Genomic DNA, 144179 nt, shown 5'->3' on the forward strand with positions numbered 1-144179 from the left:
ATGGTACATTTAGTTGCCGTGCTTGGCTTCCTTCCTTTCTTTTTTTATTTTTTTTGGGACCGTTTGCCTTTCCCATCTTTGGTTATAAATCTGTTTGTTTGTTTCTGATTGTAAAATATAATTCTCCAAATTAAATCCAAGCATGGAATCAACAAACACATAGGGGGAGGGGGGAAAACCCACATTACTGGCAATGGAATATTTTCACACTAGCTGATTTGGCAGCGTCTGCATCATTCCTGATAAGGAAGTGAAAACTCCCGCCAGCTCTAATTAATGGGGTTTGTTAACAGGAAGGGAGTTGGGAAGAAAGATGTGCTCATGAGTTGGTTTTGGCCAAAAAACAAAACAAAAAAACAACCTTGGCTACTTCAGAGACTTTTTCAAGGTTCTCCATTTAGGAGGGGAAAAAAGCATCTCGAAGGGATTTGTTTTTGCATGGTAGATTTCCTTCTGCATGTCTTTTCTAAACATCCATTCAAAAGCCGTCGCGAGAGCAAAGAACTCAAGAGATGTAAGAATCATGGAGATGGGATTGGGAGACACTTTGTTCTAATATTCGGGAACCATCTTCAAAATCCTCCCTAATGAGGTCATAAAGGGGGGGAAAATTGAACAAGTGGTACTTGTGTACCTCTCTGGGATGTGTCATTGAGGTCACCTGCCACTTGGTTTTCCCATTTGAAAAAGGATTGGGATAGTTCAATCAAGCATTGCACTAAGAGAGAGACTTTGATTAATTCCTTCTCTTCCTCCATTGTGTTGCAGATAATTTTGGTAAATTTGGGAGACTTTCTTCTTAGTCAGTGTTGGGGGCTTAAAGTTCTTGATGTGTCATGCTGAGCATTAGCATTTATTAGGCCTTTTGGGCTCTAGTAAAGAGAAGTGTAGGCTGTGGACAGCCCTTGGATAATCTCTGACAAGCGAGGCTTTCAACATTATTGCTACCTTGGGTCATATGGAGAGAAGGGTCTTTTTGCAGGTTAGTCTTCGGAACAAATACTGCATTAAAAAAAAGAGAGAGAGAAGGCCCAGGAATAAACAGTAAGTAGGAAAAAAGATTAAATAAACAATAAGTAAGAGATTAATGGCAGGTTGCATTTGGAAAGCTGTGCTTGGCCTTTTACTTAGATGTTTACTATTTGAAGAACATTATATCTCTGCTTTGTGAGGCGACACAACAAAGGAAAGGAAAAGTTAAGCTTGTACTCTTAACTTTTCTGTTACTAGAGTGAGCTGTAGCGTTACAGTCGAGCCTGATATTCAAATTCAGCTTTTATTTTTAATTGCATATGTAGTGTAGTATTTTAAGCAACTTAGATTTTTAACACAGCACAAGTGTGTTTGTAGTGTGTCACATCACCCAGAAGGGACCAGGAGTTTCCTAAAAATACCATTTTAGAGATGTATTTACGTGCAGTTTCAGATCAGAAGGGTGCCTTTGAGGCATTTAAGTAATTAATTATTTATCGTGCTTTGTACCCTTTTCCTCTCCCCCCCCCCCTTCATCTTGTTTTGAAATGTGCGTGCTAGTTACTTGGGAGACCAGAGCCCTGTTGGTTGTACACATATTTAGGTGCTCTTTAAAAAGTAGAATTTTGACCTGATAGACCGTAACGGCTCCCAGGGTGCCACTGTGGTCATTGTATAAATCAGCTTTGGTTTTCAGTTTACTCACTTGATATACCGTAACGGCTCTTAGACCCGTAATGGTCTGTTGCATTAATCCTGAGGCTGCGCATGCGTATGCAATTCTGGTACCTAAAAGAATAAAAGCTCAAAGGGATTTTTGTTGTTGTTGGGGAAAGTAGGATACATGGTCAGAATTCCTTCTTTTCCAGCTGAATTAAGCAATGGCATTTTACTGTGGATCGATGGCTTGCCAACATGTCACGCTAAAAAACCTAGCCAACTTTTAGATTCATTGTTAAAATATTAACTGAAGCCATTGCATGGGGGTGGGAGGGTGGGGGAAGGACAACTAACTTGTCAAATGGCACATTCTCTTAGATGCTTTCATTAACTCTTGGGCTGTATAAGGAAGAAGATGGTGACGAAAGTTCAGGAGGAAAGTTGCAAGAGTCAAGGCCCAAAGCTAAATCCGTACATACTAAGGGATCCAATGTCCAGAAGAATATCTTCAGTTGGCAGTGGAAATGATGGGATTGCAAGCAGTATTAGAAACATTGCCTTAAACCTGAGTCTGAACATACTTATACATGATCTACAGTGCCTTATACTAAGGCAGACCTTTGGGCTGTCTAGTTCATTATTGTGTACGCTGACTGGCAGCAGCTCTCCAGGGCTGCAGTCAAAGAAATGTCTCCCAGCACCTGTTTCCTGAGATTCTTTTAGATCGTCCAAGGCTTTGGGGCCCTTTGGTAGCCTACCATTGTGGTGTTTTGGTGACATTATGAGAAGACAAGAGTCGCTGGAGAAGACAATCATGATAGGAAAAGTTGAGGGCAGCGGGAAAAGAGGAAGACCCAACAATAAAGGAAGCCACAGCCCTCAGTTTGCAAGATCTGAGCAAGGCGTCAAAGATAGGACATTTCGGAGGACATTGATTCATAGGGTTGCCATGAGTTGGAAGCGACTTGACGGCACTTAACACACACACACACACACCATTGTGGAGTGGGGTCCCTCTTCCAAACAGGTGTATTATTATGTGGGATCATTTTATATATACTTTCAACATAACGTGATCATCAGCAACTAACAGAATTTTTTTTAGAAGCATATCATTACTAGCAAAGCCTTAATGCCTTCATACATAAGAAGGTGAAAGACAAAACTTCAGTAAGAAGGGAAAGAGGTTAGAATATCTTTCCCCTTTAATTTTTTTGAAGTAGAGTTTAGGGATTGAAGACAATAAAGGAAGGAGAGCGTTGTTTGTGAATTTTTTTGTAAGGAGAGGGGAAATATATCTCTTCAACAAATGTGGCTCATACTTTAATTTTTAAACTTCCTTGGATTGAAAGCCATTGGCCCATACCCTACCACCACTCAGCAAAGTTCCTCCAGGCTAAGGAGCTGAATTGTCCTTTATAGAATGTCACATTTTTAAAAAAGCTTTGGCCATAATGATCATTCATCACACTTAGTAATGACGTGGTAGGATCAGGTTTCTACAGTGCCTTCATTTTTTTTCCAATGTATGTATTGCATATGTATCTTGGCAACTTATCCAATGACCTCAGAAAAGTTCCTTGGGGTACTACCATTTTACATGGAATTATTTTAGAATGTCTCTCCTGTCTGCATCCAACGCTTTACCCACTCAACGTACTGGATTTCAAATAGACAATGCTTCATTTGACTGTAGTATGACTCCTTAAAAAACACTCACCCTTGGGTGTTCCTTTATAAATAATATTTCAGAAACAGTGGTGTTTGGAATTGTCAGGGTGTTTGCATCTTCATTTAGTAATAGATTTTCAGTTGTTTTCCATGGAAATGGGAAGGACTTTGTAAACATCTCCTGCCTGGAATAAGAGTCCTGAATCAGAGCATTTACCTCTTTAGAGCAAGTAGATGCTACATTAAACGACAGTACGTCTTCTGCTTCCCTTCCATTTCCAGTGCCCATAACACAAGCTTTTCTGCTTCATTTGGTCCCCTTGTTATTTCTATCAACAATCTATAGCGTAGCTTCCTTAAGCCAATTTTTTTTATAATAGTTTTGTTTGTGCTCAGCCATCTGTTCTTCTGTTAATTGTACTGTTTCTCTGATCTCTACCCAACCCACGGTATTGTCGAAACGGTTATCTGGAGTGCTGCAACTTGAAATACCTTCCTCTGTCACCCCTCTGTGATTGCAAATATCTCATAGGCATAGTCAACAGAGATGATGCCAGCAAGTTTACCTCTGTAGTAATTATTTACCTTGTACCTTTTTTTAAAAAAAAAGTAAGATAGTGATGGTTTCCATGCCTCTCAATTAATACATAATAGTAGAACTTAACTTGGGCGTGCATCTATGGCTGGCAAGACACAGACTGTAAACATGCAATCTGATCTTGCCACACCGCTAATGCATACTGAGTTTCTGGCAGGAAATGAATGACAGCAGCAAATGTATGAGATCTATAGATGAAAATGGCTTTTCTGAGTTGCAGAGGAAATTATATTTTAAAGTTAATCCTTTTCTTCAAATAACATAAGAGGCAGAGGTGTGGCCTTTGACCTCACAGGACAGTTGGGCACACTGTAAGTATTGAGATGTTGGACTAGGATTTGGTTTGAGGCTGAAATCCCCACACTACCATAAAGATCACCGGGTGACCAGTTAGCCTAACCTGCCCCACTGGATTGTTGTGAGGTTCATCTCTTCCCTTCTGTTGCCATCTTCCACCAGCAGATGAAGACTTTTTGGGTTTGTTTGGTGTTCCCTCAGTGATCCTTCCTTCCTACCCTATGTTTTAATTATTGCTCTTAATCTGTATTTTAGCTTTGATTTTAATTGTTTTAATGATCTATGTTTTTATGGGGGTGGTTTGAATGGTTTTAAAATGCAGTTTTATTGTATATGTTTTAATTTTTTAGCCACCTTGGTGGCCCTTGAGGGCAGAAAGGCAGGATATAAATTCTGTAAAATAAAGAAAAGAAAAACATATGTGACACTGGGCGAAAACGCATGGTCACTTTATCCTCCTTTATTCCCTGTTTCAGCCAGGATTCAGCCAGGATTCAGCCAGGATCGAACGCATGCGTTTTTGCCGAACGTGCTTTCGATCCTGGCTGAATCCTGGCTGAAACAGGGAATAAAGGAGGCTAAAGCGACCATGTGTTTTCGCCCACTCTGAGCTTTTTGGAGGAAGGATGGGATAAAAATGTACTAGGTGGATAGTTAGTTGATTTGACATGCTCACAACTGGTAATCCTTTGTACACAAACCTCTCTGATGATGTTGTCATCAAATGTTTGGCGAATAGGTGGATATTCATTTAGTCCAGCCATGGATAAATATTGTAGACTGTTTTCTTGGCTTCAAAAGTTATTCCTGGTTAAAAACAATACGACTACTCAATAAATTAGTTGTTAAAAGCAAATATTTGTATGTGGATCTGGGAAGTATTCAACTGATCACACCTCAATTCCGCACTACATTTCATATGATATCCTTAGAACTTGTGTGCGCCAACCAATAAGCGCTGTTATATTTTTGCATTTATTAACTAGGGAGTTGAAAGGCAGATGGCTGGCATGGAAGGCCATCTAGGAAATCTTAATATGAAGTGGTTCTTAAGCACCTGGACAACATGGTCATGGATATGTCAAATAATTTCGAATGACTGAAAGCATAGTTCCCATTTTGGAATGCCTTGTACTAAAGCTACCAATGATATCGTTTATTGTTGTTACAGCCAATGGCCAGCATATACAAATGATATCATGATTTACTGCCTTTTCTTTGACCTCTCTCTTTTAAATACCCCTTTTCTGCTTCCTTCCTTGTAAATATGGTCATGATATATGCTCTTGCCATATACTCTACAATCTTCCCATTTCTTGTACTGGGGTTCTAGATTGAAGTTGTGTTTAAAAGGTCTGTATTTGCAATGGCAGATATCTATTTTAGAGTTAGTTTTAGGTATGGAACTATCTTGGAAAAGGCATAGACTGAAATAGGGGAGTAACATTAAAAATACTAGCCTTTTGTGGGGTTATCCCTCCTTATTTGATCTTTCTGAGTCATATATCAGAATGCTTATGATGTTATTTCTACAGTTTGGGGAAGAAGGTTAAGGAATCAGTCCACAAATGTTAAAATTCATCCTAATAACATTTACATTTTAAATACATGTTTAATAAATGTTTAATTTAATAAATATTTAGTGAGAGCCAACGTGGTATAGTGGTTAAGAGAGGTGGTTTGGAGTTGTGGATTCTAATCTGGAGAACCGGGTTTGATTCCCCACTCCTCCACATGAGCAATGGACGCTAATATGGTGAACTGGGTTGGTTTCCCCACTCCTACACATGAAGCCAGCTGTGTGACCTTGGGCTAGTCACACTCTCTCAACCTCACCTACCTCACAGGGTGTCTGTTGTGGGGGGAAGGGAAGGTGAGTGTAAGCCGGTTTGATTCTTCCTTAAGTGGTAGAGAAAGTTGGCATATGAAAACCAACTCCTCCTCCTCCTCCTCCTCCTCCTTGTCTAATTTTCATGTTTCCTTTCAGGTCACAGTCATAACAGTTTATGCTTTAAAATGCTTAAACTGGTCATTGAATGGGGGTGACTTTACAAGCTCAGCATACTGTCCAGAGTTGATCTTTCCCCAAGTGGTGGATGCGCTAATATAAGGAGGCAGAACTGGTGTGAAAGTGCACTTGTGAGGAGGAACTCTCTTAAGAGGCAAAGAGCTATGCCAGGGCATGTTCTGCTGGCCGTGCTTTTTAAAAAAGGGACCGGGGCAGGTGAAAACAATACAGTTGGCAGCCTTCTCCAGGTTGTGCAAAACTGGGATTGATGGTAGAAGGAGATATACAGTACAGATATACGTCATGCTTTGTGCATGAGCTATATTTGGAATGACTTCTGTTGTCCATAGTGAAGCATGTTTCTTTCTCCAGCTGTTGGGCCAGGCACTTACCCAGCAGTCTGCCCTCCCCACCACGGTGTTTGCCTGCCTGGCCATCCCCCCCTCCACAAATGTGACGGCCCAGCTGCAAGCCCCCCTCCTGCTTACATCGTGGGTTGACTTTGGATGAGGGATGTTGAGAGTGCAGCGGGGGAGCTCCCACTCCTCTCCCAGCCCCAGATGCAGCAGTGGAAGTGGTAAACAGTTTGGCAGTAGGTAGGGGGTTGGCAGTGAATGTTCCCTCTTCTCCTCACCCACCTGTCCACCACTCATGGCTGAGCCTCGGTGGCAGAGGGAGGTGGGTGGGGGACATGGGCAGGTTGGTAGCAGAGGCTTCCTTCTTCTCATCCATCTGCTTCGAACACAGCAGCCTCATTCCTGCTTCTCCTCATCCACCTGTCAACCTCCAGTGGTTGCACTTCCATAGTGGAGTGAGGTAGGGGGCTACAGTGGAGGCTTCTTTCTGTGCACCCATCCGCATGAACAAAGCAGCCTCAGTGTCTGATGAGGGAAGAGGAGCTCCCCTTCCTCTTGCCCTGGCCACTGATCATAGGTTCGGAGGAAGTTTCTGTTTGGGGCTTTCTTTTTAGCCCCCTCCCCATTTTTTGTTGTGGGATTTTAGTGCAAACCTGGAGGGGGTCCCCCAAGTTTGGAGAAAAGTCCCCCTTGTCTCAGTGTGGCCCCAGCCAGCAGATTTAAGTATCCGCAGGTGGGGCCATCTTTAGAATTAAGTATCTTGATGTGATATTGCCAAACAGTAGAGAGAGACACATGTGAAGGTTTGGTAGGATTTCAACATTGAGTGAAAAAGGAAGATGTGAAGTCAGGCTACAACAGCATTTGTATAACTTTAAAACCCACAAGGTTCAATTTGCGATGACAAATCACAAAGTATCTGTTCTTTAGCCTTTTATTAACCATTTGTATAGTTAACACAAGTGACCTTGACAGTACAGATGAAGTTAAACAGGAACTTTGTGTGTATTCTTTTATCTGACAAAGAAAAGTTTGACTCTTGAAAGTTCATACCCCGAAAACCTTGCTGGTCTCCCAGGTACATTTCGAAGGCTGCCTCCACACAAGTTTGCATCCAGTTTCACTCAGTGGCCAGCCAGTTGCTCTGGAAGACCAACAAAGAGAGAGAGCAATATGGGATGCATTCCATGAAATCTTAAATGTATTTGCAAAAAAAAAAACAAAAAAAAAACATGACAAGAATCTGTAGTTGTTCAGCAGTCAAGACTGTGGGCACTTTCACACAGCCCAAATAATGCATTTTCAATCCACTTTCAGTGCACCTTAACGATCGTTTGCAAGTGGATTTTGCCAGTTCGCACAGTAAAGTCCACCTTCAAAGTGCATTGAAAGCGGATTGAAAGTGCATTATTTGGGCTGTATGAAAGTGCCTTGAAAATGACATCAATAATATAGGCTTGGGGTTTACAAAAAAAGTAGACACATCAATCACCTTTGCAGACTTCACAAATCAATAACCTTGGGCACTGATTTCTGGTTTATTTTTTCCTCTCGCATCTCAGTCAAGCTTATTACTGTCTTCTTTCACAATTGACTTTTCCTACATTATTAATTATCTAATTAATTCTAATTCTTTGGAACTTTATGCTTGCCCACCATTTACCTGGACAGAGTTTGGCATACCTTGGTACTCTTTGCTGTATTAGAATCCTTTGGGCTCATTTTATCCTTAGGGCTTAAAAAAAAATCTCTACCCAAACCCATTTTGTAAGAATGAAACTGTTCCATACCATCTTGATTCTTCTCTTCTTTATATGTCATCATCAAAGGTTACTTCTTGGTTGTCAGTGTTTGTCCTTCCTGATGGGCAAATATTGTTCTTACCTTTCTTAACTTCCACAACCATTTCTTTCTTTTTTTTATCTACCTTTCTTAACATCCACAACCTTTTCTTTTTTTATCTCGGTGGTGAAATGACACACTCTTTTTTTCTTTCCGTTGTCCTGTTCTCCCATTATTGTGGGGGTTATTTATTTATTTTTACTTGTTCTGATACTCCTAATATAATTCACTATCTTTCAACTATTGCTCTTACTGTAGTATATTTCTTTCTTGTTCTCTTTTTTCTTGATTTCTAAAATTTGTTTTCGAATAGGGATGTTTTTGCCATCAAGTCGCAGCCAACTTATAGTGGCCCCATAGGGTTTTCAAGGCACAAGATGATCACAGATGGTTTGCCATTGCCTGGCTCTGACCCTAGACTTCCTTGATGGTCTCCCATACAAGTATGAACCAAGGCTGACCATGCTTAGCAGCCAAGGTCTGACGAGATCAGTTGAGCCTGGGCTATCCCAGTCAGGGCAAACTAAGAATAGAATGGGTAAAAAGATGTGTGTATGTGTATGAACGCAAGGTACAATTAAAGAAAATTTCATGTCAGGATATACATTGTCATGTATCATTCTGGTGTCTATCTACCCTACCATCTGTGTTTGTGTATGGGCACAAATGAACGTACTTCCCATCCCATCCCATTCTAGAAAGACCAAGAACAGAACTCAGGATAAAACTGGGTAGTTAGACTTGATCTTTGTACATGGCTGGGGTGACCATGGACAGGGAGTATGTCTAGCTACTACCCCAATTATTTCCTTTTACTTTTCTTCCATACAAGCGAGTAGCTGCTATTTATTCTGAACATATTGGCCAGGATTCAAATAATTATTTTAAGCTGGGCATATATCTTGGGAGCACTGTGGAGTTTTGGATTCGTTCCCCCCTCTTCTACAGTAGGCTGATGCTGTATCAGATGCTGCTTTTGCAGTTCCCCTCTGCGTTGAAAATTAGGACTGCTATTTGAAAAGCGTAAGTGCCAGGCACCCTTGAGTGTGAATTACCAGTGTGGTTCTTTGGATCCTGGGGTTAGTGACTGGACCGTTCCAGCTACCTGGGGTGCCACAAGTGCATATAGGACCAAGGCTGGCATGAGAGCAGGGCACACATAGATGAACCACTCTTTCAGGAACCTGGAAGCCATATTTGTTTGTGCTTTATCTTGGAGTTGGAAGAGGAGTTGGTTGCTTTACATTTTTCCTGGCCCAGGTTGCGAAAGGTTGACAAATAATGGGAATGACTAAGCTTCCCTTGCATATTGAATTAAGCACTCTTAGTGGACACCTGGCAAACACTGAGAGCTTCAAATCCCACCAACTGCAGGCAATCAAGGTTATTCGGGAAAAGCCTAGCTATTCTCCTGCATATCTGATTCCCATCAAGACAGCCACCAGACATTCATAGGAGACTGAGCAAATGTCTCCTTTCTAACACACACCCATACTAAGAATCCGCTCAGACATTTCCCCACATTCTAATACCTGTACAGGGCAATCACCAGCAATTCATCAAGCAATCACACATTCTTTTGGTTCTTGAGACATGTTAAACCTATCTCCCTCGTTCGTCCAGACCCCGGAGAAGCGATCAAAGTTCTTTGTTCCTGGTAAAGCTTCCTTTGCCAGTTACCTCATATCACCCCCAGACTCATTTTGGCGTATAAATATTAGCCCTTGTGGCATTCATAGTTTGTGTGTGTGTTTTGGATCCGAACACTCACCCCCTGCTTGCATGTCGGGTTACTCTCTTTCACTCCCAGAAACACTGATTCGTTTCTCCTTCTACAATGCTGCTTTCATCAGGCAATGCTCTTCTAGATAACACCCAAAACCTAATTCTGTCTCCCACCCCTCCACCATTTACTTTCCTTAGCTCTTGTGTGAGTTGTTTATATTGTGTGTTTTAAATTATTTCTAATAAAACCCCATTTTAATTGGAACAAACCGCTTCTTTATTGAGAGTTTTCCAAGGGACATATCCTTTATACAAAGGTTCAAAGATCCTGGTTATCCAACCTCTCGCAAAGGTTAGTCTCCTATGCTAATTCCCCCAAACAAAGTGGAGACTATCTAAATTGGGTAACACTGGCTGGCAGTAAATCTTATCAAAATGTGGGAACCTTCTTCTGGATTGCATGTTTGGGAGTAAGAATCATAGGTGTGTAGATGCGTGAATCACATCGTATTCTAAAATTTCTGTTCTTCGTCTTAATACCCTCCTTTGTTATCTAGTCTTATTTTTTTTACTTTAAATTAGTGACATCAAATGCCTAAAACTTTGAAGAGTTCCTTTCTGTTTCCTCTGCAGAGGTTGGATTATTTTAGCACTGGGGTGGGTGGGAGGCGGCAAATCAACCGTATCATCAAGGCAATGTGCTTGTCCTCTTCCCTTTTACTACCAGTCACTGTAAAAAACCTAGAAGAAGAGGAGCTTGGCTTTTATGAATCTTGTTTTTTTTTTAAATAAAGAAGAAGAAGAAAGAAAAGGAAGAATTCAGATGTGGTGGGAGATGTTGATGTAGAACTTTTGCCCATATTCCCCCCCCCCAAAAAAAATAAGAGAAGATCTGGGAAACTGAGCCCCGCTGGGCACAGTGGAACTTTAGGGTCTTCATGTTTAGGGCCGGTCTTGATTGGTTTTACTGTGTCGCACTGTCCCCAAAATAGATGTGGATAAGTTAATGGCACCTGTGAAAGGCAGATAAGAAACTCCTACTGTGTGCCTAATATGGAGATATACACTTTTGTAGGTTGTCATAGAAAAATGGCTGTCAGAAGCAAGTCAGCTTTTGTAGCTGTTTAGTTTTATTTTTAAAATAACCTCTTGAGCGCAGAAATATGTATTTACTTATTTGCTTCTTCTTTTTTTACACTGCATTTCTTTTGATAGCAGCAGATTAGATTGAGCCCAGGCTGCATTTGCATCCGTGCCCTGTTGCGCCCGGATGATGTAAAACGCCCAGGAACAAGACAAAACGACAAGCTTTTATGTGGCTGAATGCTGAAAATGTTGCGATTGTGCTATGGACAGAGGCTTTGTAGCACAATATTGACAAAATGCCGTTGTCAGCCAGGAAGTCCCTGGTTGCAATCGTGTCATGATTCATGCGCTTGCTTCAGGCAAACCTCTGGTTCTCCAGGCTTTCCTTATGTGTTATGTGGGATCAATCGTGCTGACCTACCTTACAGGGTTGGTAACAAGGATTGCTAAAATAATGCATAGAGAGACCTTGGTGCGGGGCGGTTCTAAGGAGCACGGATTAACATATGAAGACATCACCGGGTTGTTTTTTTTTTTACCATGATGACATCGCTGGGGTTCTTAGGACTTTGTCCGGTTCACAACCTCGCTGCTCTGGCAAACAAGTGATTAGAAAGGGGCATTCCTAATGCTTCATTAAGTAGTAGAAGTAGTTTTTCTCCCTCTCCCATAATACTAGAATGTGGGGTCATCTGCTGAAGCTGGAGGGTGACAGATTCAAAACAGATAAAAGAAAGTATTTTTTCACACAACGCATACTTAAATTGTGGAACTCCCTGCCCCAGGATGTGGTGATGGCTACCAACTTGGAAGGCTTTAAGAGTGGAGTGGACGTATTCATGGAGGAAAGGGGTATTAAGAACATAAGAAAGGCCCTGCTGGATCAGACCAAGGCCCATCAAGTCCAGCAGTCTGTTCACACAGTGGCCAACCAGGTGCCTCTAGGAAGCCACTAACAAGACGGGTGCAGCAGCACCATCCTGCCTGCATTTATGGCTATTAGTTAAAATGGACACTAGTCATGCTGCATATCTATTTTCTCTAGTATCAGAGGAGCATGCCGAATATATTAGGTGCTGTGGTACACAGGCAGGACGGTGCTGCTGTAATCGTCTTGTTTGTGGCTTCCTAGAGGCACCTGGTTGGCCACTGTGTGAACAGACTGCTTGACTTGATGGGCCTTGGTCTGATCCAGCAGGGCCTTTCTTATGTTCCAAGAAGAAAGGTTGGTTTTTATATGCCGACTTTCTCTACTACTTAAGGCTTACAATCACCTTCCCTTCCCCTCCCCACAACAGACACCCTGTGAGGTAGGTGGGGCTCAGAGAGTTCTACGAGAGCTTTGACTAGCCCAAGGTCACCCAGCTGGCTTTGTGTGGAGAAGTGGGGAAACAAATCCAGTTCACCAGATTAGCCTCCATCACTCATGTGGAGGAGTGGGGAATCAAACCTCTTTCTCCAGATCAAAGTCCATTCTGGCATTGCAAAGCCCGTGCTCCAGTGCAGAGTTTTTAGATCAGGTTGCCCATTTTGCTGCTCCTGTTAAAATGAGCCAAAGCATCCATCTTCATAAGCATCTTTTAGGGCTTCATGAATTTTGGAGCCCTAATGCCGTGGTCGTCTTCATTAATGTGCCTATAATTATTATGAAAAGAGTTCTGCAAACAGTCAGTGAAGTATGAAATGTGTTATAAACTCCTGGGATAGCGTATCCTCCTTTTTCCTGGTTAATGCGACTTGCATATGATTTTCCATTTGTATAATTAAAAGCCCTGGAAATTAATTGCAACGAGGGGCTGACTCTTGGGATGGAACTAAAGGGGAGGGTTCTTCTCTTTTTTTATTGCTAATTGAGAATTTAGCTGCCTCTGGGACTTGTTAAACTACTGTTACACTGTACTTTAGACTCATTAGATAAAAATGATACTATAGTAAAAGTGTGGATATTGGTTAATAATTACCTTTCTTGTTTCCAGCCTTTGATATTCAAGATTTATTAAATAGACCGCCTTAATTTAATTTTTTAAAAACATATTTTTTTTTGCACAAAATAGCTTTTCAAATTACTCTGGCATGGTATAGCAGTACCATTGCTTTGTGGCTGTAGGCACACATCTTGCTGGATCGCACCAAGGTCTATCTCTTCCAGCATTCTCTTTCCAACAGCAATCAGCCAGATGCCTATGGAAGGTCACAAGTAAAGTGTGAAGGGGATGGCCATCTCCTGTATGTTGCCACCATCTGGTTGTTGGAGCAACACTGTCATGGAATGTGGAGACTACGTTTATTGAACATGGCTAATAGCTGTTGATTAGATCGAAACCCGCATTCATTTAGTCAAGTTAAGAACACTATGGTCTTTTGTGCATGGCTGTTTCACTCGCGGTCACCCCTCCGACAACTTAGGGTTCTTTGTTTAGATTGTGCATGCTGTTTCCGACCATCAGAGGTCGCCTCGCTCGCCCCCTGGGTTTCCCCACGTTGTGCCCTCGTTTTGAAGGACCTGTTTTATCCTGAATTTAAAACACAGGTGAAACATGGGGAAAGGCAAGGGGAGAGTGAGGCGACCTCTGACAGCATGCGTAGAATCATAGAGTTGGAAGAGACCACCAGGGTCATCGAGTCCAACCCCCTGCACAATGCAGGAATTTCACAACTACCTCCCCCCACTCCCCCAGTGACCCCCTACTCCATGCCCAGAAGATATCCAAGATGCCCTCCCTCTCATCATCTGCTTAAAGTAATAGAATCAGCATTGCTGACAGATGGCTATCTAACCTCTTCTTAAAAGCCTCCAGGCTAAATGGCCATCTGTCAGGAGTGCTTTGATTGTGGGATCCTGCATGGCAGGGGGAGGGTTGGGGTCACTGGTGATGTGGGGGGAGGTAGTTGTTAATTTCCTGCATTGTGCAGGGGGTTGGACTAGATGACCCTGGTGGTCCCTTCCAACTCTATGATTCTATGAAGGAGAGCTTACCACCTCCCGAGGAAGCCTGTTCCACTGAGGAACCGCTGTAACTGTTAGAAAATTCTTCCTAACGTCTAGACGGAAACTCTTTTGATTTAATAGCAACCTGTTGGTTCTGGTCCGACCTTCTGGGGCAACAGAAACCAACTCGGTACCCTTTTCTCTATGACAGCCCTTCAAGTACTTGAAGATGGTTATCATACCACCTCTCAGTCTTCCCTTCAGGCTAAACATACCCAGCTCCTTCAACCTTTCCTCATAGGACTTGGTCTCTAGACCCCTCACCATCTTTGTTGCTCTCCTCTGGACACGTTCCAGCAGCTACCTATTTGCTGAAACCTTGGTTGGGTAATGCCACTAGAATTTCAGGCAGTTGAGAAGAAGGGTCACATAAGTATGAGGTGGTTTTTCACAAGTTACTTGTCCTAGTATCCATAAGATGTCAATGAGAAAATGTTATTGTGGCCTACATTAGCTAAGTAACTTTCCTGCTCCTATCAATGTATGTCTGTTCAAGGATTGTGCTCCAAAATACAAAAGACAGTAGCCTTATTTAGAGCCATTTAATTGAAACCCAGGGCACATTGACTGTGTTTTTGGTGAGGTGTGTGACAGCTTTACATTTCCAACAATAAAATAGCTTGCCTCACTCTTCTGAGGTTAAATAACAGTCTTTTTTCAAAGCAGTCCTAAATATAATAACACTTTATGAATTGCTGTTCTATTAAATGATAGTTTGGCTAGAGCAAAATGTATCCAGAATACTTGTTAATTTCATTGGACCAGCTGAAATTTCAGTATTGCCTTGTGGCCACTGATTTTCAGTTTTCAGCTTGAAATGAAAAGCTGGTCATGATGCTTGCAAAAGGCATTAGATATTTGTGAACCAAGAGTCAGCATCGTTGAGATAATTTCCTTGATTTCTTTAAAAAAAGGTCATTGGGGTTAGGGATGGGGAGAGTAGATCTGGTTAACCATTTAAACTGTGGTCTCAGTTTATCATTTTATGGTTTATAAATCTGTTATTTTAGACCTTTGTCAGTTCTAGTATTCATTGGGAAGTTCCTGTCTTTCTATTTGCATTTATTTAAATTTTCTTTACTGTGACATCAAGAGAAGAAAATAATATAAGATAGAATTCTGCGCAGGCTTACTTGGACTTAAGTTTCACTTAATATCCATGGGCTTACTGACCAGTAAATACACTGAGAAGGTTTCAGAACTGGTACAAAAAAAAATTCACAAAGACTTCAAATACATTTGTACAAAATTTTCAATACACACTCTCCTAACTTGTTATTCACTCTTTAAAAAAAAAAGTAATCAATGATTTGTAAATTGTAATGCATATTTCCCACCCACAGCTTATGTGCCTCTTCTCATCTTGAAAAAACCTACCCATTTTAGCAACTGATTGTAGAGGATCAGTTGGATATCTCTCCCCTCTTCCCTGCCAGTTTCAGGAAAGGGTGGCCTATAAATCTAAATCTAAATAATAATAATAATAATAATAATAATAATACTATTCAGCAGGAAATTTATAAAATAAGCAGTTGCTTATTTTACAACACAATCCTAAACAAAGTTTTGAATCCATTGGCTTCAGTGTTTAGGATTGCAATGTTAATTTATTCTTTTGAGAGCCAGGGTGTTATGTCCACGTGGGCGATACACAAGACCGGAGTTCCACCAGCAACTGTTTTATTAAGAACAGTAGAACAGAAATGGCGAACGTTGCCCAAAAAACCCTGTTTATATGCCTGCTTGGCTGCCCCCCAAGTCCGTGATTGGGCGGTTGTACCTTGGGAGCCAGTGAGAACATACAACTCAGGAAAGTTCATGATTGGGTGGTTGTAACTCAGAAGCCAATGAGAACATACAACTCAGGAGCCTGGGGAACTCCAAGCTCAACAATAACCCAGCTTCCTGCTGCATACATAACACAGGGTTTGTCATAATTAGCCCTTCTTTAGCATTCTGTATTGCAGTCTCCAAATTCTGTATGTTCTTGGACTTCTTAATGTTGTTCTGTTTTAGGCAGTTTGAAATGGAGACACTGGCATGAGTGCTGATTGTGCATACTCTGACTTGTATTTATCCTTTGGCTTCGCTAGTAGGGTTGCCAGGTCCCTGTTTGCCACCGGCGGGAGATTTTTGGGGTGGAGCCTGAGGAGGGCGGGGTTCGGGGAGGGAAGAGACTTCAATGCCATAGAGTCCAATTGCCAAATCGGGGATTACAATCTTGACCACGAAGATACCGTGCTCTAACCCGACTCTCAGTGCACGAGACTGGGTGCTTTCTTATCACCCTCAGCTCGGGCAGACGTGTTCACCCGAAGCGGCTAGAAGTTTATCTTGTGTCCTGTTAATTCTCAGAACTTCACTTTGTATATTTTCTCGGGACTTTCTATTGACACTATACCTTTGTTCTGCAATGTTTTATTTTGCCTGTTATTTTGGATAATCACCAATTAGCTATCAGTGCTGTCTTTTGTCTTTCACTACCTGGAGGTTGGCAACCCTACTCATTAGAAATGCTTTCTGATTACGGAAAATGCAATAAAAGTGGCATCTCAGAGGAAATATGAACTGAAGCAGTTTTCTAAACTCTTTTTGAAACGGTGGTTTTAAAACTCTCAGAGCCTACTATTATTCCATTGTAACCAACAACCCGCCCTGTAGATCACAATGGGTTAGTCTGTCCATAGCAGTCTGTGTTAGTCTGTCAATAGCCGTAGAAAAGAGCAAGAGTCCAGTAGCACCTTAAAAACTAACAGAATTTCTGGCAGGGTATGAGCTTTCGTGCTATCTGAAGAAGTGAGCTATGGCTCACGAAATCTCGTACCCTGCCAGAGATGTTGATGGTCTTTAATCCGCACTGTACTTTGTGATGGGCAAAAGCCCCCCCCCCAAAAAAAAACCACATTATGGGAACTGTTTTGATTGTGGAAGAAAAAAAGGGAGAAATCCATATGTATAGATGTATGTTTGATAGATGGATCAGCATGGTTCTAGGTTTTCATTTCAATAGGGAGATAATTTTGACGGCTTTTGGAGTTCACTCTTGCCAAATGTCTGGTTGTCAAGCATGGTACTTCATTAGTTGGCACCCCCATCCAAGCATTATTTATTTTAAATAACCATTTAAACCTTGCAAGTGAATAGTAGCAGGATGTAACTATTGTTTTAAAAAATAAGCAGAGAACACATACTGAAAACTTGCTCGAATTTCAGTTTCTTTACAACAAACACAATTCCAGCGATTGCATATCCTGATTAAAATTGTTAAAGATGATCAACCTTGATTTTTACATTTGTGCGTGTATTCAAAATTGCAAAGAATCGGGCCTTAAAAAACCCCTCCGTTTTGCTTCTCATTTTTTAAATTTTTCTTGATATTTTTATTTCCCTTTCACATGGCCATTGTGTCACTTCAAACGTTAGAGGTCCCTCCTCTTTTCTTTTGCTTTACAATACGCACTAGGAGAAAAGGGCTAGTCTCTCTCTCTCTCTCTCTCTCTCTCTCTCTCTGCATATTCCTTCTCTTGATCTGTGTGATATTGTCATCCTTGGCCAAATTTAAAACACTGCAGCATTTAGGACCCCTGCTGTGCCATTTTACATATTTGGACCTGGGAAGTGCCCCCAGCAATAACTACCTGCATTTCTTTTAATTACACAATATAGCTGCATTTACTTCAGATTCTTTTTGACTGAGGCTGTAAGGCAATTGTAACCATGGATGATGGGATTAAGTGCCTCTTGAAGTGACTTTAGCTTCTTGGGGGAACAAAGGGAGAGGGGAGAACACTTAGCCCCTTTTTGAGTGAGCGGCTCAGCTCGCTCTCCCCCCACCCCCAGTGTATAAAGAAATACAATTAACAAACATTATCCCCAGAGGTAAATTGAAATGTACAAGCAGACAAATGCTGCTCTTGACTGCAATTAGACATATATGATCTGAGCTATTCTAGCCATTCATTAGTGCTAATTCTCTGAGAAACAAGCCATTGGAACAAAATGATGAAAATGTTAGGCTGATAACTGGGATGATTAGTGTGTGACAATCTATATATCCTACAGCAGTATCAATAAGAGACTGAAAAGTAGCTTTGAGCAGCCTATTCCTTGGGTTGGCTTAGCTGTGCATACTCTCAAGACCTGTTGGTATTTCTTATAATTTAAATCTTCCTTAGTTCCTCAGAGGAAATTACCCTGCAAACTTATGTTTGTGCATTATTAAACTATATTTTTGCATGACTTCATGATGGTTATTTTATTTTTGTATGAGTTTTTATGTTGATATGCATATATTTGTAAAGCATCTTAGAGGGCTCTGGATGGAGAGAAATGTTGACATTCAAATATTTTAAATAATTAAGGACCTGTTGGGGGGGGGGTGAATGAAGAAGGGTGGATGGAAACCCAAATACCTAAGAGATTATTTTGATGAGGACCAGGATTTCTTTGTAGGAAAGAGTATACATACATTATGCTGCCAATAATCCCACTCAGTCAATCAGTGTATGAACACATAGGCTACATTCAAACCATGATTTATTGTGAAGTCTGACTGAACTTCACTTTATCATGGTGCATGAATGCAAGTTGCCCAACGAACTGTGGTTTGTTAGCAAGTGCTAAACCTGGGTTTTAAACCACAGTTTTTATCTGGTTTGCTAACTGTGGTTAGTACTGTGGTTTTTCGTAATGTCCAAGTTCAGAAATCCTAGTTTCTTTGCTAACATTGGCCCTAGGGTTGCCAACCTCCAGGTACTAGCTGGAGATGTCCTGCTATTACAACTGATCTCCAGCCGATAGAGATCAGTTCACCTGGAGAAAATGGCTGCTGTGGCCATTGGACTGTATGGCATTGTATCTCCTCCCCAAACCCCATCCTCTTTAAGCCCCACCCCAAAAACCTCCCGCCAGTGGCAAAGAGGGACCCGGCAAGCCCAGTTGGCCCTCTCAGCCTCCTGGATACAAAATCGACTGCACAGAGCAACAGAAAAACACAGGCCTTTTATGCAGGGATGTTACTCCACGGTCCCCCCCACCGACTGCTTCGGGGCTTCCTTTTGGTTATGAATGCCTTTTCTGCCCGTCGCTCTCCCTGCACGTTTTGCCTGCATTTTCCAGACTCTGGCTAAAATAGCACCTGGAAAACATGGGCGAAACACACAGGGAGAGCAAGGCAACCTCTGACAAGTGGAAAAGGCATTCATAATCGAAAGGGAGCCCTGAAACAGTCAGCAGGGGTGACCGCGGGGAAACGTCCCTGAATAAAAGGCCATAGTAATTCCATCTGCATCCAGCTATTATCAGTGCTTTCTCAGAACACCCTGTTTCTCATTCTGACTTCACCCACGGTGTCTCCCATCCCCTGTGATGACTTGCTATGTAGGACTGCACACCTTCCTGGCTCTTTGGGAGGAAAATGTAAAAAGCAGTAGTCCAAATATGGTTGCCAGGTCCCTCTTCACCACCGGCAGGAGGTTGTGGGGCGAAGCCTGAGGAGGGCCGGGTTTGGGGAGGGGAGGGACTTCAATGCCATAGAGTCCAATTGCCAAAGCAGCCAACTGATTTCTATCGCCTGGAGATCAGTTGTAATAGCTGGAGATCTCCAGCTATCACCTGTAGGTTGGCAACCCTATGGGGGACAAATATGTTACATGACATACTTGCAATTGTTCTAACAGATCTTATTTTTTTTACAGAAATACAACTATGGGGAGGAAGAGGTCAATTATATAACAGCATAAGCACCATGGGAATGGTGTTCTTAACCCTTTCCCTGTAGGTTGGTTTTGTGACCTATCTCACAAGGTTGTTGTGTGGATTAAATACCACTTGGAAGTTATCTTTGGAGGAAGTTAGCATGTGATTGTTAATAAAATCATAATTTATTGGCAGTAATTAAACAGCAGCAAAAATTATTGGGAGCTTTTTAAAGAAGAATTTGAAAGAGTAGTACTGCTGGGGATACTAATGGAAGTGTCATCGCTTTACAGAAAGAATTCTCTCCTGCCTGTTGCCGTTCCTAAGCTTGATTTTCGCTTGACACAATCTCGCAACTACATACCCAGGAGAGCTGTTCTCTATGTGCCTGCTGATGATGAGCGAAAGATACAAAAAATCCCATCTCTTAAAGTGGATTGTGCAGTGCTGGATTGTGAAGATGGAGTTGCTCTAAACAGAAAGGTAAGTAGTACATTATTCACAAAGATCGGTGTGGTGGCATTGGCAATTGCTGTGACATTATGTCACAGGGTAAAAGACGATGTGGTATATGTATTTTTGCTCAAACACTTGCCAGTTCAGCTCGCATTCTGCTCTGTGGTTGTGTACAGGGAGCTGATCATGTGGCAAGCTGTTTGGACATGTCCAAGCAAATTTGAATGAATCCAATGTGCACAGTTATACTTTCTCACATGAGCAGCACTGTCCGCTGTCACTGCCTCCAATTTTAAAAGACATACAGTAAAAAGGGTGTGTGTTTTTTTATATTTTTAAGTTGAGACTTACTACTTGGGTGTTTCTGTGGGCTTTGAGTGTCATGAAGTCAGTTAATCATGATCAGTTCCTGCAATAAGTTCTTGAATAGATGCCGCTAACAAAAAGCAGGCAATGCAGTCTGTCCAATATTGGTCATTTCAAGGATGCATGTGACTGCCCAGGAGCTACACACAATTCTGTGCTTTTCACAAGTTGGCCAATGTAACGGCCCATGCACCAATCAGATTCTGCTTCAGTAAATGACATTATTTAACTGTTGGGCTCAGCATAAGCAGCCACAAACTGCAACCATCAAGTGGCTACAGGTACAAAACTGCTGGGAACTTCACTGGGGAGCATCAAGGTGATCCAAACAAGAGCTCACATCTCATGTCATCATGAGATGCATTTGAACAAGGTAAGTTTGCTTGACAATTACTTTCATGCTGGAATTACATCTTGCCTAAGTATAACTGCCCAGTGGCGCAGAGTGGTAAGCTGCAGTACTGCAGTCCCAAGCTCTGCCCACGACTTGAGCTCGATCCCGACGGAAGTCGGTTTCAGGTAGCCGGCTCAAGGTTGACTCAGCCTTCCATCTGAGGTCGGTAAAATGAGGACCCGGCTTGCTGAGGGTAAAGGGAAGATGACTGGGGAAGGCACTGGCAAACCACCCCATAAACAAAGTCTGCCTAGGAAATGTCGGGATGTGACGTCACCCCATGGGTCAGGAATGACCCGGTGCTTGCACAGGGGACTTTTACCTTTACCTTTTAAGTATAACTGCATCGAAACTATTCCCAGAGAACCATGCATATCCTAGCACTATGTTTTGTCCTGTTTCAAGTATTCATGAGGTTGCAGTACCAGAACAGGATTCTACAGATCTCTTAAACCAGGTGTCCTTTGATGTACACTGATTTTTCCAGTGGCCTACAAAAATGTTAAAGTGCAGATAGAGCCTTATTATGCCACTAGTTTTCTCCCTTTCCTGCTGTTCCTTGTGATTTTTACCCTTTTCAGATTAGCCCTTATATTGAGAGAATCTGTGAACACAATGTAGAATGAGCAAGACGTTGGGTGAATGCGTGGCATGCCTTATTGCTGAGTTAACAGGGGAATAAGACAATTCCTTTTATGAATTCCTTTTATGAATGCCTTCATTTTTACTTGCAGTAAAGTGGCACTTTTAGAACAGGACTCTTGCATTCCTGAGAAGGAATTGGTCTGTACCTGAAACTGCAGCTGTTTTCTCCCACCCAGGCCTGGTTCCCTCATCCGTCTGACTCCGTTCTTCGTGTGGATGTCAGCAATGCTGGTTCTATGACCTTAGGCAGATCATGAGAGGGAGAGGAGGAAGGTTTGCATCAGTGTTTGGCTCTCGTGGCCCTTTCTTGCATGCCCAGGGTAGTGCCGATTGCCACTTTGGGGTCAGGAAGCAATTTACCTCCAGGCCAGATTGGCCAGGGATTCTGGAGGGGAGGGGTTGGCCATCATCTGGGCATGGAGTTGGGGTCATTGGGGGTGTGGGGGGGAGGTAGTTGTGAATTTCCTGTGTTGTGCAGGGGGTTGGACTAGATGATCCTGGTGGTCCCTTCCAACTCTATGATTCTGTGATTCTAAGAAGCAAATGAATGCCTTCCCCTTGGTCATACAGATCTTACCTACAATGAGCGGTGCCATAGCTGAGTGGTATAACATATTGTATAACATATTCAGTACCTGATATCTTGGTTGTCTCCTCTTGAAACCTTGGAAAGCTGGTGTTAGTCAGAACAGATGCAACATTTTCTGAAGGACAAGCCAAACTGGATGGCTGTGGGGTCAGGCATTCACATGGAACACCTACCTCACCTATGACACTGTGTGAATTGTTGATATGAGCAGTTCACTCCACCCCTCAAAGAGCAGCAGCAGTGCACCGAATACATATATTGATAGGTGGAACATCGTAGCTATCAAAGCTAACAGCCTGGTTGTAGCCTTCCATGTGCAGTGAGCCGAGGGATTATGCTGGATCCAGCACTGCTGTTGGAGAAACAGCTTGCTGGGGGTAAAGGGAAGATGACTGGGGAAGGCACTGGCAAACCACCCCGCAGACAAAGTCTGCCTAGTAAACGTTGGGATGTGACGTCACCCCATGGGTCAGGAATGACCCGGTGCTTGCACAGGGGACTCCCTTTACCTTTTTAACCTATATCTCATACTATCTGTTGCTGTAAGTAGGATTCTACAATGTAATTTCTGCATCTCACATTAATGCTAAACTTTGTCTGTTCCATTGTCAGATTTCTGCTTATTTCCAGCTTTCTGCTATCCAACCCTTATCGCTTTGTTTATTGGATGGAATACCCTGTTGATTGTGTTTGACTTAAATTGTGTAATCTGCCTTGAGTCTCGGTGAGAAAGGCATATACATTTACTTGTGTTTACAGTAGCCTCAGTTCTTGTTCAGAACCAGGATTTATTCCCCTATCTATGCTTACTTGCCTGCCCATGTGACAATCAGACAGACACCTAATTTGAGCTCTTCATAGGTAAAATAATTTGAGGTTCAGAATAATAAGTTTGGATATCTGGCATTTCTTCTTTTGTGCTTGACTTAAAAGCAAATTCTAATAGTAGAAATAATATTTCTCTTATTGCCAGGGCACAGGCTTGTCCATTAATTATCTGCATGTAATAGCCACCTAACTGAGCCCTGTGGTGCAGAGTGGTAAGCTGCAGTACTTCAGTCCAAGCTCTGCTCACAACCTGAGTTCGATCCCAGCGGAAGTCAGTTTCAGGGAGCCGGTTCAAGGCCGACTCAGCCTTCCATCCCTTCAAGGTCGGTAAAATGACTACCCAGCTTGCTGGGGATAAAGTGTAGATAACTGGGGAAGGCAATGGCAAATCACCCCATATATCTGAAGAAGTGAGCTGTGGCTCACGAAAGCTCATTCCCTGCCAGAAAATATTTTTGTTAGTCTTTAAGGTGCTACTGGACTCTTGCTCTTTTCTACTAATTCCATAGTTCATGTGCTTTAATAAGTCAAAGGTCAGTATTGACCTAGTGCTTGCACCTTTACCTTTTTAATAGCAACCTGGAAAACTACTTCCCCACCCCCTGTAGCCCTAATGAGAATCAGTTCTCTCATGTTCTAAACTTGTTCATATTTATCTTTCTTAACGTGTTCGTATTTAACAGTACCTGTAAGAAGAGATTTCATTGGGATCTTCACAGTTAACAGTAGAACCATCAGCATGTAGGCAGATGTGGCCATGGTTTTACCACCTGGGAATTCCTTGATCTGATCCCTGAAGCAACAGTATGCTTCAAGCAGTGCTCTTTTTCTCTTGCTTTGCACCATTCCCTCTCCTAGAGCTCTCCAACATTTCTGTTCTTGTGACTGATTCTGTTCTTGTGACTGATTCAAAGAAACTGAACAAGCGTGGCATGTAGGAGATGAAATAATAAAATGGGTCAGTTGTGATATATGTAAAACTCGCAAGCTAGCTTATTGAAAGCTTTTTTTTTGGCATCAATAGAAAAAGCTGTGGTGGGCTTCATAAATCTCTGGCTACTTCAATTTAAAACCAACAGTTTTCCTGTATTATGTGATGATAATCTGTTTATAACAAAGGTAAATGGTTGGGATTTGTCAATGTATCAGGTATTTCTCTGGGCTCATAGTGAGAATTTCAACGAGCACTTCACAATGAGAAACACCGATAACTGGAGTATTTTACAAGGTTTCCTTTTATTTATTATAAATTAGTGCAGCGGCTAATTGTACTCCTACCAACAGGGAGAAAAGCTAACTGAGGAGAAGATAGAGAATGATTAAACATTCACAGGCTCATGGCGGGGTAACATCTCTTCAAACGACACAGAAAATTGGAATGGGAATGTCACTTTTCCAGGTGCCTTGCCATTATTAAAAGATTCAACAGTTTGGGGAAATTTCTGCAATCAGATTTGGGGAGCCCCCAAGAGTCGCTCTGGTAGAACATAGGAAAGCTGAACTGTACAGATGAATTCTGAAAGACCTTTTTTGACCCATTAAGGATTCTGATGACTCTTAAGTTTTCATCAAGGTTGTACAATGTTTTCAGCCCCTTTATTAATCCCTGTATGGCCCTAGAAAACCTGACAATTCTGAGTAGTAATGCTGACCATAAATGTTTTGAGTTGTGGTTTTTTTGTTTCTTTTGTTCTGATTGTTTTCGTCAGCATGGAAGCTATCTTCCTCATGTGAGAATTTGTGAGTGTTTCTGGAAAGGTCAGAATATGAGCAATTTTCTTCATAATGAGGTTAGGAAAAATGTGGTTTTTTCCAGTAACGTTGAATGGATATCACATGAACACAAGAAGCTGCCTTATATATGAATCAGACCCTTGGTCCATCAAAGTCAGTATTGTCTACTCAGACCAGCAGCGGCTCTCCAGGGTCTCAGGCTGAGATCTTTCACATCACCTACTTGCTTAGTCCCTTTAACTGGAGATACCGGGAATTGAACCTGGGGCCTTCTGCATGCCAAGCAGATGCTCTACCATTGAGCCACAGCCCCTCCCCTAAATATCTTTCTATTATTATTCAGTAGTGGCCAATTCATTTTCAGTGGGCCCTATTTTGAATATGAAAGCATCTTAAAATACTTGACTGTTAGGGTTGCCAACCTCCAGGTAGTAGCTGAAGATCTCCTGTTATTACAACTGATCTCCAGCTGATAGAAATCAGTTCACCTGGAGAAAATGGCCACTTTGGCAGTTGGACTCTATGGCATTGAAGTCCCTCCCCTCCCCAAACCCCGCCCTCATCAGGCTGTGCCCCAAAACTCTCCAGGTATTTCCCAAGCCAGAGCTGGCAACCCTATTGGCTGTCAGTATATTTTTTGTAAAACTGAAATAGGTTAATGAGGAGGATTGCAGATACCTGGACCCACAACATTATTCAGCCTTAGGGTTGGTTCTCTGGAGAAGGCTGTTTCCGTGGCTCTCCAGGCTCAGATTGGGCTGTTTCAGTGGTGTAGGAGACAGAAGAGTTATCTTTATCCAGCTTTTAGCTAGTCACACACCTGTCCCTAACATTTGTGCCTGGAGCTCATACAAACTTGAGCTAAAGAAGCCTGATAAACTTGCTGTGTCTTATATGGGCGGGAAGGGGAGGAAAGCAGTCCTCATTGCTTCTGAGGCTGCTCATCTCCTCCCTCCAGCAGCATCCCAAAACTGTCTCTTTGCTCCTTTTTTTTTTTTTAGGCTGGCGGGTGAGCGAAGGAGGGCTTGGCTTGTTATCATGTTCATCTTCCTTCTAGCCCAGATCTGTGTTTCGAAATGATAAAACCGGGTTCCTTTTAAACTTTGTAGACATATCTTACTGGGGGCAGGATTTTGCGCTGTCTCATCTCCTGTTGATTCCTGAAATGTTGACTGATAGAAGTAGAGTTCTCTGGCTGAGTTGCGTGCCCCCAAATTGCCTTTCCGACAAGATGCCGCTGCCTGCCTGCTATGATTGTACGAATTGGACTTGTTCTCGGGTGCTGCACAGCCCCAGCTAGCAATAAGCTCAGAGAACGATCAAACAAAACCACACCTAAGAGAGGGAGGAAACAGCATTCTTCCTTTTCCCCTCATCGTGATCGTCTCCTGTTTAAAATGAATTGGGCTTATCACATTTTAGCAGAAGGTTAGCACAGTAAAATCCTGTGCTTTGAGCTAAATTGGTGTTTTCCTTTTCTGAACCATCAGAGAGAAAAACTGCACTTGGTACCCAATTTCATATAGTTAAAAAAATCATATGGCAAGCTTCCCTCAAAAGTCACAGTGACTCTAGTCAGTTGTGTTCAGATGTATACCTAGGCATGTGTGTGTGTGTTCATTTTGCACTACAGGAAGTCACATGCTGCAATCTCGTCCTTTTCTTAGGAGGCCAAGCTATGCAGTTTCCCAGTATTGTAAGCTTTGGTTAATATGCTGTTTCTGAGAATAGCTCCTGCCTCTTTAGAGGTCCATGGTTTTGGTGGAATTCAGTTCAGTGTTTTAATTATACTTTCCCATGATTTTCGAAGGGAAAGCTTTTTTGTCTTCTTTTTGCAATTGCGGGAGAGGGGGGGAGATCCAACCACGTATACCATGAGCATGCTACCCATGATGATCCCAATACTAGTGGTCACCATTTTGTCTGAATAGGGAAATGTGCATATTTTCATGTTCTGGTTTGCACAAACAGATTACTACATTTTTCAAGATACAGGGTAAAGGGTACTGAAGCCGGAAAATACATTTGTTTCTCTGTTCAAACATGATGGTAACTATGCATATAGGTTGCGTTGCAGGTAGCACAGACTCCCAGTATGTGTGGTTGGATCCCTCTAAATGTAGCATATGAAAACATTGTAATAAAATAGTATTCCAGCATATATTTTTGTGGGCTAGAGCCCCCTTCTTCAGATGCTAAGCAGATCATCACTGTGTAGATACTTTATATAGGAGGTATGGATGGAGGGAAACAACCAGCAAGGTCAAGGAATAATGAAATGCAGGAAACACAGTAAAATGTAATTATGTAAAATTCAAATCTAGTCAAGGAAAAGACACAGACCATTCACAAGCTAATGCCAGAAATGGTGTGGCACTCACCATTGGTGTGGTTGGAGCGGTGGAACCTGATCTGGAGAACCGAGTTTAAGTTCCCACTCCTCCACATGAGCGGCGGAGGCTAATCTGGTGAATTGGATTTGTTTCCCCACTCCTACACAGGAAGCGGCTGGGTGACTTTGGGCAAGTCACAGTTCTATTAGGAGCTCTCTCTGCCTCACCTACCTCACAGGGTGTCTGTTGTGGGGAGGGGAAGGGAAGGTGATTGTAAGCCAGTTTGAGTCTCCCTTAAGTGGTAGAGAAAGTCGGCATATAAAAACCAACTCCTCTTCTTCTTCTTCTTCTTCTTCTTCTTCTTCTTCTTCTTCTTCTTCTTCTTCTTCATTGGATCTTATAATCCAGAATACTGCATCTTTTACGATTAGTAAGCATTGATTTGGCACCGAGTCCCACATGCATTATTTTTATTGCACACACCTGTCTTCATATTGCTGTGGCAAGGCACATGATGCATGCCCTCTTTCAATCCCACTTGTTGCTTTAAATGGTTTGCTGTGCTGGGACGCCAAATGCGTGAAGACTGCCTAGCATTTCTTTTGTCTCCCAACACTATATGGGGAAATGGGAGCCTTAAAGTCTTCCTGCTTATTGTAAACAAAGTAGCCAGCCTAGCAGTGAAGTCTGATTAGTACTTTGCACCCTTTGTGAAAGGATCAACAGAACCCCCTACAGTTTTCTGTTTGACTCCAATTTGCATCTTTAAAGAGGCTTGGCTGCATCAGGATCCATGTTGCAACTTCTCAATAGGCTGGGTGGCGGTTAGTGACAATGTGCCATATAATTACCCTATTGTAATAATATGCACTTTAAATGCATTTTGTGACTGGATTTTACTGCATAAAACATGAAAGTACACTTGCAAGGGATCACTAAAGCGCGTAGAAAGTGGATTGAAAGTGCATTATTCAGCATTTGCGACTGGATTTTACAGTGGCCATTTATGCACAGAAGGTTTTGCCTCGGATTTGACGCTCTCTAGATGCACGTTTCCCCCCATCCCAATTCTCGAAACTCTGCAGGGGGGCTTATTGTTGAGTTTTGAGAATTTGGATGGGGAAAATGTGCATCTAGAGAGTTGCAAATCCAAGGCAAGACCTACCGTGCATAAAGGACTCCCCTGAAACAAGAAAATCCACTTGCAAACAATTGCTGAAGTACATTGAAAGTGGGTTGAAAGTGCATTATTCAGCATGTGCGAAAACACCCTAGATCATATTTTTGCAGTAATATCACTTGCAGTTAATAAGGCATAATAACCCAGTTTAGTTTATTTCTAACAACCAGCATTTCGTTATTTCTCCAGATCTTTGTATTTGATATGTGCTTGGCTCATGACTCACTGTTCCAATCACACCAAACCTTCCTTCCTACGTAGTTGCTATTTGTTTTTCATTTTCCATCATTACATCAGTTGTTGCTCTGCTGTCTTTTAAAGACAGGTAGTGCTTTGGGAACCATTCACTGTAGTCAAGTGAATAAGGTCTTGGTCTTCAGAGCCCTGGGACCTTGGAGTGAACTCTAGGATTGTCACCCAGAGAGCCTGAGAAGTGAACTCTTAAGAATCTTGCTGTCTCGATTGTAGTTCTTTGTCGGCAGAGCGGGGACAGGAAAGATCATAACAAGATCTAATAGGATAATTAGAGTTATATAAGAAAGGCCCTGCTGGATCAGACCAAGGCCCCTCAAGTCCAGCAGTCTGTTCACACAGTGGCCAACCAGGTGCCTCTAGGAAGCCACAAACAAGATGACTGAAGCAGCACCATCCTGCCTGTGTTCCACAGGCAGTTGTCCAACAGCCATTTAAATTGTCCAACAGCCATTTAAATTGGGGCAGTGCCAAGGTCGGCGGTCTAGAAACAGGTAGAAAAAACAGGATAAGCAGTGTTTGGTGACTGATGAGTTGCTTAGTCCAGATATAAGTACCAGTTATACAAACCAGGAGAAACCCTGATGGTTCCTGGTGTGTCTTGGGCATTAATATTTGACCCGGTAGCTTTGATAGTACTTCCTGTCATCTGTAGTGATGATGCAGGCAGGTCATTCCATCCTTTAGAAAGTTACTATGGTAGTATACAGATTAAACTGTCTGTTGGCAGACCCCATGCTTTGGGTACCATGATACATCAAAGGTGTTTTTGTTTCCTTTTAGCCAGCTTTGTTCCATTGCACTATTAAAGCAATTTGAATGACTGCCTCACAGCCTAAAAATGCTAGAATAGATGAATGTGAGTCGTCATTATTGTTCGCATCACACTTTATACAAAATTGCTTGCCAGTTCTGATCTCATTTATCATCATCATTATCAAGCTATGCCTTTAATGTTATTTATTTGCATCATGAACCAGCAAGAGGAGACTGGTGGCTTTGTATCAGAAAAGCCCCATTTATACACGATGTTACTGTTTTAGACAAATAACCACTCGAAGTATGAACAATGCATGTACTTATATTGTTTTCCAAGAATAACCTGAATGACAAATATGAGATTAAATAGAAGTGAGATTAAATAGAATATGAGATTAAATACGCAACATTTGTTAGACTAACAGCCCGTTCCTGAGGATTGGGCTGAAAGTATAGTGGAGGCAGAATGACCCCGCTGCCAGCATAAATGCCCTCTTCTCATGGAATAAGAGGCACTTGCGCCAGCGGTGGGAGCAGTTCTGTCAGCACCTGGGCACCGCGGAGCGGCACGATGCCGTGGCCACACCATCCCTGGCCGCTGCAAGGCTCAGGAATGAACTGTAATACAAAGACTAAACACAATGGTTCCTTGGTTTGAAAGTAGGTCTAAGAAACCTTCATGTGCCCAAAGAAAAGAGTCGTATTCAGTTTTTGGGGCCAGCATGCCTGTTGTACCACAGCAATGCCAACCATACACTTCTGGAATGACCTTTGCAGGCCCCTGTACCTCCAAATGTGAAATTCTGCTGCTGAGAGCCACTCTGACCATCTTCTAGAGGCCAAAGAGTAGGATATGTTCCTCAGTCAGGAAGAAATAGGCAAAGTCTGGGTGGTTTGATTACATGGAAGCCTATTGGGTCTCATGAATACATTCTGGTTAAAGGATTCAGGGGTAGGGGCAATTTAATTGGATACCTTTACTGAATGCATGAATTCTATTAAAGAGAGAAAAATACATAAGCCACCTCTGTGGCCATTTGTTATATACAGGAAATGCAGCTCATTATCATTTACATTTTTATAATGTAAAAAGGAGACTAAATGCATGTAAACATGATTAGTCTGTTTAAATAAACTTTCAATGTAACTCTTACAATAAGTAAACAACATTTGTGAGGCCTTAGAGATGATGGAGTGATTGGACTCAAGAGACCCCATTTATCCTACTGAATGGTTTCCTTTATCACTTCAAAGCAATTTTATATATTTACAGCTGTAGTACAATGTTAATCGTCGCTAGATAGAAATTGTACTTCAGCTGTTTAGTTAATGCCAGTAGGGCTTAAATTAGATTTTATAGCTGTTAGTAGAAGTCTGTTTTGTAGCTAACAAGTGAGATTTTCCAAATCCTGGGAAACATAATCCTATTATAAAACTGGCAGCTGACTTAACATTATCTAGGAAACAAGTCTTTGTGGATTAATAGGGTTTTTTTAAAATAAAAATGAATAAAGAAAAAATGAATGGCTACAAGTAGATTTGTTGCTTTGCCCAAAAGTTGAAGGAGGGGCCATGTGACCAGATAAAAAGCAAAATTTCCCAGCTCAGAAGTACCCTGGAAAAATAACAGGAGGTATAAGTCAGCTGTGACTTGATGTCACACACACACACACACACATGCACACACACACACTGAGTCATGGGTAATGCAAGTCCTGACATACTGAATCCAAAGCAAAAGAGATTGATGCTGCTAATTACCATGTAAAATCTCACACACTCAGATTTGAGTTGTTTGCAATTAATATATAACCTCCAAAGGTTACTATGGTGTAATAATTTAAGGCATAATATTATGAGATGTTAAGAGAATCTGATCATCCTACAGGGAAAATTTAGCACCTTTTAGAAGATGCTCAGATCTTATTAAAATATTCTGATTTAGCTTGAGGGACTCGGCAACTCCTTTGGGGGTGGTTCCTAGTAGATTTTATCAGACTGTCAATGGGTTGCTGTCATTTAGAACTAACTCAACCCCACTCCCTCCCCCTGAAATAGTGGGGAAACCTTAGCTTAGGAAACTGATAAGGAACATCCCTCGGGACCAGTTCACAAATTATCTTCCTAACGAGGCACCAAATGTACAAAAGCTTCCATGTTCTCCTGGGATGCAGAGATAGGACCTGAAGGCCAGTAGAGGCTCTATAGTGCTTCGTTCCTAATCTCTCTTGCCCTTTTTATTTATTCATTTAGATATTTATACCCCACTTTTCTTCCCTAAAGTTGCTTACAACATCATTCTCTCCTCCAGTTTTCCACACTGCAACAACCCTGTGAAGTAGGTTAGGCTGAGTGACAGATTGACTGGCCCAAGGTCACCCAAGCACCTTCCATGGCAGTGTCGGGATCATAAGAACATATGAAGGTCCCTGCTGGATCAGATCAGTGGTCCATCTAGTCCTGCATCCTGTCTCACACAGTGGCCAACCAGTTCCTCTTGAGGTCCAACAACCAAGCACAGAGTCAAAGGCCTTCTGATGTGGCCTCCTGGTTTACTGCCTCTGAATGTCGAAGTTCCCTTTAGTCACCATGACTAGAAGCCACTGATAGACCTGTCCTCCATGAATCCGCTAAGCCTTCTATGCCTTTGGCCATCACTACATCTCCTGGCAGCAAATTCCATACTTTAATCACTTGTTGAGTAAAGTAGCACTTCCTTTTGTCCATTTGGAATCTGCTACACACCAACTTCATTGGATGCCCTCAAGTTCTAGTATCTTGGGAGAGGAAAAGTTCTCTTTGTCAACTCTCTCTACCTCATGCATATTTTTTTAAACCTCTAGCATACTCCAACACTCTATCTATGACACCAGGCTGGCTTTCTTGCCAAGGAAGGTGCTACCATAAATGTAACCTTGCTTTTTCTTCCCGCAGGGACCAGAAAGTAGTGGTTGAAGGGCCAAATATTGTTTGCCTCTCCCTATCTCAAGTGGCTTTTTGTCCACTTGGGGCTATGATCTCCATCATAGAATTTTTGGGAGTCCTTTACCAATAGAAAAGCTGGTAAGGTCAGCTCAAAGTTTAGATCTGGCAGAAAATACCCACAGATGGAAGGATTTCCATCAACAGTGCTGTCTCTCCTGCCAGCTCCCTCCTGCTGATGCTTAAAATGCCCTTCTAAATACTGTTTCCTAGGGGACAGGGAGCCCCCCAGGAATAGACTGAAGGGGGAATGGATGAGAATTACTCCCCTTCCATCAGTAGAAATTGTCCATGAGATCCAGTCCTTTAAAATTTAATATTCTTCCATATTCTTGTATTACAAACTTACCAGTTCTTGCATGCTTGTTAGTAAAACGTATTGAAATAACTTTTGGGTTTTTTTTTAGAATCATAGAGTTGGAAGGGACCACCAGGGTCATCTAGTCCAAACCCTGCGCAATGTGGGAAATTCACAGTTATCCCCCACACCCCCGGTGACCCCTACTCCATGACCAGAAGATGGCAAACACCCCTCAAGGATCTCTGGCCAATCTGGCCTGGAGGAAAATTGCTTCCTGACCCCAGAGTGGCGATCTGCATTACCCCGGGAATGTAAGAAGGGGCCAAAAGAGCCAAGCACTGACACAACCCTTCCTGCCATCCCTCTCATGATCTGCCTACATTCACAGAATCAGCATTGCTGTCAGATGGCCATCTAGCCTCTGCTTAAAAACCTCCACAGAAGGAGAACTCACCACCTCCTGAGGAAGCCTGTTCCACTGAGGAACCGCTCTAAGTGTCAGAAAGGTCTTCCTAATGTTTAGCCAGAAACTCTTTTGATTTAATTTCAACCTGTTGGTTCTGGTCCAACCTTCTGGGGCAACAGAAAACAACTCCGCACTATCCTCCATATGACAGCCCTTCAAGTGCTTGAAGATGGTATCACCTCTCAGTTGTCTCCTCTCCAGGCTAAACATACTGAACTCCTTCAACCTTGCCTCATACTTACTCTCTAGACCCCTCACCATCTTCGTTGCCCTCCTCTGGACACGTTCAAGCTTGTCTACATCCTTCTTAAATTGTGGTGCCCAAAACTGAACTCAGTACTGTACATGAAATCTAATCAGAGCAGAGTAAAGTGATACCATAATTTGTGTGATCTGGACACTTCTGTTGATACAGCCCAAAATCGCATTTGCCTTTTTAGCTACTGCATCACCCTTCCCTCATCATGTGTTCAGTTTTTGCCGTGTTGAGTACCGTTTCCCTTGCAAGAGAAGCCTGAGGAAAAGTAGGAATTGAGCAGTTCTGCCCTCTCTTCGTCACCTGTTACAATTTCACTTTCCTGTCTCTGCAATGGGCCTACCATGTCCTTGTTCTTTTTCTTACTCTGATCATAACAAAAGAACCCTTTTTTGTTGCGTTTAGCATCTCTTGCTAGCCTAAGCTTATACTGAGCTTTAGCTTTTCTAACACTCTCCCTACAAGCACTGGTTATTTGTTTATATTCATCCTTGGTTATAAGGCCCTCCTTCCATTTCCTAAATGAGTTTTTTTAAATTTCTCAAATCTTTAGAAAGCTGTTTATGGAGCCACCTTGATTTTTTTAGGCTCCTCCCATTTTTTCTTCTCATAGGAATCATTTGTGATTGTGCCTCCTGTATTTCTCTTTTAAGAAACTTCCACCTCTCTTGAATTCCCTTCTCCTTGAGTATTTCTGATTCTATCCAGCATAGCTTTAAGTTTGTTAAAATTTGCTTTCCAAATGTCCAACCTATATGTCTGACTACGTACAGCTTTTCCCTTGCCCAGGATTGTAAATTCTAAAATTACATGGTCACTTCTACCCTGCCCACTACTTTCACCTCGTCAAGCAAATCTTCCCTGTTGGTGAGAATCAAGACCAAGATTTCCACTTTGTGGACAATGAAATTTTCAGCAAGACAAGTCGGGAATGTATTTGACCTTTCACTTTTAGCAGAGTTGGACTTCCGACAGATACCTGGATAATTGAAATCTCCCATGACCACTGTGTCCTGTATCTTTGAGAACTTTGTAATCTGGTCTAAGAGTGTTTCATCCAAGTCCTCTGCCTGGTTTGGTGGTCTATAGCATAATATCACTATTATTGCTTACTCCTTTATTTTACCCAGAGACTCTCGACTGAACTTCCATGCTCAGATTCATGTATTTCCTCAGAAGAATACACATCCTTGATGTATAATGCTACCCCTTCCCCCTTCCTTATTTGTCTATGCCTTTTAAACAAGTTGTACCCCTCAATCCTAATATTCCAGTTGTGAGTGTCATCCTACCAAGTTTCAATAATGCCTATTAGGTCATAGTCCCCTTCCTGTATTAGGACTTCAAGTTCCTCCTGCTTCTTTCTCATACAGGTCACATTAGCGTAGAGACATCAGAATCCATGGTTTATCTGCCCTGATGATCTCATTTCTGTACTTACCTGCGAGTTAATGTTTCCTTGCATATGTGCCACTCCCCGCAAACCTTTAGTCTTGTCATCTCCAATTACTGGCATCATATTAGGCTTTGAGTTTTTGTCTCATTCCCCCATAGGTTTTAGTTTAAAGACCTCCTTATCAGGTTTGCAAGGCTCTTACCAAACACATTTTTCCTGCCCTCGTGAGGTGCAAACCATCTCCCCATAGAAGAGCTTCATCTCAAAAGCGTAAGCCATGGTCCAAAAACCCAAACATTTCCTGACAACACCAACTACATAGCCAGTCATTTATTTGCAGTATTCTTCTTTCCCTTCCTAAGCCACAGCCTTCGACAGGAAGAACGGGCAAAAACACAACCTGTGCTCCCAGGACCTTCACCTTTTTACCCAGAGCAGCGTAGTCTCGTTTAATATGTTCTGAGCTGTGCCGGGCAATACCACTTGTTCCCACATGGATGAGCAAAAAAGGATAATATTCTGTGGGCTTGTTGAGTCTTTCTACCCTTTCTGTCACAGTGTGGATGCATGCACCTGGTAGATAGCATACCTCTGTAGATGACAAGTCTGGTCCTTATACTTTAGCCTCTACCCCACTCAGTAGGGAATCCCAATTACCAGCATATACCTTCTCCTATACTAGGGAGCAGAAGCTCGAGTCCTCTCATCCACAGGGGCCTGAGAAACTTCCTTCAAGCTCAGGGAGGCTGTTCCAATGGTCCAGAATCAATATCTGTGGGGAGACCCTGGAACCAATTGCTTAGCAACAAAGGCTCAGAATGTCTCCTTATTTTCCAGCTCCTATGGGTTACATTTTCCCATGCGCCCTCCTCCTGTGTTAGGTGCTCCTCCATTTACTGAGATATCTTTCCTCCTCCTGTTGCCCTCTCAAGAGTGCTTCATGCATTCTGTCCATGAACTCTTTGCCTTCCCTTATAAAATGAAATGTATCTTCTCCTCCAGTAGGGCTGCCAACGTACGCTTGCTTCAAGTGTCATTGCTGTTACCCTCAGGTAAGTATATGAGCATGCCACAGACTTTGCGTGTCACTGCCTCAGCTCCCTCACCAGCCATGCTGCTGCGATCCATTGCAGAAGTGGTTCAGTTTTTCTTGCTCTTCCCTGATAACTCCCCTGACAAACTGCTTCACAAGACTCCCAGCTTGCAGAAGCAAAAAAACCTTGACACCTATATGATTTTTGAACACATGAAGCTGCCTTTTAGTGAATCAGACCCTTGGTCCATCAGAGTCAGTATTGTCTGCTCAGACCGGCAGTGGCTCTCCAGGGTCTCCGGCACGAGTCTTTCACATCACCTACTTGCCTAGTCCCTTAAACTGGAGATGCCAGGGATTGAACTTGGGACCTTCTGCATGCCAAGCAGATGCTCTACCACTGATCAACATATTGTATAGCTTACTCACAACTTAGTAAAAGATCAAGCACTTAACTATTTGGTATGAATGTGAGTGAAGGGATATGCCATCACCATATATGACTCCCTTTGTCTTTCTCAGTCCATGAATCAAGCCCCTTTTACATTAAACTCAGTTGAGACAGTCGGAATCCTCTATCATCAGGAGTACAAGGCAACTTCACCTTTCTACCTAGTGTGGAATAAGGACATACATTCTCTAGTGCTAATTTCTTACCACCACAACCAACACCAATGGTCCTATATATAGAGACTGACACGCAGGCAGACACACACCTAAGCACAAGATTGACACAAATCTTCACACAATTACATTTCAAAGCCACAGAATAAGCTAATTTCAATAGCACAGACATAATTAATAAAAGATTAACCAGCTGCTTCCTTCTTCAGCATGATCCTTTAAACTGTGAGGGGGCAGCTTAAAGGACTGGTTGTCACCAGGTTAATGGAGAGAGCCGGCTTGAAAATAGAAGTTACAAGTAGGAACCCACAAGGACTTGTAGGTGGGGTCTCATTTCCCTGCCTCATTATTTCCTTCTCAGCCATTCACCAACCTGTCTTTTATCTGCCTTCCATCTTCAGCTACATTTATTATTTACTTACTTCATTTATACCCCACCTTTATCCACAGTGGGGACCAAATCAGCTTACATCATTCTCTTCTCCTCTTCTGTCTTCAGGTCCAACATTGGACCTCTTTGGTCATCTCTCCCAGGCCAGTGTTGACAGGATCCTGAGGACTATGAGGTCCCCCCTCATCTCCTGGATCTGTGCCCATCCTGGCTGGTTAATGGCTGCCCTTGAGGCTGATCTGGAAACTCCAGCTGGAATATCAGATCAGGTTCAAGGTGCTGGTTTTAACCTTTAAAGCCCTAAACAGTATTGGACCATCGTATTTGCAGGACCGCCTGTCCTGGTATGCCCCCCTGCAAAGCCCTAGACTCAGCAAGCACCAATCCACTGGTTGTCCCTGGCCCCGGAAATGTCCAGCTGTCCTCAACCAGGGCCAGGGCTTTTTCTGTCCTGTCCCTGGCCTGATGGCACTCTCTCTCTGATGAGACCAGGGCCCTGTGGGATCTAACGTAGTTCTGCAGGGGCTGTAACACTGAGATGTTCTGCCAGGCCTTTGGCTGAGGGCAGCAACGGTTTCCATCGGAGCTGGCCTCCCTGCCTTTTCCCATTCCCGTCTTTACCTTTTTCATGACATCATTCAAATAGGGGTCCCTGACTGCTCTCTCCGGGCCAGCTGTGGCCCTGTGTGCCAAAACTGAGCACCATTTGATTTTAGTTCAGAACTGTTGGGTTTTTAATCCAGTACTTAATTAAATTTTGAATGTTTTAATTGTATTGTATTGTATGATATTTTAACTGTTGTTAGCCGACCTGAGCCTGGCTTTGGCCGGGATAGAGGGCGAGATATAAGTCCAAAAAATAAATCAATAAAGATATTATAGGATATTAGGACCCCTTTGTGATCAGCAAAAGATGAATGACTTCCTGAAGGCTGCAGAAATGACTACATAATGGCAGAGATTGGATCTCAATTCAGAGGTTGTATAGTGCCACTTAACATAAAGGCTCTGTTCGCACATCACATAGTAACATGGTCTAGTCACTAGACTCTAGTGAAACTAGCTAAAATTCAGATCCTCCCTATGCTGTGGAAGCTTGCTAGGTGATCTTGGGCCAATCACACCCTCTCAACTTCACCTACTTCACCAGGTTCTTGTGAGGATAAATTGGAGGTGAGAACATTGGAATCTGTTTTGGGTCCCGATTTAGATCTGTAGTCAGGATCTCATTTAGTAACCTGATAGACTTAGGGAGCCCCGTGGTGCAGAGTGGTAAGCTGCAGTACTGCAGTCCAAGCTCTGCTCACGACCTGAGTTCGATCCCGATGGAAGTTGGTTTCAGGTAGCCAGCTCGAGGTTGACTCAGCCTTCCATCCTTCTGAGGTCGGTAAAATGAGGACCCAGCTTGCTGAGGGTAAAGGGAAGATGACTGGGGAAGGCACTGGCAAACCACCCCGTAAACAAAGTCTGCCTAGTAAACGTCGGGATGTGATGTCACCCCATGGGTCAGGAATGACCCGGTGCTTGCATAGGGGACCTTTACCTTTTAGACTTAACTATGTGTGAAGAGGTTGGTGGTTTTACTATAGAGTTTCTGATGGTTCCTAGAGAGGACTGATGTCGTGTCCCCCATGTTCCTGCCACCATGATCTCCCACTGGTTGCCTAGCCATGTCAGGCATCCCAAATATTGTCATCCCAAATGGGTGCTTGGCTAACACAGGTAGTAAACCAGCTCTACACTTTTCCTTAACCCCCCTGTCTCCCCTTCTCTGTGTCTACCTTTTTCTTTCCCTTTACTATTTAGTTTGTAGGACTTTGAATCCTGAAGGTACTTAGTGGGGACATTTTTAAAGTCTTGAATTGGGGAGGGGTGTAATTTCAGGGCTGTAGTTTCTACCTAGTTTTATATTAGTGTAAAAATAAATAAAATTATACTTTAATACTCTCTTTCTCTTGAAAGGGATTATTTCACTATGATGGCTCAGTTCAACTTCTTTTACCCACATCTTCCATTTTGGGTGCAAAATGTGGTTTTGTTAATCCTACTTATTCCCTTTCTTCCTTCTTTTCCCAGGCATAGATCTTCAACCTATGTCACAGTACTGGAGTTCATTTAATAAGATTTTTATTTCAGCATAATAAAAATGGGATTCATCTTGCAGAATCCACAATCCCTCTCCTTGACAAGGTAATTTTTTAACAGGAGACTGGAGTTCAAATTGTTTTAATCCAGTCTAATCTGTTTGTTGTAATCTCATATTCATTTCTTAATTTGGGATTTCTCCCACTGCTGAGGTCATGAATCCCAGGCTCTGTGAAGACGGCAAGGAAAACATGGTAAAAAATTTGCAGGCAAGAAATGATAAGGGATTATATTTTGCACTAAAATTGTTATTTCAAAAGGCAGCGGTGACTTTTGTAGCAGCAGCCAGTGACCCTGAAGAATGCAACGCAGAACCAATTAAAATCCATAGGAGCTGTGCTGTTAACTTCAATATGATATAAATTGCGCCCAGAGTATCCTTACTTATTGGCTGAGTTGAAAATATGCCAAATACCTACACTTAACTCTTTCATTTCCACGGGTAATTCCAAGGGGTCGTGGCTCAATGGTAGAGAATCTGCTTGGCATGCAAAAGGTCCCAAGTTCAATCCCCAACATCCCCAGTTAAAGGATAAGGCAATAGGTGATGTGAAAGACCTCTGCCTGAGACCCTGGAGAGCTGCTGCCAGTCTGAGTAGACAATACTGATTTTGTTGGAGCGATGCTCTGTATAAGGTAGCTTTGTGTGCTCATGTGTACTAGCTAATACAGCTGTATGGAATGTATGCATGAACTGGCACAGAGGGCATTGAAAAATGTCCTTGTGCCAAAACCCTGACATTACATTTTGCTAGAAATCTATGTGGCCTCATTTTCTGTGTTTATTATATGGTGTACACAATAGGTTTGTTAAAAACACAGGGCCTGGAATACAGGCTACAAATAAACACATCAGTATAAACTGTTAAAAAGATCTCAAACAATGTTGATGATACAATCATTATAAATGACCAATACAGGACCATACATGTTTCGGCCTATTGAGCCTTCCTCAGTGGTCACAAATACAAAACAGAATTATTAAAGACACATCCAGAATACAACTTAAAAAGGTAAAGGTCTCCTGTGCAAGCACCGGGTCATTCCTGACCCATGGGGTGATGTCACATCCCAATGTTTTCTAGGCAGACTTTGTTTGGGGGTGGTTTGCCAGTGCCCCAGTCATCTTCCCTTTACCCCCAGCAAGCTGGGGACTCATTTTACCGACCTTGGAAGGATGGAAGGCAGAGTCAACCTTGAGCCGGCTACCTGAAACCATCTTCCGTTGGGATCGAACTCAGGTCGTGAGCAGAGTTTGGACTGCAGTACTGCAGCTTACCGCTCTGCGCCACGGGGCTCCTAGAAACACAATTTACAAAGCATTTTTATCTGAAAATAGAAAACCTTATATCTTGTGTGGCCTGATGTTAACTATTAACACAAATGATGGGTTCTCTGATTTCTCAGCTTTCTTTGTTTAAAAAAGTAAATCTCTCACCCCTTTCCTTGTGGTGATATGCCTTTTCCCTTATATGTCTGCAATTAAAGGGGATAGAGAATTACTTTTTTTGTAAAAAGCTGTGAGTTCATGGGACCTGGTACACCTATCGGTATAATGGTATATCAATATAATGCTATTTGATTGCCAGTTCTTTTTTAAAAAGAGGGGGGAACCTTGTTGACAGGGAGAGGAAATGGGTGTCACAGAGAAAATGGCTGCTGTGTGAGTACGAGTGGGAAAATCCAAATGTTTCCACCCACCCAGCAGCCACCCAGCCTTTGCTGTGATCTTTGCCAAACGTTTGGAGCAAAGCAGATTTGGCGAAGATGGGAGAAAAGCATGGGAAACTCTGGATGGTGCGCGAAGGTGCCATGATGCTGTTGGGAAGTAGGGGAAAAGCCCACTTCCCAACAGTCTCGCCGTTGGGGCAAATAACCCCTGCGGGAACAGCCCTGAAAAACTGGGGGACCTCTTGGAATGTTTGTGAAGCAGCATGGGGAGTTGCAACTAGAGGATGGGAGAATAAGTGATACATGTGCATGAGTGGAAGTGCCTTCTCCTAATGCCTGGCCATTTTGAATCCAAATATAGCAACTACAAAAAAACCTCTGTGATTAGTCATAGGTAAAAATCTGTTTGTTATAAAGCCTACTCTTATCCATGTTTATTTAGAAGTCTCACTGAGTCAAGTTGGGCTTACTCCAAGTTAGCGTATGATGAGTATACTTTCTTGACAATTCATATTCACTGAAATCAACAATTCAGCTTTCTTGTTTGCATTATCCAACAGAACAGTAGCCTCATAAATCAAGAGCAAAATGCACCATTACCAAATATACTAGGTTGCATCAGAGACTTTAAACAACATTCCTTGTGTCTCCTAAAAGGATCAATCATAAAAGGTCAGTCAGAAAGGGTCATTTCAGATACAACGTTTGTTCATTTCATTTACTCTCTTCTCCCCAAGCCTCTGTTGACAAGCTTATACCTGATCTTTGAGCCTGCCAGGCGCAAGATATGGCCCTTGCCTTTGCATCTTTGAAGTCCCCATCACCTAGTATAGAGAGATTATCAAAACAAACTTTTCAAGATTGGTTTGAAGAAGGGCAGCCCATTCCTGAGCCTTAGGCTGCTGGGGACGGCATGGCCGAGGTGCCTCCAAAGCCGTTCCCCAGCTGCCGAAAGGCTTTAAAAAGGGACACCGGCTGGCGTCCCTGGGTGGCACTGCTGCAGCAGCGCCGGAAGAATAGCGTCCAGGTCCCCCCGCCGGCATCCGTGCCACCCTGGACTTTTGTCCTGGAGGCTCAGGAATGGGCTGTTTGGATCTCATATTACTATAAATGGAGCATAATCAATAATGTTGTCCTGTCACCAGCGGGTTTTCTACGCATATGTTTCGTTAGCTTTAGAAATGCTTAAATGGTATCAGAGATTTCCTTGTTCTGGTGCCTTTTCCAGAATGGTCACACCAGTGACAGTTTTAAGATGTTTTCCTTCAGTTTTCTCTTCATCGAGAACAGCTTTGGAGCGTCATTGTAGTTCATTCGGTGATTTCAGGCATAGATGTGAAGAAATTCACATTTGTTTATAAGAGTGTGTTTTTTAAGGTAGAGAAAACTCTGAAGTAATCAGGATGGATAATTTTCTTTTGGCAAATAAATCTGTTAATAGTTGGAAAGTTATGTTTTTAGTGTTAGATGGTTAATAAAGTACGCCTCTTCCTGCCAAAACGATGCCATCCAATTATCAACATTTCTCTCCAGTTTCTCTCTCGCACTCACTCGGCATGAGCTTTCTCACAGAACTGGAATCACTTCTGGCTGTTTTGTTCATAGACTCTGTCAAAAAATATTTTCTGCATCTCTAATTTCATTAAGATATGCTTGACTGAAATTGTCAACATCACCAAGAAAGCAGAGCTTATTTTGAAATTTCCTTCGTCTCTCACTGCAGTTGTTGAACAACCCAAAAGAAAGCATCTCAGAATTATGACTCTGATTACGATATTTAAGGAAAGGGTTTTCATAACTTCAGCATATTTGGTTAACAGAAATTCCAGGGTGTCAGACTTTAGGCTTGTTTTCTCAGTAAAAGATTATGGGACTGCCAATCTCTCAAGGTTTTAGCCCTTACGAAAGGACAGACAAACATACTTCTGGTGATTGCATTAAAATAAGTCTGCTTAATTGAAATAGCCTGATCTGCAGAATAAAAGGCAGGTAACTTTATGCATTTTATACAAATGTTTCCATGAGCTTTTCAAGTTATACACCTATTAGGTTCAAGCAGATCTATTTTAGGCAAACTTACAACAAAACCAGTGTTTTTTATATTCACATTAAAAACAGTTTTCGTTGAACTGAAATCAAATGCAGATTGTACATGTAGGTTAATTCATCTCATAACCATATGGCAATTGGATACTGAAGGCAGATTCATATACATATGATTCAGATGTGCGAGTTACACATAGTGCATTACATAACCCCCCTTCCAAATTATTTATAGTTCTGAAGCCTTGATTAAAATGTATTCATCTTTTAAGACAGAATATGAGCTGTGGTTGGCTGGGCTGGGTAAGTATCTAAACGGGTACTGCTCACACTAACTGGGATCCAGTCCTCAAACCATTTGGACAAGAGAAGGTCCCATTAGGAAAACGAGGGCTGATTAATTTTGCATGTAATTCACTGAAGGATTTGTCACTTGATGACCCCCAGATGAATCTGGGCATTGCTTCCACTCAAACAATTTCTGTTGTGCTGTGAACTAGTATGGAAGCTCTCGTAATATTTGTTTAATTTGTGATGAGTGTTTCAGATATGTGAGAATACCGTCATTTGGTACTATAGTCTTTGAATGGTAGACATGCAGGTGTGAACTCATGCTAAATGTTCTGGAGGGTGCTTGATCATTTACTAGTAGGTTGCTTAATCACTCTGTATACAAAGTATTTTGGGTTTGATGGAACAATGGATATGACACACGCTTAGGGTTGCCAACCTCCAGGTACTAGCTGGAGATCTCCTGCTATTACAACTGATCTCCAGCCCATAGAGATCAGTTCACCTGGAGAAAATGGCCGCTTTGGCCATTGGACTCTATGGCATTGAAGTCCCTCCCCTCCCCAACCCTCCCCTCCTCAGGCTCCTCCCTCAAAACCTCCTGCCGGTGGTGAAGAGGGACCTGGCAACCCTACACACGCTTCTTGGGACACATTTCCTGGTTCTTGGAATGTGACTAACTCAAAATGTGCTCACGTCGGTCTTAAGGCCAGTTTTAATTTACAGGTATGATTTTGCAAGGGGTTTCTCCATGACAGCAGTGTCAAAATTTAACCTTAAGATTCTTCATGTTTTTATTCCACACATTCATGACGAGTCAAAGAAGGTATGTTTCACTGATCAAGATACTCGCCTGAGGGAATTTAGGATGGTAATTATGAGAATATATGCAGAGTATCTAGACCCAATTCAACCAACGTTAGTGACTAGCTGGTACTTAAATTACTCACAACTGCATTGTTCTACTGATTTCAGTGGAATGGTCACAATTAACTTCAGCTGGATTGGGTCCCCTGAGTTTTTGGATCTTGGAGCAAGGCTCATTTTTGCCCTACCTGTGTCTTACACATTTCACTACGTACACCCAGCAAATGCATCTGTGCCTATATTTAACTGTATATGTAGCCTTGCATTGCCTATCGTCCCTCTCCTGTCCCCCCCCCCCGCAAGATTGACGAGCTAAATACATCCACTGCATATTTATACACAGAACAGAACAACAGACTACAGCCTTTTGATAGGCAGTGATGTATTTTGTGTAGCCCATCTAACCTGGGATTGGCCATAGCCTTCTTTTACTAGGAGTGGCTAAAATCAGTCCACCAGGGCTAGATGCTAAATTTTTCCTTCGTTCTCAGAAGCAACAAGGACTGGACCCGTAGCAGAACCTGTAGTGATCTCATTGGAAGAGATGGAACCCTGTTAAGGCTTTCCGTCACCTGGTCCCTGTTGAGTTGGTAGCTGCCATGTCACCTTCTGCCTATGTGCAGCTGTGGCATCTAGGAAGCTACCCAGGTGGTTCAGAAAATAAGACACGTTAATTTTGCTGCTAAAGTTCCCAGTTTGAGGTCCCTAGTGCCATATGCTCAGCAACTATAAACCATTGTAAGTATAACTTTTATGTGGTATTCCATCAGACCAACAGCTCCTCCTTATAGAGCCTTCATGGCAGCTGGTACCCCTACACTGCTACCCCTCAAGAGCTTTCTCTGTTATTATTCCCACTCTAGGAGCCAGTGTGGTGTAGTGGTTAAGAGCAGTGGTTTGGAGTGGTGGACTCTGATCTGGAGAACGGGGTTTGATTCCCCACTCCTCCACATGAGCGACGGAGGCTAATCTTGTGAACTGGATTTGTTTCCCCACTCCTACACATGAAGCCAGCTGGGTTACCTTGGGCTAGTCACAGCTCTCTTCATGCTCTCTCAGCCCCACCTGCCTCACAGGGTGTCTGTTGTGGGGAGGGGAAGGTGATTGTAAGCCGGTTTGATTCTTCCTTTAGACAAAGTCAGCATATCAAAACCACCTCTTCTTCTGATTCTTTGATGTTGAACAGTTTCATTTGTTGTAGAGTGTGCTTTATGTTGAATTATTGCAAGGCCCCATGAGTTTTGGAAGAGAAGAGTATAATTTTGTTAAACTAAACAGATAGGTTCCTATAATACCTGTGCTAATAGTAACTTTCAGGGGCCTTAAGGATCCATCCAACCCCAGAATGACTTCAGTCATTTACTGCTTCTAAAAATATAATGTAGCCCATTGAAGCAAGTTAATCCTTTTTATAAGGGCCCTAATTGTCCAGGATTAATTTGGTTCAGCAGACTTAGCAAGGAAATCAGGATTGTTGGACAATTGTTTCAGGATGAATCGTTTATTAAGCGTGCTTTCTCCACTGCTTGTTAGAAGTAACTGAGTTAGAAAAGATTTTGCAGTTTATGCCACAGAATACATTTATGTTGCACTGCTGAAAAAGTTCAGAAATTTTAGTTCTTATTTTCTGTCCTGCCATCATAAAAATTTGACAAATGAGCTGCTGGACCACCTACATCTCAATGGAAGAATGACATGAGAACATAAGAAGAACCCTGCTGGATCAGACCTGTGGTCCATCTAGTCCAGCATCTTGTCTCACACAGTGGCTAACAAGCTCCTCTGCAGGCCCAACAACAGGTCATAGAGGCTGAGGCCTTCCCCTGATGTTGTCTCCTGGCACTAGTATTCAGAGATTGACTGCCTCTGAATCTGGTGCCTTTAGTCACCATGGCTAGTAGCCAGTGATAAACCTGTCATCCATCAATCAGCCGAATCCCCTTTAAAAGCCGCCTATGCCTGTGGCCATCACTGCACCCTCTGGCAGCGAATTCTGCATTTTAATCACTTGCTGTGTAAAGAAGTATTCCTTTCCTCCGCCCTGAATCTGCTACCCATCAGCTTAACTGGATGCCCTTATGTTCTAGTATTTTGGGAGAAGGAGCAAAAGTTATTTTTGTCAACTCTCTCCACCCCATGCATAATTTTATAAGCCTCTTATCATGTCCCCCCTTAGTTGTCTCTTTTATAAACTGAAAAGTCTCAGGCTCTTCAGCCTATCCTCGTAAGGAAGGTGGTCCACCCCCACCCCCCAAATCATCTTGGTTACTCTCTTCTGATCTTCTTCCAGCTCTGCAATGTCATTTTTGAGATACGGTGACCAGAACTGTACAAAGTATTCCCAATGAGGCCGCACCATTGATCTGTACAGGGTCATTATAATATCAGCTAGTTTATTTTCAATCCCTTTCCTAATAATCCCTAATGCAGAGTTTGTCTTTTTCACCGCTGCAGCACTCTGGGGTGACACTTTTATTGAGCTGTCCATTATGACCTCAAAATCTTTTTCCTTCTCAGTCTCAGACCCCATTGGCCTATATTTGAAGTTGGGATTTTTTTGTCCCACGGTGCGTTACCTGCCACATTGTCATCCACTTGCCCAATTTGGCAGCCATCACCACATCCTGGGGCAGGGAGTTCCACAATTTAACCATGCGTTGTGTGAAGAAATACTTCCTTTTCTCTGTTTTGAATCTCTCACCCTCCAGCTTCAGCAGATGACCCCGCATTCTAGTATTATGAGAGAGGGTGAAAAGCTTCTCCCTGTCCACGCTCTCCATACCATGCATAATTTTATAGACCTCTCATATCTCCCCTTCTTTCCAAGCTAAACAGCCCTAAGTGTTTTAACCACTCCTCATAGGGCAGTTGCTGTAGCCCCCTGATCATTTTGGTTGCTCTTTTCTGCACCTTCTCAAGCTCTGCAATATCCTTTTTTCGGTGTGGTGACCAGAACTGTACACAGTATTCCAAGTGTGGTCTCACCATAGATTTGTACCAGGGCAGTATGATAGCAGCAGAGGTCCCTTAAGAGCCTATCAGTCCTTTTCAGTCCCTTCCACTAATCAGCCAGAGGGCTGTTGAATGGAACATGGCGATTCTCTCCCCCAAGGACCGGCTCAGTGTGTTGTTTCCATCTCTCACAAGCCCTGCTGACCCAGGGAACAAGAGACTTGAGACTGGAAATCAAACTGTGGTTTTCTGCATGACTGTGTAGTACGTTCTACTAGCAGGCCATTTTATAAATATTATATATAGGGTTTTCCTGACATTGGGTGGGATTGTTTCATCCGCCACTGTGGCTGATTTCCCCCTGACCCACGCTCTCTTTTGCCAGAGGCACAGGTACACAAGGAGTCTGTTTCTGCAATATTGGAAGCCTGGGTGTGGGTTTTGAGGTTTTGTCCGTATTATTGCAGCGAATGCATCACCTATGTGGTTCAGTTGCACTTTTAGCTACCTGGAAAGCAAGTTCCACAAGAGCGGGCACAACAATAATCTTTCTCATTATGGTTCTTAGCTTTTGTTGCTGTGACAGTAGGCAGGCTTCTTCTCAGCACAGCATTTAAGAAAAAACAATGTATTTATTTTTGCAGAGAATTGCCTTTTTCTTTTTTGTGATTATTCTCCCCCCCTCTGTTTTGACATCAAACTGATACCTTGAACACATGCCATGCTCCGTTAATAAAAGGGGAGAGGATATGGTATTAATGTGCTCCAGCTAAGGGAAGGTTGCCATAGGGTTGTCAACTTTCAGTTGCAGCCTGGAGATCTCCCAGAATTATGACTCATCTCCAGACCACAAAGATCAGTTCTTGTCGTGGTGCAGTTCTTGTCGTGGAGCGAGGGTTGGAAGCGTAGTCTGGGGAATAGTCCAAGATCATTCACAGTTCAGGCAAAGTCCAAGATCTCAATACCAGCAAGGGAAGTCCAAAGTGTTAGTCAAAGCCAGTCCAAGAAGTCAGGATACCAGGAATCCAAAGGATAGCAGGGGAACAAGGCCGGTACACAAGGAGGTTGGTGTCAAGTTGCTTGCACAACAGCCAAGCCTAACTGATGGCTTAAATCCCTTCCCCTGCTGCTGTAGCAGAGCCAGCTGATGCTGATGAGGCTGAGTTCACAGGTGGTGCTTCAGCCCTGCTCTTCCTCATCACTGCTACTGAGGAGGTTCCTCTGTAAAGCCTTCAGTCTAGCACTTTGCCATCTCTGCTGCATTGCCAGACGGACCTGTTTTCTTCTCTGCTCCAGTGGCCTTGGCGAGGCCTCTGGAGACACTGCATGTTGCAAGGTGTCAGGTCCAACTGGAGTCCATGAGCTGGCAGGCTGCAGGCATCTCCTGACTTTGGCTGATCCTCTATTCTGGCAGGCTGTAGGCCCTGTGGTTGTTCCTGTGGGACTTCTGCCTGAGGATGTCCCTCTGTTCGGGCTTCTAATTCCCCTTCATCAGAGGAGGTCTCTGCAGGCTGACTCATGACAGTTTTCCTGAAGAAAATGGCTGCTTTGGAGAGTAGATTGTATGGCATTATATCTCCACTGAGGTCCCTCCCCTCCCCAAACCATGTCCTCCCCAGGCTCCATGCCCAAATCTCCAGGAATTTCCCAAACCAGAGTTGGCAACCCTAGTATTCCAAAATGCCAGTGCAGCCGCCGCCACCACCACCACCACAGGGCACAGTGGGGAATCGAACCCAGCTCTCCAGATCTCCTTGCTCCACAGTTCCTTGCTCTTAACCACTACAACATACTACATACATACATACATTTGGCCCCCCATATTCTTGTAAAGGTGCGCAGTTGGAAAGTGAAGTCGGAATCCATCCTTTTAAACTCCTTGACTTCCAAGCAAAAATTACAAGCCAAACACTTGTGACATTTTAAATGTCCGTGAGTTGTTCTGCTGCTAGATTCTGTAAATATGTCTGAGTGTACAAGTTTGTCTAGCGTCTGATCCGGAATTAATCAAACTGCGCACCTTTACTAATTGTGATACCAAATTCTGTGTGTATTGCTTACTATGCCCGTGTGGAAAAATTTACACAGGGTCCAGTATTAGACCAATCAAGACCCGTATTCTAGAACACAGGTCTAGAATACGTGCACGTGTGACTTATGCGCCGGTGGTAGAACACTTCCGGCATAGCGAGAATGATTTGCGCTATTTTGTGATTTGGCGTTTGAACACTAAAAGGTTTGACAGACAGGATAGTGAAGAATTATTGAGGCAGAAGGAGGCATACTTTATCCACCTTCTAAATACTATGGCGCCTCATGGCTTAAATTTGGAAAACGATCTATCCTGTTTTTTATAAAGACGTTTGTGCCCCTTTAAGAAAGATCGAACCTGGGCTGCCTTGTAACAGATGCAAATGATTGACTCTCCCCCCTCACACACACCTGGCTAACTATTTAGCAGTAAGTAAATCCTACAGTTTGAATTGCTACACTTTGTATCCTTACCCTTCGTGGGACGTGCAATGTAACCTACAATTTGGAGATGAAAAATGTAGAAATATGAGGACTATTGGCTGTAAGTATATTTAGATTGGGCAAATATATTTTGTTGAGAGATGCTACTTGTGAAAATTTGTAAAATAGCTACTTTTGGCATTATGATCATGATTGCATGTTCTGCACTTTTTATAACATAGGAAGGACTGAAGAAGAATGACTAAGCAGTTAAGAATTTGAAACGGCCATATCCTCCATAAATTTCTGTCTTCTGCATAGCTACATGATATTTGCCTTCAAGAAAGAAATTGTACTCTGGCCAGAGACTTCTTTGGAAAAATTTGACTTTATTGTACAATATTCTGACAAGAGACTTTTTTGGAAACATTTATCTTTATTGTACATATGAACATTTGTTGTCTGGTTGTGTAGGTTCTATGTGTATTCTGTGTTGTTTGTATATCTATGTGGTAGCTTATAAAAGTTTTTTGCACTTTGTTTAAATATCTTTCGCTCCTGTACTGATTTCCAAATCTTACTGATACTAGTACAGTGGTGTCTATTTTCCCTCCAACCTCCAGATATTAGCTGGCGATCTCCTGCTATTACAACTGATCTCCAGCCGACAGAGCTCAGTTCACCTGGAGAAAATGGCCGCTTTGGCAACTGGACTCTATGGCCTTGAAGTCCCTCCCCTCCCCAAACCCCGCCATCCTCAGGCTCTGCCCCAAAAACCTCCCGCCGGTGGCAAAGAGGGACCTGGCAACCCTAATAGCGAAAAAGAAGATGGGATCCAGCAGTTATATGCTTGAACTGTATCGTGTGTAACTGAGTGGGGTGGTTTACAGAAGGCAGCACAGATCTGCAAGGGACGAGAGACAGTGAGTGACGGGAGGCCATCTCCTGGCAAGGCATACACACTCTGACTTATTTATTTACTTCAATTATATTCCGTTGTTCTCCCTTGTGAGGATTAAATGGGGGAGAGGAGAACGTCGTAAGCTGCTTCAGCGCCATCATAACATTACACAGAACGAGGCGATAGCATTCTGAAGTGTGCCATTCCTAACGTTTCTTTGAATGCTTCCCCCGTGTAGTAATTTCCCTTCATACAGTGAACTAGCGTGTCCAGAAGAAATGTTTCGGGTAGCCTTCTGCTTGGAGTGCCAGTTTGTTTTGTGCCAAGAGCTTTTTACGTGGGAGCACTCAAAATGTGAGTTTCCACTTGAAGTATTACAGTCCAGAATTCTTCTACCTCGTTTAATAGCCTATGCTCATTAATGTCCGGCCTCGTTATGTACACCCTCGTTAGAAATTCTGGAGCGAACCAGGAAGGAGGAAAATTAAGAATACCCAACTGGAAGCTCTATAAACATTTCTAGGAAAGAAGCATAGGCATTGTGGTTGAACGACAGAGCCAGACAACATATCCAAAGGGGTTGCCTGAAGGACCATTCACCTGAGTTGAAGGAGGTACTAATCAAATGATCCTGTTTTGAATGTGAAAATACGTTTTCCTTTCATTCTCTTTTGGACATCATGTTTTTAAAAAATGAAACACTATTGCTTCTTACCTGTGACTATGGCCTGAATAATCTCAACAGGAAACCAGTTATTTTTGAGAGAGTAACATTTCTACATTTTCGTTCCAAGATGTTGTCAGTAGGGACCTGGGAATATTTCATTTGTCTGTGTTGGCTCTTTCTTGAGGCAACACAGACTGGGAATCTGATGGAATGGACTGTAGCATAGAGAGAAGAAAGGGAATTTAAAACGTGAAAAGAAAGACCAAGTTTTAGACCCATATCTGTATGGAGAGAGAAAATCTTTTCCCTATATCTGTCTGTCTTACCCATCTCCATCCAATTACAATGCAAACACAATAACCTAGTTGATGCCTGCAGAGATGCCAGGCTTTGGTATCTGGTCCAAAAATTAGCTTTGTACATATGCTAAATTAAAGATTGGCAGTAGCAACAGCACAAATCCCATATTGGCAGCAGTTTGCAAATCCCATATTGTCAGACTTCTCAACATAAAAGAAATAAGGGGAGCAGCAATACAAAGGGCAGAAAGCCCAAGAGATTTCATTCTCAAACGTCAGTGACTGCAGCATTAGAAGCTACATGTAAGAAAAATCCAAACCTTGCTTAAAATGGAAAGTCTTTATCTGCCACAAGCACAAGGCAGGTACAGAGCTGAACTGCCTCATTCCCATTGGTTCTTAGTAACCTAAATTTAGCTTTAGCATAGGCTCAGGAGTTTTAACCTATTCCCATGACTAGTGTTCTACTTAGCCAAGGAAACTAGATCCTTCTTTTGGGGGGGCTCATGTCAATCAAGATTCACTGCGTAGAAATCGTTGTAAGTCTACTTCTTTGTAATTAATATATATTATGAAAAATCACATCCAAAATTTCTGGAATAGTGCATTTCATTCATTTCTTTCATATGAATGTGATGGTCTTGGCTACCTATTGCCACACTCAAATACTTGTCTTGGTTTTATCTTAAATACTTGTCTTTACTTCCCCAGCATGGAAGAGAGCCAGCGTGGTGTAGTGGGTAAAAGTGGTGGTTTGGAGCAGTGGACTCTGATCTGGAGAACTGGGTTTGATTCCCCACTCCTCCACATGAGCAGTGGAGGTTAATCTGGCGAATTGGATGTGTTTTCCCACTCCTCCACATGAAGCTGAGTGCCCATGGGCTAGTCATAGCTCTCTGCGCCTCCCCTACCTCACAGAGTGTCTGTTGTAGGGAGGGGAAGGGAAGATGATTGTAAACTGGTGGAGAAAGTTGGCATATAAAAATCAACTCCCCTTCCTCCTCCTCGTCTTCTTCTTCTCTTCTTTATGTAGCTTACATTTTGAAATAATCATAATATTTGTGAAATCAGCTACTAGGGCTTGGGCTTAACAAAGGATGTCTGCTAAAAGAAAAGGGGGGATTTTCTTCTCTTCCACTGAAGACCTCCAACTCTCCTGGAGAAATCTTTTCTGTCAGTGGAAATCCTTTTTGCCGAATGCAAACCTAGGTGTGAATGATAGGGGAAATTTTGTTGCTACTGAGAAAAAATCTGAAACCTGCAATATGTCAAGTCTTAGTGAAGGTTCTCTGTTTTCCCCCTCCCCCTTGAAATAAAACACAGTGTCATTGGAAAGAAGCAAATCTTGCTCTATTCTGGCAATAGACACATATGGAAATAATAATGTTAATATGAAAGGCTTGTTGATGAGTTGAAATATAAACGTTGACTAACAAAGAACACCGATAGAGTTTTCATCAGAGCAAAATGTTTAAAATAAGCTGTAGTTTCTCTACCATCATGAGAGTAGTTAAGCAGAAAGAATTAGATTTGAGTCAAGAGTGAAGGGGTGAATTCTGTGATCTCTTTGAGCAGCAGATCCAAAATGATGAAGTACACACTGTTTCTCTGGTCCTGTACAAAGTATTATTATAACATTATTAGTATTAATCTGGTTTAATACTATTTTTAATCTAGATTAATAAAGACCTTGCATTCATGGCTCATTACCAATGCTGATTTCTCCTCACCCATCTCTCCCCTGGACATCACAAACTCTTCTGCATACCACACCTAATCCCATCACGCCTGCTATTCACATTTACATACTGTTAACATTTTCATACTAATGCTTGTCTGAATTCACTCTCCTCTACTTAAAGACAGATGGATTCACATTCCAGCTGTATCTGAAGAAGTGAGCTGTGGCTCACGAAAGCTCATACCCTGCCAGAAAATATTTTTGTTAGTCTTTAAGGTGCTACTGGACTCTTGCTCTTTTCTACTACTGTCAAGGGTTGGTTTAGGGTTGCTAGGCCCCCTGTGCCAGATCCTGAGGAGGGCGGGGTTTGGGCAGGGGAAGGACTTCAGTGCCATAGAGTCCAATTGCCAAAGTGGCCATTTTCTCCAGGGGAACTGATCTCTATCGGCTGGAGATCAGTGGTAATAGCAGGAGATCTCCAGCTAGTACCTGGAGGTTGGCAGCCATACAGATCAATGACTTTGTCATGTGACAAAATTTTGCCACAGCAATTCACCTGTTGAATGAGTGGGTTGGGAAATTGTTCAAGAAAGTGGGTGGAAATGGCCTTATCTATGACACAAAAATGGAGGGTGTAGACAAGGATGAGATGGAGAGAAGAAACTAGGGTGGTAACAAGATCTTCCATTCATAGGCCTTCTACCATATGAAGAGATTATTGTTATGTTGTATTTAAGAAGGCCGTGTTTTGCAGCATAGTGGTCTGTTGTGTGACCTTCGCTCTTTGCACATATTACAACCATACATACTAGGACTGGGAGTGCATGCTACCTATGATGCTCCCAACACATGCAATTGCCATTTTGGACTTAGTTGCACACTACATGGACTTAGTTGCATGGACTTAGTTGCACACTACAACTCTGGTGCATACTACAAAAAACTCGTTATTAATATATTATGTATTTAGAATGGAATTACTAGTTTTGCTCTAACTGGAACTTGTTATGTTTCTTCCATTGTGAAGGTAAGAGTCTTCCTACTCTCAATGACAGAAGATCGTCTTTAGAAAAATCTGTCATAGTCCCATACAATGACTTCATTGTCTAAATCATGCAGCAGCGAGCCAGTAGCAGTTTCTACTGTGTTCCCTAAAAATATTTCTAGTCTTCTCTGACAAAATTCAATTACGCAGAGCTTAGAGAAATCTGCCTGCAAACAGTCCAAATTGGAATAATATCACCCCCGCACAAGACCATAACAGTGGCAGATGGACAGAGGAAGAAAGTGTATATAGTCATATTTCTTGCCATTATAGCATAGACCCTTTCAGATTGCAGCAAGCAACTCACCATCTGCAAATTTTAGTCTTTCCATTTCTGTTGAGGCACTGGTTCAAGATTAATGATTTATTCCATTTCTCCCAAAATCCTAAATGCTGTATTTTTACCTTTTTAAAAAAATAGGTCATCAAAATTTGCCAAATGAATTTTTCTTCCAGTCCCATCTCCTGCTCCCCTTCTTCAAATCTCTAGAAAATCTCACCAACTGGCAACAGCCGAGCCAGTAAAATCATTTCCACTCATTAGCTTGTGTAACTGTGATTATATATAAGCATGTACTTTCCTCACACCTTTCATTATTTCACTTGTCTTTGTCTAGAAGACTGGAAGCTTTAAGGGAGCGCTGGAAGTAGTGCTAAGAAATGTTTTCCTAGCACAGTTTAGGACAAAGATGCAAAGAGCCTGTCTTGGGCCCCTGGTTTCAAACCTGCATCTTTAAAAAGCACAACAACAAAAATAACACTTGCTTTGGCTGAATTTTGGAATTTCGAACAAACACAACTATATGAGAACATAAGAAAGGCCATGCTGGATCAGACCAAGGCCCATCAAGTCCAGCAGTCTGTTCACACAGCGGCCAACAGGTGCCTCTAGGAAGCCCACAAACAAGACAACTGCAGCAGCATTATCCTGCCTGTGTTCCATAGGACCTAATATAATAGGCATGCTCCTCTGATCCAGATGATTGCCTAGGTTGCCAGGCTTTACAGGGCGCCAAATTACTGTAGACTGAAGTGAATTTCTTTTCTCTATGTTTTAAAAAAATCCAGTATGTTATCTCTTATTTTTCTCTATATTGAAGCGGGGGTGGGGGGGACCAAACTCACAGGTTGCCTAGAATGCCAGAAAGCCTTAGACCAGACCTGGTCTCTGAGTCCCACAATCTTTGGCATAGTCTTTTTGGTGGTCAAAGGGTGGGGTGGGGGCTCCCTCCTCCAGCAACAGAAAGCTGGTAGGACTCAACTAAAGAAGTAGAACTTTGTTTGTGTGCATACTGGAATGATTTTTATTTCATAAGAACACAAGAAAAGCCATGCTGGATCAGACCAAGGCCCATCAAGTCCAGCAGTCTGTTCACACAGTGGCCAACCAGGTGCCTTTAGGAAGCCCACAAACAAGACAACTGCAGCAGCATTATCCTGCCTATGTTCCACAGCACTTAATATAATAGGCATGCTCCTCTGATCCTGGAGAGAATAGGTATGCATCATGACTAGTATCCATTTTTACTAGTAGCCATGAATACCCTTCTCCTCCATGAGAGGGGTATTCACTCCCCTCTTAAAGCCTTCCAATGATTTCATTATTGGATTCGATTTATTTTCTACACCACTTCATCCCAGTGGTTCTGTGTGATTCCAATATTATTTAGTATTTGTGTTCAAGATATCTTTTTGCCTCCTGGTTATATTCAGTACCTTTTCTTTCAACTCTGAGTCCAACTGTGTATCCACTGGTGCTCATACATAGCCAAGCAGAGGTTTGAATCCAGATCTCTTCAGTATGACTCTGGCACTTCATTTACGGCCCCAAGAGGCTGTTCAAATAAGGCAGGGGTTGTGGCTCAACGGTAGAGCATCTGCTTGGCATGCAGAAGGTCCCAGGTTCAATCCCCAGCATCTCCAGTTAAAAGGACCAGGTAGTAGGTGATGTGAAAGACCTCTGCCTGAGATCTTGGAGAGCTGTTGCCTGTTTGAGTAGACAACACTGACCAAGGATCTGATTCAATATAAGGCAGCTTTATGTTTTCAAGACTGTCATTAGGACTCCATGTAATATCCTCTACAGGTGCTCAGGTTTCAAAGATCTGTATCCATTACAGTGCTCTCCCACATTTTTTAAAAAAACTGAACTGTAATGGGAGATCCATCCACCCTCCTCTACTCATAAGCAGTTTTTAATGTTGGTTCTTTTTCATGCTGTTAGTGTATGTGACAGGTCAGGCATTTGCAGCTGTAGCTCCACAGTTGTGTAATGGAATACCAGAAGAAATCCTTCTGCCAATCCTTCTGGCTTTTTAGGAAAGCCCCCAAGGCTTGGCTTTTTGGTAATTTCAAGAGACTGAATGGGATGTATTTGGTGGGTTACATCGGAAGGGAGAAGTGTCTTGCCATGTCCCTCTTCGCCACTGGTGGGAGGTTTTTGGGGTGAAACCTGTGGAGGGTGGGGTCTGGGGAGGGGAGGGACTTCAATGCCATAGAGTCCAATTGCCAAAGCGGCCATTTTCTCCAGGGGAACTGATCTCTATCGGCTGGAGATCATTTTTAATAGCAGGAGCTCTCCAACTGGTACCTGGAGGTTGGCAACCCTAAATGGTGTAGAGGGAAGGAGAGAGTTTGGATGAGATTGTTGTGGGCTCCGTGGGAATGAAGGTCCAGTAAGGAGAGCTAGAAAACATGGGGCGGGGGTGGTGGTTTCTGCTTCATATGTTGGAGGCAAAGGCTTGGATCCCATGGAACATAAGCAGTGGAGACCCTACTTTCACACAGCCCAAATAATGCACTTTCAATCCACTTTCACTGCACCGAACGATTGTTTGCAAGTGGATTTTGCTAGTTCACACAGTAAAATCCACCTTCAAAGTGCATTGAAAGTGCATTATTTGGGCTGTGTGAACTTAAAAACAAACGAGACCAACAAACCTTTCTACAGTCAGTGTTGCTGGATCTACAGGTTTCGTTTCGGAGCGTTGATTTTGCAAACTGCTTTAGTGTTCGTGTGTCACTACCACGGTTGTGCCATCTTGGACCTGGCATCAATATAAACAAAGCTTTGGCACGGACTCTTTCCTTTGGGATGGAGACATCTGATTTTCAAGCTGAAAACATGTCAGTGTTGTGAGACACTCCAAATAGCCTGGTTTCTTTTCTTTTCTCTCTCTCTCTCTCTCTCTTTTTTTTTACCAGTACAGTAAATTAACCCTCCTAGAGTAGTGTTAAATGCTTTGCAAACACTGACTGGCTGCAAGGGGGGAAATGGCAAAAACAAACAAAAACACTTCAATAAATGGTTTGCCCAGCCCTTGCCGAAAGCAAAATAGCAGAAGCTAAATAAGGACGGGGAGCTTCCTGGAAATACAAAAGACAGAAGGGCAGGATGGAAACGAAGCGTGTTTTGGGCCTCTGCCTGCTTTCAGGGAATGTGGTGTGCAAAAAAAAAAAGGATCCACAAATTGCAAATGGGCGAATCTTGAATGAGTTGAAACTCAACAGAAGATGGGACTGAACCCTTCCAACAACAGCAGCGAGCAGCTGAAAATGTAAACGGGAGCGAAGAAGCAGACACTGCGACTGCTCTATACAGAATAATTAAAAAGTCTGAATCCTTGAAACCGTGAGACCAGCGACTATGTCAACCTGCTAAATCAGCAGTACAGAAAACATCAAATAAATGGAGCTGAACTGAGCTCTTAGTTCACATGCCCAGCAACCGGGGAGGGATGCCGTTGGAATAGATTGCAACTCTGCTGGATAGAAGATGTTTTCCTCTCTTCCAGCAACGTTCTCTTCCACCGCAATCTAAAAATGCTATAAGGGAAGTAGATGAAAATTATATACAAAAACCCAGGCTAGGTGTACTTCACGTTGCCACAGTCGCAGTGTGGAAACATATTGGCATTAGGGACAGAATGTAGGGTCCCGAAACCTCAGCTTTCCGTTTTTTAAAAATCCAGTTTGTGCCGCTGAAGAGATGTTTTCAAGGTGTACAGGAATGCCTGGTAAAATATCTGGGTTACAGGAGACATACCGTGGTATATAAGGAGACATCACAGTAGAATCTTCAACCGCAGTAGGAGCCGAACCACACAGTTTTCATGATACACAATGCTGCACAATATACAAGTTGCGTGATGCCACTTGCCCGTTCCTTAAGATGGCCAGCTGACCATCTTATTTAGCTCTATTTTTAAGCAGTGTATCTGTGGCCTTTTATGCAGGGACGTTTCCCCACAGTCACACCCACCTACTGCTTCGGGGCTTCCTTTTGATTATGCATGCCATTTCCGCCCATCAGAGGTTGCCTCACTCTCCCCGCGCATTTTGCCCATGTTTTCCAGATGCTGTTCCAGATGCTGGAAAATGTGGGCAAAACACGTGGGGAGAGCGAGGCGACCTCTGACGGGTGGAAAAGCCATGCATAATCAAAAGGAAGCCCCGAAGCAGTCTGTGGGGGGGTGACCACAGGGAAACGTGCCTGCATAAAAGGCCTGTGTCTTCTGTCAGCATACTTTGTTTATTTATTTGGGAGTAAATGGCTTTGTAAAATCACAGGCATTCGCCAGGTAGCATTAGTGATAGGTGAGCTCCCCAGCTCCCGTTAGAGTAGAATTGATATGAGATTTGGGTTTACACTTTTTCTTTGTGAACGTTTGCAAAAAGCTCATCAGTTTTCTAAAAGTTATCTCCCTGTTTATAACATTGGCCCAAGTACACTGATAGGCTTGCTGTACCACGTTCTGGGAGACCAAGGTTCAAATCCCCAATCTGTAAGGAAAGTTGCTGGGTGACCCTGGGACAGGGGTATTTAGCTTGCAATCCCTGCAGGGCTGCTTTGAGGCTTCCTAGGCATTAGTCATGATTTTACCAATCTTCAGAAGTGACTTTGCTCCTGCCTTGTTCTTTCCCCACAGTTCTAGGATGCTGTTTTATCACAAACTTAAATTCTGCTTCAAGGCAAGAGCAAGGCAAATCACCACCATTTCCCTGCATAGTCCTAACTTTGGGTTTCTCTCCCCATGCCCAATCTGGTTTCTCCCTCCCACGTGTCTGTCCCTCCCATCCAACCCCTTACCTCAAAGTGGGAATGGTAGGAGGCTACTTATTGTTTATTTTCGCAGTGAGTGTGGTCTGTTTCAGAATTCAGCCTGATCTAACAGGGTAGGGAGCGTGCATTTTCAGGGGGAGTCTCAGAAGTTCCGTGATTCGCTCGGGATGCATAATTAATCACAAGGTACTCCTGGAATTTCTTCAGGGGAAAAAGCCCTCGTGCAAATGGATCAGAGAATTTGGATCAGAAAACTGTACAGCAAACCAAACACAAACTTCCCCTGCATTAATGGCCGGAGACTCAGCCTAACTTCTCAGTGTAATAGTGAGGATAAAATGGAAGAGAGGAGAAGGATCTGAACATCTTTGAGTCACCACTGTGAGTATAAATGAATTAGAATTAATAAATAATCCCATAAACTGTGACCATAAGCACCTGTGGATGGATCATGGGATCCAAGCCAACGTTTTGAAATTGGAAAGAAGGTTTTGTTGATACTTGAACAAAGCAAAGTCCTAGTTTTCATAAAGGTCAAGTGAAAACCAACCAAAAAAAATGACCACTGTCTACAGTTCTGACATGTAGCCAAGCAAAAAGAAAACCAAATAAACAAAAGAGAATGGATAACCTTACCCTGATTGTACATTTTAACTAGTAAACAGTGTTGGGAAAGGCAATACGGAGGATAGGGAGTAGCTGAAAATGAATGATGGTAGCAAGAAAATTAAATAAATCAATTAATGTCACTACTTTCAAAATAATAAAGTTCATGATGTCCCAGAAAAAAAAGAGAACGAAGTATTTGACCACCTTTGAAAAAAATTTAGCAGAAGAGGTTAACCTTTCTCCAACTGATTTTCAAGGTTATCCAAGATTTGCAGAACACTTTGGAAGTGAACAGCTTGAATAAGAATCCAGGGAAGAAAAAGACATTAGAGAGACTGGTTTAAGGTATATTTTACTGACCCCCCCCCTTTATTCTTCTATTATTCAGTACCCTCAAACTTCAGAGCACTCAGCAGGATTCAAAGCGAGAAGATCATAATGTTCTTGTTAGAGTGATCTGGGAGCCCATTCCCTTTTGAAGGAAAACTTCTTAGGACGTTTATTTAAGTGTCATGTGCCAAAACGAATGACTAGGAAGAGGTGCAAGGTTGGGAGTTTAGATGATAGTGGACCAGCAGTTATGATTTTGCAGGGGTTTATCCACAGAGCAGAAACTGAGTTCTTCAGACTTCATGGAAATCCCTTGCTGAGTTGTTTCTGAGGCTACCAGTGATGCTGGGTTGGCTAGAGTCCACCTCAGAGCAAGATGGCAATGTGGGAAGGCTACAATGAAGACCTAGAGAAGAGGTTTAGTGCATAGGGTCTCATCTAGAACTGTCCTCATTGTGTTCCCTTCCCCCAAATTTTAAGATACTGTGAAGCTAGAAAGGGCTACTAATGGCTACGCCAGTAGATAATTAATCAGTATATTTGTTGGCCATTTTAATTGTAAAGAAGAAGAAGAGTTGGTTTTTATATGCTGACTTTCTCTACCACTTAAGGCAGAATCATGCCAGCTTACAATCACCTTCCCTTCCCCTCCCCACAACAGACACCCTGGGAGGTAGGTGGGGCTGAGAGAGCTGTGACTAGCCCAAGGTCACCCAGTTGGCTTTGTGTGTAGGAGCGGGGAAACAAATCCAGTTCACCAGATTAGCTTCCGCCGCTCATGTGGAGGAGTAGGGAATCAAACCCGGTTCTCCAGATCAGACTCCACCGCTCCAAACCACTGCTGTTAACCACTGCTCTTAACCTCTACACAAAGTCGAGAGACATCCAGGCTCACCCCACAACAACTGTGTACGTTTATATTATATCTGTCTTCACCCACGGGCACTGATATAACCCCGTGACCTAATGTCAATACCAGCAACAGGCTGACATATCTGTATATTGCTGTATCGAAAGCATGGTTTGCAACTAACTATTGGAAGAGATGCGCATTTATGAGCCTGTGGTGTTGAGAAGGATAGTAAAACTAGATAGCAAAAAAATCTCCATAATTAAATATTATTCAATTTCAGAATGACTCTGACAGTGCTCTGTTGAAAATTCCTGATACAGAAAACGGATGCATACAGAGAAATGCCCTCCACCCAAGAATTCACCCCAATACTTCAGTGATTGTGATTGCACTCTGTGTGTTGGAACCCAGCCGCAAACTAGTAGCTGTCAAGAAAAAAGGGCCATTAATCTCCTAGCTAAGGTTGCCAGAACCAGTGGGAGAATAGGGGAGGGGGATGTAGGTGGGCAGAATTATAGAGTTTCTGGGTTTTTCCCAGAATTGACATCACACTGCTTAGAGCAGCAGCTGGAAATAAGAGCTGGGAGTGGGGACTCCCCCACCCCACTTGGGGCCGGCAACCCTACCGTAAGTCCGAAATACTTTCGTTAGCCCGAAATACAATGCTTTACCGTTTCACAACTTTCTAGAACGACACACCTAAAGGGACAGAGACGGCTGCAAAGAGCCAAATGGCTAGACAGTAAACCTTCCCTCTTGAAGCAGGAAGGGCTGAATGACCTGGGGAGGACGGATTCCGAGGGGAGATTGCAAGTTCTCCGGACACAGAGAAGAAGCTCTCATACTCTTCCATGTTGAACAACTCTTCCACATGGAACAAGGTGCAAACCATGAAGGACTAAAGCTTTACTTAGGGCACTTTCACACAGCCCAAATAATGCATTTCAATCCACTTTGAAGGTGGATTTTACTGTGTGAAATGGCAAAATCCACTTGCAAACGATGGTTAAGGTGCACTGAAAGTGGACTGAAAGTGCATTATTGGGGCTGTGTGAAAGTGCCCTTAGAGACTCCATCATGTCCAGGTAGTGAGGACCAAATCAGAGACTTGGAACAGCTGCAGGATTTTCCAGTCTCCCAAGGACCACCCTGAAGCATGGAGCGCTTCCGAGTTCGATCCTTTACACAGTACTTAAAAGCAAAATAATGTTCTTTAAGGAGACAACAGAAGAAGTTTATTAGGAGTAGATTAATGGATATATAGTGTCAGCTGCATCTGATTTACCAAGGTGCTATGTACACAGCCCAAATAATGCACTTTCAATCCACTTTTGCTGCACCTTAACGATCGTTTGCAAGTGGATTCTGCCAGTTCACACAGTAAAGTCCACCTTCAAAGTGGATTGAAAGTGCATAATTTGGGCTGTGTAAACAGCACCCAACTCTCTCCTTTCATAGAAGCAGCTGATCTGGCCTTCCTGATCCATGCATTTGTAACTTCGTGGTTCAGTTACTGTAACGCGCTCTGTGTTGCCCACCCTTCAACATTACATGGAAATTGAAGCTGATCCAGAAAGCAGCAGCCCGATTATTGTCAGGGACTAGCCAATGGGAACACAGCTTCCTCATCTTAAAACAGCTGCATTGGCTGCCAGTTTGTTTCTGAGTTCAGTTCAAGGTAATGGTTATGATCTTTAAAGCCCTTCATGGCCTAGGATCCACTTATCTCTTCCCAAATGTCCTAGGCTTGCCAGGTGCCCGCTGGTGGCAGGCAAACCCCCAGTAAAGTGCCCCTCTGCCCGCTGACCACCTGAGGGTCTGTGGGCAATTGTGCACGTGCATGGCCCACGCGCCAGCCGGGAAGCTTCTCCTCTTCCTCCCCCCCTCCCCGGGATGAGTGGGCCACCGCTGCAGCTGCGTGCGGCAGCCGGGAACCTCCCCTCGCCCTCCCTGGGGCGAGCGGGCAGCCAGCTGCATCCATGCGCAACAGCCGGGAACCTTCCCTCACCCTCCCCAGGGCGCACGGGCTGCCTGCTGCAGCCACGCATGCCAGGCGGCACTTCCACTTTACAACCTGAAGTGGCGCATTGGTGCACGTGCACTCCCCCTCCCCAGGAACCTCCCGACGAAGGTAAGAGGGGACCTGGCAACCCTACAAATGTCCCATGCACCAAATACAGTCTTCAGGCTGATACCTACTGGCTATTCTCCCACTTAAGGTGGCCCACCTAGCATTAGCCAGAGCCTGAACCATTGTAGCTCTTGGAACGAGCTTCCTGAGGGGGAGTGTCATAGTTCGAAATCTAAAGGAGGCGCTGCAAGGCAATTTTATGTATGGCTTTTTAATGGGGTATGAACTTCAGGCATCTTTTGCGGGGAGAAACTATCTGTGGGTTTTATTGTATTGGTTTTAAATTGTGACATGTAACCCTCCTTGAGCCACAATAGTGTACATAAACATAAGATTTTTGTAACCCAGCGAATGGTTGTTATGCAGCAATTTGTACCGCGATTAAGGCTTTTCTGCACAAATCATAAGGATCAGGTAGAACAGCTGTCCCTGGACTGTACTGCTACAAAGGGCAAGTGAGGGTTGTGCATGCACATGACTGAATTATCTTGCAAAAATGGGGAGGGGGTAAACTTTCTGTTTATGGAAACCTACATGTTAGAAGGAGGAGGAAGAGGTTTTTATATGCTGACTTTCTTTACCACTTAAGGAAGAATCAAACCGGCTTACAATCACCTTCCCTTCCCCTCCCCACAACAGACACCCTGTGAGGTAGGTGAGGCTGAGAGAGTGTGACTAGCCCAAGGTCGCCCAGCTGGCTTCATGTGGAGGAGTGGGGAAACAAATCCAGTTCACCAAACTAACCTCTGCCGCTCATGTGGAGGATTGGGGATTCAAACCCGGTTCTCCAGATCAGAGTCCACCGCTTCAAATCACCGCTCTTAACCACTACACCACACTGTTAGGTAGAAGTCTGATATAGCCTAATTTTCTATGTGCAGGGATTTTTTAACTTTATTTTTTACCCCGCCTTTCTTCCCAGTGGGGACCCAAAGAGGCTTACATTCTTCTCTTCTCCTCCATTTTATCCCAACAACCCTGTGAGGTAGGCTATGCTGAGTGCTTGACCGGCCAAAGGTCGCCCAGCAAGCTTCCATGGCTCAGCAGAGATTTCAACCGGGGTTGCCCAGAAACTAGTCTGACACTCTAACCACTATATGTTCAAAATTATCATGTTTACTGATCTAGCAGGGGGGATCTGCATGCAGACACAGCCTTCCACGTATGTATCTAATATATGTCTGGATGCATATGTCCATCTGGATCACAATGCTAATTGGATCACAATGCTAATTGGAGCCCTGTTGAATAGGCTGTTTCTATCTTTTGATGCAAGCTGGTTCTATCTTTTGATGCAAACCATCTACATCTGATGCAAACCACATGGTACTAGTTGCCTGTAATGGCAGCAGGATCAGAGTCTTTGTATTTTACTGCCAGTGTCTATTAATTTAGTTGATTATTGTCATTGATTAAATGCTGGTGGCAAGAATGTTTTAGTGTTCATAACATGGTGAACGTAGTCCTTACCCACGTGGTTTACAGTGAAATGGACATGTCAGAGTGGAAGAAGACGCAAGCTTTTGATAAAGCTATTCTGAGGATGAGGTAGGAGAAGGTTAACTATTAGCTGTACTTCAGCATCCTTGGGGAATGGAAGAGGTAATTACGGGACAATAAAAAGGGTAACACTTCTCCTCTTGTGTTTGACACAATAGATTGATGTCTCACTTAAAATTATTCTGATAATAACCTGCTGTTGGGGATGGAAGTTGGGTTTGTTCGTGCTTGTACATTTTTCAATGACATTGCTGAACTGAAAAGTTAGGAAGCGGCTGTAAATCTCTAGAATTGCTTATATAAATAAAAAGCAGGGACATGTAAAGAACTTGGCTAGTTGGTCTTTGCTTTTAAGTATTTTCATATCTGTAGTAGACGCAATATAAAGTAACACTGAAGAACTTGTTCTAAAATGCCTGTTGGGATTGCTAATATAACATCTTATACTTTGTTTTGTATTTATGTACCTAAGTGTTTTTGTGAGAGTGCCATCACATATAAGGATTGGACTGCACAGTAGCATTTCGTAAATTAAAATCATGTATGAAGATACATGCGTTACCCTAAAAAAAATGCTACCATTTTCTATATTAGCAAAGAAAGAAAAAGAAGGGGTTTTTTTTCTGTAGCAGCAAGGAATATCACAGAAGAGCAAAGATGCACTTACTCTCAAAGAGAAAATTCAGACAGCTCTGCAACCGGCGATTGCTAATGGCTATGCAAACAAGGAGCAGGCGAGTGGGGTGTGTGTGGAATTTCTCCTTTTGCATTGGGACCGTGAACAGTCATGTTAAAGGTTGCATTTTTAAAAAGAGCTTTGAGCGACCTTCAAAATTGACCCTGCATAAATGGCCATTCATGAACATATACTGGGAAGATCCTTCTATTTTGCAAGATGGGTGGAGAGGAGAATGTGGGGCTGTTCGCTTAGCCCCATGTCAGCTATGGGTCTTGGCCGGTAGTTTGTGGTCACTGTTCTAAGACATTTGAAGAAGAGCATTTGCAGATTGGGTAGCTAGGTTTGTATTAGCCTCTCATTCATGAAGAGTCATTGTGTCCTGGTGTCATTATTAGATTCATGGCTGCATTTATTTCTGGAGGCCTGGATTGGACTACCTGTCACCTTCTGTGATCTCTGAATAGCCAACAGGTCCTCTCCAGCACCCTTTTGCTCCCTGCTATGTGATAGTGGATTGAAGGTATGACCTAAACCTCTCCCTGGACAGCCTCAGCCTGTTGGGTTTGCTACCCCATGGTCCTGCAGATCCAACTCACGCTGCAGACATGAATACTGTACACGAGAAATGAATGCATTGGAAAAGCCACAGCAAATTATAGTAGCTTGTATTTCAAGGCCATTAAAAGGCAATGATGAAAGTGCACGCCAAGACTTTACGATTTATTAAAGCTTTTTTTTTAAAAAAAAACATTTTTCAAATTGCAGTGAGATTCAGATTATAACAATAGTTTGTTTGCATGCAGTCTTAGCCTAACGCAGGCAGGCAAACACTACAGATGGAGAAAGTGTGAAGAAATACTATTGTTTTGATGTAAGATCTGTCAGAAGGAGATGTAGTGAGGTGCTCTGGCTTAGTGGTAGAGCATCTGCTTTGCATGCAGAAGGCCCACAGCATCTCCAGTTAAAAGGATCAGATAGTAGGTGATTGAAAGCCCTAGACCTGAGACCTGAGCAGGGGAAGCGGGACCTTGAGAGAACAGTGGTGTGGCTCTGTGTAAGGCCGATTCGTGTGTTGGCATTATAAACTGAGCAGTCACAAAGCAAAATCATTCCGAGTTATCTTGCGTGCTACTAGAGAGCTATGTAAATATTTATTATTTTTCACAGTTCATTTCTTGGGGCCAAGGTACATGTCGACAAAGAATATGGGGCTACTGCTACAGACGTCAGCCATGAGTTATTCCCCTTTCCAAAGTCAGCCACACTTCCTGTCCTGACACAATTACAATCTTTCCCCCCTTCCCTACCCCACTCAGCTGCTCTAAATCTCTTGTGTGCCATTTTTTGCTCTCAGTACTCTGTCTTGGATTCTTTTAAAAGAAAAAGTATATAGCAAATGGGGGGGGGAGTATGAAAAGTATTCCTCTTGGTGATTAAAACGAGAAATAAGAGAGGAGGTTATTCTTAGAACTAAGGGGAAATAGTTTTAATCTGGTGACAGTTTTATTAAATTTACAAAGACAACCAATTTAGCTATTGCTAAACAAAACACAGGCTCACAATAATAAAAGGTTGGGGTTTTTTGTTAGAAAAAGGCAAAGATAAACAGAAGAATGAGGATGTTATCTTTTTTCTTTTCACTGAGGCTGGATTTCAGAGTTCATCCTTGAATAGTTCCTGTTCTGAATATTCGTCCAGAATATATAGCGAATAGCCATTACGAACTGTGCTGTGTTACAAATTTCAGGGAACAGAATTGATAAACCCATTGTTTTGCGTTGATCTCCCCCTCCCTGTAGCTTCGTTGACAGTAATGGTGATTATCTGTTCTGGTCCTGTTCGCGGCTGGAATCCTGCAACAAAAATGACCTGCCCATTTAGACACTGGCATGTCTGGGAAGGAATGTCAAGCCTATAAAAGAAGTTCAAGTTCTTCCCTCTTGGTGCAAACGAGTCATGCCAGAGTAATGACCCTCCTTAGGAAATCTGTGGGTTGATTTTGACAAAGAGTATGAAATCCAGAGCATGGTGGCACTCAGTGTAGACAGGAGACAAAAGCACCAGCAGTGTCAGTCTGCATAAACAAACCACTACAGGGGCCTAACATTAAATCATAATTGCATGTTTTATCATGTCAGTTCTGTCACAAAACAGCTAACTCTGACTGCTACTATAGTAATTAATTTTCTACTGCCATGTGAAATGTATGGAGTTACCCTTAATGATCAAGCAGAAGCTACAATCTGCTTGCCACTGTACTAGATAGGAATTTTTAAAAAACATTTCGTGAATTGAAAGGTCCTGTAATTAACCAGGCGTGGGATGGTGCTTTGTTCAACAATTTGAGCTTAGGATCCCAATTCAGTTAGACACAAAAACACATTACTTTATTATTTTTAGCCCTTCTAATGTATGAAGTGCTTTATGATCCTTATCGCATTCATCCTGCAAAAAAACTATGTGTTATGGATTTAAAAAAACAACAGCAGCCATATATTTATTTACACAGGTACGCGTTTTCTCTGTAGAGTTCAGAATTATGCTATACAATGATGGAAACTAAAGGAACTTTTGAATTTATGTCGGCACCTTGATTATGTAATTAATCATAAAAATGGGTGTTATTGAGAAAGAAGAACTGCTTAAATACTGAAATAAAGATAGCCTCAACCACATTTTTTACAGTGAGGTGGGGTATACATGTTTTGAATAAATTAAATAAACACGACTTAGATAAATTAGGACATTTTAACAAAGGTGTTTTGTTTGTTTGTTTGCTGTGGTTGTATTAACTACTGTTAAGCTGGAGGGATGGTATGTGTTGGACTAGCATATTTAAAAGAAAATATGTCTTCTTCTTTTGTTCCAAGTCCAGGAAAATAACTATCAATAGAGACATCTTTCTCAAACCATTTTTTCATGCAAGTTGTGGGTTTTATTTTGCTTTTCATTCCTAGCGAACTCCTTTCTTTTTAATTCAAAGGTTTCTCCAGCATCATAACTTTTTCAAGGGGGCTAATTCAGACATTTTGACTTTGAAGTAATGCCATTATTTAAGGTGTTTGTTTAGGGGGTTTGTACTTGGTAGTTTTCTAAAATAAGTCTAATGGGCTCCGTCTTAGTTGTCACTTTCTTCCTCCAATCTCGTTTTCTGTCTGTCTTATCCTATCCGACAGTAGAATCGAGACCACTCTAATCCCTAGAAGTTTGGAACTAATGAACTAACTGCTGAGCTGCTGCCACGGAGCTTGGTCCCAAGCTATACTGTACTTCACACTCGATTTATTCTCCAGATGGCGAGTCTCTGCAGACCCGCTGCGAGGGACCACCTCTTCCACTGGAGTGTAAAAGTGGACGGATGTTGTTTTCTTTGCAGATTTGATAATTCAGAGCTAGCAACTTGTGAAGATGATTAGTTATTAGCTTTAATGGATGCCAGTTGAACCAACTGCACGCATATTCTCTTCTTTAATTTCAGTGTCTGCTCGTTGTGGTGATGCTTGATTTATCAGCAGTGCCTATGTCGGCGAATTCTCAGTCTTTCCTCCATGTGGAAACGGAAGTCACAGTGCTCCCAAGCTTCTCATCAATTCAGAGTTAGATATTAAAATGGAGGTAGTAATGTGATTATTGGCACCAGTTTACATTTTTAAGCATCCCTTAGAACAGATTATAAATAAACATTCTATCTCATTAAACTGTAACAGTACTTTCATTAGAATTTGCGTCTCGCTTTTTGTCTACCTCCACACTCATTCTGTGCCAAGTCAATATGGAATCTAGATGCTAATTTTCACAGGCTCATCCCAATTAATTTATGTTGCAGTGATCTGACCTGCTGAATGAACCATTTTGACTGAATATTTATCTGTTTAGACAAGTTACAGTTCTAACTTTAAATACATATTTTAACTATGTTGGAAGGAATTCTGGATTCTCTGGGGATTTTGCGACATGCATATTTGGGACGGCAATGTTCTTATGATATATTGAAGCAAACCCAAACTAGTTTAATTCAGTTCTGAAACTTGTATATGCATGATATACAGCTATTAGTGACCTATTGCAGGAAGATCTGCCAGAATTAGTAGAGAAGAAAAAAGATAATTGCTCATTTGCATATATACATTTAAATGTATGCAAATTTAAATTGCTTATTGACTAGCACTGAAGCTACACTTGAGTAAAAGCCTGATATAAACCAGATATAAAAGCTGATATAAAACTGACCACATATAATATAAGAACGGATTAGAGTTTCTACACTATATCTGTATCTGACCTTTCCTATAACCAAGCCAGCAGTATCTGGGTGATTGTCATGCCTCACAATGCTAAGATAGGTGAGCCAATGTTCACATTCTGCTTATGGCAGTTTCGTATGCGCAGTGTGACTGATATGTTTTTCCTGGTCATGAGCCAATGTGGTATAGTGGTTAGAGTGTTGGATTAAGTATGGTCCAAAGAGTATCAGGGTCTAATCCCCATTCTGCCATGAAACTCCCTAGGGTCCCTTGGAACAGCCACTGTTTCTCAGACTAATCCTCATGAAAATAAAGTGAGAGAAGACGATAGACTCCATCCTGAGCTCCAAAAATGAAGGGTGGGATAAAAAATAAAATAAGCATGAAGAATGTTAGGTAGTTCTTCAGGTGTTTTCTAGGAATTTCTTCCTCACATCCAGATAGGGTTGCCAGGTCCCTCTTTGCCACCCACAGGAGATTTTTGGGGTAGAGCCTGAGGAGGGCAGGATCTGGGGAGGGGAGGGACTTCAATGCCATAGAGTCCAATGGCCAAAGCAGCCATTTTCTCTAGGTGAACTGATCTCTATCAGCTGGAGATCAGTTGTAATAGCAGGAAATCTCCAGCTAGTACCTGGAAGTTGGCAACCCTACATCCAGATCCTAATCATATCTTTAAAAGAATGAATTCCACTTATTTTGGAGGGCATATTTCCAAGTGTTTATCATGTTAGTCTCACTTGTCAGCTATCAGCTGAACCCAAAACTTTACATGCCTTCAGTTTGCAATCAGACCTCACAACTACTGTGGGCTTCCCCAAGTTCTTCAGCTGCTTTGCTCACTCTGATGAAGCCATCTTGAACATTGCACTGAGTGGGGACGCCCTTGTGTGTAGGGGAGTGTAATAGGTGCAATGGAACTCCTTTTCTTACCAAACGATTGGAGCATAGATAGGTACAGGAGCACATTCTGGCTTTTCCCTAGCAAGATATATCAAGTTTAGATATGGTGTGTAAAATATTTCCTAAGTTTCCCAAAATAATTTTTTGGCAAGCCACAGTTTTCATATGCTAGAAGCAGCTCCTTTATCAGAAAGATGTAGTTATGCTATATATATGGTGACAGAAGCTACCCCAAAAAGAGGAAGAATGCCCTATTTTAGGCTACATTATCTCTGTTCCTCTCTCGTCTCTTTTTTATTTATATGAAGAGTCCATATTCCTGTTCTTCATGGGGAGTTCAAGAATATTTCAAGTTTGGCAAAGTAATGTTAGAATGTGGCTGAAATGCCTTGTTGCGTGGATATTTTTTTCAGCTTTGTTTAATAATTATCTCACTTAAATGCTCCATAACTGACTGGTCTTTGAGCAAAGAGGAGAAAGTCAGAAAGAGCTCAGGGTCCAAATCTTGTATGCTAAGCATATCTGGAGCTTATGGGATCTTGTGACTATGATTTGAAAACTAATAATATTTTATGAACCACAAGAAAGAATGTTAGTTGTGCGAAGAGTTGCAGTGTGATTTTCGTTGTTGTTGTTGCTAAGGAATGTTCTTTTTCTTAAAACAGGCCAAGCTAAATTGTAGTGGTTCTAAGAAAACCTATTCTTCACCCAACAGATGGCCAGAGTGCCTTATCTCTCACAGTAACACATTTTTCTTTTGAAATATGGAGCGGGGGAAATAACATGGTTGTTGGTTGGTTATTTTGAGCTTTGTAGCAGAGGATGGATATATTTGATTTATGAAAATTTATCACAACAGCACTGAGGCGGTAAACTTCTACCTCAATTGATCCACTTCAGACTCATTTGAGGCTCCCATGATTTAACTTACCTCTAAAAAAATTATTTTACCCGCATCGAATTTTAGCAGGGATGTAATGTTTGATCAGTTCATAGGTTAGATTAATTAATTAATGACTTTTTATCAATTAAAAGGTTGCCTCTGATTAAGTGGACAACTTTTTAATAATTATTTTGAATATCAGTACATTTAAAAGCTGGAGAAGGCAGACACCATCTCAGAAGATGTGCTCTTTCCTGTATGGCAGAGGAGCGGGAAAACCACTTCTATGATGGAGAATGCTGTGACATTCAGGCATAATCTAAAAGCCAAATAGGCAAAATGTTGTTCAAAACTATTGATTTTACTCATATGAAAATATTTGCAGATATAATCAATCAATTAATGTGAGAAAGTGACAATCCATTACGTGACTAACACTGCCATACTAGGCAGAGTAATGCATTAAGTCCATTGGGGTTAAGTCCATTGAAAACCATAGGCTGCAAAAGGTGTAACTCTGCTTAGGATAGCATTGTAAAACTCATGATTAATTGACTAGGATTTCTTTCGGGTGACAGCTTTGACGTACTAATTTTTTTATATGCAGGGAATATTTTCATATGGAGGAGGAAGCGTGAATTTATCACATCTGTTTGGACTAGGCCTGAGTATTTTACATGGAGCTTTACCTAGAAAAGCATCTGCTGCCCTTGTGGGTAGGGTTGCCAGCTCTGGGTTGGGAAATACCTGGAGATTTTGGGGGTGCAGCCTGAGGAGGGCAGGGTTTGGAGAGGAGAGGGACTTCGATGCCTTAAAGTCCAATTGCCAAAACCGCCATTTTCTCCAGGGGAACTGATTTCTATCACCTGGAGATCAGTTGTTATAGCGGGAGATCTCCAGCTACCACCTAGAGGTTGGAGATAGTGATTCAATGAACCTAAGAGGTTTATTCCAGGAACTGCAAGATTGTGGTCGTATAATATGGGATATACATTCTGAAGAAGCCTATGACGAAACAAGATAAAACCGGAATCTTGTCATTGGGGTGTGTGCCCAGATCTTTGTTTTTCATCAGGGCAATTGCCCGAGTTAATTTTGTAAAGAATTTTTCTTATATGGAGCTGCAAAGCAAAGATTTCAAGAACTGTAGTCTGATTGGATAAGACTAACCAGCTGACTCGGAAGCAAGTGCATCCTCTTCGCGGTGCATAGGATCCACGTAGCCACAGCGTATTTACAATTTGGGACACTTTGACAAGTTTTTCTTATAATATGTTGAAATCATCATGATATTGTTCTACTAAATATAACGGAATTAGAAGATTGTTACCATCATTGAGCAATTTTTCCGTGTGTTGACATTATCCTATAATTAGTATAACAGCTTTTCATCATATTGTTTGGCATATATTACATGAATATATGCACGGTGGTTTACCTTGTATTTTGTTACAAACATTAATGTTTTTCCTCTTAAGTAATAAGAAAAATATATGCATTAAATATAAATAAGTGGTTGCGTATTGAATGATTCCTTAACTGGTGTTGCATAACCACCTGGAGGTTGGCAACCCTACTTGTGGGTGAAGGGGCTATTGGGAGATTGCTTGAGGATTGACTGGAAGGGTGCATGTGTAAATGCTGGTGTTTTAGAATTCTGCATTGTTTTTGGGACTCAGTACTTCCTTAGTGAGCAAAACAACAGGATTTTTTTGTGTGCTTTTGTTATTGCCAAGCAGAATAGTGTATATTTGATGTTGTTATGCTTTGCACTAATTTGGTGGATATCTTGCCTCAGCAGTAGGATTGCCAGGTCCCTCTTCACCACTGGCAGGACATTTTTCGTGTGGAGCCTGAGGAGGGGAGGGACTTCAATGCCATAGAGTCCAATTGCCAAAGCAGCCATTTTCTCCAGGTGATCTCTATCGGCTGGAGATTAGCAGGAGATCTCCAGCTAATACCTGGAGGTTAGCAACCTACTCAGCAGAAGTGTGCATGGATGTTCTTCTGCCAAATAAGATGGCCCCTTCTGAGCAACTGTGATCTCACAATACAATTTTGAGAGCAAAGAAGGGGGTTACTTATGTGACATGTCGCAAGGTGCTTGTTTAAAGGAATCCAAAACTGACAATTTCAAACAAACGACTCCCTCATATAGCCCTAGTATACCATAATAGACAACCCTGCTATATGTGTGCATGAGAGCTTTTACCTTTCTCTATCCATCTCATGGGCACACATTAAAGCCAACATTTGGGAATACATGGTTGGTAATTTCCAAGCTGGAAATTGTTTTGAGTGTCATTAACTTTCTGTCTCTTTCACAGTTGCTGGGCAGGGGCCATTGCTTTCTTTTGGCAAACTTATCCTAATTATTGTTCTCGTAAATCAGTACATCATATTAAACTGGTTTTGGAGACCTTGTCCTGATCAGTCCCGACAACTGTAAGCTACTGTTTCCTCACGCTATGTAACACAGACCATATTTTGCAACCTCTTCTGCCTCTACACACATATATTTGCCCATCTGGTAATGTTTTGCATTGTCTCACTGATGAGGTTTTGTTCTAGATGCTGTCTTTGGTGATTTTTTTCTCCCATAGTATGCCCGTTCTCTTAATATATTTTTGAGTCAAATGTCTACATATTGTTAAAACTGCTACCCCCATCCCTCATCTCTCTCTCTCTCAAAACGTTCATCAGTCAGAAGCTTTAAAGTTTTACTACTGCTATAAAAACGCTTCACAAATGAAATTGCTTTTGATAAGTGTTCATTTTGACAATGAGAATTTGTTAAGGGCTGTTGCCAAGCTGAAGGAATTTTTGTTTTGAAACTGAAATTGGCAGGAAGGAAGAGGCTCCCAAGTGCTTATGTTCTGTCTGTGTTTTCTATTTTATTTCTGCCCAATAAAAGTGTTTCATTTTCAGCAAAGTACTTAGTTATGCAGAAAACAAAAATTATTCATAGATATTCACTTTGCTTCAGTGTTTTCATAGAAAATATGTCAACCTGAGAATGTATGTTTGGGTTTTTTAATTGCCTCAAAAATATAGGATGCATTCAAATTCTAAATTATTTTGGATTACTGGGTATTCTTTGTACCCATGAGTTTTCCTGCTCTTTATTTATTCTTTAATATAAAGGTTAACAGATTTAAAAGGAGAAACATGCTTTTCAGTCGGTACAAGAGCATTGTTATCTCATAATATACAAATAAATACCAAGAGCACTATGGCTGCTTATGTTAAAATATATTGGATTACACGTTCTGTTATTTTTGAAACTCTTTCTGCTTTCCATCTTGAAAATAGTTCCATTTGTGCCATGCATACTGGACACTTTGTAGTCATGTAAATGTGAACATATTCTCTTCAAAACAGTTACCCTATTTGTATCTCATTAGATCTTAAAAAATGAATGCTGAAGAAATAAAAAAAGATTAAAATCAAACCACAGTGATACAGCTTTGTTTCTAAAGGTAGTCACAGATATCTACCGGGTTGGTTTAAATTTTTTAATAAGTTATAATTAAATACAAAGTTAGATTTTTCTTTTTTCCCCTTTTTTAAAAATTTAGACAGAAGCACGAACAACTACTATGAAAACACTTGAAGGATTTGAGTTTGGCCAGACAGAAAAGTGTGTAAGGATCAATTCAGTGTCCAGTGGTCTTGCTGAAGAAGACATGAAGGTCATTTTGGTGTCCAACGTTCTTCCTACAAGTCTGATGCTACCTAAAGTTGAAAATGTGGAAGAAATAAGATGGGTGAGCTCATAAGGAATTGCCGTTACTTCTGCTTTAGCTGAAGGCCTTTGTCTAACTTTGAAAGTCTTTGGGACTAGCGAGACGTATTTGGAATTGGCTTCAAAACTATATTTCAAAGAGCAGTACTTCCGGGAGAAGAGTTATGTATTAGAACTGCATGCAGAACACATGCCTAGTATTTTTAATGTTACAAAAATCACTCTCTTATATACTGTTTTAATAAACTGTGACCTCATTAAGGCAAACTAAACATGGTTAAGATCTGACCGCCTTTTCCATTATAATAAAAGTTGACTGACTCTCTTTGAATGCTTGGTGTACGTGGAACTTTTTGGAAACTGTGGATAGATGGAGAAAACATTTTAGTAACATATGAAAAATTACGGTGGGGAGGAGAAGTAAAGGTCACTCCTTAGGGCAACTAGAAGAACAAACAGGAAGCTTTTAACTAGTGTTTTTAATTAGCACAGATATTATTTCCTGTCCAGTTCTCTGTTTCTTCCTTTTTAATTGCTGACAGGTGTGTTTGTGTTTCATGACTGACTTTTCAGCCAATAAAAACCTGAAATGTAAATGGTTGGCATGTCAAATTACTTAAGAAAACTTTGAAATAGGCCTAATTATGCTATAATTGTTTTAATTGTTAAGGAGGGACATGTTTTATTTTGTGATACCATTATTTCTGGGAAATACCACTAAAGTAATAAAAATTCATTCTGATGTTTCATCATTTAAAGATGCTTGCGTGCACAGAGAGACTCACTATAAGGTACATGAAGAAAAATAAATCAGGTAGCATCTAACCCATGGTCACATTTAACTCCAAACAAGCATTGTACAGAGAATATTACTGAATTAAAAAACTAAACTACTAAATTTCTACATAGTTGGCCCTTCGTTTTTCTATCCTTTAAAGGAAAATACATTTTTTTCTGCTAACAATTAATTTAATTGAGGTTGATTATTATCCAAAGCTTGCTGCTTATACAGAAAAGCAACAAAGAGTCCTGTGACATCTGAAAGGCTAACAAATTTATTGTGCTACCAGCTTGTGGAGGGCAAGATTCACTAGACTCTTTGTCGATTTTGCTACTGCACGCTAATACAATTATTCTTCTGGAATTTTATGGTTATGAATATTTATGTCCTTTTCCAAAAAATGCTTTGGTATTGACAAATATGGTTTACCTTGAGATGAGATCTTCAAGCTTTCCCCCCATTCTTTGGACATAAGAGAAGGACGCCCCACCCTGCTGTCTTATTTTGATTTTTAACAGTTTTCTCTTTTGAAAATAAATTAACCTTGACTTCTAACACCTCCCTGCATTTATTTCTCTCAACCCTTTCCAACTGAAGGACGTTCAGTTATGCTATCAGCTTTTGTTTTAAGGTTGGCTAGCATAATGGCAGGCTTTTTTGGCTATTTATTTTACCCCTCCTTCATTTTTATTTATGTGAAGCATCAAACCTGGAGACTGAGGCCCAACTAAAAGATGGGCTTACTTGTTTTCTTTTGTATGAGAATCTCCTGCTTTCCTTTTGTCCCTAGTATGGGTACTTGTTTGACTGGCATGGCTTATTGGACTATAACAAGCATAACTCTCTCTTCTTTGTCATGGGACAATTCTCCCACAAATCCTGAACAGTGGGCATTCTTCCCAACACACTATCGGGTGTGCACTGGAATTGAAAGAATTGCTAAGGCCTGCTACTTCATCCCCTCCCCAATCTTTGTTTTCTATCCCCTCCTCCTTTTTTTCCACCCCCTCTCACTGAAATGAACACTTTACCAGGCCGGAAACATTTAATCGTCTCCTTTTGAAAAAAATTAATTGAAACTTCTCCACTAGTTGCCTTTTGTATTTTGGTGCTAATAACCACTTTTTTTCCCTTTAAAAAAAATCAAATGAAGAAGACGGGGGGAAATGATATTGATGAAAAGCTTCCCATCTTACCTTCCCAATTAAATGCCTTAAAATAAAGATTGAGATAAATAAATAGATTGGGTTTTTTTTAAGGGCTAAGTACACAAAGGGTTGCCATTTAAAATTTCCTTTCAGATCATAGCCAGTTTATACCAGCTAACTCGTTAAAATGATCTAGAGTTGGAGAATGGAGTGCTGGAATCGTTTTATTATTGCAGGGTTGTTTTTTGTGAGTGTGTGTGCGGGGGGGGGTGTTAATCAGAACTAAATGAAGTGTCGCTCCTCGGTTGCTTTGCATTGCATTCTTCATGCATTCAAACTGTGGATTTTTCTTTTTAATTCCTTACATTCTGTGACTAACTATTGTATGATTTGACAGGCTGTGTGGCAGCAATAGTGACGATACACATTTTTAAAAAAAAAGAGACGGTGCGCTTTTTTCCCCCTTGCAGAAAGGCGTGATTTATTTTGGCCTAATGTAAAGTTGCTTAAAATTGGTTGCAAGCTTTTTAAAGATTTCAGTGATTAGATTTCCCTTTCTTTTGGGGAGGGGTGAAGTTGGGGAGGGGGGCTAAAAGGGGAAATAACACCTCTAATCCAGCTTCTGGAAAATAGGCTGCCAGCTTTTAAAATGAGTTTCCTTTCTATTAGTCAGAATATTATGCTAAGCCTTAAGCATTAGTTTTTTATGTTGCCATAGCAGCCTTATTCCTGCAGGGTTGTGACCTATGATGATTACAGTACAAAGCTTATAGGGTCTTGAAACCCCCTTTGAAGATGAAAAGTCTTTGATGGTTTATATTTATGCAAATCTCTTAGATATGATTTACCCAACTGAGACTGAATGGAGAGATGATTAAAATTCTCTTTTCCTTTGATATCCATTAATGGTTAAATATTCCTTAAATATAAAATTGGGTTATGGGTCCCCCCCCCTTTCTTTATTGACTAAAATTTCTTTAACGTACCTGTGAAATGTTTATCTCCCAACACATTACTAGATCTAGAAAGACATAATAGGTTTACAATATATAGAGGTGGTTTCCTTCCCCCCCTTTCCCTTTTTGAAAGAGAATGGGGGGTGGGGGGGAAATCCATGCGAGGGCTTTTGTATATTTCCAGATGATAGATTTTGGAATTTGGGCTACCCCACCGGCAGCTCAGAGCTAGCTGTGAACTGGTCTCATGGAAAAAATTGGAGAGCTTTGGTCTTCAAAGAATTAAACTTCCTTTTTAAGGCCCTTCCTAGGTAAGCTAAAAATTATGAAGAAAAGACCCCCAGAACAAAGGGTAACAGTGCCGCAATGAATAACGTGGGTGCCACTTTGGAGGAACTTTCACAGTCATGTCAGTGTCGCCATGGAACAAAACAGAATGTCAGGTATATCAATACTTCTTTGTTTTTAAGAGCCTCCTGATTTGCATTTAACTAAGTCAGGATGATAGGTGTTAGGCAAATATTTTTGCAACTAAACCGTTCCACTTCAAAATATACAGTACTGCTGGCATTCTAGATGATAGGCCTATAGGAACAGACCTCTTCCAGAGCTTGGTGGCTTTTGTTTGGGTTGGTTTTGTTTTCCATTAGCATTCTGGTTTTGTTGATTCTATTTGTTTGCCTTTCACGCCAATGCAAAGTTTAGAAAGACTGTATTTTCTAGATATGGGCAGGAGGACAACTCCTGATAATATTTTCCCTCCTCTCCTCCATTCTCTCTGTTTATAGTTTACAGAGAAATTTGCAAGCCACACAAAAGGCCGAACACTTGTAGAACCAATGCATTTCATCCCTTTTGTGGAAACAGCAATGGGTCTGCTCAATTTTAAGGTAAGAACCACTAATGTAGTTTAGCTAACCCTTCTGCATAAAGTTGTCAGTTTTTCATTGATAGGCAAGTAACTGAAAAAAAGTGGATTACAATTCTAAAACTATGTTAGGTTTATTTCTTAGTTTATACAAAAGCATTCATTATCCGTAATATTGATTGAAATACCAGTTTCCCCTACCACAGACTATTCTACATAACAATTCTCTGCTAATATCAGTTCTTTGGGGATTTCTGATAAAAGTCCTATATCCCTTGAGCTCCAAATAGATATAATGTTGCTTATTATTTTAGCAGCTAACCTGATAATAAATAAATAATAATGGGTGTGTGGATGTTCATGCTTGTGTGTGTGTAGTCTAGCATCCACATGTCACAAAATATTCAATTTTTTAAAAAGTGTTCTATGTTGGCAGCAATTTAAAAAAACAAAACAGGCCTGAGATTCCCTATGACCCAGTATGGGAACAAAATGGCATTAAAGTGTTGGAGCTCTCTTCCATCTGCCCTGTGAAAATGTTATTTTGGCCCCCCACCCTATCCATCCTTACAATGGGGCTTGATGTTGATCAGATGCGTGCAAATGGCCGCCTTCTCTTGGCATCCAGCCTGTATGTTTCTGGGGAGGAAAGATATTAACAATGATGAAATTGAAACAAGAGTGGGGGCTTAGGCTATGCCAAGGTTTCCCAGAAAAGTTTTGTGTTATTAGGTTGAATTGCTGGGAGCCAATCGTGGCTACCATGTTGATGCGAATTCTTTTCCAGCACGTCTGATCTCCCCCCCCCACCTGAAATCTATTACATCGCTAATGATATATGCTCATGTTTAGTAGGAGTCTGTGTTAGCTTGATCTTCTCTTTTTTTTACTGGACTTCTCCACTCGGATTACAAAGGAGGAAGAAGATTAATAAACTATGAAAATAAAATCTCAAATAATGTTCCATATTCAAGGTGGCTGTGATAAATCACAATGCAACATACTACATAGGGAGATTTACAGTTTTCACTCCAGTATATTAAACAAAAGCAAGTCAAATGAACTGCAGCTTTAAGATTTAGCAGATGTGTTGCAGTTTATTCTGCGTGGTACTAATTTCCCGGCCACATACGTCATATTTCAGTTTGCCACCAGAGTTACATTTAAAATACACAGACACACACCCACACATGCTATGATTATACAACATATAATATTAGGATGATGCTCCAAGACATCATTTGCTTTTTCAATAGTTTTCTGTGCTACTTGTTGCGTTTTACAACAGTTGTTTGAGTTTTAGTTAAAGATCATAGACTATAAATTTTAAAAATATCACATTAAAAGTTTATTCTTCAGTGCTGTTAAGGCAATGCATCTTCCATATACAGCAAATTAAACCCAAAATACTACATAAGTTGCATTAGTATTAAATATTTCTGGGTAAAAAAAAGTATTCAGAAGTTGTAAGTACTATCACTTTAAAAAATACTCTGTTTATTGCTACAGTCATTCTAAACTACTTGGCACATTAGAAAGTTTATTCATGAAAGGAAAAAATATTCTGTGCTTTAATCACAGTGGGTGTATTTGTATCGAAAACATTGTCTCTGTTGGTTGTGTAATTTTTAGTGGGTGTGCAGTATTTTTAACAGAACATTAAAAAGGAATCCTGACAATCCCGTCCCACTCATCCAAGGGATATATAATTTTACATGTAAAGTTAGCATTTTTTTGGCAATATATATAATTTATCTCAACCTGTGCTTGCATTCATATTTGTGTTGTATTTCAAGGCAGTTTGTGAAGAAACACTGAGAACAGGACCCCAAGTTGGCCTTCACTTGGATGCCGTAGTCTTCGGAGGAGAGGATTTTCGTGCCAGCATAGGTGTGTTCTTTTGGGGGGAGGGTTTGAGAAAATGTGTTAACCATTACAGTTAACAGTGCTACAGGGTTTAAACTCATGTTTAAACTCATTTGAAGTCCATTAAATTATGTACAGCTAAAATCTTTGCTGGACTTGTGGTTGTTATTTTTTAAAATGGAACCCAAAACTAGTTTATTCACCACTCTTGATTACATTAACAGGCCTGAAGCTTCTTTGCGCTGCCTGCCATAATTCTTCCTCGTGCGTAAAGAGGATTATTGCTGCCTTGAAATCTAATATCTATTACAGTTATAATTTTACAAAAACACTCCCATCTGCTAATTGGTCTCTAGCTAACAATGAAACATAATTGGGATATCAGTTGAATAATTTGAAATACAATTCCAGTAATCATGTCTATATAAATATTTTTTATAGAAACATTCTTCAAATATTTTGAGGTGGGTGTATTAGTGTACAGGAAAGACCAGTGTTAATATTTAAAATGTTTATATTTATTTACAATTTTAGTTTGATTTTACAGTACACGTGGTAATATTTTCCCTAGGAGCACTGGTACTTCTCTTTGCAGCTGCTGATACAATTTCTTCAGAAACAAAAAGGAGACCAATATTATCTTTTTTATTATTTACCAGTGACCTTCCTTGTGATCTGATTAATCTCCATAGCTTTTTGAATGCAGTTCAGAATCCAATAATCCCAATTGGGTGGGGACAACAACAAAAGTAACAACATCTCAATTTGTTCTTTATATGATGTCAACTCAAGTCAAAATTGGTGATGTTCATTTGAGAAGAGATGGGTTAGGGAATATTGGGTGTTCTTTAGACCCAGCAGATTTTGCAAATGCTTTTTTGAAAACTCACAAATAATCTATCACATTTCTCAAATGTTATGACCAAGGACTCAGTTCTAGAGGTAAAGCCAATGTAGTTGAAAACAATCAATTTACTTCCAATTAATGTGTATAAAATCAAATTGTTAGGTTACAACAGAAAACAATCATTTTTAGTTAAAGCTGCAGATATCATACAATTTATTCCAGGATAGTCCTACAGAAATGAATGGGACTACCCTGGATTGAATTTATTTGAGTTATCACTGAAGATTTTAGTATATAAATAACATTACTTTTTTAGTGAGTGTTTTCCCCGTTGTAATAATAATAGACAATAGCAAATGGTTACTAAAAATAGATCCATTCTTAATTTTGTACTGAAGAAAAGCTCCCACATCCCTATGTACTTATTTATGATGAGACTTAGGACATAGGATTCTTTAAAAGTTTCATCTTACTTTTAAGAAACTCAGGTGGAAAAAAGGGACTTTTTTTGTAAAAACAGTTTTGATATTTTGTTTTACAGCTATAAAACCTTACAGGTGTTGCAGTGAAGAAATTTGAAAGAACTTTTCCATTTTGGGAAAACAAAGCTAACGCTGGATACATTTATATTGCAAAGATTTTTAAAGCTAAGTTGAACTTGTACCATTATTTTGTCTTATTCTTTCTCCTCAGGTTCAACGAGTAGTAAAGACACCCTTGATATTCTTTATGCCAGGCAAAACATTATTGTCACAGCAAAAGCTTTTGAGTTGCAGGCCATAGACCTTGTGTATATTGACTTTCATGATGAAGAAGGGCTCCGGAAGCAGTCAAGAGAGGGCGCTTTAATGGGTTTTACTGGTATGGATTTTGAATAATGTTTGAAAGATATTGTCTCGTCTCCTTAATCATAAAACATATGTGCTCTATAACACCCTCTCTCACCTGCTTAAGCTACCTGGTGAAGTAGCAGAAAAGTCCAAATGCTATAAAATGTCTCACAATTACTTTTGCCTGTAAAACGGCAGGCAAAAGATTCCAAGTGCAAAATTGGGCCTTTAAAGTTCTTTGAACAAGTCACACCCAAGTGTGTTACTTTTTTATTATTAGTGAAATTAAAGATATAAGCTATGGTTGCAATATGTGTGTCCTCTTGCTCCTATATTTTTAGAGGTATATAATATTTGGCTGAAAATCTCCATACTGTTTTGTGCCCATTCAGTGAATCCATGGATGTACATTTATCCATAAGAGTACTTGTTTTATTTGATCATCCAGTATTTCAAGAGTCTTGCAAAAATTTCAAGAAAACTTTCTACACATTTTAAAATTAGTAACATACTTTTTGTTTAAATAAATGGACAAATCACAGTTGTTTTCATTGGGAGGGCCCAATATGCTAATGAAGCTGTGATAGTTATTTCCGTGTCAGTCTTTTTCTTTGAGTTGCTTTCCCATAGCCTGGCTCATTTCCCAGTAATTGCCTGTTCACCTGATGACACCTACGGGTACTGCCAAGACAGGCCGACCAGCAGGCTCCTTGCAGCCGATCCCTAGACGGTTTGCCCATGATTGGTGCGCTACATCATGCGGGCACCCCTATGAGATGTGGTACATAACAAAGATTGCAGCTTTGTGATAAAAATCAGCTACTTGGCTCACACACACAGATTACAGCATTCTTTAAAGAACAACAGTGGCAACATTTCAATGATACGTCTCATTCAAGTTAGATATAAGGCGTTTGTACAGATATGCAAGTTTTGAAAAAAATACTCTTTGAAGCTCTTAATCTAGTGAGAAGTGTTTTTTTTTTTTTTTAAGGGAAAGAAGTCTGAAAAAAGATAGTTACAAAACCTGTAGGTTTCTGGAGAAACGCTGCTAGGAAAACACCAATTTATTTGACCATCATAATCGCAATAAAACAAAGGATGCTGTTATTGTCTTCCAATTATTTGGAGCACTTTTCAGAAAAAGGATCTGTTTATTTGCCTGTAAAACTTTAAAGTTAAAATTACTACTAAAATTATCTATTTCCTATGCACAAACAGCGTTCAAAGGTTCATTATGTACATAGGTAAATACCATCAAGTGACAACTGACCTGTGGTGACCCCAGCAAGGGACTTTCAAAGGAAGTTGGAAGAGGAGTTGATTTGCCATTGCCTTCCTTGGTGGCCTCCCATCCAAGTACTGACCTTGCTTAACTTCCAGGGTCTTAAGAGATCAGGCTATACCATGCTGCCTTCCCTCCCCAAAGGTTCATTATATCCCTGATAAGGTTGATGGCCAGGATCCAAAATACCATATGTTCAAGGGACAACAGTCTCCTATACTCCCCAAACATCACCTACATTAACAGGGGCTCCAGACCAACAGCACTGTCTCTCCATGTGTGCACATAAAAACATTTTGTAGATGTCTCTCTGTATTCTTAAATAGGATAACAGAAGAAGCCCTTCATTATCACCACCTGCACTTGCTAAAGATGATGTTCATTAAACCAGACTACTTTATTCGGGATTATTTAAAGTGCCCCATGTCATGATGGTTTGATTCTGGGTGGATGCCACTATTGATTAAACTTACTGTGGCACAATGTCAGAAAAATGCCCACTTGATCAGCTATAGTCACTTGTTATATCTCAAGATCACGAGGTCAAGATTAGATACTCTAACAGCTTTATTTAGAAGAAGAAGAAGAAGAGTTGGTTTTTATATGCCGACTTTCTCTACCACTTAAGGAAGAATCAAACTGGCTTACAATCACCTTCCCCTCCCCACAACAGACACCCTGTGAGGTAGGTGAGGCTGAGAGAGTGTGACTGACCCAAGGTCACCCAGCTGGCTTCGTGTGTAGGAGAGGGGAAACAAATCCAGTTCACCAGATTAGCCGCCACTCATGTGGTGGAGTGGGGAATCAAACTCTGTCTTCCAGATCAGAGTCCACTGCTCCAAACCACCGCTCTTAACCACTACACCACGCTGGCAGCGTTATTTGCCTTGTGATCATACAGAGTTAAAAGGGCAGATTCCTCCCACTCTTTCAGTGAATGTTTAGAGGATTCTCATAATTCTGTACTAATACATATTTTTAATTGATGAATAAAAAGAATCAATAAATGATTAACCATGAATGTACTCACAGTAACTGAAGTAGATATGAATTGCCACTTAACCTCTTAAACACTATTTGGATGGGTCTACCATTTTACCACTCTTTAATAGTCTTGATTAAGGTGCATTAAAGTAACAAATTTGCATTAAGCCGTGTTATGAATAGCACATTTCAAAGGCACAAAAACTACAATTTTCTACTTTGAGGGCATTTGCTGTTTTTAGTTAGCAGAGTTACAGTGGCTTATGTTTCTAAAAGTTATGAACACTTTTCAACATAAATTACTAGGATTTGCATGAAATAACCATTGTTTCACATAACAGCTGCTGCATGACTCTGTGCAGATCTGATGCATTTCATTATTTCACTGCAAACCTTTCTTTACCAGTATTTTGCGATCTCGTGGCAAAACGTACTACCTGTGTGGTGATTCTGGTGCACACAAATGGGTCATCAATTGATAAAAGCCACCACAAGCTCCACATTATTAAACTGGTAACTGTACAGTAGCCAGTTTAAAAGATCTGCCATTGAATAAGAAATGAATTTATATATCCTCCTCCCCGCCGTCCCCGGCCGCCAACAGCTCAGGAATGGGCTGTTGGTGGATTGTCCCCTTAGGTGTTATCAATACTTTTATTGGGTGGCACTCCACTGAATGAGTAAAGGCAATGAGTTGATCCAACAAACTATGAGAAGAGTTCTGCTTGAGGAACAGATTTTTTCCCACCACCCTCTATCCACAATCCTACATGACAATTGGAAAGATGCTCCTGATGATCAGGAGAACTTTGCATGAGATACAGCTCAGGAGGCTGTAGCTGAAGTGGGAAATCCATGGAAAGTGCGCATCTCCTTTGCAGGACACGAGAAGTACTCTCGCAAGGACACTTTGTGATCCAACCTTATTAACTTTCATCTGTCAGGTGGGATAGTTGTGTTGGCTAACAGGTACAGTTAACCTAAAGACCAATATTCTCCAGCCTTTGGACCTCAAGAGGTCCATAATATCTAGCATTTGAGATTACTAATCTTCCCTTTCATAATAAAAAATGATAAAATTTATAAAGGACATATATGTTTAATATGCACTGTTACACCCACTCTTTACTTTATCCCAGGTAATGTTCAAATCTAAAAAATATGCCTATGAAAATGATGTGTGCCGAGTCTATACAAAGCACTGGGTTTAGCCATGGCTAATTCTGCATGTTGATATTCAATGTTAATACCAGGTGAGGCGTTATCACCTGTCTCACTAAACTTTCTTATCTTCCAAGCATCTTACCTATTGTAATAAATAAAATGTAAAAAGAACCGATTTCAAGATATACTCAAGTGCAAATTGTCATGAAAGTCATCAGGGCCCAGCTAAAACTGGCCATTCCTACAAAAAGGGGTATCATTTCAGTGGGACCCCCCTCCCAAAAAAAAACCTTACGTTGACCAAATATTTTCCAAATACACAGTTAATAGATGATTCCTGCGACAAACTAAGCTTAATTCACAACTTGCTACAACTCTGAACTTTCTTGTAATAGCACTCCTCTTAAATGTGGTTACTAATGCAAAATTACTCCAACATTAGCTGAAAAGTAATGTGTTCATTAATATTCATTAATATTAAGGACTTGCAGGGTTCCTGTATGTTGACCTGAGGCGTGTTTTGTGTGGCTTATGGCTTTGGCTGGAACCCTGAGTATACCGTGTTTCACAGTTTGCAAAAGGAACAGCAAGTCCAGATGTTATTTGAAAGCACTGACCAGCTGATGCATGAATTGACTTTCACTTCTAATGTTTGGTCCACCGGTGTGATTTCCAAAGGCGAAGTCATGCAAAGGGGAAGTTATGATGTGTGACAGATAGTGTATCTTCTTGTACAATTTTCTCTTCAGAGTTAGGGTGGAAGTACAAAATGCAAAAACAAAACAAAACATAAAATGTAATGCATTTGTCCATACAGTTGTGTGCACTTCTTAGGTGGAAAGTTACTCAAAGAGCCTGTTCAGATATGACCATAGTGGTTTGTCAACTGCTTTCTTGGGCTTCTTTCTACACCCTTCAGTACTATGCGGATGACATTAGTATGGGAAGGAGCCATTTTGTTGGCCCTGCCCATGAAATTTCTTCCATGTATATGCTACCAGATCAGTCTCAAAAGAACCTATTGTGGAGAAGTGTCTCCTACATCTCTGAAGCAGGGTACTAGTCTGTGCCCCTGTTTCTATTCTGAGATCTGAACAGGTGTTTGTACAGAAAAGTGCTACAAGAAACAAAAACGTAGAAAAAAGATGCATAAAAAGGCTCAATTCCGGTATGATTTCTTCTAATTTCTGGTCCACAAATCACTGTTTTAAAGGAATTATTCTCAAATGTGGAAAAATCTGACTAGAATGTTTAGAATAAGCATAATACAGAATAATTGCAGCATCTGAATTTTATAGGCATCCCCCAAATTCCTGTAAATTCAAATAGATAGCAGATTCTATCAATCATAAACCATCAAATAATTACTACAGCCTATTCTGCCACAATTATTTCCAATATTTTAATTGATTGGAAATAATTGTGGCAGAATGGGCTGTAGTAATTATTTCATGGTTTATGATTGATAGAATTTGTCCAATAGTCCACCTTTCTTACAAGGACTCAAGGCAGATGTTGAAGAAGAAGAAGAGTTGGTTTTTATATGCTGAATTTCTCTACCATTTAAGGGAGAATCAAACTGGCTTACAATCTCCTCCCCCTCCCCACAACAGACCTGTGAGGTAGGTGGGGCTGAGAGAGCTCTAAAGAGCTATGACTAGCCCAATGTCACCCAGCAGGCTTCAGGTGTAGGAGTGAGGAAACCAAGCTGGTTCACCAGATTAACGTCCTCATGTGGAGGAGTGGGGAATCAAACCCAGTTCTCCAGATTAGAGTCCACCGCTCCAAGCCACTGCTCTTAACCACTATACCACACCGGCTCTCGGTGTTGAATAAGACCCTGAAACTCAGTGTTTCAGTATCCGTGTAGAATGAGGACCCCCACCCATTCCCCCAAAAACCTGTGTGTTTGTGAAAGTACCTAATCGGACAACTGCTCACACCGGTCCTTAACCTGTCTTTTAAGTCTTTTAACATGTACGGCTTGGATGGTTTCAGTCATCATTTTAAGAATGCAGGCTTTTTAAAAAAACTTTTATGGCAACTTACATTTTACAGTGCTGTGTAACCCATGGGCTTTGCATCAGGACTTTGTCTATATAAACGACCATCAGCTGTAATAATGTTTGTGTCCATTAAAACAGTAAACCTTTAATAGCTGACTTCGTCATTATAGCTACGCTGGTGCAACCTGCTGAGAAGCAAGATATAAATATGAAACGCCAGAGGTTTTTCTTCTCTTTTTACAGTCTTTTGTAGAAGACCAAAATGACACCATCATAGAGTTATATAAAAGACTTGACAGGTATTGATTTAAAGCACGATATATCAAGTGGTAGTGCAAAAAGGATTTCATGGTCATAAATTTTAATACCTTCCAATTCTGCAGCCTCTCTGTAACTTGTCAATAACAACAGTTCGGTTTAAAATATTTCCCTTGTTTCCAAAAGACGTCAAAGTCCATTATACAGTTGTTTGGATAAGTAAGGGGTAACAAAAGGCAACCTAGGGGGCATAAATCTAATAGTGTATTTGTTGTTGTTGTCATAGTGTTAAAAGACTGACCCTCTTACAATAAATGTGATTTAAAAAATTTCATCCTGATTATCATCACAGTGAAATATCTGCCTTTACAACACATACTTAAGATCACTACTGAGATGTCCTCCACACGATGCAAACCTTTCTCTTTAAATATTACTTCTATAGGTTTTGTACTAAATAACATATACAAGAGTGAACCTCAAAATCAGTTCATTGTTACAAATAAAATAGTGAAAATAAATAAACTGCTAGTGTTGTAATTTCACTTTAAAACATTTAATTTTAAAAGGGTATCTGGTAGAACAAACTAAAGTACACTACAATTCTTCAGTTTGATTTTTTAGCAAAACAATATTTGAAGGATTTTTAATATGCATACCCCAGTTAATACAAATGATCATAGAATTAAAAATAAAATATAATGCATCTTCTTGTGGTATAACATTGCTACGGGAAATAGTGTCTCTTTTGTTTCTACACAATAGGTTTCAATTTTGTTTTGTTTTTTAATCAAAAAATAAACTATTAGAACAAAAAAATTAATTGCAAATTTTCTTACAGAACAAATTACGGGAATCTATTTTTCATTATTATTTTTTCTTATTCACAGTAATTTTCTGTCTATTTGAGTTTGTGATTTTAGCACTGTATGTTTTTTGTGTGTGGGCCATCATGAACTATGGAAAGGTGGGATAGACAGATTTGAAATAAATGACTGTATACATCCTCATTTGTTGCAAATCATTTTGGGGGATTCAGACCAATTCAAAATGAACACACTGCCAAAATGATATGTGATCTCCATAATATGAAAAAAACTACTCATCCACAGCACAACAGCACCTTTATGTTTAAGTGGAAATTTCTGAAACATTTTGTTTTCACTCAGAAAAGTTGGGCTTGATGCTGCCTGCCTTAGATTTTATTTTCACATGAACTAGCTCATTGTACTCTTTCACCAGCCTTGCCTCCCCATCTCTCAAGAGTGCATCAAATAGATGTAGGAATCTATGTTAATGAAAGCCCAATAAAAGGAAAAAGATATTTGCAACATGTGAAAATAAAAGCATTATCTTCTATGTTTTCTTCTTGTAATAATCATATACAATTCTAGCAAATTCTGCTCTCATATGATATCCCCATCTCAAAGGCCAAACTGTGAAACCCATACAAAAATTGAATACAATTCACTCCTGCAAACCCCATTAAAATTAACAGGAGTGCTTTCACAGGTTTGAGGAGGACACATGAACTTTCCTCTTTAAAACAAGACCTTCCTTCCACCCTCTCTGTGGTCACCAAGAGCCAAGCAAAATTGTAACAAAAGTCTTAACTGATTATATTGACTTCTTTTCTCTACCTTGACCAATGAATCGTTGCTGGTTTGATGTCCAATGCTCAGTTTGGATTTTTTTTTCTTGCTGTTCAGTTTTTTTTATATTGAGCATAACATGTTGTGATAGGTTAAAGAGTGTCTTGTAATGCCTGCCTTGCATGTGAAACTAAAAAATAAATTAAAAAATGTGAACTTTTCTTAGATCAATCTTCATCTTGATAAGAAAGCTTCAATGAAATGTTTTGATTTTGGTTTCTCAAGAAGTAATAGTTGATATTGTGGTGAGTTGAGTCATGGGGGGAAAGGAGACTTCTTTAATTTATGAAGTTGCTATCCATTCCAATAACTATCATTCTGGCACAGTAGAGCATAATTAACAAACTTATAGTTTGTTTTAAACATCCATGTAGAAAAAATCCATACAGTACACTTAAAAAAAATAATTATATGCTTCTATAGGACATTGGAATAAGATTTTTTTGTTTTAATAAAAAAAAATTAGTAACAAAATCTGCCCCCTTCCATTATGAAACTGCTTCCTTTAAACAGTTTATATTTTCTCTAGATCAGGAGTTATGGTCCTTTTTAAATTCTGGTCTGGTTATATCAATGATGGCATGTTTAATATAGCTGATCAATAAGTATTGAAATATGTTTATGTGCAGCACCTGTGGCTATACTGAATTTTATTTAATGTGAGTTGGGAGATGATAAAATAATCAATTAAAAAAATCAAGTAAATATTTTTTAAAGTTTCTCCGTTTGTAGTTACTTGTTTTGATTTAGGTGTTATGTGTAGGAGTCTAAGCTGCTCACTGCACAGTTTTAAAAATGAAAGAAATTAAGTTAGGGAGGAATAAAACTTAGCCCTCAAATATGAGAGCCTGTGCAATATTTAGGAGTCTCAAGTGATTGGAACATTTTGTGGAGCATCTGTTTGTTAACGCTTGACTCTGGGGTTATTAATCTTCTTTGTAGGTAAGCAGGTGATTCACCCTAAGCAAATTGCCATTGTCCAGGAAGAGTTCTCACCAAGCCCTGAAAAAATTAAGTGGGCACAGGAACTGATCTCTGCCTTTGATGAACATCAGCACATAGGAAAGGTAAACCTTTTCATCATGTTATATGCAGAATACAGTCGTCATTTCAAACAGAAAGGAGAATTTGAAATGTAGTATTAACATCCTAAAAGGTAAAGTATCTTTTATATAGCATCTAGAATATGATGTATAGGCTTTATACAGAATACAGAACATTGTGTTCTTTGGAGAAAGTGTTTTTTTATATAAAATCCTATCAGGCATTCAATGAAATGGCATTTCAATTGGGTGTTGTTGTTTTTAAAAATGTTGTCTTTATCCTTTAAATAAATGTCTGTTGTATATACCAAGGGATCTAGTTAATTCAACTAACAGTGTTAATCTTGGTAAAGTATTTTGTGAAGAGAAAATGGAAAATCATTCACATGCTTCGTAGTTTTAATTTGTTTAAATTACTGGTTTTAGGGATTTAACTTGCCCATACTTAGGGGTAAAGTTGCCCACAGTATGTGACTCTCTGGAGAATGGGACTGCTGTTCGTTGGAAAGGGGAGATGGTATTTTGTGCATTAGAACTTTGTTGGACTAGAGTTTTTTTGGATAGAAAAAGAGAGCAAATTAGCGCTGGAATATGATTGTTCCTAATTTAGTGCATCATTGAATCTCATGTTTCCTGCTCTGTGGGTTTCTGATATGTAAACATTGCGGTGGAAGAGCACAATCTGTCTTTACTTGGTGCCAGTAACACTTAAATTAGGGGTCGCCTGAAGGAAAATTTTATGCTAGCTGCAGCATTGTCGGCTAATTATCTTAAAGGTTATTTGCTAGAATGTAGTTTGCCACTTTTTTTAGGAGGGGGGGAGAAAAAGTTGCAATTAACTGTGCTTCTTTGAGTCGTGAGCCAAATCCGAAATGGTAATCGAGCCACCAAAGTTTGGGCATCCAGAAGTGCAGCAGAGAATGTGTGATTCTTTCACTGCAATTTACACAATACTCAGTTGCCAGGAAAAGAAAAACATCTTAGCACAGTTGAACACACACACACACAAACTAGAGTTATGCAGATGTACGTCTTGCTGTCCCTGGCAAATTCCATTAACACTTGATTGATATGTGAAAACATATTGTGAAGATTTCCTGGGTTTACCAGCTGACCCACTGACACAATATGATCATTACAGAAAGAAAGTTTGCGCTGTTTTAACAAGAGATTTACTCAGGACTTGTGTGTGTGTGTTTTAGGGAATACTGAGATATATTCATCACCTGCCATTCTGTCTTAAATCATAGCTTACTGCATAGTGCGACATTGAAAGCCAACTTGAACACTCGTTTAAGATTTACTCCAATTAAACTATCAGTCTGCCAGTACAATCTTAAGCACTGTTACACCCTTCTAGGTCTGTTGAAGTCAATGGGCTTAGAAGGGTACAACTTTGCTGGGGAGTGCGCTATAAATCTCTTTTGTTTTGATCCCTTTATTTACATATGCTTAGTGCTTATTGTGAATGATATCCAAGTAGAAAATGCACTAACAGCTTCCCCCACCCTTTCTCCATACACCTGTTAGCAAGCATATCTCAGTGCCCATCTGCCTGTATACAGTGCCAATGGAGTGTACATATGGCAGCTAATATATTCCAGGGAGTTATGAAGAATACACAAAAAGACAATGTGGGGAATGCTACACCAGGCAGAATATTTATGTTTGCAGCATTTGCATTGTCAGGCCATACAACTTTTAAATGACAAAGTCTCTCTGATCTATAGTTTACATATCAGCATATTCACATCTGGCATCTTTGGGAATTGACGTCTTGTTTTCTAAATTCCCCTTAATGTGTATGCTTGATGGTTATTTTTGAACAAATGACTTGTAATTAGGCGTAGTTAGCAGAGAATCTATAGCTATCGGTCTTGCCTGCTTCCTCTAATGGTTAATTAATGGAAATATTTAGGTTCTTCATAACCTACTGTTAACTCCAAGTGTTTCTAAATACGACACTGGCCATTCACTGTAGGGTTAAATCTTGACCTCATCAAAGTGAGTGAAAGCTTTGCCATTGACTTTGGCAAAGGTGTGGTTTCTCCAAATGAGGTGAAAAGGGATGCTGTCTGATCAATGTTTCCTGAGACTCTCTTATCCAAATTTGCAAAAGTAAAATAAAAATCTGACCGATGAAATCCCTGGCCAAGCTTGACTGCTTAGTTTTCAAAACAGTTGCCTCTCATGACAACAGCTTTATGTGGCGTGTACCATAACAACCCTAACATTTTGGAAATGTGTGGATGAAAAAGCAGAATAGACATATTTTAATCATAAAACCAACCAACTGAATAAATCAAGAAAATAAATTGTCTTTTAAGATTCCTATCACACAGCCCTATCCAGAGTTGCTCCCTTGTAAGCCTGTTAAGTTCAGCAGAGGGTTTAACTCTGCTTAGAACTTCACTTCGAGTCTTGTATCTTCTAATGTTATAGTGCTATAAATTCCTTACAGGAAGACAAATACCAAATTACAACATATGCTGCTGTTGCCATCTCTTTCCCCTCCACTTTTCCTTTTAAATGTAAGCTTTTGTTTCAGCGACGCTAAATGCAATTCTAGGTTCATACTATTATGTGCTATTTGCGTGTGTGTACATTATTAATCAAAATTGAAGGCCTGGAAAGAACTAAACACACAGGATTAGAGTAACTAGTTTGGTCACAGATCAATTGCTGGTCTGGGATCACAGTTTGTTGTTAATTAGTGAACAAAGTTCGATGCTCTCAGTCAAAAAGAGTTTATATTAACATGCATCAGTCATCTCACACAATTTATCATAGTTTGGAAGACGGGGGGAAGCCTTTGTTAAGGGAATTAAACTGTATTCCGAACAAATCATAAATGATTTGATTTCAGCAGTATCACGCACTCCTGAAAATGAAATGGTCATTATGTCGTTTTCTGGTAACAGCTTCAAATTTCAGGTTGAACTCATTAACAAAATGTTTTTGATTGTTTTAATGGTGAGAAAGCAGAGTTATAATACAACATTTAAAGGAATAGAAGGGATAACTGGATATTGACACAGCAGCATGACATTTATACTACAAGGTATCTTATGTCAGTATTGTATTGTTAGTGCCTAGTTTTAAATGTTACATACTCCATTATTATCTCTGCTCACACGACAAACCCGCACCAATATTGGCAAGCACAACAAAAGATATATTGGTTTGGTGAAACGGTGTGCTTTAAGGTGTGAAAAAATCTATCCTTAAGCATGTCTTTTTACTATTTAAAAGCATAATCCAGTTATTACATAGTGTATTAATTAGCTTAAGCTATAAATGATACAGCAGTGGATACATTCAAAAGTAATATTATTTTAAGGAAACTTTAAAATGCATATTACTTTCTTCAGTGAAAATGATGCTCAGAGCAGCGCATAATTAAAAATATTAGAATAATATAAGTCGACTGTGACTTGACGGCACTTTACACACACACACACAAATACAGCCCAGCCTTATAGTATGCAGGGCTAATTCAATAGGATTTACTCTCAAGAAATTCTGCTTAGCTTTGCAGCTTGTAAAAATATATACATTATGCACATTCTATTTTCAGTTTGAATGGTTTTTATTACTATACCAGCCTGGACTCTCACAGTTGAGAGCAATTAAAAAACCCCACAGTTGATTGAATTTTCAGTCCTTTTCAGTGGAGGACAGTAAAGCAAAGAGCTTGCAGCACAACCCTAGACAAAGTTACACCCTTCTAAGTCCACTGAAGTGGCATTCAAAGGGTATAAACTCTGCTTAAGATTGCACTGTTATTTGCCTAACTCAGCTAAGGAGATCTGTGTACGCAAGCAGGTTTAGGAACTACAGACACCCGAACGAGATGCAATCCATCCTCACTGTCTCACTTTCATTCAGGTGTCTATTCCAGCATTTGGTTTGAATGTGCGCCCCCATACACGTGCTTGCACAACCGGTCACATGCTAGCACCTTACCTACCTGCAATTCGCATTGTGTTAAATTCATTACATTCGGGGTAGAATTGAGCGCAGGGAAAGAAGATCCTGAGCATTCTAAAATAAACAATATCTGAAAGAGTTTAGATATCTGAAAGAGTTTAGAGCCAAGACAGTGCACGTAGCTTGGATGATTTAATTCTGTTCACTTGAGCTATATCTTAAACTGGGGAAATGCAAAAGTATATTTGGGGTAAAATTGATAATATCAGTCCAGTAAAGGTTTTGATCATCCTTCAATTTGTATCCCAGTTGGTTCCTTAATAAAGACAGGCTGGGTGTTTTCAGTCATTCCATAGGACTGCCTAATGAATTCAGTTTCCTGGGATTCTCAGCCCTTATTAAAAACAAACATGTTCCTAGGTATGCCTTCAGTGTCGACGGTGCCTGGCAAATCTCAGTGGGTGAGGTTTCAGAGCTGTGCACCATGCCCTTCGATGAACAGAAACAAAATGAACCTTGTAAAATTGTTACAACAAGCTGGAAACCCATGAGGAATGACAGGAAAGGGAAACAATTTGGAAATCTCCCCATCCCCAAAAGTCTTTAAGCTCTCAGGGACAGATCCAAGCTAATTTCCCCTCTCTTCCCCCCCCCCCCTTTAACTGACTCTCAGTCAGGGGCATAAAAATATGCCCTTTTTATTTCTCTTTTTTGCATGTTGCTGATAACATTATTTTACTGTCCGGCACTCCCGAATTGATTTCTTTCATTCACATTGGGGTTTTTTTTATGCCCTCGGTGTCCTGCATACACCATATAGACACCAAACAGAAAAATAAAATTGCATACATTGAATGGAGACAGTTCAATATGAGGAAACAGAAAATGGTGGGAAAACGGAAAGACACAGGGGAGAAGCTAAATTGAAACCAGAATTATTATTTTTTAGTCAAAACGGTGGATCTACAAAATTTGGGAGCAGCCCTAATCTGATACATTCTGTTCCCAGGGCTGAATGTACTTTTTTTTTTGAAGGGGGGCAAAAGAACAAAATGACGCCTTCCATATATTATATACGTATTTTTCTTTATATATACATATATAATCAACAACTCTTTTAAATGATAGAATAAATGATGTTGACCTCTATGAACTATTAATGAATAATTACACTTTTACTTTTATTTATTTGTGTAATTAATTTATATCCCGCCCTTTCCCAATTTAGTCAGGCTCAAGGCGGCCTCCAACACTCAACACAATATAGAATATATTAATATATTGTATTTATATATACACTACATACACACATACATACACACACATACATACACACACTGCAGTGCCAAAAAAAAAAACAGTGGAAAGAGCGCCTCTCCCCCCCCCACCCCGGAAATACACTGTGAAAGTATGAGCTTCCAGTTCACAGTTGCCCTGCTGGCTTACTTTTCCCCATTAAAGGTGTTTTGTCTTTCAAAAAAAGTAAAGTGTGGATGGGCAAGAGAAGAGCCCGTCCTCTTCCCCTCCACTCCATTCGACTCCAGGCTGCTCCAAACCTTGCAGTGCCTCAGCAGAGCACAAGGTAGGGGGCGGGAAAGAGGGGTGCATCAGGCATTCTAAAATATTAACGATAGCCAGCCCCCCCCCAAACTCTTCTCCCACACGAATGTTTAGAAGGTGCCCTAAGCCACCCCCCTCCCAGATGTCTCATGTGCCCAAAGCCTACCATGGCCACTGTCAACATGTGGTCCTTGAAAGGGGTGGGTGGGAAGACAAGTCCTGCAGGTGAGGGGGAATGAGGGAGATGAGCAAGACCAAGGAAATTTACCTGGAAGTCTATGACTCCCACTGCATAGAACTTGACATCTTTTAACATCTCCTCAGGAACCTTTAGCTCCCCCTCCTCTTCGCTCACCATAGTCTTGCCTGACTAACAGATGGAGCTGCCTTATCAAGGGCTGCGACTCCCCTCTGAGGCCCAGGGTCTCTCTCTCCTTTCCTCCCCATCTCCTAGCAGGAGCTTAATTGGAGGAATGGGGCACATGTGCTGCAGAACAAGCCACCTCTTCCGGGCAATTGAGCCTCCCCCACCTCCTAGCAGCAGCCTAATCAGAGGAACGGGGTGCACGCGCTGCAGAACTAGCCATCTCTTCTGGGGGATTGAGCCTCCCCCTCCTCCCAGCAGCAGCCTAATTGGGGGATTGGGCGTGCATGCTGCAAAACAAGCCATCTCTTCCAGGCAGTTGAGCTTCCCCCACCTCCTGCCACTGCCCCCTCTCTGCCCACTGCCCAGGGCACCTGTCCCCCTTGCCCCCATTGATCCGTCCCTGTGTGTTCCTCCTGGAGCATACTCAGGCTTCATCGGGTAGGGTGAGTGTGTGCACAGCTTCTTTTTGTCTTGGTTAATTTACGAAGTTATATTTGTCTACATTCCTGTTTAGAAACCCTCTGTGAGTGGCTTGATTTAGTTGTTTTCGTGACTGGTACAATATATCCCATCTACTACTATCTTTACACACACTTGGACTGGAGGGGAAAAAATGAAAAACATCTGGATCAAAAGGTCCTGACATGCAAGGAAGATTGCATTTATCTTGATTACACTTGAATGTTACACAACGATGTCACACCCTGTTCTTGTTGCATGTCTTTTTGACTCTGTTTACAGCTTGTTTCTCTATTCTATATATGTATGTGTGTACCCGCCGAGGATCTGTCTCGTGCCTCTGATGGTGGGATAGTTTTTTTGGTGACTCAAGACTCATTTGTTTTTCTTAAACAGAATTAATCTCCTAATGTTTTTAATTCAAAAAAAAAATGAATTCTACCCACTCTTTGAAAAATTCAGCCCAGAGAGTCTTGTGTAAAATTATTGTGGTATAAGTTTTCATGTGCCAGATCTCACTTTGGTTTAGTGCTGAGTATCAAGAACCTAGTTTTAATTAATCATCAGATTACTATATTTTGTAATGGGCGCATGGCACTTTACCTGCAGTTTTGGCTGCATGTACTTGGTACATGAACTTGGTAACTAATGAAACTTAACTGCTACCATGACCATGGTATGAAATGAATGCATTTCCAGATTAATGTGAAACTGCTTTGGGGTGTATCTAAGTGGCCTGTCTTCCTTACTATCAAAAGAGGGAGAGGCAGGGATGGGGAATAAACGACCTAATTTCAAGTGGCTACTCCAAAACTGAAAATAAAGTAATCTCTGCTTCAAAGAAGATAATTGAAAGTTTTTTAAAAATAGTTAAAAGTCTATTTCAACTCAGCATATGGTTACGTCCCACTGGAACCAGAACTTACTTTTGCAATGGCCCGTCTTCCAAAAATTCTGGATGTACACATAAGTACAGGATAATGCAAAGGAAGAAAGGTTTAATAATGGAGTGAGTCAATAGCCAATGTACAAGTGTCAGACTAGGATTTCAGAGACCAAAGTTGCAATTCTAGCTCTGCCATGGAAGCTCGCTGGGAGACTTTGGAACAGTCATCACACACTGTCAGCCTAGCTTACCCCACAGGGTTGTTGTGAGGATAAAATGGAGGGGAGGAAAATGATGCAAGCCTCTTTGAATCCCTGATGGGGAGAAAGATGGGGTATAAATTAAGTTAAGTAAATAAAGGTTTCGCTCCACAAGCCTTAATCGTATCTTGCCACATAGCAAAATTGTGATAAAACATTATAAGTATATATTTTAGAATCTGTGTTAAATATGAAATAACTTGCAATATCCTTTTGTCATTCGTTACAATCCAACACAAATTAAGGTGCTCTTAGACTCGTTGAAATCAATAGGATTACTCTGCAGTGAAGGCTGCAGAATGCAAAATAATAATCTCTCAGTGCATCATGGTAAACTCTTGGAATAAATGAAAAAGCAGGTCTTTGTTGATTTTTTTTTTTTGCCCTGTGGCATCTTCGGAGGTTACCCATTAAAATTAAATTACTAGAAGTGCTTCATTAAGTTGCATAATTAAAACAAATTTTAAGAAGTATTCCACTTGAGAGTTCTGGTACAATCAGAATGTGTGTTAAATAAAATTAATCATTTCTATCAGTCCTTTATCCCATGCCTGAATGCTTTAAGAAATCCAATCAAAAGAGAAAGGAAAATGAGACAGAATGCTTCTTATAATGAGTCTTAAAAGCTGATTAACAGTTCACTTTAAGTCATTCAAATATGTTTTTTTTAATGGAGTTGCTGTCAGAAGTGGTATTTACACTTGTGCTGTTGAATATGTAGACTGTTTTCTCTGTTCAGTATTAATAATACAAAAGCTTTTGCAGGTAGGGTGTTGAAATAGAACTGGGAAGACTCCAGTTCAAATACACATTTGTCATGAAGCTTACAAAGTGCCAGTAAGCTTAGCCTACCTCACAGAGTTCTTGTTAGGATAAAATGAAGAAAGAATGAGCTATGTAGGCTGCCCTGAGCTCCTTGGAGGCAGGGTGGGAGGAAAATGAACTAAATATTTTGTAAAGCAATAGAACGTTTTGGGCATACAGTGTCAGCAGCTATTTTGACACTGTTTTCTGAAGCAACCTTGATTTCTAGGGACTCCTCCTAGGAGCCTGAGTAATTTGAAAGAATCAGGAGAAACCTAATCAAATACTGCTGCAGAAATAATAATGCCAAGATGGTTTGTCACAGTAGTTACAGTGTATCCTAGTAAGGGTCACAGCCTTCTAAGACCGTCTAATTTGGGACTGCAATGCTAATCTCGTAAATTTCAGCAGGCATTTACTGCTGTCCATGGCAGGGTTTCAAAGGGTTTCATTAGGTGTGACCCAAAACTTTCATTCCCCCAGCTCATTTTCATGGTTCCAGAACCCTGTCATGACCCACGGTGACTCTGACTTGGAGACCTCTGGAGAAGAGTCTGAGGAGCCAAGGCTGATAGCCCAGGCCTCTTGCGGCTGCTGTTCCTATGGAGTGGGAACAGGTCCTAGGGGGGTTACGGGCCCAGGTTTGTGTCCTGCCTGGCAGAACCTGGTACTATCTCAGGGGGCAGTGATGAGGTCTCCATTGCAGGCTCTGGAGGGTGGCCTCTGGTGCTGCTGACACATTGTCAAGAGGTGCCTCTGCAGTGCCAGACCTTCCCTGGTCCCTCTGGTCCTCATTAGCCAAGGTAGTGCAAAGGAGTCAAAGCGCAGAGTGCAAGACAAATTCCATGTGGAATGGGGTGGTGAATGCACAGATCTTCTGGTGCCGAAGTTCTAAGCGCAGAACCCAGTGACGAAGTCCAGTTGCCACTCTGCTGTTTAAGAGGGGAAGAAATGGGCAGGAGAATAGCTTTCACCCTCATGAAATTGTGTGGACTTTCCTCAGAGGGCTCTGCCCACAAGGCCCTCAGAACCCCCTGCCCCCAACTGCATACCCTTTCACAGTTCCCTTTTGAATTTCCACAATTTGTCATACAGCAAAAGATAGAAGTCCTTTGGGTGAATACAGATGTAATGTGGAGGTAAGCTCAGTAACTTCTCAAGCTGCTCTGCAAGCCTGGCTTCCTCCTGACTTTGCAAGCAATGTGATAGACATCTAGACTAGCAAATCAAATGCTATCATCAAATGTTCTCCGTCTTGTTCCTCTCCCCCCCCCGTCCATGCTTCAAACAGACTCTTTGCCCTTTTGAAAATGCTGCATGAATATTTATGCATCTAGCCGGTATGGTTTACTAGTTAGACTATTGGACTGGGATTGGGGAGACCCAGGTTCAAATCCTCCACCTGCTAGGTGACATTGGGCCAGCACACACTCTCAGCCCAACCTACCTCACAAGGTTGTTGTGAGGATAAAAGAGAGATGAGGATACAATGTAAGCTACTTTGGGTTCCCATTGGGAAGAAACATGGAGTATATGAAGTAAATAAATAAATAAATAAAACTGCTAATTAGAGCAAACTATCTTCTTTCATTCAGTTCCTTTCTTCAAGGAACTCTAGATACCTCATACACGATTCTACACAACTCCTTTTATCCTCACTATAGCCCTATGAGGTAAGTTAGTCTGAGAGAGAGGGATGAACATCGTGACTGAGTAGGGATTTTTTTTTTAAGTCAAGTGGTTTGACAAACTCTGACATGCTTTTATTCCCCTTCCAGAAACCTCCCTCAGAACTGCTGAGGAATTTTTCAGCCTTTCCCCAGTAAACACCACTAATGAGGTACACAACAATTTCCAGGAAAAAAAATTCAACTACTATAATTCTATACCAGCCTGAATAGCTAGACTAGCTCTAAGCTTTATCAGAGCTTGGAAGCTAAGCAGGGTCAGCCATGGTTGGACAGGAGACCACCAAGGAAGGCCAGGGCTGCGTTGCAGAGGCAGGCAATGGCAAACCACCTCTGTTCATCGTTAGTATAAATGGGTGCAGGGTTTATCCCAACCTGTATTTTGCCTTGCTGCACTTTCCACAAGAGAGGGTAGAACCCCTTAGAAAGACTGTATTATATATACACCATCCAGATCATCGTACATTTTCCTAAATGATCTCAGGCACCTGCTTGGCTGAGGAGGAAGTACAATTACTTGCATATAGAAGAAATTACCTGTGTGAAGATTGTTTCAAAGAGTAGCCATGTCGGTTTCGTGTAAAACAGCTAGATTTGAGTCCATCGTCACCTTAGAGACCAACCGGATTTTCGGGGTATGAGCCTTTGAGAGTCAAAGCTACCTTCATCTCATACTTTGTACATGGTATTTGATGAAGAGAGCTTTGACTCTCAAAGGCTCATACCCCAAAAATTCGGTTGGTCTCTAAGGTGACGATGGACTCAAATCTAGCGATTACCTATGTGAGTCATCATAACAAGTGGAATTAAAACTTACAGCACATGCCCAAATTTTGCTCTTACTTGGAAGAGGGAAAAAGGTATAAACACACAATAGCATAGCTTATGCTTTTAGGATTTAGGAGTGTGTGTTCATCTTTTGCCAGTATGTACCATTTGGAAGGAAACTAAAATAGTAACAGGTAGAGTATCCCTTTCTCTTATCACATTGGAGTAAGTCCCATGATCTATTAAGTCTTGATCAAAAAGGAAACGCTTTTCAGAATTAAAAAGTCCTGGCAACTGAAACAGTCCTAGGCATAACAATTGTCTTGGGACCCTGAGCAGCAGAATTCTTAACCTAAGGGGTGATCTGACTCTACCTAAGGTATGTTTGGTCGACTGCATCCTATATACCCTACCCCCTTCCTCTCCAGACTATATATTAGATCAACTGAAGGGGCAGCCTGCCATCTAACTTGGTCAGAATGACTGGAATGAGGCACCATCTACGGATTCTTGGGGATTGTTTTTAAATTGAGATTTTATTGTTTTAAATTTAGGATTTATTGTTATTCTTATTGTTTTAATATTTTGTTATATTTTTAAATGATGTTACCTGCTCTGAGACTGGCTTTGGCCAGAGAGGGCGGCTTCAAATCGCAAAAATAAATAAATAAATATGGACCAAACATATGTAATTCACAGCTTAACCATAAACACGTTTCCCTGATGTTGTTTCCCTTTCTCCCTTTCCTCCGACCAGTTTCCCTTCAAGTACGAAAAGCAAGCAACGGTCCACTAAATATCTAAATTTCACTTAGCTCCTGGAGGCAGACTGCGTTGTCGAGTATATGATAGGATATGGATTTGACTTGCAGTGAGAAATCACGATAGGATACCTTACAAAATTTTAAGATCTGGGGGAGGGGGGTTCCCCCATGTGCTCAGGTATAATGGCGCTCAGCTGCCTTCTTTCTTTCTCTGAAGCAGGGTGTAACAAAAGAACTAATGTTCTGGCCAGATGGCCTTCTTCAGGGCATACTGGGAGCACTCAAAGGAAAGCAATACAGCCTAAATATAATTTCGGCTAATTTAAGTGGCAGCAATCCTGCTTTTTCATTTCACTGTATTCGAGACAGATTTGTTAGAATTAAGCAGCGGTTCTCGCTGACGCTTTGTCGGCTGAAAATTACCATTTTAGTCCACATGAGTTTGTGGTGTGGAAGATGGGCTTCAAGCTAGAGGACTCACAGGAAGCTTCTTCCATCAGTCCCTAAGTATCATCTCCCCTGCCCAGTCTGCTGAGTATCTTCTGGAATAAATACCCTATTATCAGCCAACTGTGATGTACTAGCTTGCGTTAAGAAGACTATAATCTATAAAATGGGGCTCTGGCAATACATCTTAGGCTAAAATAGACATTCTGCATTCCCATCCTAAACCAGTTTACTTAGAATCATCATTGAACCACTGAGGCTTCACCTAGGTAAATACGTTAGGATTAATTTCAGCATAAAAACCATTGTGTACATTACAGTTTTAGTATATGACTTAATCATAAACCAAGGAGTGCTTAACAAAATTTAAAACACAGTTCTAGTACGGTACGTGCCACCAGGAAGGTCCTGGTTTCAGTATTTCAGAAGATTGATGTCTTCTGCAGCTGCAGTGGATTAAAGGTAAAGGTAGTCCCCTGTGCAAGTACTGGGTCATTCCTGACCCATGGGGTGACGTCACATCCCGACGTTTCCGAGGCAGACTTTGTTTATGGGGTGGTTTGCCAGTGCCTTCCCCAGACATCTTCCCTTTACCCCCAGCAAGCTGGGTACTCATTTTCCCGACCTCGGAAGGATGGAAGGCTGAGTCAACCTTGAGCCGGCTACCTGAAACCGACTCCTGTCGTGAACAGAGCTTTTTACTGCAGTACTGCAGCTTACCACTCTGCGCCACGGGGCAGTGGATTATAGCCCTCTATATTAGGATGTTGGGGTGTAAGTACTTTTAATGAATATAAGTGTTTAAATAATTATCATGTGAAATATAACTCCTAAGCAGCAAACTAATTTTAACTTCTGTGGAATGGAAAAATGCTATCGTTGGTAAGAAAATAAGCATTGTTCATGTCTTGAAACCTTGACTGGAAACTCATTTTTAACCAGGGCCATATTTTGAACTGAGCAAGGGCTGAAATGCCAGAAATACTGATGCGGCTCTCTCCCTCCCTCTCAAGCCAAGCCAACAAGAGCTCCTTAATCCGTTGCTCCCCAGTGTAATCAGCTACTGGGGCTTTAGAGGAGCTCCTCCAGAAATACATCTCTGCTGCTCACTCTCCCAGACCTCTGTCTTAGCTCACACAGAAAGAAGAGTGAGAAACTGAGCTGCATTAGGGGAGTACCCCGTTGCTGTTCACACCGTAGAGGAGAGAGTTAAAGACCCCTTTCTCTTGGTTTAGGTGGACGAAATCAGCTGAGATGGATAGTAAGTGGGGTTGCCCTTAAATATAGGGGTTTGTTGAATAACGGCCATGTGAAAAGCCCTTAGGGCCTGGGTTAAACCTCCAGGGCACTGTCTGCCTATTTTAAGATCATCATTCTGTTTTATTCACACGTTTAAAAGGTAGCTATTCCCCACTCTCAGTGGTTTTAATCTGTCAGATTCTGTACACAGTAGATGAATTTCAAAATGTATCGCTTTCCACTTGCATATGGTAGTAGTGCCCTGACCTGGATAGCATGAGCTTATCAGATCTCGGAAGCTAAGCAGGGTCAGCACTGGTTAGTATTTGGATGGGAGACTATTAAGGAAGTCCAGGGTTGCTATGTGGAGACAGGCAATGGGAAACCACCTCTGAACATCTCTTGCCTTGAAAACCCTATGGGGTCGCCATAAGTCAGCTGCAACTTGATGGCATTTTCCACCACCACAGTTTTAGTAATTTGAACCCAAATATAGAGGAGAGATAGATTTCACCTACCCAGCCCTCAGAAGATTCTGGTCACACCAGGGACCCCGCTGTGTGTGAACCAGCCCATAATTTCAAATTTATTGAGCTCTGGAAACAATAGGCACTAATGCAGGTTGAGTATCCCTTTTTCGGACATCTGATATCCGGACCAATCCAAAAACCAGACATTTTGAGCTGGCATCCAGGCATTACTCACAAGCCCTCAGCAGCACCATTGATGGTTCAATGTACACAAAAGTATTAAAAATATTGTCTAAAATTACATTCAGGCTATGTGTATAAAGTATATATAAAACATAAATAAAACATAGATGAATTTCATGTTTACCTTTGGGTTCCATCGCCTTATACTGAATCAGACCCACGGTCCATCAAAGTCAGTACTGTCTACTGACTCTCCAGCGGCTCTCCAGGGTCTCAAGGCTGAGGTCTTTCACATCACCTACTCACCTAGTCCCTTTAACTGGAGATGTCAGAGATTGAACCTGGAACCTTCTGGAGGCCAAGTAGATGCTCTACCACTGAGCCACAGCCCCATCCCATCTCATGAGATATCTCATTATGTATGTGCAAAAATTCCAAAATATTCCAAAATACGGAAAGATCCGAAATACGGACCACTTCTGGTCGCAAGAAATCCAGATAAGAATACTCAACCGGTAGATGGTTCTGTAAAGGAGAGATAGGCTGAATCTCGTCTCCTTAGTCTTAAGCAGTTGACAGCTGAAACCCCAATAAACAGGAACATGGAGCTGTATCTAATTCCTTTTGCAAATTCACAAGTTAAATTACAATCCAGACAAGCTATAGGTTAAAGTCTTGGACTGGGAGGCCCAGGTTTAAATCCTCATTTACCCATGAAGTTCACAGAGTGACCCTTGAGTGCTGTAGCCTATCCCACAGGTAGAAAAGGCATGCATAATCACAAGGAAGCCCCGAAGCGGTCGGCGGGGGTGACCGTGAGGAAACATCCCTGCATAAAAAGCCAAAGGCTGTTGAAGAAAATACAAAATTTTAAAGGTTCATCCTTAGCCTATAAAACACACTGCCAATTTTTTTAAAAAATATTTTTTATCTCTGACATGTATATAGATGTTGAGATCACATGGTTCACACTGGTGCTAAATAGGGTCTATAGTAGATGTGCAAACAGCTGCCTGCAGCCAGTGATAGGAGAGCAAACTTCATTTTTTGCTAAAGGTTTCAAAGGGAATCAAAAGTTTGTTGTCCAAAAGATTGCCTATTAATATTTTGAGACTATATCCTTTACTGTTGTTTACATTTTTCAGGTAAAAATCAGTGGTGGTTCTAGAAATATGTTTGCTTATCTAAGTTAATGATTTTCAGTCCTGTACAATGTCAGGGATTCCTCCTAAAGCTCAGTAACGCCGGCCAGACATCACCTGAAAGACAGGGCAGTGATTATGAATCTTCCCCAAGAGTGTACAGTCAGGGGAGGATGTCAGATGTGCTCCAGAGAGCACGCTCAATTCACTCAGGATAAACCCTGATTCCCTACTGTCCCGGGTAGCATTCAGCATGAACTGACTATATGCCCAGAATCTTTCACGAATCTTCCAGAATCTGGAAGATATGTAGAAAGGGTTCTTGAAAACCTCTAGTCTAAGGGCCAATTCTTATGTTATCTTAATTTAAATAACTAGAGTTATTTCTCTAGTAATGTAGAGAGTGATGAGATCACATGGGAGGAATGTATTAGGTAGTTATACAACATAATTACTCTTGTCTGAAATTTCTCGATTTTGCGAAATTGAATTGTTCAAGCATTTCTTCAATCTGTATGTTGCATATTTCAGTGATTATAGGGGGTAATCTGCAGGGAAGCAAAAGATACAATTAGATTCTTAGATCCTGACAGCTGGTAACCTACCCAATTATCTATTGCTGCCATGTTTTGAAACACTCAAATATTTAATAAATAAAAAGGTTGCATCAGAATGATTGTAAGCCAATGGAAATTGATTCTGTTCATCTGAAGGGTTAGACGCACAAAATATATGAGGATTTATTCAACTTGTTAACTACATCGATAGTATCTTTCCCCCCCCCCTGTGTATAATAATATATTACTAATATATAAAAAGACAAATGATGGGAGAAGAGCCCAGAAACACATCATTTTAAATGCCAGTAATAAATTATTATAAGAAAAATATGCAATTAGAATAAATTAAATACATTTCAGAACATTTTGCCTGAGGCTACCGTTTAGATTAAAATAAATATTGGCACTGGATTGTACTGATCATTGAATTATGACACTATATAGCTTCATAAACAGGAAGGTTGTGTCTGGGGACACTGTATTTCTTCAGCATTTCTTGGACATCCATGCTACTGTTTGGCTACATCCAGCCATTCGTTTCTCTGTCAACATGAAAATTTTGTGATGCCTAGAGCCCGTATGTTCCTCTCAGTGGTGGATCGTACAAATCCTATTCACAACTGAAGGGTAGCTTCATAAAACAGGATTTGCTCATTTTTCCCAACTGTGGAAAAAACTGGAGTGAGGGGGCAGTTAGAAATCATAATGCAGTAACTCATTGTAGGAGAGGATTGAACCACAATGTGATAATCTGTGTCACTCACATGGACCCATAATATGAATTTGGTTTCAACCGTTCGGAGGATCAAAGATGTCAATAGAGGAGATGATGGCCAACAGTTAAGTTGTTGGGAAGTGGTAGAGAAAACAACCAAGTTGAGGGCCACTCTGGGAATTTTACCAGGTACTTTACGGTGGAATCCTAAACAGAGTTAGACTTTCTAAGCCTGTTGACCTCAGTAGAAGGGTCCAAAATGGCTTAAGGCTTGCCTGTAGAACTTAAACACATTCCGAAATGGCCTCTTTTCATTATTAAGATATATCCAATAATGCTGATCCATCAAGTTACCTATGATACCGATCATGAATGTGCATCAAGGGCCTTGCCCGTGGAACGCCAACCAGGAGTTCCTCACTCCCTCAGATCTCCTCAGACATATTTAAATTGATTTTTTGTGGCAAATTCTGCCCCACTGCGGCTCTAGCTAGTTCTGAGTTCCGCTGTTGAAGAAAACGTTCCCTGCGGATACCACTATTGTACTATTAAACAGCATTTTGACAAGTGGTAAGTACAGGTGTTTTGTCTCAGGAGGGAAAGCAATTGCTACTATAACTTGGCGCTAGCGTGAGTTAGAAATCATCTCTTCTAATTGCAAGCTGCTGTTCCCGTTCACCCATCTCGGCTCCCTTTCTCCTGGGGAGTACGGAGGAAATGCTTCTTGTCCTAGTAGCACAGGCCCAATGCTGTGTTGTTTGCTCAAGACCCCCCCTTCCTTTCAAACAAAGGGCAGAATGGGTCTGCTCCCTCCTCTTTCCCCCTCCCTTGCCCCCCCCCACTAATGTGTCTCAGCTTGTGGGTCATTTCTGGCTCTGTCTGGTTTCGGGCTAGGAGTTAAATATACAGTCTTTTTCTATGCAGGGTGGTTTTTGTCTGTCTTTCACATGCATACCGCTTTTGTTTTGTTTCCTCCCCCCCTTGCATTTGACTTGTATTGTTGTGCCCTTTGGCTCCTTCTAAAGCCCGTACGAGAAGACTCAGTTTGATTCATGTGGGATCTAATGATTCTTGTCTTGCAGCAAAGTATTAAAACCAAGCCAAGCCTGCAATTTTCCTTTCCCCAAGGTCCCCTTTCAAGAAGTTGATATTCTCTGTTTTTTTTGCAGGGTGCCTTTACTTTCCGTGGCAGCATGATAGACATGCCATTACTGAAGCAGGCCCGGAACATTGTTACGCTTGCCACAGCCATCAAGAAAAAATGATCTGCTAAATGAACCTTCCCCCTAGGGGGGCTCCAGGAGCTGTTTAAAGAAGAATTATATAATACTTGGAGGAAGAAGGGGGGGGAACGCAACAGTTCACACTTCAGCAGAACTGTTTACGCCTTCTGCAATTTGCCATATATTTTCTTATTCACTTTCAGGGAGGAGACCTTGTCACAGGCCGTAGTGGTAAGATATACCCCCCCCAATCCTAACCAGAGCCAAACAGCAAGTTCACAGTGTGGGATTTGGGGGGGGGGGTGTCATCAAAGCTTATGCATGTGTTTTGGGTGGGGAGGGGTTGCCACTCTGTCATTTCTATTTGAGAAACGAGACCATTAAAAAATCAATAAAAGGTTAGAAAAACTATAAGGTCTAACTAGTTCCATTTTTGACTGGGCGAGTGTTTGTCGGAAGCAGAATCACCAAACGCAAAAGGTGGTTTTACCTTTTAGGGGTGTCTAGAAGACCCTCAGTCAGAGCAGTTGATCAGGCAAGGATGGGAGGAGGCTGGATCTGCTACCGCTCCCTCTTCTATGCTACGAAAACACAGGAGCTTTCTTTGCATCACCCTGATAAGAAATAGAAATGTTTTGGCAAGAGCGCGTGTAGAGAACAATTATCTTTCATAGATACTGGCTCTGAAGCAGCCAAAATCCTTTGCTCCTTTACATTTAAGAATTGCAAAAAGGAGAGGTGATACACCAGGTTTGTTGTCTCTTTTCGCTGCAGGGAGAGAGCAGGAATGGCCGTTCCTGGTGACATCATGCTTTCTGTGCATGTCTTCAAGGTACAGGAACTCCTCAGCATCTGGGCCCACCCTTCCCAACCCAAACTCCCTTAAATCTTAAAGTGCATTTGCCTTTTGTTCTGGATTAATTAATCCAAAATAACCACCACCCTTTGGTTCTGACCTGACAGCCGCTAATGGATTAGATTCACCATTCATGCTCTTAGAGTGCAAACTCAACACCACTTAATGTGGATTAGTCACCCCTTAAGAAGTCTTCAGCCAACCTTTTGTGCTCATAATCAGGGAGGATTTAGAGTCATCTCCAACGTTACTTTTCAGGAGTTGCTGAGCACGGTAACTCGATACATGCCCATTGCAATGCTGAATACCTTTTTTAAAAAAAAGTGTCCCTCCGCATTGAAACAGATACATTTTTCACCTTTCTAAAGTTACAAAAACACACGTGTTATTATGTGATTCATGAACGCTAAAATCCTGTGGCATTGCTTTGTAACCACAAGCATCTGTGATCAGTTTACAAATTGCTCTTATATTACTAGGAAAGTTAATTTACACTACTGTTCTGATGCATTCCTTTGCCCTACGTTGCTGCCGCCGCCATCCTCACACAAGGCACGAGAGCTGTGGACTTATTTAAACCTCAAGAGCTCCAATGTTCAGCAGGCTCTTTTGCTCACTCTGCTTTGAGAAATCTAGACATTATCCTAAATATGGCTTTTAAACATGGCTTTCAAATACATATTACACCACCAGTACCGCTTCACATGGCCTGTTCCCAATGCCTCCCAAGCCATGGAGAGAAAGGTAGGCGTTCACCCTATAGAAGAGTGGTTTTCCATTGTTCCCACACAACGTTATTGGTTCAGGTTGATTCTAAACTATGTGAACAGAGCAAAAATGGATAAAATCCATAAAGCCCTATGATACTGCCCTATACCCAGGTGGTCTGTCTACTCCAGTCTACTCTGACTGGGAATAGCTCCCTCTCCATTTTCTGGTCCTGCTACTCTTTAACTGGAGATGCCACATATTGAATTTGTGTGCTAAGTTTTTGCTCCTTTCTGGTCATCTCCTCCACTAATATGACCTTTCTTATTGGATTCGAACCCCTCTTGTCCAGGATCCTCCCTCCCAATATACACCAGCCAGCTCCTGGGAGAAATTTACAGACGTGACCTGATGTAACCTCCTGTTTATGGAGGCTGTCTTTGGCTTGTGTGTGTGTGTGTGTGGGGGGGAGTTGCCAGCAGCTGTACTGGCCCACACCAAATCCAGAACAAGGAACCAAATCTATGTAATGCTATCAAGGCCAATCAAAATGACACACAACATTGTACAAGCTTCATCCAATAAATGTCTTTAAAAAAAAAAGTTCAGGAGGAAAAATGCAGATTTTCATGCCAGTTTTGGAGTTTTTAGATGCTGAGAGGCTCACAGATTGGTTCAACTGTTACAAGTACTTGATTCCATCGTTTGCATTCTGCAAAGAAGTAGTAGTAAACAACAGAGGCCCGTCTTAATTGAAAAATCGAACATTCAAATGACATTTGGATCCTTGTCTTTGGCCTGTCCACTGATAGAGCTATCTTTTGATAAGCTCATATGCTTTTGCCACGCTCACCATTGTCATAACAGGTGTGCATGTGTGTGTGTTACGTACCGTCAAGTCGCTTCCGACTCATGGCGACCCTATGAATCAATGTCCTCCAAAATGTCCTATCCTTAACAGCCTTGCTCAAACCTTGCAAACTGAGGGCCATGGCTTCCTTTATAGAGTCAATCCATCTCTTGTTGGGTTTTCCTTCTTTCCTGCTGCTTTCAACTTTTCCTAGCATGATTGTCCTTTCCAGTGACTCTTGTCTTCTCATAATGTGACCAAAGTACGACAGCCTCAGTCTAGTCATTTTAGCTTCTAGGGTCAGTTCAGGCTTACGGTAACCTGATCTATAACCCACTGATGTGTTTTTTTGGGCAGTCCACAGTATCCGTAACACTCTCCTCCAACACCACATTTCAAAGGAATCTACTTTCTTCCTATCAGCTTTCTTCATTGTGCAGCTTTCACACCCATACATAGTACAAAAACTGAAAAGTGTTAGCAGTAGGCTAACCTAGCCAGTGTGGTATAGTGTTGGACTAGTATCTGGGAGATCAGCGTTCAAATCCCCACTCATGCCATGGAAGCTTGCTGGGTGACCTTAGGCCAGTCACATACTCTTAGCCTAACCTACCTCACAGGGTTGTTGTGATGATAAAAGGGAGGAGAGGAGTGTAAGCCGCTTTGGGTTCCCATTGGAGAGAAAGGTGGGGTACAAATGAAGTAAATAAATAAATAACCTATTGATGACTGTCATCCTGAACACCCTAAACTGGCAGCAAATCCCAGTGAACTCGGTAGGGTTTATTCATGAGTCAATAAAGTTAGGATTCAGAAGTGGCCCGTAATAGAAGCTGTAGGCATTGGTCCAGACCCCCCAAAAATCTATTTCATTAAGGCCAACCAAAAGGACCCAGAACAGTGTGTAAAATCAGGTTGACAGTACTAGACGACCCTTTTACACTATTCATAACATCACTATTCATAACACCAGGGCCCTGCGGGATCTGAAAGGTTTCCACAGGGCCTGCAAGACAGAGCTTTTCCACCAGGCCTACAATTGAGGACAGCCGCCTATATTTGCTCATATTATTTATACCATCAACTGGCCTTTTCCCCTTAGTGGAAACAACAAATAGCAAAGGGTTGCTACCTGTACGGTCCCCTACAGCTTTTAGACTTGTGCGCCACCATGTTAGGTTTTTAGAATGTTATTGATGGTTTCATTATTTATATTGTATTTATTATTTATGTTGTATATTGTTGTATTTTTAAAATGATGTTACCCGCCCTGAGCCGGCTTGCTGGGGAGGGCGGGTTATAAGTCTAATAAATAATAATAATATTCTCCCTTCACCTTTTAGTTTCTCCAACCACCTTCTCTAGCTCTGCCCTAAATGCATCCCCGACAACATATGCTTCCTCCTTTTCTGCGGGGAGAAGAAGAGTTGGTTTTTATATGCCAACTTTCTCTACCCCTTAAGGGAGAATCAAACCATCTTACAATCACCTTCCCTTCCCCTCCCCACAACAGACACCCTGTGAGGTAGGTGGGGCTGAGAGAGTGTGACTAGCCCAAGGCCACCCAGCTGGCTTCATGTGTAGGAGTGGGAAAGAAATCCAGTTCACAGATTAGCCCCTGCCGCTCATGTGGCCGAGCGGGGAATCAAACCCAGTTTTCCAGATCAGAGTCCACTGCTCCAAACCACTGCTCTTAACCACTACACCACGCTGGCTCTCATTCCTCTTTGGAAAGTGGGCAGGCCCGATTCCTGTTAAAATCGTGGCTAGAGACCCTGTGCTTTCCTCCACAGGTTTGTGATGGTGACTCAAAGGCTCCTTTCCCCCAAAGCACCTACGACTCTTGACTTCCTGGAGCACGTTCCCACCCCGGGGTGAACAGGATCCCACCTGGGTGGAAGCAGGCGAGGCTGGGGAGGATCCTCTGACCTATTCTCTCCAGGATCAGAGGAGCATGCCTATTATATTGGGTGCTGTGGGACGCAGGCAGGGCAATGCTGCTGCAGTCGTCTCATCTGCAGTCTTCCCAAAGGCACCTGGTTGGCCACTGTGTGAACAGACTGCCGGACTTGATGGGCCTTGGTCTGATCCAGCAGGACCTTTCTTACGTTCTCATGATCCCATCAGGGCCGGCTGCCTGAGCGTGGCGCTTCTGCGGCGGGTCATCTGGGCTGCGGAGCTCCCGGGCTTAGCCGGGCTGTTTGGGGAGAGGTTAACCCAGCTTGTAGGGAGGGTAAATAAACAGAACAAGCCGCCTTTGTCCTCTATTCAGGCCGGCCTCTCCTCCCGAAGGCGAGCCGCATTGAAGGCGCAGAGATCAGCTTGTGGCTGCCAGGGGGGGACTGGTGAGGAAGTTGCGAGCGCCAACAATCAGCCAGTTTGTTTCTCTTCCTCATTAAATCATCGCCTTTTGTGCGGGGCCCTGGCCACGAGCGTCGCTTAGGAAATTAGCAGAATGCGGAGTTGCAAACTGGGCCCCAACCTTTTCATGACCTACAAGCAGCTCTTAGGCAGGCGCCCCGTGACAGTGCCGCTGTTTGCTTAAACGGGTAAATAGAAAAACACTTGCGCAGGGGGCGGAGGGGAGGCGGGTAGCCCATCTTCCGAGGACCTGCTGTCTTTCACCCCCTAGGAAAGGCTAACCAGCGTGGTGTATTGGTTAAGAGCGGAGGTTTGGAGCGGTGGACTCTGATCTGGAGAACTAGGTTTGATTCCCCACTCCTCCACATGAGCAGCGGACGCTAATCTGGTGAACTGGGTTTGTTTCTCCAATCCTACATATGAAGCCAGCTGGGTCACCTTGGGCAAGTCACAGTTCTCTTAGAGCTCTCTCAGCCCCACCCACCTCACAGGGTGACTGTTGTGGGGAGGGGAAGGCAAGGTGACTGTAAGCCAGTTTGAGTCTCCCTTAAGTGGTAGAGAAAGTCGGCCTATAAAAACCAACTCTTCTTCTTCTAACTGAGCTGGGTGGTGTTGCTGCGGAACCAGAGCTGGGTGAAAAAAACTGGAGCCCTGGCTCAATCTAGAATTGCCTCTGGGCACGTGCAGAGTGCCTTGAATCTCCATACAGGGTGCTTCATGGACGAGGCTTTGGGGCGATTGGCACAACTTTCAAGGAGGCAGATCACGACGGGTATCCGTGTTAATCTGTCACTGGCAGTAGAAAAGAGCAAGAGTCCAGTAGCAGCTTAAAGACTCAAACAATTTCTGGCAGGGTAGGAGCTTTCGTGAGCCACAGCTCTCTTCTTCAGGACTCTTGACTCACTTCTTCAGGACTCTGAAGAAGTGAACTGTGGCTCATAAAAGCTCATACCCTGCCAGAAATTTTGATTGCCTTTAAGCTGCTGCTAGACTCTTGCTCTTTTCTACTTTCATGGAGGCGTTTTTCATTTGTTTTTGAGGGATGCTTGTGAGGAGTCAGTGCCAACGAACTAAGTATGGTTGACTGCCCAGTAAAGAAGATGCATAAACTCGGGTAGCGCCAACGTTGGCGGAAAGGAAGCAGATGATGCCAGCCAGTAGAAATGGGGAGAAAAGCAAAGATGCTCTGATCTGGGGACTGCCAGTAACTGGGTGCGATCATTGGAATGATTCCGGATCACCAGGATGAAGATCCTAAGGGCGTTGGCGCAAAGACTGCCCAGGTGGCGGAGCAGGGAGATCCTTTCCTCTGCAGTGCACTTTGCAAAGAACTGCGATGGCACCACGCTACCTGGAGAGCAAGAGAGAGACAGGGAGGGGAAGGGCAAGACCGATCCACTCAGGCTTTAAAGAGCCCTTAACCCCTTTAAACAACATAGGCCAGCTTAAGGGCTGTTCAAACACTCACAGACATTTTCTGCTGACAGGTCATTTTCTAACAGTCAGAGCGGTGGACCAGGCTTCCTCAGGAGGTGGCAAGCCCTCCTTCTCTGGAGGTTTTTAAGAAGAGGTTAGATGGCCATCTGTCAGCAATGCTGATTCTGTGACCTTAAGCAGAGGATGAGAGGGAGGGCATCTTGGCCATCTTCTGGGCATGGAGTAGGGGGTCACTGTGTGTGTGGGTGGGGGGAGGTAGTTGTGAATGTCCTGCATTGTGCAGGGGGTTGGACTAGATGGCCCTGGTGGTCCCTTCCCCCTCTATGAACACATGAAGCTGCCTTAAAGTGAATCAGACCCTTGGTCCATCAAAGTCAGTATTGTCTGCTCAGACTGGCAGCGGCTTTCCAAAGTCTCAGGCTGATGTCTTTCACATCACCTACTTGCTTAGTCCCTTACCTGGAGATGCCAGGGATTAAACCTGGGGCCTTCTGCATGAAGAGCAGATGCTCTAACACTGAGCCACAGCCCCTCCCTTAAATATCTTTCTATTATTATTCATTAGTGATCGAAGAAGCTCCCCAGATTCCTTGACGCCACGCCAGGCCTCTGCTTGCCGTCTACTGTGAGGAGAGCTGTGTGCCGGGGCCAGTGGCTTCAGAGTTGCGCTGGGCCAGAAAATCTCCCAAGCAGGGCACGAGGGGGGATTCCTCGAAGGAGGGCAGTGCCCACGCGAGTCTGCCCCCTTGTCCAGGAGGCATCCGCTCCCCTCTCTGCCAGTGGTATGTCGCCAGTGGCCACCCAGCTCCGCTTCCTTCTCACCACAAGACAGCCTTGCCCCCAGGGCGTCAGAAGCTGGCGGAAAAGCTGGGCGGGTGGGGTGGCCCGGGTGGGGTGGCCCTTTTCACGCCCCACTTGGTGGTCTGGCAGCTTTGTTCAGTTGCTGGTAGGGCTGCCCGCCTCCAGGTGGTGGCTGGAGGTCTCCTGGGATTACAACTGATCGCCAGGCGACAGAGATCAATTCCCCTGGAGAAAAGAGCAACAGTCCAGTAGCACCTTAAAGACTAACACAATTTCTGGCAGGGTATGACCTTTCCTGAGCCACAGCTCAGAAGTGAGCTGAGACTCACAAAAGCTCGTACCCTGCCAGAAATTTTGTTAGTCTTTAAGGTGCTACTGGACTCTTGCTCTTTTCTACTGCTATTGACAGACTAACAGGGTTACTCATGGTGATCTGTCTCCTGGAGAAAATGACCGCTTGGGCAGGTGGACTCTATGGCATGATACCCCACTGAAGCCCCTCCCCTCCCCAAACCCCTCCCTCCTAAAGCTTCATCCCCAACATCTCCAGGTATTTCCCAACCTGGAGCTGGCAACCTTGGGCTGGGCGTTCCTGCCCCCTCCTGGTTCTGATGAGACCTGGTCTGCCAATTTCGCCCATCTTTGCTAGGAGCTGAGGATTTGAAGAAGAGCTGCTGGCTCATTGAGGTTCTCCAGAATCTGATCTGGAGGGTCTAAAGTGTTGGGGTTTTTTTTGGGGGGGGGGTTCAACCGCGTTCTTGCTTCTTCTTAATGCCAGACCCTGTGGTCCATGTTGGGCCGATGCTCTGAAGAAAAATTCTAGGAGCAGCTTCATTTAAATAGTTGGGTGGCTGGATTTACTCAGAGATGGATTTACTCTTGGCTGAACTGGCTGGATTTACTCAGAGGTGGATTTACTCATGGTGAACTGGCGTATTTAATTCTTCTGGCAGACCCCTTGAGAACTAACGGGTTCTGCTTGCAGAAGAAACCTTCATACCCGAACAGAATGGCATGAGCTGCTTTGGGTACCCCCATTGGGGTCAAAGGTGGGATATAAAGGCAGTAAAAAACAAATTCAGGCTGTCAGAGCGAAGGATGGAATAAAACTCCTTTCCACATGCAGAGCCTTAGTCTATCGAGGTCCGCCTTGCATATTTTGACTGGCAGCGGCTCTCCAGGGTCTCTGGTAGGGGGTCTTTCACACACTCCACTGTCTGATTCCTTTAAATTTGAGATGCTGGGCATTGAACCTGGGACTTTGAGCAGGGCCTCTTCTGCTGAGCCAGGCCCCCTCCCCGTTTGAAGCCACCACCAGTTCTTTCTTACCCTTTCCTGGCCTGCCCTATTTTGATCCTTGTGCCAGTAATCTTAGACCCGCCCGGATGTTTTATTGTTGGGAGGGGAGGGTCACTTAATTTAAGGTTGCCAGCTCCGGGTTGGGAAATACCTGGAGATTTTGGGGGCAGAGCCTGAAGAATGTGTGGTTTGGGGAAGGGAGGGGATTCAATGCCATGAAGTCCAATTGCCAAAGCAGCCATTTTCTCCAGATGAACTGATCTCTATCAGCTGGAGATCAGTTGTATTGGCAGGAGATCTCCAGCCACCACCTGGAGGTTGGCAACCCTAACTTAATTCCCGGCTGCTTTCTTAGAATCCGGTTCCATTGAGATCGGTGCTGGTAACTTCCAAACCAATTTTGCTAGTCTTTGTAGCTGTCAAAGGTTACAATCCTAGGAACACTTTCCTACCAGGTAAGCCCCCGTTGATTGAAATAGGACTGACGTCTGAGTAGAACTGCCGAAGGCTGCTCCCAAAGTGTTGGGCTAGGACCAGGGACACAAATCCCCACTTGTCCTGACATTTTCTAGGCCAAAGCTTCTTAAACTGTGGGTCGCAACCCCCATATGGGGTTATGTAACTTAATGTGGGGGTCGTGAAAATTTGGCAACAGTAAAAGTTTTCTTTTTGATTTATTATCATAAATATTTGATTTGTGTAAATATTTATGATTGATTATCAGTAAATATTTGATTTTATATGCCTATATACCAGGGTTGTGTAAACATTTCTTGGGCAAAAAGGGGTCAGTCTGTTGTGAGGATAAAATGGAGGAGAAGAGAATGGTGTGAATTACTTTGGGGTCCCCTCCCCCCATTACTCTCAATAGGACCCTGGAGATACCGAATGTTGTGTTTTCATAATCCCTCGCCTGGAGGGTTTTTTTTTTTTTTTTTACAAACATAATGTCTTCATTGTTTTATGGGAGGCTTAATGACAACAGAGGATATCCCTAGTTTAGTTGCTGGGCAACTGGGGAGGGGGGTAGATCAGCAGTGACAGCAAGTCGGAATTTGGGAGGGGGAACTCACTCTTTAGGGAGGGGATCTCCAGGGGAGATCATTGCCCCCATTCTCCAGGATTGGGGGATGATTTCTGGGTGTGGAGGAGAACTGATCAGCCCCATTCGTCCAGTTTGGGGAGACCCTACTCATGGAGACGTCCCGCATTCTTGGTGTGTGTGTGTGGCTGAATCAACCCTTTTTAGATGTGGATCTCTTATAATCCATATTGTTTGGTTGATCGATTACAATAGCTTAATTCCTTCAAAATATGTTGGAGAGCATCGTAAATAAGAGCCGAGAGAGGCAGATCGACTCAAAGTTAAACTGCAGTTTGGGGAATAAACCCAACTACAGTCAGCTGAAGTTACATCTGAGTAAACATGCATCAAACTAGCCTGCTCTTCAGTCACACGGGTTCCTATGGGAGAGGTTACTTGAAATGAATATGAAAGTGCTGAATTTGTGCTGGAACGTATCCTAAATTTGTTTGGGAGATAAGTTTTTACTGGCTTTAGCTATCTTTCTTTCTTTCTTTCTTTCTTTCTTTCTTTCTTTCTTTCTTTCTTTCTTTCTTTCTTTCTTTCTTTCGTCCTATTATTTCTCTTATCTTTTTCTAGATAGAAAATTTCCTTCGTTAACTATTTTTAAAAAAGGGGGGGTTCAAGGCACCTTAAAAAAAAAACCCTTGGTGCTAGGAATCCAGCTGAGGAAACAAAACCGAGCATGGGATGGAGGAGTAGGGTTGATGTGTTTGCATATTAATTCTAGGAACCGGCTGGTTTCCAAAGAGGGGGAGCAGAGGCACGCTTTGAAATGTGTAGAGAGAGACGGGAGGTTTTGCCTTGGATTTGCCCCTTTCTAGATGCACATCTTTCCCATCTGAATTCTCAAAAATAAGCCCCCCATGCAGAGTTTTGAGAATTTAGATGGGGGGAAGTGTGCAATTAGAGAGCAGCAAATCCAGGGCGAAACCTCCCATTCATAAATGGCCGGAGAGAGAAAGAGAGATGATCGTGGGGGCTTTTCTTCCTAGAATTGCCAACAGGGCAAAGTGACCACCTCCCGGGTCGTTTCTAGCCATCTATTTTGGTGCAAACTTTTGAAACAAAAGAAAAGGGCAAAAACGCATGGGAGGTTTCGCCGCTCTTTAAATGCATATTTTCCCCAGCCAAATTCTCAAAACAAAACAATAAGCCCCCATGCAGAGTTTTTTTTTTAATAAATATTTTTATTGGTTTTCAATAATAAGTAGGGGTACAGAGTTTTGAGAATTCGGATGGGGAAAATGTGCATCTAGGGAGCGGCAAATCCAAGGCAAATCCTCCCGTGTGTTTTCGCCCATGAATTAGAAGTCGGGCAAGCTCTCCGGAAGGGCGCCGGCCCGGGTGGTGGTAGCGATCCTTGGCGAAGGTCGCCTTTGCCGGCAGTGCGTCTCCTCGGAAGTCAACCGATCCTGGATCAAAGCAACGGGAGAATTCGGTAGGTGCAGCTTCCTGCAGCACCCCGGAGGGGAAAGCTACACCTGCTGAATTTCGACTCTTCCGAAAAGTACAAGGAAGTCTGAAAGCGGTGGGGGGGGGGGGGGCGTACAGTACTGTAATAATCTCTAGGAATAATCCTGACCTGTTTCCTTCCTGCCAGGTAAAGGCCGGCGGAATGAACCTGATACGCGGCTGGGAACATATCGCTTGATGGACGTTAATTTGGGCGTGTTCGCTGCGCTTTCACTGGGCGTGCGTTTTGTAAACCGCTTTGGATATTATGGATAGGCGTGATATAAATATTGATATACATGTGTGTGTGTGTGTGTGTGTTAAGTGCTGTCAAGTCGCTTCCGACTCATGGCGACCCTATGAATGAAAGTCCTCCAAAATGTCCTATCTTTGACAGCCTTGCTCAGATCTTGCAACCTTTATTGAGCCAATCCATCTCTTGTTGGGTCTTCCTCTTTTCCTGCTGCCTTCAACTTTTCCTAGCATGACTGTCTTTTCCAGTGACTCTTGTCGTCTCATGACATGACCAAAATACGACAGCCTCAGTTTAGTCATTTTAGCTTCTAGGGTCAGTTCAGGCTTGATTTGATCTATAACCCACTGATTTGTTTTTTTGGGCAGTCCACGGAATCCGTAACACTCTCCTCCTTATCATACTTATTGATATAAATAAGTATACATAAGTAATGAATAACTAGAAGGGGGCGGGATCTATAGATGCTTATTTAAAATAAAACAAACTTGTCCTCCGGATTCCTTTTGGATCTCTCTCTCCCTCCCCCCTTCTTATGCTCTAAAAGTCTGGAAAAGGGGGGGGCTGACCTCTCTGCGCTCTCCGGCCCGCCCCCCTTCGCTTCCTTAGTTAAGCCTTTCTGACCCACCGCGCAGTCCTAGGCGGGCTTACTCGGAAGCAATAAGCAATAAGCAATCCCCACTCTATTCATACGTATTCCCACAGCGTGTGAATCCACAGGTAGGACACGGATCCTCTCCCTCCCTCCTTTCGCGCTTTGGCAAGCATCGCGGATGGAAGGAAAAAAGAAGTCGTTGAGCCTCCTTCGGGCGACTCCAGCAAACTTTGGGCGTGATCCAGCAGCAGCCGAGCCTCTTGCAGGCTGAAATCCCAGGGACACTTCCTCGGGAGTAAGCCCCACCCAACTCAATGGGGCTTACTTTCGAGTAGGCAAGCCTAGGATCGGGTTCCACGGACTGCTGTCCTGCGCAGCTTTTCTTTAGGATTTGCTTGTGCGCTGACCCCCCCCCCCAATTCTCTCCTATCAGCACGCACGCACACAAACACACATACACACGAATACATATACATACAGAAAGGTTCCCCTGGAGGAGAGGGTGTGTCCCTGTGATTAAAGGATAATTGAAACAACAGAGCAGGTCCTACTGCGCTGTCCTTTATATCAAGAGGTTCCTCCTAAGTTTATCTCCCTCTGGCTTAGTCGGCATTCCAGCCATTCAGGTCAGGAGCAAACTAAAAGGTTGCTTATAGACGAAAACCCACAGGTTACAGTAGGAACGGCTAGGTTTTGCACAGCGGCCGGTAGACTCCGCCAGACGAGAACACCAGTGTGTCAATAATTTTAATGGGTAGTTTATATAGTTTGCAGAGTCCACACAACTTTTTTTTTTTACTATTTGTATTAACCTGTGGGTAGAGCTTGACGCTGCCCTGACCTGGATGGCCCAGGCTCGCCTGATCTGGTCAGATCTCAGAAGCTCAGCAGGGTCAGCCCTGGTTAGTATTTGGATGGGAGACCACCAAGGAAGTCCAGGGCTGCTGTGCAGAGGAAGGCACTGGCAAACCGCCTCTGTTAGTCTCTTGCCATGAAAACCCCAAAAGGGGTCAAGTCGGCACTTTACACTCTCACACACACAGAGAGAGCGTAAAGCTAAGGGTTTTAATGGTAAATTGTGAAGAGCTGTGCTGGTCTGACTCTTTTTAATAAAGATTTATACACACACACACATATTGTTTATACATCAAATCTATATCTATATTTGGCGTGTATATATTGTTTACACTCACCCAAAAAATCAGACCCAAAACACGACATTTAAGTCATGCCCCAGAAGCCCGCTGAGCTTTCTTTGGAAAGCTTTGGGGCGACAGGAAATCGCGGTTCAAAATACTTTTATCCCCCCACCCCTTGTTTCTTTCTTTATTGGTTTGGCTGCCGGGTTTCTTACTCCCTTTCCCAGCAAAAGGGAAAGGTCCAGGGCCTTTGACGCCCCGTCGATTCCAAAGCATTGGCCGAAAACCGGGACCGAGAAAGCGCACCCGTGCGGCTGGATCGGGACCGCGAGCTCCCCAGACCGCGCCTCGCCAAGGCGGGCATCAGCAGCGGCTGCCTGCCAGAGAGCAGGGGATGGTGGGGGGTGAAAGAGGGGCCAGGGGGCCAAACACTTCCACACTCTAAGGGGTGCAGCAGGAGGCTGTGAGCAGGGCCCAGGAGCGAAACCTCCCCCCAGAGGCCTGGGGGTGCCTGGGACGCTGGGCTGAGAGAAGAAGGAGGGTTGGTTTTTATATGACAACTTTCTCTCCCACTTAAGGAGGAATCGAACCGGCTCACAATCACCTTCCCTTCCCCTCCCCACCACTGACACCCTGTGAGGTGGGTGGGGCTGAGAGAGCTGTGACTAGCCCAAGGGCACCCAGCTGGCTTCCGGTATAGGCATGGGGACACCAACCTGGTTCACCAGACTAGCCTCCGCCGCTCATGTGGAGGAGTGGGGAATCAAACCCAGTTCTCCAGATCAGACTCCAGCGCTCCATCCAAACCAGGATACCATGCTGGAGCTTGACATTCAGGACAACACCTCCAGCCGCTGACTAGTGGTGGCGCTGAAATTCCAGTTCCCTTACAAAAAGAGCACCTATATGCAAATGAGCATAGGTGTAACTTGATTATAACTTGTGCATATCTTTAAAGCTGCCCTGAAGAAGAAGAAGAATTGGTTTTTATATGCCAACTTTCTCTACCACTTAAGGGAGAATCAAACTGGATTCAGCTGGCTTCAAACCAACCAGGTTCACCAGATTAGCGTCCCCTGCTCATGTGGAGGAGTGGGGAATCAAACCCGGGTCTCCAGATTATAGTCCACCACTCCAAACCACCACTCTTAACCACTACACCATGCTGGTTAAATAATAAACTGGATAGAGTAACAGCCTTATCTTTACCAGAAAGCAGATAGATTAAATGATAGTTCTGGAAACATACAGGAAAGTCTGAAATCAATGGAGTAATAAGATCTTATAGAAGGATATAAATCACAACTGAATAAAAAATGGGTAAGTGTTTCTGTCTTTGCCTTTCCACACGGGCAGACTCACTGTTCGGTTGGGGTGTTTAAGAATCTCCAAATAATTCATTGATGGGTAAGGCATTATGTCTGGCCAAGAAGAAAAGTCTTTGAAAGGTCGGGAGGGTTAACAATTCAAGATAATCTGAGTCCACTGGAAGAGATAAATTTGGCCCAACCATTTCTTTCTGGGGAGAAGTTCTGGTCCTCCATACCCCCAAGAAGGTCTCCAGCCCAAATTGATAGAATCCAGTTCCCCTTCATGTGGTTCTTGATGGCAAGTGACCTGAAGTCCTCCAACCTGCTTCCGATTATTCTTCTACTAGAGTGTTGCTGCCCTAACCTGGATAGCCCAGGGTAGCCAAGCGATCTCAGGAGCTAAGCACGGTCAGCCCTGGTTAGTATTCGGACGGGAGACCGCCAAGGAATTCCAGGGTCACTATGCAGAGGCTGGCAATAGCAAACCACCTCTGTTAGTCTCTTCCCATGTGAAGAAAAAAGCAACCCCAGCCCTTTGGAGATTCCCATAGAAACACAGTAAGGGCAGGTGTTGAGCTATCCATCAGGAATGCCTTGTTTGAAATGCAACTTGAGCCATGATTGTGCACACCTCTGCTAGACAAGGAACACACACACACACACACACCAGTATGTAATACAAGGATCCCAATAGTAGCCTAGGTCAAGAACTGTTAGGATTACTGAACATAAGAACATAAGAAAGGCCCTGCTGAATCAGACCAAGGCCCATCAAGTCTAGCAGTCTGTTCACACAGTGGCCAACCAGGTGCCTCTAGGAAGCCCACAAACAAGATGAGTGCAGCAGCACCATCCTGAGTTCATGTATATAAAACTGTATGAGCTCTCAAAAAAGTACTAAAGGGTTGGTTGGATACATTGGTTCTTTCCTGCTACCTTCTTCCACTAGAAGGTCTTCTCATTTCAGTAGAAGTTTATTTCACAGGATCCAACAGTAAAGAAAAACTAATGCTGTACCTTAAAAAGAGGCTTTAGAAATGTTCTTGCGCAACAGAGCAATGAGTCTGCCCCAACCCCAATTGTTACTGCATGGCAACTTTATTTTGAAACCAAGGGAAGTTTCCTGAACAATCGGTGATACGCCACATGGGTCAGCTGTTCAATGGGGAAAAGAAATGTTACTGGGCTGGTGATCACTTGAAACAACCTCAGTAGCAATTTGGACCCTGGCCTATTATCGTTATCCTATAACAATGGGAATAACAGTGGGGATAACAATGGAAAGTACCTACAGTCTGACACACACACTTCTGTTCAAACCCCTCCATCCATGAAGTATGTAACCCTATTCAAGAACATAAGAAGCACCTTGATGGATCTCACCAAGGTCCATATAACAAGCATGCTTTGCAAGAATCCCAAGCTCCAGCAGATGTGATGGAATCCACCTGGAATTGGGCAGAAGACCCAATAGTGGAGCATGGTTTATCTTCTGCCCACACTTGTTCTACAGGACAGTGTATGTGTGATACACACGGCTGAGTTCCTTCTTAGAGAGGCCTCCAATCACCTGATTCTCATTATGCATGGTTCTTTCTGTGCCAATTACTTTCAAACAAATTATGTTGCTGCAGAAAACCCAGGAAAAATATCCCTGTGGGTTCCATAGAGGAGAGGAATAAAAGACATGAAATGATGCAGAACTAGCATTTTACAGGAAGAGCTTGAGCCCCTGGTGAGGCTAAATTATTGTGATGGTATTTGTCCTCTTTTTTTAAAAAAAGTGATTTATTAGTTTGTGTCTCGTTGATATTCCAAAGAAGCCAAATGGTGAAAACGTTATATCAGATGCTTACAATAAATGTCTTCCACATGAACTACCCATAATAATTTTAAAATTAATCTTGTATCGTTTATTTCATAATATTATAATTCAAGCATTTAATTCAATGTTAAATACTAAAGACATGCCAAGTAACATCTCCATAAGGACAGTCTGATTAAAGCAGGCATTCCAATATATTGCAAAATGATTCCAATTAACAAGGTAGTTTGTAATCTTATCTGCTCTTTCCCTACTTCCTGTTTCCCACATTTAAACAAATGTGTATACCATATACAAGGTAATAATAATAATTTATTTGACTTTTAGGCCGCTCTATCCCGACAAGTTGGGCTCAGAGCGGCTTATAACATTATTACACACTTAAAATCAGTACAATATATAAATTAGCTAAAACGTCAATTAAAATGACCATGCTCTTGAATTAATTTATACATCCCACCAGCAAAAAAAGAGGTGGGGGAGGAAGAAGAAGGGAGGCTAGCAGGATAGAAACCGTTTCTGTCCTCAGCCATATGCATATATGGCTGAGATCAGTTCGCCTGGAGAAAAATGTCCGCTTTGGCAATTGAACTCTATGGCATTGAAGTCCCTCCCTTCCCCAAACTCCGCCCTCCTCAGGCTCTGCCCCAAAAACCTCCCACCGGTGGTGAAGAGGGACCTGGCAACCCTAGCAGGGCCTGTAAGACAGAGCTTTTCCACCAGGCCTACAACTGAGGAAAGCCTCAGATTACTGGCTGTCTCTCCCCTTCCAACACGAGTGGAAGAGGTGCAACCTGTATGGTGCCCACAGTTTTAGTAATTTGCTCGCCATCTTTGCTATGGGGTCTGTTATGGGGTTTGAGGATTTTATTGCTGAGTTTATTGTTTTATTGGACCGTATGTTATGTTTTAATGATGTTACCCGCCCTGAAGCCAGCTTGCTGGGGAGGGCGGGAAACACATTTGAAAATAAAAATAAAATAAATAAATATTTTATTTAAAATTTAAAAATATTTTATTTAAAAATTCTAAATAAATAGAGTTGGCCCAACTCTAATTTTTGTCTAAACAGAAGACTGGCCCAAGGGATGATGATGATGATGAAGAAGAAGAAGAAGAGTTGGTTTTCATATGACTACTTTTAAGGAAGAATCAAAACCAGCTTACAATCTCCTTCCCTTCCCCTCCCCACAACAGATACCCTGTGAGGTGGGTGGGACTGAGAGAGTGTGACTTGCCCAAGGTTACCCAGCTGGCTTCGTGTGTAGGAGTGGGGAAACAAATCCAGTTCACCAGATTAGCCTCCTCCGCTCATGTGGAGGAGTGGGGGAATCAAACCCGGTTCTCCAGATCAGAATCCACCGCTTTAATCCACCGCTCTTAACCACTGCACCACACTGGCTCTCATGACATGGTTGTGCCTAAAGGACAATGGTGGCTACCAAATCAACATATAAGAGTCCACCCTGCATACACCACTGGATCAAGAGAGGGATACCCGAGAGGCTGAGTCAGCGCATCCCCTTCGCCTAGCCTGGGATGGGACTGTGCTTTCTGAGCATCTCTCCCATGAGGAACCAGATGTTGATGTATCGCTCTGCTTTGTAGCATGTGTGCCAGCAGCCCCTGTCTATCTGTGTGCATCTGTCCCGGGTGCGGTGGTGGCAGATCAAAGGCTGCCCATGTCCCCGCAGAGCCCGAGAACAATCCTGCTGCTTTTGTCGGCTGTTGCTAGGAGCCCAGAAAACTAAAGGAAAGTGTCGGGAGCATGTTAATCAGACTCGTTACAGTACAACAATAACGTCTCTCTCCAGCGACGCCCCCCCCCCCACTGCCACCTCCCAAAATACAGAAGGCACTTGGACACACTGGTAGGCTGTCTCCGGCCCAGCAGCACTGGAAACCAAGCCCCCGCTTTCCCTCAAAGGTAATACAAACTCACCCCTTCTTACTCTGGACCGAGATTAACTATTACTCCCTACTTTGGCACTCTCCCTCAACGACATGGGTTAGAATAATAGAATCATAAAGTTGAAGGGACCACCAGGGGTCATCTAGTCCAACCCCCTGCACATGCAGGAAATTCACAACTACCTCCCGCACACACACCCAGTGCCCAGAAGATGGCCAAGATGCCCTCCCTCTCATGAACTGCCTAAGTTCATAGAATCATCATTGCTGACAGATGGCCATCTAGCCTCTGCTTAAAAACTTCCATGGAAGGAGAGCTTACCACCTCCTGAGGAAGCCTGTTCCACTGAGGAACCGCTCTAACTGTTGGAAAATTCTTCCTAATGTCTAGATGGAAATGCTTCTGATTTAATTTTAACCCGTTGGTTCTGGTCCGACCTTCTGGGCAACAGAAAACAACTCGGCACCATCCTCTATATGAAAGCCCCTCAAGTACTTGAAGATGGTTACTTGAATATGCATTGAGTCTTAAAAACATACTTGGGGGGTAGAATTTTTTAATCTCAGTTAAGCACTGCTTTAGGAGCAATGGTCATGACAGTGAACATGCATTAGGAAGTAATACAAATCCACATTTTTGACTTGAATATACATCATCAAGCATATTCTCAAACATATTCAGGAGGGCCCAACCTCCTTTGCCCTCAGGCAGCAAAGGTCTTCATCCCACCTCCTTTTCTGCATCCCCTCTAGCTGCTACCTGGAGGTTAGCAAACCTAATGTGTCTCGATGGATACACTGTGGTGCTGCCACCTGTTTGTTTATAGAACCCCTTAGTTCTTGCTTTGTGCTTGTGGCAAAATAGAAATCTGGATCGCTGTAATCTGTGTATACCCATTATCATTTTTGAGAATATTGCTGGGTGGGAGTTGTAAGCGCGTGGAATAGCTGGTCTTAGAGATACAGAACTTTTTTGTTGGCAATGCCTTCACCACCTTGGCTCCACCTCTTGATCTTTGACCCCCCCCCCTAGACACACCTTTAGATGGATGGAGCCTAAGCTGGTCCCAAGCCCTGTCAGAATGGGGTTTTCAAGAGCTTGACACTCTTGAGAAGACTGCAAGATTATTAATAGATGCTAGGGAGAATTGATCTCAGAAACAAATTACTAAACTGTACTGAGAGTTGCTAATTCCTTTGCAAGGCAATAGACCTGGTATTGCCAGTGCCAGCAGGAAACTGAGCCTCTCTCCAGTATAGAATTAGTCAGCCTGGAGGATTTAGAGATAAATTTACCAACATCATTCCCAGTGCTTAAAACTCATCTCTAACTCAAGAATTAAGTTGGGTTTAGATTCCCTGAAATGATTGTCTGTACAACTTTAATTTATCTGCCTAGAAAAATAGATAATTTGATTGTATTCAGACTGGAGCTTGTTTAAACCAAAACCAGTATCACAACAAATTGGACTACTAACCAATTTACACTGTTTACGATAGCGAATATTTGAACTGAGATTTTTTTAAAGTCAGACATAGCAAAACTGTCTGGGATCCTTATCTTGTAAATTTGTGATGCCCTTCAGAAGACAGAGGAATATCAGAGCTGCTTGTCAAATTCATTTTGTTCAGAGTGGCAAAGAGGACTTTTCACACTGGCGAAACTGTGAATTGTATTTGTGATTATGTTTTTGCTCAACATCTGCAATGCTGAGGTTCCTCCTGGTGACTTTGAGTTTGCTGAAAAGTGACACCTCAGGTATTCCCTCTAACAACAGGAGAGTGGAATAGCAGGGGGGCCCAGTCCATTCTTCCCCCCACCCTTTTGAGAAACCAGAATTTTCTCGCAAAACATCGGGCGAAAACGCACTGTCGCTTTAGCCTCCTTTATTCCTTGTTTCAGCCAGGATCGAACGCATGTATTTCACCGAACATGTGTTCGATCCTGGCTGAATCCTGGCTGAAACAGGGAATAAAGGAGGCTAAAGCGACCATGCGTTTTCGCCCATCCAGAGCTGGTACCTACATCCTTTGCAAACCCACTGCCACTGGATATGCTGAAAACATAAGGGAGCAACGCTAAGCTCCCTTGAGCTCTGTTCAAAGGATGGAAGGCTGAGTCAACCTTGAGCTGGCTACCTGAAACTGACTTCCATCGGGATCGAACTCAGGTCGTGAGCAGAGCTTTTGACTGCAGTACTGCAGCTTACCACTCTGCACCACAGCTGAGCAGAATCTCTGACAGACCACGGTCCACTTTGTCAGACCAACCGGGCTCTGATGTATGAAAACTGATGCTAAAATAAAACCTTGTTAGTCTTTAAGGTTCCCAGAAGACTTCTCTTTATTTCAGCTCCCTCTTGTAACATTGCAGTAAGAACTAGGGCAGGTCACTTGGGCTTGGTTCTGTTAAGACTGTACGACAGTCACTGACCTATCAAAGTTCTTGGTAACAGAAACACGATCTGGAGATTTATGGCGGGCTCTTTGCATCAGGGCTGAATGCTTCCTCCTTGTGTAACGTTGGCAACTCTGGAAGCATCTCCTGCATGAACCTCATGGAGTCCATACATCAAAAGCGCTTTCTCCAAGCTGAGCTTCGTTAGCAGTTGAAGTCACAGGAGGACAACCGACTTCCTCCAGTGCTAATGGGAAACACTCTCTTTCACTTGTTGTGTTAAAAGTTTTCCTAGGTTTTTTTTTTTGGGTGGGAGGAGGGGTTTACTGACATGTTGGACGAAGAGAGCAATGTTTGGGTTTATGAGAGCACGGCGTCTCTGCATATGCCTTCCAGGCTTAAGCTTTACACGTACAACTTGAGACACAACCCGTCTGGCTCGCTCCCAGTTCAAGACACCACCAGGCTGTCTTTCAAATATATTAGGTCAGAGTGGAAAATGTTTTGCAGTTCTTAAGGCTTGAAAGAGGTCTTATCCCCAGAGTTGTACGGACGGAGATGCTGCCCTTTGGACCTTGACAGACGAGACGGCTTGATGTTTACTAAGTGCGAAGAGAAGACGTCTTGCGATTGTAGCTATAGAATGGAGCTCTTGAGTATCTGAGAGCACTTTCTGGCCTAGAGGAGGACTCGCCTTGGCGATTCATCATAGTTATTGAATCTCTCTGTGCTCCAGCTGTTCTACAAGTGGGATAATTTCAAGGAGGGATAGAAAGAGAACTGTGACCTCCTTCTTTTTGTTCACTTTGCTACCTTTTCTGGACCCACTCTGATACCTTTATCCAGCAGTATGCCCATTGTTTGCCATTACTAACTCAAGAATCTCATTTCCCTATTCCCTCTCTCCCTCTCCTCTTTGCCCCCGCCCCGCAATCTCTGCAGCCACTCTCCTTTGCTTCTCTCCCACCCACCTATCTATCCTTCTCTATTCCCCCTTTTTTCTATTCCCTTCCTACCTTTAGCTTTCCTCTTTTATTTTTTTTGCTTCTCCCCCTCCAGATTTACCTTTCCTTCCTTCTAATTTTTACCCCTTTTGTTTGTCACTCTCCCTCCCCCTTTCTCTGCACTAACTGAGGGTTCAAAGCCTCAGCAATGGTAGTTGAGGGTTGCCTAGTAACCCCCAAATGACCACTGAGTGGCATACTTTTGTTAAAGAAGAAGATTTTATTTCTATAATTTTTGGGTTTTTTTTTTTTTTAAAAAAAACACCAAATGTATTATTTTAATCTCTCGGGGCTTCCCCTAGACTTGTAGAAAAATCCCCCCTGTCTGTCCCTGGCTCCATTGTATGGATTTTTTAATCCATACTCTAGGGTCCAGTTGAGAATTAGATATAATGATACTTGTGCAAATGAATGTATCTTGCTACAATCTTATGTTACCTAGGTTAATACAGCTACTGATATAACTGCAGGACCAAAGTGAGCAGTGGCATTTTTAATACCTTTCATTAGCTTTTGTGAACATTCATTTTGTATTTTATCAACCTTTTTGGATGCAATTTTAACATTCACTTTGAATTCCATTTTCAGTATTAAGCAATACTTCAGTTACTGGAAATATATCAGGCACAAAGTGGATAACTATGCTCTCCGTAGACACCAACGGGAATGGCCAAATACCTGCAGGTAGCAAAAGGGTCAAGAGCACACTGAAAAACCTCAGGCAACAGGTTGCAACCTCAAGCTCCAATTTATTCAGCAGGAATAAAACAGGATTTGCCAATTGCTAAGCACCGGTTTTCTCAGCCAAAGGCAGAAATATAGCAAAAGTATGTTCTATTTAAACCTCAAGGTAGTTAACATAGCTGAAGGAAATTTCCATTACTTCTGCAAGCAGCACTAACCTAAAATATGCTTTTAAAAAACTAGCTTTTAAATGGAGTAGCAAAAGATGTACTATGAAGGGGAATCTTATTATGACAGAAGCTTGAAATAAATGGTCTATGGCAGTGATGGCGAAACTTTTACCTCAAAAAATGCAGATGTAAAAAATATAGCCTATCACTAGCAAAGATCTTTCTGATGGAAAATGGAACACATGTTCAATCGATGTGACCTATTAGATACCAGTCAACAACTGCCAGGCAACAGGTATTAATGGCTTAGAAATACAAAAATAGATGATTACAGTGGCAAGAGTGGAATATGCAAGAAAGTGTAAAGCAGAAGTTTACCCAGACGTAACTGAATGGACAAATAAAGTAGCAGAATATGCAACTATGGCTAAGTTAACGTCTTTAGTGAATAGCAGACCAACCTCTGATTTGTATGAAAAATGGAAAGTATTTCTTGAGTATACAGTTGTTAACTGATAAAAATAATAGAATGTTAAAATTTAAGTAAGAAATACATCATTGAATGTGCAATTATAACATTCAAGGATGCCTCGTGCAAAATAGAGGTCTTACATGGGTTCTTACAAGTTCACAAGACTATGAGCTTCCCTGGAAAGAGCATTCCAAGTTTTGGAAGCATCACTGAGAAGGCCCTGCCTGTGTTCCCTAGCTTAAAGTAGGTACTCGCCTGAAGATTAGGGAAGATAAGCGGGACTGTTACCTAAAATTTGCAAGACTCAAAGCCATTAATATGGGAGGGGAGCGCATAAAAGATTAACTGTGCCATCCCAAATTGAGTTATAGTCTTCTAAGCCCATGGGAACTTTGCTGTGCCAGCCTATGCAGAGTTACTCCGGTTTAAGCCTACCAAATTCTATGGGACATACGTTTGGATCCAGCACAGTGTTTTCATGGGCCAAAGTATTTCTGCCTGCAGACCCTAACTGCCTCCACCCAGGAGCAGCATTTCAAGGAGCATTTCAGGAGGCTGCAGGAAGGGTGAGGTCAGAAAGTTGCACCGCATGGGTGGAAGTCCTTCCACCTACTGAAACACTGAAGTGGATCCAAGCCTTGTGTGAGTGTGTGTCTAAAATGCCGTCAAGTTGCAGCCGACTTATGGCGACCCCTTTTGGGGGTTTTCATGGCAAGAGACTAACAGAGATGGTTTGCCAGTGCCTTCCTCTGCACAGCAACCCTGGTATTCCTTGGTGGTCTCCCATCCAAATACTAACCAGGGCTGACCCTGCTTAGCTTCTGAGATCTGACGAGATCAGGCTAGCCTGGATGGGAATAAATCCACACGGGACTGCACTTTAAACAATACATCTTTGCTCTCCTGAAGGTTACCAGTCTGCTAATTCCACACTAATTTTGTCCACTAGGAGAAAAACGTTTCGAAACAGTTGGGTGTGGTCAGTTGAGGATGTGATTACTCATGAGAAGCTCATTTGCCATTCAACTCGACTGTGGCTTGGAAGGGAATGTATTTAACTCTAGGTTCTGATGTTGGAGTTCTTCATTCACTAGCAGTTACAAATATGTAAGCTCAACCTCATTCAGAGTTTCAGCACAGAGTTTTCATCAGCCTTGTGGACAGAAATAATTACATGGTTATCTCCGCATGTTCCATAGTTAGCACTGACCCTTGGCACATTCACTTCCTGTTCAGAGTGGTGTAGTGGTTAGGAGTGGTGGACTCTAATCTGGCGAACCGGGTTGGTTTCCCCACACCTAGTCATGAAGCCAGCTTGGTGACCTTGGGCTGATCACAGCTCTCTTAGAGCTCTCTCAGCCTCACCTACCTCACAATGTTGTGAGAAAAAGGGGAGAAAAAGGGGAGAAAAAGGGAAGGAAAGTATAAGCTGGTTAAAAGGTAGAGAAAATCGGCATATAAAAACCAACTCTTCTTCTTCTTCTTCTTCTCACCAGCATTTGCTTTATTTCACCTATAGTACAGGTCATGCACTCTCACACTCCTCTACAGTGTTTCCCTTCTTCACTATCTCCCTTTTCTCTATGTACTCCTCAAATGTTAACCTTTGTAGGTTTTTTTAAAAACTCTCTGTCTCTCTGCCTCACAGCCCATTTCTTTCTTCCTTCCTTCTTTCCCCCTCCCCCCCATTAAAAATGGTGCCAACCTTGGACGTCATAGTCGAAGATCTGCCAAAACACTTTGTACCTATATCCTCTGGCTGTGTTGTGTTTATAATACAAACGAAGCCGAAAGCCCCACTCTCCACTTTCCGGTGCTACCGTTCTTGGCAGCGTATCGTTGTGAAGTTGCCTGTCCAACATCTGGTGGGGGGGAAATTGTTACCAGATGCAGAATGTGTGGTTTCCCTCACATGAAGCTAGAGCCAAAATCTTTTTTGAAACTCTTTTCTTGAGCAACTGTTCAGGCTTCAAGGCCAGTTGTCAAGCCAGATAGACAAGACTGAAGCTACGGGGGACCTGAGATCTGCCAAGCGAGGTGGACGGGCATGGTTCAGAATTATATTTGCAGCTTGGGAGGCAGAACGACAGCAAACAGTAGCCATCCCCTCCCCTCCCTAACAGTCCATCAGGAATGAAATGCTTTACAGGACTGTAGAAAGAGATCAGCTGCAGGAGGCCTATCATTCGCCAGCATCCTGACCTGAATTTGTGATGGCCGCCCAAACTCTCACTTCAGATCCATTAGGGCTGCCAGGTCCCTCTTCACCACTGGCAGGAGGTTTTTGGGGCAGAGCCTGAGGAGGGCAGGGTTTGGGGAGGGGAGGGACTCAATTCCATAGAGTCCAATTGCCAGAGCGGCCATTTTCTCCAGGTGAACTGATCTGTATCGGCTGGAGATCAGTCGTAATAGTAGGAGATCTCCAGCCGCCACTTGGAAGATTGTTCGAGAGACCCCAACCTTGCATTGGAAAATGCTTCTAAAAGTTTGAAGTTTTTTTGTTTGGTTTAAATAAGCAATGCTGAATATAAGAATTGCTATTGTTAGAGTGTTCACTGTAAATATAATATAGCACCTTTTTGCAACATTACTTTGGTCTAATACTGCTGTCTTTATAGAGTATAGCCACTTGGAAGTTGGCAACCCTAGGGTCCATATATTAGAAATACGGGAGCGAGACAGAAGCAGAGCACTCAACTGAGTTCACCCAGCTTCACAAGCAACATAACAGATGCACTAAGCGGCAGAAATTTGAGGGAGCTAATATAGCAGCAAGATGGCGGGGAGGTTTTGCAGAGGGTAGCACATATGCAAGGAGAAGGTGAGAAATTTATTTGTATGTGGCCATAGGCCTTCACAAAACATCATTCCACAAAGTAATACAATATTTAAAAAAGACACATAAAAGAAAATAAAATCTAGTAGGGTTAACATGGATACGAAGCACCAAAAACGACATCATTTGTGGGGTTCTGCTCTAGAGCTAACTATCTTAGCTCTTATTTTCCTTGCTGCCAGAGCAAACAATGATGCTCTATGAGAACAATGATGCTCTATTAGTGTCTCTACACTAATGCACAGAGCATGGGCCTCTCTCTCTCTCTCTCTCTCACACACACACACACACACACACAGCCAAGCCTACTTCTCAAGTTGTTGTGAAAATGGAGGAGAGAAGAATGATGTAAGCCACTTTGAGACCATATTGGGGAGAAAAGCAGGGTATAAATATATGCATTCATCATGTTCATGTATTTACTTCATTTATCCAATGGGGACTCAAAGCAGCATACATTGTTACCCTCTCCTCCATTTTATCCTCACAACAACCCTGTGAGGTAGGTTAGACTGAGAGTGTGTGACTGGCCCAAGATCATCCAGCAAGCTTCCTTGGCAGAGTGGGGATTTGAACCTGGGCCTTCCACTGACACTCTAACCACTGGCCGTACCTCCTGTCACCCCTTCCACACAATTGTAGCTTTCTCTTCAATCATTGAGATTTCCCCGCACGAACTGGGTCTGGCCATTCATTTTTGCCATGCAGTTTCTATTGAAGGCTCAGTTAAAATTGCAAACCTACCACTCGAGAACTGAGTCCCAGGCCAGAGGGTCCCTCTTTCAGTGCATTTCCATTGGGCCTGCTACAGTACACAGAGTCACACCCATTCTGGGGCTCTTTAGTAGCCCCATTTCCCCCTCACAAGGCATGTACAGGATCGGCAAAGGCAGAGAAGAGACAGGACCACTGACGGTCCCTTTTACAACCATTGTAAGAGTAGTTCTAGTTCTGGGAAGGGCCATATAATTCTGCTTGGGCCTTGCCAAGCAGACAGATTGGCCAGGGGAGTAGCCCAGAACCAAGTGGCTAAGAAGAAGAAGAAGAAGAAGAAGAAAGAAGAAGAAGAAGAAGAAGAAGAAGAAGAAGAAGAAGAAGAAGAAGAAGAAGAAGAAGAAGAAGAGTTGGTTTTTATATGCTGATTTTCTCTACCTTTTAAGAAGAATCAAACTGGCTTACAATCTCCTTCCCTTCCTCTCCACACAACAGACACCTTTTGAGGTAGGTGAGGCTGAGAGAGTTCGAAGAGAGCTGTGACTAGCCTGAGGTCACCCAGCTGGCTTCATGTGCAAGAGTGGGGAAACCAACCCAGTTATCCAGATTGGAGTCCACCGCTCCAAACCACTACACCATGCTGGCTCTGTACTTGGTAGACAATAGGATGCTGCAGCAACCAAATGCAGTATTTGCACATTACTGGCGGGCCTAGGCTTCATTGCTCTTTTAGTACTACTCTACTGCCTGATTCATGAAATCCAGTCTGGCTGCTGCTGTGCCATAATTCCTCTCCCAGCCTTCTCTATTCCCCCCCCCCCAACTTCCTATTAAGCCATGAAGAAAGCAGCCACGTTCTTAATTCCCTTCCTTAGCTGAAACACACAATAAATCTGGCTCTTCTAAAAAAGAATTCCTGACAGGATACAATAATGACAAACCATGTGGTTCTCTAAGCAACACTGTCTTATTCGCCCACTTTCCTATAAGGTTATTTGATGGACTGTGGCTCAGGGGAAGAGCCTCTGCTTTGCATACAGGAGGTCCCAGGATCAATCCTCAGCACCTCCAATTTAAAGGATATAGTAGTAGGTGACATGAAAGACCTCTGCTGAGACCCTGGAGAGCCACTGCCAGACCTTGATGGACCGATGGTCTGATTTAATATAAGGCAGCTTCATGCGTGTGTGTGTTATACATTGCCTGAGTCTAGTATAGCTATTGTCCCACTCAAGTTTTAATGATACAATGGAACATATAGACACATGAAGCAGCCTTATACTGAATCTGACCATTGGCCTAGCAAGGACGCTCTTGTCTACTCTGACTGAGAGCAGCTCTCCAAGGGCCTCGGGCATCTTTTATATCACCTGCTGCCTAACTGGAGATGCTGAGGACTGAACCTGGGAAATTCCGCATGCCACTGAGCCACAGCCTGTCCCCAGAAGGACAGGGTCGCAGGCTGGTAGCTGCAGCCCACTTTCTCTTTGGATTAATCTTCCATTATTATGTTAGAACATCAAGTTTCAAAGGTTCTTTTCTCTTGTGTTAGTTCCCTGATGGTTCTCCGCGATCGTTTGTAAAGACTCCCGGAGAAAAGGCAAAATACACATCGAAGTGCTGTTTAGGATCTTTGCAGGTCTTTCTTCTTCTTCGTGCTTTCGCCAGTTGGATGCTGAGCGAAAGCACCTGAAACAGGCTCCTCTGGGGCTCTGCTTACAGCCCTGCCTTCTATGCTGCCTCCAACTTTGACTCCTGTCAAAGTCTTCATGCAGCAACTGCCCGGTGTGATTAATGCTTTCTAATTCAGCAGCATCACCTGCTCTGGAACGTCCAAATGCCTGCATTTCCTGCCAGCAGAAAAGACATTTCAGAGCTAATGGGCAGAATCCAAAATAAGCCTGCCAGGCTAACAGCAGTAAGCTCGCAAAGCGCTGGGAAAATGCGTGGCCAGGAGGCCAGGTGGCTTATGCCACTTCTCTTTCAAATATAGCGGTGGTTGTCGTTGTTGGAAAACATTACTGAAAACAAAAGATGGCTGCAGGTGACATTTCTGAAGTGTGACGCGGTTGCGCAATATTGACAACAACGTGATATGTGAAAGCAGCAAGCTTTAGAGAAGAAGAAGAAGAAGAAGAAGAAGAAGAAGAAGAAGAAGAAGAAGAAGAAGAATTGGTTTTTATATGCTGACTTTCTCTACCACTTAAGGGAGAATCAAACCGGCTTACAACTTCTTCCTTCCCCCTCCACACAACAGACACCCTGTGAGATAGGTGGGGCTAAGAGAACTGTGACTAGCCCAAGGTCGCCCGGCTGGCTTCATGTGGAGGAGTGGGGAAACAAATCCAGTTCACCAGATTAATATCCGCCGCTCATGTGGAGGAGTGGGGAATCAAACCCGGTTCTCCAAATCAGACTCCAAACCTCCGGTCTTAACCACTACACCACGCTGACAAGACCGTGGGCAGCCAGCTTGTAGGAGCAACGTTTCTGAGAGTACAATTCCACACTGTCGTCAGTGACTCTTGGGAATGTATTACAAGTATCAGTGAGCCTACCCATGAACAGAGGAAAGGGCTGCGGCGGTGGCTTCCTTGTGATTTAATCATTCAGCGATCTGATGAATGTATACTGCTTTGGGCTCTTTGTCTTGTTCTGCAGATGTGGCAAAGCAATGGCAAATTCATTTACTGGGAATCAAACATGGGGACGACTGGTAGCTGTATTCTCAGGGGCCACTCTATCCTCCAGAGAGCTGGAAATGTCTTCTGCTGGCCCACTGGCATGTAACCTGGCTTCAGAACACAGCAGGCCCTGTCAAACAGCGCATGGCATTGCCATGGTAGAGCACACGAGCGCCAGATCTTAAGTAGAAATGGAGCACAGTTCAGAATCTCTCTTGTTTGATTTATTTTACAATTTCGACACTTGTTTCTTTTCCTCGGAAGTTTAATTGTGGACGTTTTCTTTTAGGTTAAGATGTGGTAGGCCTTGGGAGAAGCAAGATAAAATTACTTCGGGGACGGTTTCAGTTTGTGGGCTGTCAGTCATTCCTGTTTGAACACAGACATGCAATTTCAACCCACTGGGAAGATGATGAAAGTTCTTCTCAGAAGACGAGATGTAAGAACAGTCGGAAGTGGAAGAGGCAATTCCATTCAGGCCATTTCTTGATTTCAGTCTCTAACTCTACTTGCCCAGTACTGTTTTGCTTCTGAAATGTGTCGGCATAGTTCAGTACGGCATTGTGTACTTTTCATTTATCTTCTTTTATATATGCCCTTGAGTTTCTACCCCTGTCCTTTCTCTGCAACAGACTACAGCATTTGATAGAAGATATGTACATGGAAGCAGTGCTAATCACATACCATTTAAACCGGGCATAAACCTAGTGCTAGCTACCATACTCACCAGCTACAACCCCCACGACAGACACCGTGTGAGGTAGGTGGGGCTGAGAAGTGACTAGCCGAAGGTCACCCAGCTGGCTTCATGTGTAGGAGTGGGGATACCAACCCGGTTCACCAGATTAGAGTCTGTCCTACTGCTGCTCGTGTGCAGAAGTGGGGAATCAAACCCGGTTCTCCAGATTAGAGTCAGTCACTCTTAACCAATACACCACACTGGCTCTCAGCCCTGGCTAGTACTTGGATGGGAGAGACCACCAAGGAAGTCCAGGCTTGCTAAGCACAGGCAGGCAATGGCAAACCACATCTGAACGTCTTGCCTTGAAAACACCATGGGGTTTTCATAAATTGGATGCGACTTGACAGCACTTTCCACCCCCAACATAAAGGTAAGCATACCTCTCTCTAAGGTAGAAATCTGAAGCATACTTTCTTGGATGTACAGTAAGACCCATGAAATCAAAAGAAATGAGCCTAGTAGATTAACATGCAAACACCACCATTGCTGCTGCTTTTTTCTAAGTATGGAGGAGAAGAAGAAGAAGAAGAAGAAGAAGAAGAAGAAGAAGAAGAAGAGGAGGAGGAGGAGGAGGAGGAGGAGGAGGAATAGGAGGAGGAGGAGGAGTTGGTTTTTATATGCCGACCTTCTCTACCACTTAAGGGAGACTCAAACCGGCTTACAATCACCTTCCCTTCCCCTCCCCACAACAGACACCCGGTGAGGTAGGTGAAGCTGAGAGAACTGTGACTTGCCAAAGGTCACCCAGCTGGCTTCATGTGGAGGAGTGGGAAAACAAATCCAGTTTACCAGATTAACCTCCACCACTCATGTGGAGGAGTGGGGAATCAAACCCAGTTCTCCAGATCAGAGTCCATCGCTCCAAACCACCGCTCTTAACCACTACACCACGCTGGAGTTTACACTAGAAACAAAACAAACAAATCTTTCAATTCAGTCAAAATCCAGCTTGGAATATGAGTAAGAGTGTTCCTCCTGCAATTTATCTCCACTCTGTTTAGAAAACTAAGAACATAGCAGATGTCACCAAACAGGCATTGGCATCTCTGTCTTACTGATCAGGAAGAAGGACCCAAGAAATGGGAACTGCTGGGCAATATTTAATGTTTTAAGAGCAGGGATATGTTGATATTTGAGTTTGAGAACTGATTTTATTGGCACTGAAATTTTACCACCCAAATGTGAACACTGGCACACACACACCACATGCTCAGCAAAAGATAGAACTCTACCCCACAACTGGAAAAAAAATATCATTCAGAATGTAAAACAAATATCAAATGTGAAAATTATGTTCAGATTTTTTGGATATCCATGTGCAAAATATCTGAAAAGTAATGTGCCCCTGCCTGAATATTATTTTCGCTGGGGCTTTTTGTAGGGTTGCCAGGTCCCTCTTTGCCAGCGGTGGGAGATTTTTGGGGCGGAGCTAGAGGAGGGCGGGGTTTGGGGAGGTGAGGGACTTCAATGCCATAGAGTTCGATTGCCGAAGGGGCCATTTTCTCCAGGTGAACTGATCTCTATCGCCTAGAGATCAGTTATAATAGCAGGAGATCTCCAGCTAGTACCTGGAGGTTGGCAACCCTATTTTTGTGGCAGCAGAGGTAGATTTTCAGCCCTCATATCCAGTCTCTAGTACTTTGAACCATACAGATTATTTAATGTATTTGTCCTTAGGACTGCTCTGTGTGATATTCTATTGTGCCTATTATTCAAATAGGTAATGGAGGCTGAGAGAGAGAGAGAGGTCTAAGGCTATGTAATGAGTTACTTGAGTACTGGTCTCCCATATTCAACTCTCTGTAAACTATTTTCCTTCTACAGCCCAGCCAGTGTAGCAACACAGTCCTTTATTGCCATAAAATCACTATACATACAGTAGCATGTAAAAATATAAATATTTGAGATATAACTTTACAAAATGGTTAAAAGACACTTGCATAAGATAGTGTTGTGAGTTAATGCATCCATCTATTTAACTGATTTGCGATGTCCTATAGCAATCTTTAAAAATTGTGCTACCTTCTCCAGAATATGGGGCGAATAATTGTTCAATAGAAAGGAAGCATTACAGGAATCGAAAGCATTCAGTCTATTGTTTGCAAAGGGCTTAGTAGTTAATTATGAATTTCTGTTTAGAAACAACAATAAAACAAAACAGCTGTTTCAACACAATTACTGCCACAGGGACAAAGTCTGTGTGATTGGGGGGATTTTGCTACATCTTCCATCGAGTAACGCAGATGACATAACATTAAACCTAGCGAGGGAGATATCTCTGCAATGGGATGGATCATACATGTAAATATGATAAATTTGGGGAATGCTGGTAGACATCAAAAGGTATCCCTACAAGAGCCCCGTGGCACAGAGTGATAAGCTGCAGTACTGCAGTCAAAAGCTCTGCTCACGACCTGAGTTCGATCCCAATGGGAGTCAGTTTGAGGTAGCCGGCTCAAGGTTGACTCAGCCTTCCATCCTTCCGAGGTCGGTAAAATGAGTACTCAGCTTGCTGGGGGTAAAGGGAAGATGACTGGGGAAGGCACAGGCAAACCACCCCGTAAACAAAGTCTGCCTAGTAAACATCGGGATGTGACATCACCCCATGGGTTAGGAATGACCCGGTGCTTGCACAGGGGACTACCTTTGCCTTTAAGTTTAGTATCCAGCAGGTTTTATTAGCAGCCCTATGTAGATCTTGAAGACCTATGTCTAGAAGTCTGTGTTTTATCATCTGGAAAGCTTCTACATCAGAAAGCTTGAGAGTCCAGCCAGTGGCTGCTGGGCCTTTATTACTAGCCAAATATCTTTTATATAAACTGTCCTTACCTGGGTAATATCACCTAGCTGTACGCTCAGTATTGACCCACTGCATCAAACTAGTCTCTCTGCTCTCTGAATTTGGCATGAGAGAGACCCATGTGATTACCTGGGCATCAGAATACTCCCCCCACCAGCCTCTCACGTCTCTTCTTTGGCTGTATCAGCTCTGCCCCATAAGAAACGCCCTCTGAAACCCACCTTCTAGTGAGCCAAGATGAGATATTTATTCAGAATCTTTTTCAAACAGCAGGTAGGAGATTGGAGGTTTGAATCCTAACATAATTCCCTGCATGCAGAAAATGAATACAGTGTGAGAAGGCGTGGTTACCACCATTTCCCGTCCTCCGCTAGTTTGCTACGGGCTATGAGTATTTTATGAGATTCACACCCAAATGGTCCCATTCAGTTAGAAGCAGCCATTAACAATGACACTGGACTTCTTAAGAATCCAGAACACATAGCAAGAAACGGAATACACAAAGCAATATACACCCAAATATTCTGTAACCCTGTAAGTAGCCATAAAAGCTTTACAATTTCACAGTCATCTCCACTTTTTTGCAACTCTCTCCTTGGTCTATGTTTTCACTCTCTCAGATGCTGGCCCGTTAATTTGTTAACACTGCTCGAATTTTTCAGAGTGAGCTGCGATGCATTTTATACACAACGATTCCTTCTCCCTTCTTCAGTCACTGCCGTGCTAAACCAGGTGGTCTTCCCGGTCCCTCTTTGCGCAATTAGTTAATGGCGATCTGTCAGTGGCGTATACAGTAGAGGATTACGATAATGAGTTATTATTATGAATGAACGACGAGGCCCTTTCCCGTTCTCCTGTCCCGTTCTCAGCCTCGGGCCTCAGGAAATGACTAGACCTTCCCTACTAATGAGGGGGAAAACTTTGGCCGCAAAGCTGCAGTTCGCAGCCAAGCCAGACTTCAAAGCAATGAGGAACAGACCGTGGGCCTCTGCCACTGAAAGGCTGGTTTCCTCCAACACAAGCCTGGTAAGGATAGCCCTAGGTCTGGAGGCTGTAATTTGTCTGTCTGGACTCCAGGTCGGAGACAAGGCATCTGGAGACAAAGGTGTTGGGTTTTGGTACTATCTTTCTTCCCACAGACAGGGCATTCCTCTATAGAGCTGCACCTGGTCCTACAGGCTCAACAATGTCTCTTTGCCGAGTAAACACCATGTCAGGGGGATAGGGTTGCCAACCTCCAGGTGGGGCCTGGGGATATCCTGGATTTACAGATGGTCTCCAGGTGACAGAAATCAGTCCCCCTGGAGGAAACGGCTGCTTTGGAAGGTGAGCTCTATGGCATTATATCCCGCTGAGGTCCCTCCCCTCCCAAAACCCTGCCTTCCCCAGGATCCAAGAATTTCACAATATGGAGTCGGCAACTAGGGACGCCAGGTCCCTCTTCGCTATCGGCCAGAGATTTTTGGGGCAGAGCCTGAGGAGGGTGTGGTTTGGGAGGGGAGGGACTTCAATGCCATAGAGTCCAATTGCCAAAGCGGCCATTTTCTCCAGGTGAACTGATCTCTATTGGCTGCGGATCAGTTGTAATAGCAGGAGATCTCCAGCTAGTACCTTGCAGTTGGCAACCCTATCGGCAACCGTATTGGGGAGGGGATGACTTTCTCTTACGTCTCTCCTCACTCCCATCCCATCTTGGTTACTTGGTTACCCTTCTACAGTCTGCCGTCCTTTGAAGTCTGCTTTACAAATTTTCTATTTTTAAAAAATATCCTTTTATTATTTCCCCCCTTTTCTAGCCTGATCAAAGAAGCTCCCATTTTTTAAAAAAACAGCAACGAACCCAAACCAAACATTGACTTCTCTTTCAGCAATTAAGTCACTGTGCTCAAAGCACAGGGAGGAGAAGAGAGGTGCCCTCCACCCCCCACCCCCCGCAACAGGGATAGCTTGCTTTGCTCAACAGCACAGCAATAACCGACTCAGTAGGCCAAGCAATTGAGGGACATCGCGGGCATCTGCTCACAAAGGGCTGTTTCTCTGCCAGGCTCCCATAACCATCGCTGGGCCCTTTCAGGGACCTTCCGGGGAGGAATCATCCCTCGGACTCAGCCGTGGGGATAATATTGATGGCTGCTGACAAAAAACAGCCTCAATTCATTTTCTTTAATGTGTCTTGCAGGAGGGTTGCCAGGTTTCCCCCCCACACATCCTTAATGAATCTGATCCTGAGGATATTTGGATCATGTTTGACCCATCTGCTGTTGGAGAGCAGGCATATTCGGGGTGGGGGGGGCATTACAGTCTTTGTTTTTCATGATACAAAGCTTCATGGAATCAAGGCGATGAATTGCATTCTTTTTGGCCATGTTGTAAGGAGAACAGAAAAACTGACTTGTTACTATTGCTATCACTGCTGCCACTGCTATAGCTAGTAGATCCAGTATTAGGCAGTGCTCTAAAGTGCTTTGTTTCCAAGTCCTCTGGTACACGAACTATAAACAGTCACAGCAGTATCTAGGTTGCCGGATGAGAAGAGTCTCAGAAGCCATTCTAGGGATTCTACAATTTGTAAGCATGTGCAGATATTGTTCCTGGAAGAGGCAATTTTAAAACCAAATGGTCTAGGCAGTGTAGGAATTACATTCCCATTAGAGGCTCCGAAAATGCAAAACCTGATTTAAGCGCCATCAGCATCCTAAGGGTTCCCTTTTAGACAAAGCATTTAAAATCTCCCAGACCTTCATGGACATTATCTAAGAGAAAAAGAGTCCTGTACGTGAGGTCTGTGTTATTACTCCAAATCATCAGAGATGGCATGAGATATGTTTGAAGACACAGGTGAAAAGAACGCCCCCCCCACAAAAAAACACCTCTCATTGGGGGAGAAAGGGTCATTGACAATTTGTTGCCCCCCAAAGCAGTTGGCAGTGATCCCTGCAGCATCCAGCTCATCTTGACCAGGGTAGGGTTGGTTCTGACCCATATTGCAAATAGGGAAGGGCTGAAAGATTAGTGGCCTGTCTAAGATCACCTAGGCTGTGTATTCAACTGTACCATACAATCAGGGTCACCTCAGCTTTTTCTCCTGTGAGATGTGTCTGCTTGCCTGTAACTTTGCGATATAATTGACATATGGACTTCTCAGTGGTATGCAGAAGGTTCCAGGTTCAATCCCCGGCATCTCCAGTTAAAGGGACTTGGCAAGTAGGTGATGTAAAAGACTTTATCTGCCTGAGACCCTGGAGAGCCACTGCCGGTCTGAGTAGACAATACTGACTTTGATGGACCAAGGGTCTGATTCAGTATAAGGCAGCTTCATGTGTTCATGTGTTCAATGTATGACCTTGCATATATATTTTAAAATCTTTTTTGATGTACTAAAACTGCTAATGAGGAGCAGCACATGACGGCACAGCACAGGACAGTCAGTTCTGTGCGCAGTGCCAGCTTGCCGAAGCTGGATGTCAGGAGCTTGAGCCTAAAGAGCAAATTTCAGATCTCTCGCTCTCTTCTTTATATTGTATTTGCAGATTTCAAAAGTGATGCATTCAAGGCAACAATATGATTTTTTATATCTGTTCTGTAAATGCCCTAGGATTACCATTTTCTTCCAGGACGAAATGCTTCTCTGGTTCTTGTAGGTTATCCGGGCTGTGTAACCGTGGTCTTGGAATTTTCTTTCCTGCTTCTCCTTTCTACTTTTTCTCAAGATCGATTTTATGCCCTCTTTGCCACATGGCACGTTTCCTACATTTGGATGTAAGGGATTGGAGGACGAGGAGGATGCTTTGGATTCTAGA

General features: G+C 42.4%; 1 protein-coding gene and 1 non-coding gene across 2 annotated transcripts; one reads left to right on the forward strand and one right to left on the reverse strand.

The window, feature by feature from the left end:
* The first annotated feature begins 20171 nt into the window (after positions 1–20171).
* On the forward strand, positions 20172–108110 carry CLYBL (citramalyl-CoA lyase). The gene is made up of 7 exons (XM_056862140.1): positions 20172–20384; positions 74672–74860; positions 78512–78613; positions 80388–80481; positions 81998–82165; positions 90426–90550; positions 107938–108110. The coding sequence occupies exons 1-7, from the start codon at positions 20172–20174 to the stop codon at positions 108031–108033; spliced, it is 987 nt and encodes a 328-aa protein (XP_056718118.1). The 3' UTR covers positions 108034–108110.
* A 6553-nt stretch (positions 108111–114663) lies between these two features.
* TRNAE-UUC (transfer RNA glutamic acid (anticodon UUC)) lies at positions 114664–114735 on the reverse strand. Its single transcript has one exon. It is a non-coding gene; the product is annotated as a tRNA-Glu (tRNA).
* Between the last annotated feature and the right edge of the window lie 29444 nt (positions 114736–144179).

This window comes from Euleptes europaea, chromosome 16, assembly GCF_029931775.1.
Source record: "Euleptes europaea isolate rEulEur1 chromosome 16, rEulEur1.hap1, whole genome shotgun sequence".
NCBI lineage: Eukaryota > Metazoa > Chordata > Lepidosauria > Squamata > Sphaerodactylidae > Euleptes > Euleptes europaea.

What these genes read in the sequence shown, in the direction of transcription:
- CLYBL (XM_056862140.1), top strand. Translation starts at nt 20,172, where the DNA reads ATGGAAGTGTCATCGCTTTACAGAAAGAATTCTCTCCTGCCTGTTGCC. An exon ending in GAGTTGCTCTAAACAGAAAG is followed by an intron (nt 20,385 to 74,671) that starts GTAAGTAGTACA and finishes TTAAAAATTTAG; the next exon opens with ACAGAAGCACGAACAACTAC. An exon ending in GGATTTTCGTGCCAGCATAG is followed by an intron (nt 80,482 to 81,997) that starts GTGTGTTCTTTT and finishes CTTTCTCCTCAG; the next exon opens with GTTCAACGAGTAGTAAAGAC.